The sequence below is a fragment of the Thalassophryne amazonica genome, chromosome 4 (genome assembly GCF_902500255.1).
Source record: "Thalassophryne amazonica chromosome 4, fThaAma1.1, whole genome shotgun sequence".
In the NCBI taxonomy this organism is placed as follows: Eukaryota; Metazoa; Chordata; class Actinopteri; order Batrachoidiformes; family Batrachoididae; genus Thalassophryne; species Thalassophryne amazonica.
Window position 1 is genome coordinate 18,782,969 of NC_047106.1, and position 143,290 is coordinate 18,926,258.

Consider the following 143,290-nt stretch of genomic DNA (forward strand, 5'->3'; position numbering starts at 1 on the left):
GGAGAGGGGGTCTGAGACACACTTTATCCCCTGTTTTCAATGGGGTACTCAGGTCAAAGGAGTTTCAGTCTTTTGTTCATGGTAATGAGTCATTCACGTCATCAAGAGAGCCATCAGAAAGGTATCCATCCCATCATTAGAGGGACAGCTGTCCTGCCATTAGGTGTGCTAACTACAGCACAATAGTTGCTAATTAGAGCTATTGTTTAGTCACTAGCCTATAGCAGTCTGCCTGTCAGTAGGAGGGGTCTGGTTAGGTTTAAAACTCCAGCTTTTGTTGGCTTCTGTTTTATTCTTCTCTACAAGAGTCAGACAGAAGTCAGACTTCCAGAGCAAGAATTTTAGCTGAGGAAGCTTCTGCGATTTGAAGCGAAACGTCCCTCGCGTCAAGCAACCCAGTCCAGTCGAAGATTCAAGCTTCTCTACTATCTTAATTATGTAATTTTAAAAATCTTTTTTAATCTTACTACTTTAATCTACTCTCTTAATGTATTTATAAATTGCTTAGGTTCTTGTTATCATATACACACTGTTAGATAACATTATACAATGCATTAGATAACAACAGCAATCTGAGATTTCTGACAAGGGTTGATGCACTATGTTAGAATGAGTTGCAGCAGATTACATCAGTTCTGTGCAGTTGTCAGGGTTAGCCTTAGTCAATATCGATTTGCACACACGGGGGGGGGGGGGGGGGCAGAATGGTTCATCAGCTGGTGATGCAAGACAGTTGCTATGACAATGTCATACTGAAATGTGAAAGGAGATTATGCTACCACACCAGCAGATAAGCAAAAAAACAAAACAAAAAAAAAAAAAAAATTGAAAGAAATGCTGGATCTTAAGTCCATCCATCCATCCATCCATTTTCTTTCGCTTCATCCGAGGTCGGGTCGCGGGGGCAGCAGCTCAAGCAAAGCCGCCCAGACCTCTCGATCCACACACACCTCCCCCACCTCCTCCGGGGGAACCCAGAGGTGTTCCCAAGCCAGCTGCTAGACGTAGTCCCTCCAGCGTGTCCTGGGTCTTCCCCGGGGCCTCTTCCCGATGGGACGTGCCCGGAACACCTCTCCAGCGAAGCATCCAGGGGGCATTCCGAAAAAGATGCCCGAGCCACCTCAGCTGGCTCCTTTCGACGTGTAGGAGCAGCGGCTCAACTCTGAGCTCCTCTCGAGTGACCAATCTCCTCACCCTATCTCTAAGGGAGCACCCAGTCACCCTGCAGAGGAAACTCATCTTGGCCGCTTGCACTCGCAATCTTGTTCTTCAGTCATGAGCCAAATCTCATGACCATAGGTGAGAGTCGGAACGTAGATCGATTGCTAAATCGAGAGCTTGCCCCCTGCTCAGCTCTCTCTCACCACAACGGTCCGATACAGCGACCGCATCAACTGCAGATGCTGCACCAATCCGTCTGTCGATCTCACGCTCCATCCGTCCCTCTCTCGTGAACAAGACGCCCAAGATATTAACCCTCCACTTGAGGCAAGGGACAATCCACCGACCTGAAGAGGGCAAAGCACCTTTTCCGGTCGAGAACCATGGCCTCGAATTTGGAGGTGCTGATTTTCATATCCCGGATGCTTCACACTTGGCTGCAAACTGCTCCAGTGCACGCCGAAGGCCCTGATTGGACGAAGCCAACAGAACCACATCGTCCGCAAACAGCAGAGACGAGATTCTGTGGTTCCCAAACCAGACCCCCCTCTACACCCTGACTGCGCCTAGAAAATTCTGTACCATAAAGGTAATTAAAAGAACCGGTGATGCAAGGGCAGCCTTGTGGAGGGCCAACATGCACTGGAAACAGGCTTGACTTACTACCGGCCACACTGCTCCTCCTGAATCCGAGGTTCGACTATCAGTCAAATTCTCCTCTCCAGTACTCTGAAATAGACCTTAACGAGGAGGCTGATCCGCCTGTAGTTGGAATACACCCTCCGGTCCCCCTTCTTAAACAGAGGGACCACCACCCCCGTCTGCCAATCCAGAGGCACTGTCCCCGACCGCCATGCGATGTTGCAGAGATGTGTCAACCAAGACAGTCCCACAACATCCAGAGACTTAAGGTACTCCGGACGGATTCATCTACTCCAGGAATCCTTGCCACCAGGAGCTTTCTGACCACCTGATTTCGGCCTGGGTGATGGATGAGTCCGCCTCTGAGTCCCCAGTCTCTCCTTCCTCTTCGGAAGACGTGACGATGGGATTGAGGAGATCCTCGAAGCATTCCTTCCACCGCCTGACAACATCCCCAGTCAGGGTCAACAGCTCCCCACCTGCACCGTAGACAGTGTTGGTGGAGAGCTGCTTCCATCTCCGGAGGCGTCAGTTTGCCAGAATTTCTTCGAGGCCGACCGACAGTCCTCCTCCATGGCCTCCCTGAACTCCTCCCAGACACGAGTTTTTGCCTCTGTGACCGCACAGGCTGCACGCTTGGCCTGCCGGTACCTCTCAGCTGCCTCCAGAGTCCACCTGCCAGCAAAGACAAGTAGGACTCCTTCTTCAGCTTGACGGCATCCCTTACTTCCAGCGTCCACCACTGGGTTCGGGGATTGCTGCCGCGACAGGCACCAGAGACCCTGTGACCACAGCTACGAGCGGCCGCATTGACAATGGAGGTGGAGAACATGGTCCACTCGGACTCCATGTCTCCAATGTCCCCCAGGATCTGGGAGAAGCTCTCCCGGAGGTGGGAGTTGAAGACCTTGTTGACAGAGGGTTCCGCCAGTCATTCCCAGCAGACCCTCACGATACGTTTGGGCCAGCCAGGTCTGACCGGCTTCCTCTCCTCCCACCGGATCCAACTCATCACCAGGTGGTGATTGGTTGACAGCTCAGCCCCAGTCTTCACCCGAATGTCCGAGACACGTGGCCCGAAGGTCAGATGATACGACTACAAAGTCGATCATCGACCTCCGGGCTCAGGGTGTCCTGGTGCCACGTGCACTTATGGAGACCCTTGTGCTCGAACATGGTGTTTGTGATGGATAAAACTGTGGCTAGCACAGAGTCCAACAACTGAACACCACTCGGGTCAAGATCGGGGAAGCGTGATTCCCGATCACAACCCCCCTCCAGGTCTCACTGTCGCCGCCCACCGTGGGCATTGAAGTCCCCCAGGAGAACAATGGAGTCCCCAGTCATAGCACTATCTAGTACCCCTCCCAGGGACTCCAAGAAGGTCGGGTACTCTGCACTGCCGTTCGGCCCGTAGGCCGAGACAACAGTGAGAGACCTGTTCTCTGACCCGAAGGCGTAGGTACGCCACCCTCTCATTTGCTGGGTGAACTCAACACATCGCGACTGAGCTGGGAGAATGAGCAATGCTACCCCCGGCCGCCACCTCTCCTTCTCCCCGTGGGTAACACCAGAAAAGCGGAGCTCCCAGCCTGGTCTTCCAGGAGTAGGACACCAGAGCCCAAGCTGTGCATGGGGTGAGCCCGACTATCTCTAGTCTGTACCTCTCAACCTCCCTCACAAGCTCAGGCTCCTTCCCCCCCCAGCGAGGTGACATTCCACATCCCGACAGCCAGAGGCTGTGAGCGTGGACCGGGCCGCCGGTCCACCCGCTCTCGACCGCCACCCAGTCCCTCTCTGCACCCACCATGGCCCCCTCTTCAGGTGTGAAACCCACAGGAGGATGGATTTTAAGTCTTTTGCACAATAATTTAGTTTTGGAGGTGGATTCCAGCTTTTGGCTTGTTGCAACTTGGCCCTTAACATTTTAGAGAATTTTTCACCTGTAGTCGGGCAATTTACAGTTAATGCAAGACTAATCCAAGATGTCTGACATCTGCCAAGAGTGACAAATAAAAGATATGTGATTCGCATCGTGATCCGGTGTCGCAGACCGAACGGTCCCCTAAAATCAGTCCCCTCCTGATGACGCGGTTCACGGTGTTAACACCTCATTACTGCTTCAAACTGCACTCCAGTCATCATCTATCTCAGTGATAGATATCTGAAGCTTTTGTACAACAATTATTTCAACATAAAAGGTGCAGAAGTGATCAGGAGCACCGTGGCTAAACAAACTGCTAGCTGATGCATTCACTGCGAGTCAGTCATTTCAAAGCATCACGGAATTTTGTCGGGTTTCTACTTAAAATGGCTTCGTTTCTGCTTAAAACTGACTTCAGAATGATTTAAGAGGTTTTACCATTATCATCTGATGGTTACTAATCACATATAATCCATTTGATTGCTTTAGGTGAAGAGACTCCATCTCAGACGTGCTGCTTTGATCCAAAATGACGCATGCGCAGAAGCAAAAGGTGGACCTGATTTAGGGTGTATCATTCGGTCTGCGACACTGGACTGGATCCGGATTCCACAACACAATGTAACAATTGCATACTGATCCAATCAAATGACCGAACTGATGAAAATGTTTCAATCTGATATTTAATTCACAACCTGGTAAACCCTGAGTCTTCCATGGTCTCATATTTGTCTGTGGTGAAAATTTTAGTGAGAATCAGTGAAGTACTTTTGATGTAATCCTTCAAATCCTATATAAAGTGAAATCCCGAGCCAGAATCCAGATCTGGACCGCACCAGAATTTAATGGAGTCTTCCATGGCCTAATCTGTGGTGCAAATTTCTTCAATTCATGCAGTAGTTTTGACCTAATCCTGCTAACCATGGGCGCAATTTGGCGGGGGATAGGGGGGACATGTCCCCCCCACCTTTTCAGTCAGGGGGGACAGAATATGGTATACCCCCCCCACCTTCTGACATATATGTGTGTACTTGAAACATGCTATGCCAGTCTTATGTGCAAAACCATGTCAGAATAGTATCTTTGTTTCTGCAAGTTTGTATTTTTATCAGCATTGACTTGTTTACAACACCTGTTTCTTGTTTGTCACATTCAGAATTTTCTGGGACTGCATTTGCCCAGATTTGAAACCAAAATAGTTGTCTCTAGGGACTAGTGTCTACACATAAGTATCAATGGACCATATGCTAATTTACTAAATTCTGAAAGTAGAAAAAGAAATCAGAAAAGCTACCTGGGACCTCAGAAAGCCCATCTGCAATTATTGCTTGATCCCAAAACAGTCTGTGCAAGCCAAATTATGTTCAGTTATGAGTGTGTCATTAGTGCCACTTCGAAAATAAATTCATAAGTTAATTTATCCTAAACTTATGATCTGTTTTTCAAACTTATGCAAAAACAAATCTTGAGAAAAAAAAATACAGTATGAGATAGTTAATACATTATTAAGAGCCTGTTCTTTCATATTTATGAATACATTTTACCACATTGCAGTTGTTTTTAAACGAAAACTCAACCTATCATTTCTTTTGAGTTCTACACATGGGGTGATACCTTATTTACACCAGGATGTTAATAAAAATCAATGCTGGCTATTCTCAGAATAAAGTACTTCTATCCATAGTTTCAAATTGTTATAAGTCAAATGGTGTCCACTTCATGGTCTTCTCAAAACATTAAAATTACTGTTCTGGATGCTCAGAATGCATCTGAGCTTATCTAGAAACCCTGGCTTCTTGATGACATTAAGTAAGTGCATGACACAACATTTCCATTACAGAAAATAAGTTTTTTCTGTAATCCTAATAATAGACTAAAAAAAAAAACAAAAAAAAAACAAAACAACGGGTGGTGGAAAAAATAACAATGCCTTCTGGACATCATCTTCCACAGGATATAACTGTTAGTGGTACAAAGACGCCTCTGGCAGGAGCTGAATCCGTTCCCCTCCTGATACACACCAGCCTCAGCATCAGGTGGACGGATCTGGAGTCGGTGAAGGTTTTTGAGCATGATGACGCCACAGAGTACTGACAAGTGAACGCCTCCCCACCGCCCGGCTGACATCCACACAAAGCCTTGCGTGTATGGGGCGCTACTTCGGTCAATACTCCACTCTGTGGCTTTTACATCACCACATTAGTGATCATTATGTTCAGAACAATTCCTGCAGCCAGGATGGACAGCATGGCACCACAGCCAGACCCCGACGCAGTGCCACGGTCCGAAAAGGGAGCATCGCTGCCTCAGGCACCGCCTCACTTCCACCGCCCTCCACAGTGTGCGTTTGGTTCGTCAGGCACTCTTGGTCATGTATTGGGGTTCCTGGAGACACTGACAGAGAAACAAAGAGCCGGGTCAGTGCAGCACTACCATATGATCTTTAATGCTATATTTACACATAGGCAAGATGCATTACAAATGTCATATTTGCGTCATTCTTGGCACATCCCTGACATTCTTAATGTGACTTAACACATCTGAATAGGTTTCTTAATAGTGTGTGTTGGTGCGTGATATTCCATGATTTTCGTGGAGCATGTTTTTGGCTGTCAAAAATCTTCCACGAATGTCACGCAACACCCTCATGTTGCCTCATGTCAAGCAGGTCGCAACTGAGTGCGTTGATCCATCTTGATTAGTGTTAATCCTTAATAAAGCATGACAGCGTTCTTCTCTGACATGCGCACAAATAAACCCTGCTGCACCACATTCAGTTTCACTGCTGCAGTATGCTGGAAGGAGGACAGGTGACACCAAGTCGGCTAAAAGTTTTGTTCCAGTGCTCCTCGGCGTACTTCTGCAGGTGTTCCACCTGCTGCATGTGCCTGATGTTTGGGAAAATGCACGAGATGAGAGCCGCGTGGAGCCACACATCTGGCTCTCGCGCTGTCTCCTCCTCATCTCTGCGCCACTCCACAGTACAGAGCCCAACTAAGCATGCAATCACAAAGTTCTTCTACTGTGGATTTTGAGGAACAAACTGGAGCAATCTGAAACTGACGTTTGGATGAATATGGGTGTGTGTGTGTGGAGACAATTCACCTCATTCACAATGTGACAGAACTTAACAATGCGCTGTTACGCACGATAGCATGCAACAACGCGGAACATTGTTCTTGACCGTACGTAATGGTTCCTGATAATTTGGCAGTAACACATGCCATTAATCGTAACGTGTGGTAACAGTTTGCAGAAGTTCCTGAGGACACCTGACACCTCTGCCTAAAATCATCACATTCGTGATCAGACGGCCAAGAATGTATACTTCGTGGCATTCGTGACTTGCCGTCGTCATGTGTAAACGCAGCTTAAGCTACTATTTAATGGAGTACAAGCAACTACGTTGCCAGATCTGGCCGGCCAAAGATGGTAATAGTTTCACCTTCAATATTCACCGCAGATCAAATACAAATTCCTGGTAAGAACGTAGCCATTATTCACATATTATGGAGTCAAATATTCACACAATACATTTTACTGCATTTTGTGAACAATCTTTAAGATTCACATTGAAAAATAAATGGCCCAGGAGCAGCCTAGAATTCCATATGCTGATCTGGATTCCTAAGAGAGATTTCTGGTGAGTACACAAAGGGTTTGTCACCGTGGCAGCGTCTGAAATGATCCCACAGTGTCAAAACACACATAGACACAGTTAAGATTTCTTAAAAGTTTTGGTGCTACTTATGTAATGATCATCAATTATTTCATCAACCCAAGTTCCCTTGCCCCTCCCTCACCCCCACCAGTTAGGTATTATCTTTTGACTCTTTATGACTGCAGTCTCTCTTACTTGTATCTGTATCGTTCTCATGAACCCCAGCTCTGATCCGGGCCTGCAGACAGGGAAAGAAGAATTAAAAAAAATAAAATAGAAAAGGTAATATTTATTCTTTCAGAGGTTGACAAAAGGTAAGTGTAGAGGGAGAACTTCAGTGCTAAACACTAACCTCAACTGTGGCTTTGGCCCAATTCAACTTAATGAGGTAGACGATCAAAAACAATGACTGCAGAAACCCACAAACAAGCAAGCCTGTCCATAGACCTGAAAGAAGGAAAGGAAAATATACATCTTCATAGAGATTCTCCAAACTAACAACCTATTTTTTTTTATACTGAGTGAAATATGAGGTCAGATCTGGGAGCATGTGGTTGTGCCACACATTGTTGCATCCACCATGCCAATGAACTGTCTTGCATTCTAGATGGCAACCATTCAGTCAGACAACAGGTCTGTCCCCACCTCTCAAAAGTATCTATTGCAGCCAGGTGAAACATGTGTGTGTGTGTGTGTCCTTAGTTTTTTTTGCAGCAGCTGAAGTAATCAACACTGAGGTGCCTGCATGCTGGATTATGCACAGAGGAAATGTACCACATGGCCAAAATGTCATAGTGGTGCTCCTTCATAATCCAAGTGATACTCCTCCTCAAAGTCTCCCTACAATACGTAACTGCTCCTGTGACAAAGAGTAATTGAAGTGGTACCCAAGCATCCTCCAAAGGGACCTAGTACCAAAGACACCCAGTCGTCACCTTAGGTCGCTGGTTCGTATCCAAGTCTCACAACCACAAGTAAGACAGGAAGCACCAGGACCCTAAAGACTGCCCTGTAACCTCATAACTCCATCTCCAGCCATGACCTCATTTCAAAGGCTGAGAACCTAGAGACATGAATCTCACTGTCAAGTAGTGATGCTGGTAACGCGTTACTCTAATCTGACCGTTTTTTTCAGTAACGAGTAATTTAACGCCTTAATCTTTCCAAATCAGTATTCAGATTAAAGTAACTTCTCCAAGTCACTGTGCGTTACTATTATTTTGCATTGTGGGTTGATTGCAGCATTAAACTTGGTCTGTGGGCAGGGGGTCGGGGTTCGACTGAACCTTCCACTGAAAAAAAAAGTCGGCATCTCTCAAAGCGTGGTGACGACAGCACACCTGCACTGAGCTTTACAAAGACATTTTTACGCTTTTTGTCCCTTTATTTAAAACTGAGCTGCTGTGTCTGCTCGCTAAAAACAGCTGATCCGTGACGTGTTAACAACACTTTTTTCAACCCAACTGCACCTAAACTCTTTCTGGGGATGATATGATGTAACAACCGTTGACAACACTTTCTTACCTGTCAATCTGGTCGTGTTTTCTGCATAAATAAACATTATCCATTCTTCCTGTTCAAATGCCAAAGCAGGGGCAAATCCAGACAGAGAGGGGGTCTGGAGCAGGGCAGGGATGCACCCCCCCCACAACACCCCCAGATTAAAAGGTCCACTTTTGAAGCTTTTTTTTTTTAACTACTACTACTACTACTACTAATAATAATAATAATTTCAACAAATAAAATGTTTAGAAAGAATTTAAATGTTACAAAAATGTTACAAAGAATTTAATACTTACATTTATAAACAATGTAGGTTATAAATGTCAAGTTTTACTGTACAGTGCCATCAACAGTCAAATATGAGGTCAAGAAAGGTGTCTATTTTTTTTTATAAAACACATTTATGTTCATTGAAGTCAAGAAAGGGTGACTACAAAGTGAGTGTTGGCAAAACGGGTTATCATTCTTATATTGAGGTGGCGGGGGGGGGGGGGGGGGGGTGATGGTGGCAGCTACTGAAACTAACTAATAAAATATCTAGTAATCTAACTTAGTTAATTTTAAAATTTAGTAATTGGTAAAGTAACTAAGTTTTCTTTTTCAAGGAGTAATCAGTAATTGGATTACTTATTCAAAGTAGTTGTGGCAACACTGATGCCAAGACAAGTGAATGTCCCCAATTACCTCAATTCCTATCACTAAATGACAGTTGTACACATACAGTTGCATTTATCTTTGGGCACTGAGCAGAGGATCGGCTAGAACTCAAACTTTCATAGACCTTACAGTCTCTGGTGTTTGTCACAAGAACACATTCCCTTTGGAAACACCTCTGGTATTAGAACACCATGCACATGTTCTAATAATGATGACTCAAACTCGTTGAATATGAAGTTACAAATTTCATTTTCAGATTAAAATAAATGAAGCAAACCCATGACTTCTGGCAGACAACTTGAGCACTTGCTACATATACACTAAAATACCTCTTTCACATTCCCTCTAAACTGGGCGGGCTATATAAGATGCAAAAAATGCCTGTCGCTGCCCGCGACTATACATCACTGTTGTTGCTCAGCCCCTCCTCCACCCGTGGGCTCTGATGGGTACAAAATGTGTTTAACTAAAAGCCACTGCCTTTATGTCAAGCAAGAGTCTGAAGGGAATGATCACCAAACTCAGTTATGTGCTGCTGTTGCATTAATATTGTCCGTGAGTTGTCTCACTGAAATGAAAAAAAAAAACAACAAAACTTTTGTTTGTGCGAGTACAGCTCAGTAAGACGAAGACAGCTGCCAGTGATAACTCAATAACAACATTTTTTTTAAAAATAACCCATTATTGCCTAGAATTCACAGTTGACCACATAAAGGTGTCTATGAATTTTCAACAGGTGGAAAAAGTGGTTTTACATTTTACTTACTGTATATTCATTTATAAATATTGTACATTTAGCAATTTTCTGTCAATTTTTAAAACTGTTCAAGGTGCATTAAATGCAGTTCCTTCCTACTCCTGCACGTGTAACAACCAAAAATAACAAGAAGTTTGTGTGGAAGCCGCTGGCATTGCTCTGAGCGTTTACATATGCAACTGTGACGTGTCCTCGTCACAGTGCTTTGGGGGCACGTTTATTTTGTGACTGATCAGGTTGAACTAGATTGTTACACCTGTGGGGCTTAACAAGACAGATAGAGGAAACACTCACTCAAACTGAAGGCTCTTACCCTTGATTCCCAATTTGGCTGCAAACATCAGCGGTATTCCAATCGGAAAAGCAACACCATAGAATCCCACGATGTACACGATCGCGCCGACTCTTTGCTTTCCTGCTCCTCTTATAATGCTTCCTGAGGCAGCCTGGTCAGGAATAAAGATGACATGAGCACAAAGGGTCCAATTTTGATTTTATTTTTAAGTAAAGATGTTAGTTGAGTGTACTTGTAGAAATACATACTGATATTGCATCTAAGAGGATGAACGGCGCATAGAACGAGATAACGTCGGCAACTCTTTTCCTGATTTCCCTGTTGACAAAGAACACATCATTGACATTTTAACGGTGTACAAGTGGCAGTGGAGTTTGTAGCCACCAGACGAGGCTTTTGGGAATTAAAGAAACTGACAAACAAGAACACATGTGACTTCAAAGCCACACGAGTGTGGAGCAGGACAGAAAGAGGCCAAAGAAGTGTCCAAGTGAACTAAATTCATACAAAATCCTTTCTGTGGGGTTGTGTAGTGTTCTGACAGTGCTATGCAAGCATTAGAATATAACTGCTGTTAAACAATTAGAAAATTATTTTGTTGTTTTGTTTCTACAGTTTAGTAAACTTCTGGTCTCTGACTGTGTATCACATTCAACCATCCCCAGTGCTCTTTTTCTTGTGCAGAGGAGCGTCCCAGGTTATATAGGAAGAAGGATGCTGAGGATGCAGGCACCAGGAAGGAGCAGAATAGGGAGGCCAAAGAGGTTTATGAATGTACTGAGGAAGTACATGGAGGTGGTTGGTGTGACAGAGGAAGATACAGAGGACAGGGTGAGATGGAGACAGATGATATGCTAAGGTGCCCCCTTTTCAGGCACTGGAAGGAACACTTTGAGGAACTCCTGCATCAGACTGGAGCACCCTCTATAGTAGGGGCAGACAGTGGCGGCGCCAAGAAATCTTTGTTGGGGGGCTGGGGTAAAAGTTGGAGGAGCTCCACAAAATGTCGTCGAAATGAACAATATCTAGTAAATTGCTTTATAAATACCAAGGTATATGTTTTAGTCACCCGTGCTCCTCTAAAATGTGGCATCAATGCACACACACATCACTTAGAATGATTGTATTCATCACTTTGCTCAGTTACGCAATACTGAGACATTCTCAGCGCAAAACTGCAGTTGAGATCCACAAATATGTCAGTCACTATTCACATTATTGGCAGAATTATTGGGGGGGGGGCTTGGCTCATTATTAGGGGGGCTTAAGCCCCCCCGAAGCCCCCCCTTGGCACCACCACTGGGGCAGAGCTGGAAGCTGATGCAGGATTTTAATCAATTTCCCTGGTGGAAGTCACTGAGGTAGTCAAACAACTCCGCAGTGGCAAAGCCCCGGGGGTTGATGAGATCCATCCAAAAATGCTGAAGGCTCTGGATGTGGAGGGATTGTCTTGGATGAGACGTCTCTTCAACATTGCGTTGAGGTCTGGCGCAGTGCCTAAGGAGCGGCAAACTGGGGTGGTGGTCCTCATATTTAAAAAGGGGACCAGAGAGTGTGTGCCAACTACAGGGGCATCACACTACTCAGCCTCCCTGGTAAAGTCACTCCGGGTGCTGGAAAGGAGGGTTCGGCCGATAGTTGAACCTCTGATTGAAGAGGAACAATGTGGGTTCTGTCCTGGTCGTGGAACACCGACCAGCTCTTCACTCTCACAAGGATCCTGGAGGGTGCCTGGGAGTATGCCCATCCAGTCTACATGTGTTTATGGACTTGGAGAAGGCGTATGATCAGGTACCCCGGGAGATACTGTGGGAGGTGCTGCGGAGTATGGAGTGAGGGGGTCCCTTCTCAGGGCCATCCAAACTCTGTACTCACAAAGTGAGAGCTGTGTTCGGGTGCTCGGCAGTAAGTCAACTCGTTTTCGGTGGGGGTTTGCCTCCGCCAGGGCTGCGCCTTGTCACCAATCCTGCTTGTGATATTCATGGACAGGATATCGAGGCGTAGTTGGGGGGGGTTCCAGTTTAGTGGACTCAGGGTGTCATCACTGCTTTCTGCAGATGATGTGGTCCTGTTGGCTTCATCGGCCAGTGACCTTCAACACTCATTGGATCGGTTTGCAGCTGAGTGTGAAGCGGTTGGGATGAGGATCAGTCCCCCCAAATCTGACTCCATGGTTCTCAGCAGAAACCAATGGATTGCCTACTACAGGTAGGGATACGGTCTTGCCCCAAGTAGGGGAGTTCAAGTATCTTGGGGTCTTGTTCACGAGTGAGGGGACAATGGAGAGTGAGATTGGGTGGAGAATCAGCACAGCATGGGCTGTGTTGCATTCACTTTACCGTACTGTTGTGACGAAAAGGGAACTGAGCCAAAAGGTGACGCTCTCGATCGATTGGTCAATCTTTGTTCCTACTCTCACCTATGGTCATGAGGTTGGGTCATAACCAAAAGAACGAGATTGTGGGTACAAGCGGCTGAAATGGGCTTCCTTAGGAGGGTGGCTGGTGGCTCCCTTAGAGATGGGGTGAGACGTTCGGTCATCTGTGGGGAGCTCGGAGTACAGCCGCTGCTTCTTCACATTGAAAGGAGCCAGCTGAGGTGGTTTGGGCATCTGGTAAGGATGCCTCCTGGGTGCCTCCCTAGGGAGGTGTTCCAGGCATGTCCTTGAATGAATGAATGAATGAATGAATGAATGAATGAATGAATGAAAACTGTTTATTTCGAACATTTGATACAACAACAATTACAAGATAGATCAGTAAAGACAACAACAAAAAAGTTCCTACTGTGTACCCAACATGTCCGAAAAGGGGTAGGGTGAAGCATCAGCTTATTTATCCCTACCCCTTCTTCCCCACAACCAGTAATACCCTTTGCCACATATACACATAAATTCCTACACACCTAAACCGATATCAATATATATATATATACATATATATACACACACATACATATACACATCAACATACACATATATACACATATACATATATACACGTATATATACACAAACATAAATATACACCTACACATACCTACTTACATACAAATACTATATATTTACAAGCCGAAGCAAACAACAAAAACACCCTAACCCTCATTACCCTTCCTCCTCCCTATACCCAGAAAAAAACATATTTTTGTACCGCTGTTTGAACTGGTTCATGCTTGGACATTGCTTGAGCCCCACTCCCAATCTGTTCCACATCCTCACCCCACAGACAGAAATACAGAAACCTTTTAATGTTGTTCGTGCCCACTGATGCTTTAAATTAAATTTCCCCCTCAGACTGTAATCCCCTGATCTGTTAAAAAACATATTTTTAATATTTGCTGGAAGTAAATTGTTTATTGCTTTATACACAATTTGTACTGTTTGAAAATGAACCAAGTCTGTGAATTTTAAGAATTTGGATTGTAAAAATAGTGGATTTGTATGATCTCTATAGCCAGTATTATGAATAATTCTTATAGCTCTTTTCTGCATTACTGATAGTGATTGTGTTGTACCTTTATAAGTATTACCCCATACCTCTGCACAGTACTGTAAATATGGTAAAACCAGTGAGCAGTAAAGAATGCGGAGTGAGTTGTGGTCCAGAATATGTTTCGCTTTGTTTAGAACTGAAATGCTTCTTGACAGTTTACTTTGTATATGTTTTATATGAGTCTTCCAGTTTATCTTATCATCTATTATCACCCCCAGAAACTTATTTTCATGTACCCTTTCAATATCTACCCCCTCGACTTGTAACTGAACCTGTATGTCTGTATTACAATAGCCAAATAACATGTATTTTGTTTTACTTAAGTTTAATGATAATTGTTTCTGTCAAACCATATTTTCAATTTTCCCATTTCTATACTGATCCTCCTCAGTAACTCCTGCAAATCCCCCCCTGAACAAAAATGCTTGTGTCATCTGCAAATAATACTAATTTTAATATTTTGGAAACATTGACAATATCATTTATATAAATTAGAAACAGTTTTGGACCCAATACTGACCCCTGTGGGACGCCACAAGCATTGTCCAAGCATGATGATGTATATTCCCCCAACTTCACAAACTGTTTTCTGTTACTTAAGTAGCTTCTCACCCAGTGCAACACCAACCCCCTAATCCCATACTGTTCAAGTTTACTGATTAATATGTCATGATTGATTGTATCAAAAGCCTTTTTAAGGTCTATAAATATTCCAACTGAATGTAATTGTGGTCTATGGCGTTTGTAATCTCCTCAACTGATTCTATTAATGCAAGTGATGTTGAACTATGTGCTCTGAATCCATATTGACTATCAGTAAGTAATTTATGTTTATTTATGAATTTGTCTAATCTATTATTGAATAACTTTTCTAATAATTTGGAAAATTGTGGAAGCAAAGAAACAGGTCTATAATTTGTGAAGTGGTGTCTATCCCCAGTCTTATACAGCGGCACAACCTTAGCTATTTTCATTTGATTGGGAAATTTACCGGTTTGAAATGATAAGTTACAGATGTATGTTAATGGTTCTACAATCCATTCAATGACCTGTTTTACCACCACCATATCAATTTCATTTAAATCGGTAGATGTTTTATATTTACAATTATTCACAATGTCTATAATTTCATTTCCATCCACTGCTGTGAGGAACATTGAACAGGGATTTCTTTCTATGAGATTATTATCCCAATCCTCAGGTTGGGAATCGGGAATTTTTTCTTGCCAAGCTTGGTCCAATATTTACAAAAAAATTATTAAAACCGTTGACTACCTCATCCTTATTTTCCTTCTTGACATTATTATCAATGAAATACTGAGGGTAACTCTGTTTTTATTACCATTTTTGATAATGCTATTTAATATATCCCATATTCCTTTAATATTGTTTTTGTTATTATATAATATGTTACTATAATATTCCTTCCTACATACCCGTATAATATTAGTTAATCTATTTTTGTATTTCTTATATCTATTTTCTGCCTCTTTAGGTCTTTAGTTTATGAATTCTCTATACAGTGTATTTTTCTTATTACATGCATTTCGTAACCCTTTCGTCATCCATGGTCGAGCTTGGATTTTTTGTTTTCTGTAGTCTTGTTTAATTGGACAATTTTTATCATATAATGATGTAAATATTTGTAAAAAAGTTTCATATGCACTATCAACATCACTTTCACTGTATACCTTTTCCCAGTTTTGCTCCTGTAAATCCTTCTTTAGTGTGTTCATGTTTCCTCTGTCCGCACTCGCCTGTATTTTATTTTCTCCTCTGGCTGATTCCGCCGATGGTTTCTATTATAAACGATGAAAACTGGTAGATGATCACTAATGTCATTGATTAATAATCCACTCACAGTGTTATTCTCAATATCATTGCTGAATATATTATCAATTAAGGTGGCACTATGGGATGTAATTCTGCTTGGCCTGGTGATTTTTGGATATAAACTCATACTGTACATTATACTGATAAATTCATCTGTTATTTTATGCTTATTTGGATTGAGCAGATCAATATTTAAGTCACCACAAATGAACACAGTTTTTTGATTAGTTTTTGAGAACATTTTTCCCATACAGTCAGTGAATGTTTCAATACTAGATCCTGGTGCTCTATATATACAGCTGACTAATACATTTTTGCTTTTTTCTTCACATATTTCAATAGTTATACATTCTAATAAGTTATCAATCACAGTTGTCATATTGTCTACTATTTTATAATCCATGTTCTTATCCACATACACAGCCACTCCTCCTCCACTCTATTTTTTCTGTTTACACAATTAAATTCATATCCATCCAGTTCAAAATCCATTCCTTTATCTTCATTGATCCATGTTTCTGATATAGCAATTATGTTAAATATTTTTTAAACTGACTTAAATATTCTTTAATGTTGTTAAAGTTTGCATATAGACTTCTGCTGTTGAAATGGATTATTGATAATTTGTTATCCGTTTTAATGATCCGATTAAACTGTTCATCTGTATAATAGCAACAACTGTCATTGATATTTGAGAAGAATTATTGTCCGGGTCTATATCGTGCTCCAAGTCCAGTACATTGTGGTCTGTGTATTTAAATGTTCTCAGTTCTACTTTTCCATGATCAGCAATCCTTTGAGTTATATCCTTCTTGTCTCCAGATGTAGATGAATAGGTAGTAGATGAATAGGTTCCTCTGGTCTGCGTCATGGTGTTGTGATGTGTTTGTGTCCTCATACCTTATTGGTCATATCTGTCCAGATCCTCGCTTTAAGAAACACTATTGTTCATATTTGTCCAGCTCCTCGATGTTCCTTATTGCCATGACTTTTGCTTGTTCTGGTGATCCGTTCAGTTTGATGAATATTTTACAGTTTGAAGTCCATGTGTGCTGGATTTTTCCCTGTTTCTTCAAGAAGCGTGCTTTCCTGGCGATGTCGGCATTCCGTTTGGTGAGATGTTCATTGATGAATACGTTTGTCCCTTTCAGTTTTTCTTCCTTGTTTTAACAGTGCTGTTCTGTGTTTTCTGTTGATGAATCTCATGATGACGGTTCGTTTATCACCGTCATTTCTCCGGGGCAGAGGGTGGCACGCTTCAATGTTATTTAAATCCATTTCTATACCTTTAGATAGGAGGAAATCAGCAACCTGTTTTTCCACAGAGCTGACCTCCTGTTCACTGGGCTCCCTCCGCTCTCATCTGTTACCGCCCGTGCGTAGGACCGTGGTTTGATGTGAAGACCTGTGATGATGACGTCGTTGATTCTGGTGTACTGCTCCAATTCAGCCACTCTATTTTCCAGCTGCACCAGATGCCGGTCTTTCTCGGCATTCTGGAGCCGTAATGCCTTCACCTCCTCCACCAGATCCATGATTGATTTCTGTTGCTGCTTCACAACAGAAATCTCCTCTGATAAAAAGTCCAGAGACTTTTTAATATCGTCACCTTCCTCCGCTGTCAGAACCTTCTTAGGCCCCATGGTCGGCTTATGAGCAGCTTGTCGATCGCCGATGTTAACAGCCTGCGTTGTTTGTCACCGGGATGGATCTGCACTGCGCTGGTGCCGCGCGGCCTCGGTGTTTCCGCGCTGATGGATGCGCGGTGGCTGCACGAGTCCTCGGGGAAGCGGTACTCGTGACGCGCGGTTCTAATGACGCAGCGCGCGGCCTCAGTGAATTCACCACGTTGGGCCTCGGACGTTGTTGCTGTCCAGTCGCGGGGCTAAGTTGCCGGTTGAGGTGGTATTCCCACTGTCCGGGTTGGCAAACACCGGCGTGGCAGATGGCAACCACAAACACCACCTCTGAAAACTCAGGTACAAACTTTTTGCAGCTCTGACTGACTGTGACTGACGCAGCTCCTCCTTCTGGGAGGAGACCCTGGGGAAGAACCAGGACTAGGGGGAGAGATTATATCTCCACACTGGCCTGGAACGCCTGGGGATTCCCCAATAAGAGGTGGTCAATGTGGCCCGGGAAAGGGAAGTCTGAGTCCCCTGCTAGAGCTGTTGCCCCGCGACCCGATCCTGGATAAGCGGCTGAAGATGAGATGAGATTTCTTTTCAGCAGTGGTAAAGGTCCTGTAAGTGCTCTTTATCTCCAACATTTTTACATAACACCCTAACAGACAAGATATCAAATGAACCGATCCTTCGAAACATAAACTACTCACTCATCATATGTGAAGACATAAGCGATATGATCCTTCAGGCTGCCAATGATCACTGTCAAGGACACGGACACTGACACTAGAGGGCACAGAATTAACCAGAATCATTATACAATCTTTGTGACAGCAATCAAAGTCTTAACATGTGAGTCAACATTTTGGTCAGAAACCTTCTTCAGCCTTCTGTGTTTCAGTGACATGATCTTATTTATTAAAGTATTTCTCGCAAAGCAGCACTATAAAGACAGTTCAGGCTGTCAGCTTGAGCGATGTTCTTAAAATGTTTTATGTCAAAACCCAGAAATTACTGTACATTTAAACGCAAAGTTCACTTTACCAACTTTAACCATATTAAATAACTGCATTTTTCATGTGAACGGGTCCACAGGAAAATCATTTTGTTCCACAGTTCCGGTGAGTCCTGAGTCGACAGGGTTCTATCCCAAGGTAGAACTAGAGATCTGTCAGCAAGCTCACTAGTAACTACACTGAACAAAAGTATAAACGCAACACTCTGAATTTTAAAATATGAACAGCGGTAAAAGATTACCAGTTTTTTTCTGTAAGTACTATTGTTTTTAATGCACAAACACGTTTAGACATGTGCAACGGTTTGCCACTCCCTTTTTGAGACATTGCCCCCTCCAGACAGGTGTGGTATGTTGTAGCACTTTCAAAAGAACATGCACATTACTCAGACAATCCTTGTACTGGGGACGATAAAAGGCCACCCCAAACTGTCCTGAAATGTCAGGCATTGTAGCGCCACAGATGACATAAGTCATGACAGAGCGCAGAGTTGGCATGCTCAATGCTGGGATGTTGACTACAGCTGTAATGTCCTCTTCTCTATCAGCCACTGGACACAACAGTTTTGACAGTTTGGGAAAACGATCAATCGACCACACACCTGCAGACCATGTGCTACCACCCCAGCTCAGAATAGGTATATCTGGTTATGACTGTGAATTGTTGCTAAGATACCCCTCCCCATGTGTTGCTAATGTGCTTCAGTGATGGCACTTCTGTGGTAATAAAAACTTCAAACTGAAGCAAGACATCCGTCTTCCTCTTCCTCAGCCGCAAGTCGGGGCGGTTATTATGTTATTATTTTTTTGACATGCACAGGACACATAACGCACCGCAAGATGCAAACAGAGGCCACACAAGATACTGGCGTGTGAATTTTGACACATGGTCCCACATTGTAATGAATCTCAGTGAAATCCAAATAGATGTCCGAATGTGGAAATGTCTGTCATCTGTGGGAAACTGACCAGTAAAGCTAAGGTGATGGAGGTGAGTAATTTCCTTAACACTAAGCATACAAAATATTTAAAAATGTCCAATTTTCTGTTTATAATTTTGTTCAGTATCATAACATTAACCAGTTCTGCTCTGACGCCTGTAGGCCAACTGGCCTGTCAGTTGACAGCTGTCAGCTTGCAAGATGTGTCATGGCAACGGGGAACCGAACAAAGGATCCTCTGGCCTTCAGTCCTTAGTCAGTTCTCACAAATTAAAAATCCCTCTTAGAGAAGGAAACATGGATCAAAGATATTGGGCTTAAATAGAACTCGTGCCAGCTCAGTCAAGTGTAACAGACAATGTGTTTTCTGATTCTCTGCAGACAAACTCTGACAACAGGTTTGTTATTTTATGTTGAAATAACTTAAGAGGTTTGAAATAAGGAGCATTATGTGTACATAGAGGCAAGCCAAGGATGACCACAACAACTCCAGTTACCTCAACAACTTGCACATTTTACTCTCATTTAAAATTTATGAAGCAGTTGGCAGAGAAAGTCCGTACTAACCGGCGCAAAACATGGCGACTTTAGCAGACATTGTGGCCTCTTCCGTGTTTCTGGCTCCCAAAGCATTTCCCACTCTGATGCTGGCTGCCACACCAAAACCCAAAGGGAACTTAAAAAGAACAAACATCTGTAACAATCAACATCACATTCAGTGAGATTCTGTGTGTCATCTGTGTTTGATCGTAGAGACAACAGTCACCATATATGCAACATTTGACAGTTCGTATACAACCGATTGAGCGCCAAGTTCCACCTCACTTATTAGACCTGTAGACAAAACATAACAAAATAACTGTTTAGATGTCACTCGTGTACTGACTACCGTAGATTACTTCAAAATAAGAATTACCTGCCAGAAAACCACCAATCTCATATGTCCACCACTCAACACAGAGCATGACCATACTGGGGATGGCCAGGCGCATGTAAGATCCCCAGTCCTGCAGACACTCTGTAGTCCAGCCTGTGTAATCAACCAAACAAATACTCTAATGAGCCAATCAGAACTGACTCAGAAACCAGACGTTTATGATCACTTCTTTAACAATAAACTGTATTTGTCAAAATTATTAGCATCAGCCACTGGCGTCATATTAAACCAAGAGTCACTTTATTTGCAAAAGGTTAATGGCCTCAGTGATGCCAAACTTTTCTATTTTTCCCCACCAAGATTGCCTGAGGCGCCCCTTGGTGGCTACATTGTAATGAAGAATTATGAACATATCAAAGATTATAGATGTCTTCAAGCATAAATTTCAGTAACATTGTGATTATCGCTCCTCAAAATTGATTTGTAAACATTTAAAGGGTAGAATTTCTTCTAACAAAGCTTATCTGCATGCCTATAAACTATGGAATAAATTTACTGAATTTGAGTTTTCAATTCTTGAGCTCCAGTTTAAAGGTGTAGTACCTTTCAATTTGTCTCCCATTGATTACAGTTTGCCTTGTCTGGAAACAGTTCAGGATTTTGACCCATGTGAGAAGTCGGACAGCTGTTTGGCAATGATACCTTTCCAGAAGTTCCAAGTCTTTAAAGTCCTGGTGCTTCATGTATAGTTGTGAGATTTAAATGTTAACCAGCAACCTCAAGCAGCAAGGGTTAACCCTAACCCAGTAAATTTGTCTACTTTGTGATAAGCTGACAAAGGGAATATACACCTTCAAACTGTCAAACATATTTTATTTGTTTTGGTTAATTTAGACCACTGCTGCAAACTGACCATCCTACGTCGCAAATTTGCTCGATCTCACCTCCCCAGGTGGCCTTATGGAGACCATTCCAGATGATGTACACATAAAGACTTGCAGCCATGATGAACTGGGAAATAGCGTTGGCAACGGCAGAACCTCTGCAAAGATGGTTTTACTGTATGACAATGGTCATGTAGCAACATCGATAATACTGAAGGATTATCGGCAGTACGGCGTGCGGCATAAGAGGTGATACTTACGCCACTCCCAGGTTTATCACATAGAGAACGATGTAGTTGATGAGGGCATTTAGCAAATTGACAAAGATGCCCGTGATAACTTGCGGCCAAATGATGGACTAAAAGGAACAAGAATTGGCTATATAACAGGAATTTAGCTCATGAAATATTTCAGCAAATGCTCATTGATAATATACTCAACACAAATATAAATGCAACACTTTTGGTTTTGCTCCCATTTTGTATGAGATGAACTCAAAGATCTAAAACTTTTTCCACATACACAATATCACCATTTCCCTCAAATATTGTTCACAAACCAGTCGAAATCTGTGATAGTGAGCACTTCTCCTTTGCTGAGATAATCCATCCCACCTCACAGGTGTGTCATACCAAGATGCTGATTAGACACCATGATTAGTGCACAGGTGTGCCTTAGACTGCCCACAATAAAAGGCCACTCTGAAAGGTGCAGTTTTGTTTTATTGGGGGGGGGATACCAGTCAGTATTGGTGTGACCACCATTTGCCTCATGCAGTGCAACGCATCTCCTTCGCATCATCCGTGAAGAGAACACCTCTCCAACGTGCCAAACGCCAGCGAATGTGAGCAATTGCCCACTCAGTCGGTTTACGACGACGAACTGGAGTCAGGTCGAGACCCCGATGAGGACGACGAGCATGCAGATGAGCTTCCCTGAGATGGTTTCTGACAGTTTGTGCAGAAATTCTTTGGTTATGCAAACTGATTGTTTCAGCAGCTGTCCGAGTGGCTGGTCTCAGACGATCTTGGAGGTGAACATGCTGGATGTGGAGGTCCTGGGCTGGTGTGGTTACACGTGGTCTGCGGTTGTGAGGCCGGTTGGATGTACTGCCAAATTCTCTGAAACGACTTTGGAGACGGCTTATGGTAGAGACATGACATTCAATACACGAGCAACAGCTCTGGTTGACATTCCTGCTGTCAGCATGCCAATTGCACGCTCCCTCAAATCTTGTGACATCTGTGGCATTGTGCTGTGTGATAAAACTGCACCTTTCAGAGTGGCCTTTTATTGTGGGCAGTCTAAGGCACACCTGTGCACTAATCATGGTGTCTAATCAGCATCTTGGTATGGCACACCTGTGAGGTGGGATGGATTATCTCAGCAAAGGAGAAGTGCTTACTATCACAGATTTAGACTGGTTTGTGAACAATATTTGAGAGAAATGGTGATATTGTGTATGTGGAAAAAAGTTTTAGATCTTTGAGTCCATCTCATACAAAATGGGAGCAAACCAAAAGTGTTGCGTTTATATTTTTGTTGAGTGTACTTTTAGACGGACCTGATTCTGCAGGTATCTTGTTAACAATGCAAACATAAATGTAGCCTGTAAAGAAAAGACTGATGTCAGATTTTCCACCTGAACCACTGGTGAACTGTCAGGAGTGGTACTTACAGGAAGTGAAGGCATAAATATCTTCACATACAGCTGAGCCAGTCTAGAAAGAGATTCAGAATCAGAATTCAAACAAGAACTTTGGTGGGTTTAAAGAATACAACAAAATGTAGAACGGGCATTTCGAACCAGCTGACCTTGCCACTTCTGGAGTTTGTCGGACAGCCAACAGAATTAGTTCAGTGTTTAGGAGAATGGCCCAGCAGGGGAAACAAGCCAGCAACAAAATAAGAATGGCCCGCTGCATAATGACACCAATTCTCAGGAGGTTGCGGCTCCCAAATGTCTGAAATCAAAGACAAGATTCAGATTTTTGAAAATTTCAGCTGTCAATCCAAGAGTTATATACAATCAGCCACTTTTTGAGGTACACCTTACGCTTACCTATCTGGAGCCCCTTTTGCCCTCAGACCTGAATTTAAACAGAATATAGACATATTCAACAGATCCTGTTGAATATGTCTATATTCCTGATAATTTAGAGATTTGCTTTAATAGGCAGTTGAGCAGGTGTACCTAATGAAGTGAGCAATGAGAGTGAGTGTGTGTGTGTGTGTGTGTGTGTGCGTATACATGCATGTGTTTCCATACACTTTGGCTAAAACTTTCAAACTAAACTTTCCCTGACTGCACATATTCCATTTATCAAACAATGACCAAGCCAGGTGGAATTTCTACTTTATTTCCATATGCAATTATTGAAAAATAATTGCATATGGTAATTATTTATTAGGGCCCGAGTAGGCAACGTCCTACGAGGACCCTATTGTAATTGCGCTGTTTATTATTATTATTATTATTATTCTTATTCTCAATTTTGAAATCTAAATTTCGGCCTCTTCCCATGCTCAAAAACTCAAACTTTCCAAAGTTGTCCGGCCGGATCCGAAATTCGATATTTTGGGGGCGTCGCACATGGTCACAGAAAAATCGCGAAATAGCGCCCCCTAGAAATTTTCAAAAACCCCTCCTCATTGGGATTTTTTCATCGTAGCCTCACGGTGGCCTTTTATCGTCCCCCAGTACAAATTCGGTACACATATTTACCATGCCAGGACGCACGAAAAAGTCTCTTACTGTCATGGTGAAATATCGACAGGAAGTCGGCCATTTTGATTTTAAGTTTCGATTTTGAGCAAATTTGCCATTTTTGGCCATTTCCACGAACTCGTCCTAGGGATTGATCCGATTGTCTTCAAATTTGGTCAAAATCATCACAACACAATGGTGATCAAAAGTTATCAAAAGATTCTAATTAAGTCAAAAGGCGTGGCTGCTAGGGGTCGTCAAACTTTGGCGAGATTTTCGGAGCACGCAATTTCACTTCGACCGGCTGTCACGCCCACATACTTCATCATAGATCCTTCAAACGTGCTGAACATGATGAGGGCTCCGCCCTGAACGTCTACATATCTTAAGTCCACCACCGGGGGGCGCCCCGGTGGCGGGAAATGTCCTATTTTTACTTTAAGAGGTCCTGATGTCACATACGTAACCCAATCAACTTCATTCCACTTTTAAAACATGCAGAACAAATTGGTGAACATAGGCAATAAACGCTGTGCCGTGTGGCGGTGTACCGAATATTGCCCATTCGCCATAAAATTACGTTCTTTCCTTTTGACGGCTTTAATTTTGTCACATCATCATGAAAATTAATACACAGGTCGAGCACGACAACCTCTTACAATTCATAGGGGCATCGCCCATGGGCGGGGCAAAATGCCTCAATAGCGCCCCCTTCAAACTTTCAAAAACCCCTCCACATAGGGGTTTTTTTGGAGTAGGGAGATGAAAATTGGTACACGTGTGACTTGCATAGACGTACAAAAAAGTCTCTTGCACCATGGGTCTACTCCAAACAGGAAGTCGGCCATTTTGAATTTTCTTCTCATTTTGGCATGTTTTCCACATGTTGTTCCAATGCACTTCAAATTTCTTCCACATCATCCACAGACGATACTGACCAAAAGTTATCGAAAGCTTTTCTTTATGTCGAAGGGTGTGGCCGCTATGGCGCCGCCATTTTGACCCTTCGCCATGGAACATTATACTTAAACAGGTACTGATGTCACATACTTAACACCATCAACTTCCTTCCACTTCTAAAACATGCAGAACAAGTTAGTGAACGTAGGCGATGATTGCCGTGAACTTACCAGTAACGGCTTCTGTGTGGTGGCGTACCGAATATCGCCCCTTCGCCATGAAATTACGTTCTTCCTTTTGACGGCTTTAATTTTGTCATATCATCATGAAAATTGATACACAGGTCAAGCATGACAACCTCCTACAACTCATAGGGGCCTCGCCCATGGGCGGGGCAAAGTGCCTCAATAGTTAACCCTTGAAAATTTTAAAAAACCCTCCCCATAGGGGTTTTTTTGGAGTAGGGAGATGAAAATTGGTACACATGTGTGACTTGCATAGACGTACAAAAAAGTCTCTTGCACCATGAGTCTACTCCAAACAGGAAGTCGGCCATTTTGAATTTTCTTCTCATTTTGAAATGATTTCCACGTTGTATTTGAACGAACTCGTCCTAGGCATTTTGTCCAATGCACTTCAAATTTCTTTGACAGCATCCAAAGATGATACTGACCAAAAGTTATTGAAAGGTTTCTCTATGTTGAACGGTGTGGCCGCTATGGTGCTGCCATTTTTACCCTTTGCCATGGAACATCAAGTCATGATAACTCCTTCATTGCTTTGCCTGATTGACTTGAAACTTCACATCTATGATGACGGTTGGCCCCTGAACACACCCAGCCCCTCTGTTTGTACATTGAGCGCCCCCTAGTGGATGAACAATCAACATGTCATAACTCCTTGATGCACTGTGTGATTTGTTTAAAATTTTAACTGTGTGATGAGTGGTTGCCCCTGCATGCACATGCCCACATGTGGTCACAATGGTACCCACTGGCCTCGGTAGGCGGTCGCGCGGAACGAGGGCCCGTATATGACTGCTTGCAGTCCTAGTTATTTATTATAATTGCTCATGCTTTTGTTTTCTTCTAGACTAGATTATTGTAATGTTCTATTTTTAGGGTTACCACAGTCCAGCATTAGGGGTCTTCAGCTGGTTCAGAATGCTGCCGCCAGACTTCTGACACGTAGCAGAAGGTCTCAACATATCACACCCATTTTGGCATCTTTGCACTGGCTCCCTGTCTCTGTGAGAGCAGATTTTAAGGTTTTGTTATTGACTTATAAGGTTGTTCATGGACTGACGCCATCTTATCTGGCTGATCTGGTAGAACTCCACGTGCCGGCCCGGGCTTTGCGGGTCGCAGGATGCGGGACTTCTCTGTGTTCCCAGGGTGAAGAAGAAGTCAGCAGGTCAAAGAGCCTTTTCATATCGTGCACCCACCCTGTGGACCAGTCTTCCTGCGACCGTGAGGCAGTCTGAGTCTGTGGACATTTTTAAGTCAAGACTCAAAACCTATTTTTATTCTCTTTCTTATGGATAGTTTTTATTTTTGTTTTATTCTTTTACTTCTGTTTTTATTTATGTATTTGAATTTTTTATTCATTTTTAATTATTTATTCGATTTTATGTTGACTTGTTTTATGTAAGGCGCCTTGAGATGGCTTTTGCTGTGATTTGGCGCATTATAAGCTAATTAAATTAAATTAAAATTAAATTAAAAAGAATACTTAATATATTTTTTTCCAGTTGATACTCATTTTTCCAGATTTTCAGTGGGTATGACAAGAAAATTTAAGAAACCTCAGCAATTTGCATTACTAAGGGTTAACTGGGGAACATTTGGCTGTATTTAATAGGTGACCTGTAAAATCAGAGGTTACTGCTTTGTTTTTGTTTTTTAATCTAAAGAATTAAACCTTTGTTCCAAGGTTCAACAGGGTCTCAGGTTTACAACTCGGGAACTGATGAAGGATTTGAAGGCATCAGACAGACATGTATATAAATGAACACAGCTTCTTCTTCTGGGTTAATATGTAGAGATGAAAAAAAGGAATATTATGATAACAATGTTTGAATACTGACAGACATCAGTTTAGCTGTAACTGCACTGACACTGGGGGGTGGAATTCACTCTAAATATTACTCACTGGGCTGTGAGCATGGACCGGGCCGCCGGGGCACCCGCCCTCAACCGCCACCCAATCCTCTCTGCACCCAACCCCCATGGCCCCCTCTGCAGGTGGTGAACCCACAGGAGGGCAGGCCCACGTCGCTCTTTTGGGCTGAGCCCGGCCGGGCCCCATGGGCTAAGGCCCGACCACCAGGCGCTCGTGTGCGAGCCCCAACCTCCAGGGTGGGGCCCCGGCTCCCCATACCGGGTGACGTCTTGGTCCTTGATTTTATACTGGTCATGGCGGTCAAGGGTGGGTGGCCTGGCAGCCCGGTCCATGCTCACAGCCCTGGCTACTGGGAGGTGGAATGTCACCATCGCTAGGGGGGAAGGAGCCTGAGCTTGTGCAGGAGGTTGAGAGATACCGACGAGAGCTAGTCGGGCTCACCTCCACGCACAGCTTGGGCTCTGGTACCCTACTCCTGGAGAGGGGCTGGACGCTTCATTTTTCTGGCGTTGCCCACGGGGAGAGGCGGAGAGCTGGAGTCGCATTGCTCACTGCTCTCCAGCTCAGTCGCCATGTGTTGGAGTTCACTCTGGTGAACGAGAGGGTTCACGTCCCTATGCCTTCGGGTCGGGGATAGGTCTCTCACCGTTGTCTCGGCCTATGGGCCGAGAGGCAGTGCAGAGTACCCGACCTTCCTGGAGTCCCTGGGAGTGGTACTAGATAGTGCTCCGACTGGGGACTCCATTGTTCTCCTGGGGATTTCAACGCCCACGTGGGCGACGACAGTGAGACCTGGAGGGTTGTGGTCGGGAACGCACGGCCTCCCCGATCTGAACCCGACTTCTGTGCTAGTCACAGTTTGTCCACCAACAAACACCATGTTCGAGCACAAGGGTGTCCATAAGTGCACGTGGCACCAGGACACCCTGAGCCGGAGGTCGATGATCGACTTTGTAGTCATATCATCTGACCTTCGGCTACATGTCTCAGACATCAAGTGAAGGAGGGGCCAGAGCTGTCGACCAATCACCACCTGGTGGTGAGTTGGATCCGCTGGGAGGGGAGGGAAGCCAGTCAGACCTGGCAGGCCCAAACATATCGTGAGGGTCTGCTGGGAACGACTGGCGGAACCCTCTGTCAGCGAGGTCTTCAACTCCCACCTCCAGGAGAGCTTCTCCAACATCCTGGGGGAGGTTGGAGACATGGAGTCCGAGTGCACCATGTTCTCCACCTCCACTGTCGATGCGGCCGTCATAGCTGTGGTCGCAAGGTCTCTGGTGCCTGTCACGGCAGCAATCCTCGAACCCGGTGGTGGGACACCGGAAGCAAGGGATGCCGTCAAGCTGAAGAAGGAGTCCTACTTATCTTTGTTGGTAGGTGGGACCCCAGAGGCAGCTGACTGGTACCAGCAGGCCAACTGTGCCGCAGCCCGTGTGGTCGTAGAGGCAAACACTCGGGTCTGGGAGGAGTTCGGGGAGGCTATGGAGGAGGGCTATCGGTCGGCCTCGAAGAGATTCTGGCAAACCGTCCGACGCCTCAGGAGGCGGAAGTAGCTCTCCACCAGCACTGTTTACGGTGTGGGTGGGGAGCTGTTGACCCTGACTGGGGATGCTGTCAGGCGGTGGAAGGAGTACTTTGAGGATCTCCTCAATCCCATCGTCGCGTCTTCTGAAGAGGAAGCAGAGACTGGGGACTCAGAGGCAGACTCACTCCATTACCCAGGCCGAAGTCACCAAGGTGGTTAGAAAGCTCCTCGGTGGCAAGGCTCCTGGGGTGGATGAAATCCGTCCTGAGTACCTTAAGTCTCTGGATGTTGTGGGACTGTCTTGGCTGACACGCCTCTGCAACATCACGTGGCGATCGGGGACAGTTGCCTCTGGATTGACAGACCGGGTGGTGGTCCCTCTGTTTAAGAAGAGGGACCGAGGGTGTGTTCCAACTATAGGGGGATCACACTCCTCAGCTTCCCGGTAAGGTCTATTCCAGAGTACTGGAGAGGAGAATTCAACCGTTGGTCGAACCTCGGATTCAGGAGGAGCAGTGTGGTTTTCGTCCTGGTCGCTGCACACTGGACCAGCTCTACATGCTCCATCGGGTGCTCGAGGGTTCATGGGAGTTCGGCCAACCAGTCCACATGTGTTTTGTGGATCTGGAGAAGGCGGTCAACCGTATCCTCGGGGCACCCTGTGGGTAGTGCTCCGGGAGTACAGGGTCCGGGGTCCTTTGCTAAGGGCTATCCGGTCCCCTGTACGACCATAGCAGGAACTTGGTTCGCATTGCCGGTATAAGTCAAAACCTGTTTCCAGTGCCCGTTGGCCTCTGCCAGGGCCTGCCCTTTGTCCACCGGTTCTGTTCATTATTTTATGGACAGAATTCTAGGTGCAGCCAGGGTGTAGAGGGGGTCTGGTTTGGGAACCACAGAATCTCGTCTCTGCTGTTTGCGGACAATGTGGTTCTGTTGGCTTCGTCAAATCAGGACCTTCAGTGTGCACTGGGGCAGTTTGCAGCCAAGTGTGAAGCGTCCAGGATGAAAATCAGCACCTCCAAATCCAAGACCATGGTTCCGACCGGAAAAAAGGTGCTTGCCCTCTTCAGGTCGGTTGGAGTGTCCTTGCCTCAAGTGGAAATAGGGTGAGGAGCTCGGTCACTCGGGAGGAGCTCGGAGTCGAGGCGCTGCTCCTCCACGTCGAAAGGAGTCAGTGTGAGGTTGGCTCGGGCATCTTTTCCCGGATTGCCCCCCCCGGACGCCTCGCTGTAGAGGTGTTCCAGGACACGCTGGAGGGACTACATCTCTCGGCCTGGCTTAGGAATGCCTTGGGGGTTTCCCCGGAGGAGCTGGGGGAGGTGTGTGTGGATCGGGAGGTCTGGGCGGCTTTGCTTGAGCTGCTGCCCCCGCGACCTGACTCCGGATAAAGCGGAAGAAAATGGAATGAATGGATGGATATTACTCACTGGGTATGCTAAATGCTGTCAAGCCTTCCATTAGGAAGAATCATCTTCATTTTCCATCCATCCATGGCCGTCGCCCGGTATGGCGGAGCCGGGGTCCCACCCTGGAGCCAGGCCTGGGGTTGGGGCTCGCGCGCAAGCGCCTGGTGGTCGGGCCTTAGCCATGGGGCCCGGCCGGGCTCAGCCTGAAAGAATAATGTGGGCCCCGCCCTCCTGTGGGTTCACCACCTGCAGAGGGGGCCATGGGGGTCGGGTGCAGAGAGGATTGGGTGGCGGTCGAGGGCGGGTGGCCCAGCGGCCCGGTCCATGCTCTCAGCCCCTGGCTGTTGGGACGTGGAATGTCACCTCGCTAGGGGGGAAGGAGCCTGAGCTTGTGCGGGGTGTTGAGAGATACCGACTAGAGATAGTCGGGATCACCTCCACGCACAGCTTGGGCTCTGCTACCCAACTCCTGGAGAGGGGCTGGACGCTTCATCTTCATTTTGACAGAGTTAAATTAAAAATGTTTGAAGATGTACAGAGACCGCTTTGTGAATTATACATCCCAACAGTGGTGGGCACAGTTCCGCTAATCCGCTAACTGATAATTATCGAGCTAATTGTTTCATTATCAGATTAGCTTTTCAGTTAACTTTGAAAAACATCAGCGGATTAATTATTGTCCAATAAATTTTAGGACCGCTAACCTAATTTGCTGGCGTGGTGAACAAAGCTTAACAATTATAAACATTTGTGAAGTCCGAAATCAAAGATTTGAGTACCTACCTGTTAATGTTTTGTGGGAGACCACAGCTCTATCTTCTGCAAACAGAGGAGAGCTGGTTTCCAGGAGGAAAACTGATCTATCCTCTGCAGACAAAGGAGAACTGGTCACAGAAAAGAAAACTCATTTCTTCTGACCCCATACGGATGTGTGGGCAATATCACCCAAGTCATCCAGAGGCATACAATTTTAACTTATGGTTTAAATTTTAACCAAACTATTTTGGAAAAGTTATTTAAATTAACGACATGTCTTGTTTTATAAAGTGAAAACATCAGATATATGTTTTAGTTTTAAAGTAATGCACTAATTTTGAAGGTTTAGTGTGGACATTGTGTCTCCACAAAGTGCATTATGGGTAACCTCAGTACATTCACGACAGAAGAAATGCATTTGCGACGCTCTGATCAGGCTCCACACGGACAACAGCATTAAACTCTTTATATGTTGTGCCCATACTCTCTTGAATATATTCTCTGGGTTTATAGACGTTGTTATTGTGTTGTTTTATGTAAAAAAGGCCAGAAGAAGCTCAGGTTGCTTCGCCATTATTTTCAATTGGAATCATTGCAATCGATTCTGTTTGCTCTTTAATGACTTGCTAGTAATATATATATCTGAAATTCAGTTTGCCTAAATTAAATTTCACACATCTTAAATGTAGCAGACATGGATTATCTGTAATTTTGTTTTGGAAAGTTTTCAGACTCTACTGCCATCTAAAGGCCAGTAGTGTTCATCGCAGTATTCGCCCTAAGTACGAAGTGTCTAGGCACCAGTAGATGGCAGTGTTCTATTTATTTTGACACTGGTTTTATATTATAGCATATATATATATAAATAAATCACAACTTGGCTTTACTTTGCAAATGCCATTTTTTTTTAGAAATAAAAAAAAGCATATTTCACAAAAGCACATTTATATGTAACACCAACACACACATAGTAGAGAAGCTTGAATCTTTGACTGGACTGGTTGCTTGATGCGAGGATGTTTCGCTTCAAATCGCAGAAGCTTCCTCAGCTAAAATTCTTGCTCTGGTAGTCTGACTTCTGTTTTGAATTTTGTAGAGAAGAATAAACAGAAGCCACAAAAGCTGGAGTTTTAAAGCCATGGATTGGGATATGTTTGAAGCTTCAACAGACAGTCTAGATGACTACACAGACACTGTGACGTCATATATTCATTTCTGTGAAGACAGCATCATCCCACAGCATACCAGGGTGAGATATAACAATGACAAGCCCTGGTTCACACCTAAACTCCAGCAGCTCTGTCAGCAGAAAGAGGTGGCTTTCAGAGAAGGAGACAGAGACAGCTATAGAGGTGCAAAGTACAGATTTAGCAAGGAGGTGGAAAAGGCTAAATCCATGTACAGTTCACGTATGCAGCAAAGGTTCTCTGCCAACGACTCGGCCTCTGTGTGGAGGGGGTTGAAAGAGATCACCAACTACAAGCCCAAAGCACCTCGTTCTATTGACGACCTGAAGCTGGCCAACGACCTGAACGTCTTCTATTCATGCTTTGAAGACAAGGACTCACACCTCCCCACCCCCCACACAACTGGATATTCAAACACTCTGGACCCCCCCCCTCTCACTGCTGCCCTCCCCACTCCCCCTGTTGCCCTCTCGTTCCAAGAGGAGGACATGAGGAGACATTTCAAAAGGCTGAATCCACGTAAGGCCCGGGCCCAGACTGTGTCTCTCCTGCCACCCTGAGACACTGTGCTGATGAGCTGGCCCCAGTCTTCACGGGGATCTTCAACACCTCCCTGGAGTCATGCCATGTTCCAGTCTGTTTCAAGTCCTCAATCATAGTTCCAGTCCCCAAGAAACCACGCGTCACTGGACTTAATGACTACCGTCCTGTGGCTCTCATGTCTGTAGTCATGAAGACTTTCGAACGCCTGGTTTTATCCACCTGAAGTCCATCACCGACCCCCTCCTGGACCCCCTGCAGTTTTGCCTACAGAGCCAACAGGTCTGTAGATGACGCCATAAACCTGGCCCTGCACTCCATCACTGCAGCACCTGGACTCCCCAGGAACCTACGCTAGGATCCTGTTTGTGGACTTCAGCTCTGCATTCACACCATCCTTCCAGCTTTGCTCCAGGACAAGCTTTCTCTGCTCCACGTGCCCAACTCCACCTGCAGGTGGAATCACAGACTTCCTGACGGACCGGAGTCAGCGTGTGAGGCACAGGAGTCAGCACAGGATCTCCACAAGGCTGTGTCCTTTCCCCTCTGCTCTTCTCCCTGTACACTAACTGCTGCACCTCCAGCCACGACTCTGTAAAGCTCATCAAGTTTGCGGACGACACCACCCTCATCGGACTCATTTCGGATGGGGATGAGTCTGCCTACAGGAGGGAGGTGGACCGGCTGGTGACCTGGTGCAGCAGCAACAACTTGGAGCTCAACGCCCAGAAAACAGTGATGATCGTGGACTTCAGGAAAGCCACAGCCCCCACCCGCCCTCCCTCGCCCTCACCCACAGCCCCATCACCACTGTGGTCTGTCACCCGCTTCCTCGGCACCACCATCAACCCAGGACCCTCAAGTGGGAGTCAACCATCAGCTCCCTCATCAAGAAGGCCCAGCAGAGGATGTACTTCCTGCGGCAGCTGAAGAACGCCAATCTGCCTGTCCAGCTGATGGTGCAGTTCTACACGGCCATCATCGAGTCCATCCTCTGCTCCTCCATCACGGTGTGGTACGCCAGGGCCACAGCCAGGGACAGACACAGACTGCAGCGCATTGTGGCCTCTGCTGAGAAGGTGATCGGCTGTAGCCTTCCATCTCTCCACGACCTACACGTCTCCAGGACTTTGGGCCGAGCAGGTCGGATCACAGCTGACCCTTCTCACCCTGCACATGGTCTGTTCAAACCACTCCCCTCGGGCAGGAGGCTACGGTCCATCCGGACCAGAACCTCCACCATAAGAACAGTTTCTTCCCCTCTGCCGTTAGACTCATGAACTCCTCATAACTCAGTCACCTTAAGCTTAACTCTGTCACTTTATCATTTTATCACGGGTCACTTTAGACAATGTACTTTGGTTTTTAATTGCACTCCTCCCACTGCACTGTTTTTTCTGTTTATTTTTCTGTTGCACACAGCCTTTCATATTTCATATTTCTTTTTTTTATCTTATATTTTATCTTATTTTGACACATATGTTATATTTTATCCTAGCATTTATCTCTTCTTAATGTTGCACCATTGTACCGAAGCAAATTCCTAGTCTGTGAATCCTGTTCACTGCAATGGCAATAAACTTCTTCTGATTCTGAAAATTTGAGTTTTAATACCACGATCGCTTCTGGTAGCATCAAAAGCTACAACAGACCCAAACAATGAGCCCACATTTCTGTCTTTGAACATCTTGCTCCCTGCTGGAAGCTCTTGTTTACTACATAGCTTCCAGCACAGAAGCAAGCTGAGAGCAGCCACAAAGCCCAACTCTCTACTCAATCACAACGCTCCGGTCAGGCGGAGGTCTTGGAAAATAAAGCAGTGATGACTTATGGTTTTGATTGATAAACAACATTAATACCGATAGAATAACTCCATTAATGTCAATTCTGTCATTTGTACAAAGTTAAAATATAACATATACGAGGTCTATTAGAAAAGTATCTGACCTTATTATTTTTCAAAAACCATATGGATTTGAATCACGTGTGATTGTGTCAGACAAGCTTGAACCCTCGTGCGAATGCGTGAGTTTCTCCATGCCTGTCGGTTGCATCAGCAGGCTTTGAGTGAGGAGTGGTCCACCCCCTCGGCGGATTTTCATTGTCAGGAAATGGCGGAATGATTTGGCCTTTTTTTCCATCAGAATTTTTCAGAAACTGTTAGAGACTGGCAGCTGGAAACCGTTCGAAACATTTATCTGGCTTTCGGTGAAAATTTTACGGGCTTCACAGAGAATAAGGACTGTTACTACAGCTTTAAGGACGGCTTTAAGGACGCTCAGCACGCCGCGCTCCGTGCCCCCATCGAGAGCCCCAACCACTGGATCATTTCTAAATGGATGGCTCTGTGGAGCCGGGACCGTCGTCTGCCATTTCTCTGGTTATCACAAGAGCTGGACATCAACCATTTTTCCGGCAGATTCACTTTTACCAAGAGATGTTGTTATGGAAAGCGAGCGGAGGCTTCGCGTGTCACGACCGATTTGCTGATGGAGTGAGACAAAGGAACACCTCCGTTTTGGTCTCACAGGACGGCTTTGAGATGGCGTTCAGACAGCTGTCCGGTGGTTTTTCCATCGAGTGATTATCCGAGAAATTGTGGATGTGCCTGGACATGCCAGAACATGTCCGTGAGGCTCATCATGGCGTTGCTTTGCGCCATGCAGCACCGCCACTCAAAGCCTGCTCACAGGCGAATGACGCAACCGCAGGCGTGGAAAAACTCACGCATGCACACGAGGGTTCAAGCTTGTCTGACGCAATCACACGTGATTCAAATCCATATGGTTTTTGAAAAAAATAATAAGGTCTGATACTTTTCTAATAGACCTTGTATCTTTTAATGTTGAATAATGCACTAATTCTGAGGTTTGTAACAAAACACAGACAGATCGCAAAGGATTCTGGGTAAAATGTGCCTCTGCTAAACACTGATTGGTTCAGTCATTCATTATGTAACCAACACGTTAATGTGACATGTGTCGTGTGTTGGTGTTTACAGATAAATGAGCTTTTGTAAAATATTCCATTTTTTTATTTGTAAAAAACAGGCATTTTTTTACGGAGCCCTGGAAGTGTCATTGCCAAAATGTTTTGCATGTGGAGAGAATGTGCGCTCATTTATTATATTGTGCACATGTTTTATGATGTTGTGCGCACGTTTTATTATATTGTGCACGTTTATTATATTGTAAAACGTGCAATCAATATTGTCTTGACACATAAATGTTGGCTATTTGCCCTATTGACGTTTCAAATCCCGCAAAACCTCGGAGAGGTTGCCGCGCTGTGAGATCTCAGTAACACTGAGAACTGCATTGAGACACTCTGATCATGCTGCACTTTAACCGCTGCACACAGACAACACCATTAACATCGCAACATAAAACTATTTTTATATTGTGCCTAAAACTCTCGTGAATATGTTCTCTGGGTTTATAGACGTTGTTATTGTGTTTATTTTATGTAAACATGCGATAATCACAGGCTGTCTCGCCGTTATTTTCAATGGGAGCTGCTGTGAGCTACAATCGCTTCCTGATCATTGTCGTTCTGGGGTTAAAATAAAGTTTGCTCTTTAACGTCTTGATTATTGTTCTTTACAACACTGTTTCTCCTCTTTGTTCAAGACTAATATATATAATGTATCTGAAATTCGGTTTGCGTTTATTAAATTCCATGCATATTAACTTAACAGACACGGATTATTGTTATAATTGTTTAGCAAGTTTTCAGGGTATCATGCATGCAGTCTCTTATTAACGTGACGAAAAGCATAAAAAAATACATTTTTGTAGTATAATATTAATTTCCAACTGTCATTCGTGTTGATTATATGTTGTTTGACTGCAGCGACTCTCTGGTACGTATGGGATTATAGGATACATCAATAGGGCGAATGAACACTACTGGCCAGTAGATGGCAGTAGAGACCTTGAAAACCTGCCAAAACAAAATTCCAGATAACCCGTGTCTGTTACATTTAAGATCCGTGGAATTTAATAAACGCAGACACAATAACGTCTATAAACCCAGAGAATATATTCACGAGAGTTTTAGGCACTAGAGTTTAATGCTGTTGTCCGCAGAGCCTGATCAGAGTGTTTCAAATGTATTTCTCATGTCGTGAATGTACTGAGATTACCCTATCCTACCCATAATGCACTGCTGGGCACAGCATATATCCACACTAAAACCTTAAAATTTAGTGCATTACCTTTAAAAACTAAAACATATATCTGATATTTTCACTTTATAAAACCTTCAGACATGACATTATATTTAAATAACTTGTCTGACATTAGTTTGGTTAAAAGTTGAACCACAAGTTAAAAATGTATGCCTCTGGATGACTTGGGTGATATTGCCCCGCGTATCAGTATGGGGTTAAAAGAAGTTAGTTTTTTTTTTTTTTTTTTTGGGGACCAGTTCTCCTTTGCCTGCAGAGGATACAGCGCTTTTTTCTTAAAGCAGCTCTTCTCTGTTTTGCAGAGGGTAGAACTACACATCAGCTACGAAACCATTTAACAGGTACGTGCTCAACTGATTTTAAGTTTTATAAATATATTAGCTGTTCAGCTTTATTACCACGTTATCAGATAAAAATTTATCGCAAGATAATTACTCCGATAATGGTTTTTAAAGTTATCTAAAAAGATAATCCGATAATGAAAACATTATCTTTGATAATTATGGTTTATCGGATTATCGGAACTGTGCCCACCTCTGTAATCAGCTAATTTATATCACACCTGAACAGATCTTTGGCATTCGATTGGTGGTTTGTATGTCACGTGACATGGATTATTCGTACCATTTCCATTTTGTTGCATTTACTGTGCAATTTTGGTCCTATTTAAGATAAGTCAACTTTATCAGCCCGATTTTTATTTTTTTTTTTACAATAAGTACAACAAATTTATATGAAATGAGTGGAAGACATTTGCACAAGATGTTCAATAGTATTGCACATAGCTCTGAGTAACTGAATAACTCAGTTCATTATGTATTAATCCTGCAGAAGGGGGAGGAATTATACAGTCTGACTGCCACAGGTAGGAAAGAACTCCTATGGTGTTCTGTGGTGCACCTCAGTGGTCTCAGTCTGTGGCTGAAGGTGCTCTGACAGGATGCCAGTGTGGCATGCAGGGGGAGGACGGTGCTGTCCAGGATACTGAGCAATTTCCTCAACATTCTCCTGACACTTCCACCACGACTCCAGCTCAACCCCCAGGACAGAGCCAGCTCTACTGATGAGCTTGTTGAGTCTGTTCACGTCAGCTGCCTTCAGCCTGCTGCCCCAGCACACTACATTGTAGAAGATGAATGCTGGAGACCAATGAGTGATAAAACATCTGTAATATATTTCTGCAGACATTAAAAGATCTGAGCCTCCTGAGGAAGTACAGTCAGCTCTGAAAAAACTCAAATATTGTACATATTAAAGCTTTTTTAAACTCAGAGAAGTGAACAATTTCAATACATTACTGAGACAGTTCCACAAGTTAACTATTTATTTCTGTGTTGTAAAAGATGAGAGTTTGTGTTTTCAGGCTTGGATAAATCAATAATTATCTTGCTTTAACAAGGAAACAACTGTAAGTGTAGTCCATGGCCCAAGCAGGTTTTCGGTACGACGTAAGGTGATGAAACAACACTTAGAATGCAGCCTCGGTGTACCATGGCCTACACAAAAATGTATGCTAACCATCCCAGGGTGGGGTCAATGAAGAATTATACAAAGGTCAAGGTTAAAAAGGTTCTAAAAAGCAATAGTTTATTATAAGTATCTATACTTAGTTATCATGTTATGGGGTAACATATGTCATACCTCATAGAATCCAATGTACATCGACCTAGTTTGACCATTACTTTGGAGACCAAACATTCAACACAGTCAAAACTATTTCATTTATTAATCCTTTTATTTCAACCAATAATTTGCATCATTTTTTTTACTGAAATTGGAGCAACTTCAACTTTTGACCCCTGTATAAACTGAAACTGACCTTTGTTACCATTTTTGCTGTTTTTACCACATAACATTCAAGTCATAGATAGTCCCAATTATACCTTTTTGGAATTGTTATGATCAGACAAATAATGTGGTAATTTTTTCAACATGATTGGAGCATTTTTACATTTGACCTCTGTGTAATTCTTCATTGACCCCCACTTGGCTACAGCTACCACCCCAGGGTGGTTACACTTTTTTTCTCCAAGATGGCGCTGTTGAAGCAGCAGCCTGTTAATTCAGCTCTGTTCCCTCTTTTCCTACTTTCGCTATTTTTAATACTTTTTAATGGTGCTTATTTGTTTTTATTTGCAGTGGGTGGTACCCTGTGCAAGTATGCACATGGGAAACCCATTTTTGTCACTCTTGTGATTATTTTTATGATGGTCTCTGCACTTTTTGAGGACGCGCGGGGAATCCCTTTGTCTGCAACTCCGGACGTCCCATTGTTTATAGCCGGGATCAGCTGCTTGGACTAAGAGACTCAATGCACAATGGGCCGGGTCCCCGCTATGCTGAGGCACCCGGACATACCTGCAGACATTCGTAAGAACGTAGGGGCTGCAGGGGTGGCCGGAAGAAGCGGAGAAGGACTTATATTCAGTCTGTGGTCATGGGGAATGTAAGACCCTCCACAAACAAGACCAGAGGAGCTATCCAGCGCTAACCCGTTTCCAGAGGCTGTATAAAGACTGCAGTCTCATGTGCTTCACGGAGACGTGGTTGGATGAACAGTTCCGGACTCTTTAATCAACATGGACGACTTCACACTCATCCGCGCGGGACAGGACGCTAGCAGAGAGCGGAAAAAAGAGAGGAGGGGGGCTCGCCGTTTAAGTGAGCAAGAAATGGTGCAGAGGGTCTCATATTCACGTGAAGGAGCAGATCTGCTCCTCGGATGTGGAGCTACTCGCGGTGAGCATGAGGCCGTATTATCTCCACAGGAGTTTGGAAGTGTGATTATGCTCTGCAAGTATATTCCTCCCTCTGCAGACGCCGCCACTGCCTGAGCAGATTCAAAGCACAGTCATGCGGCTGCAGACGCAACACCCACGCGTGCTCTTTCTCACCGAGATGGAGGAGCAGCTGGCCCGGAACAACGTCGGAGACGTGTGGAGATGCCTCAAGACCGCCTCCAGAGTTGGGCAGGGTGCCAGCAGGACTGCAGATGAGGATTCTCGTTTCGCAGAGGAGCTAAACAGCTACTTTAACCGTTTTAGCTCCTCCACGCCTGCCCCCCCACCTGCTCCGGGCCCCCCACATGTCTCCAGCAGCCAGCCTTCCAGTCCCTCTGACCCCCACCTTCTACCCCCTGGTCACCTTCACTGCACCCTGGACCTCGTCCCCCCCCCCCGTGACTGTATTCAGCACAGCCCCCTCAGCTCACACCCAGCTCCCCCTCCCTCCCTCACTGTAACTCCAACCAAGGTGAGAGGCCAGCTCCTCGGCTGAGGCAGAGGAAAGCAGCAGGACCTGATGGGATATCCCCGAGGCTGCTGAGAACTTGTGCAGATGAGCTCTGTGAGGTCCTCAGCCACATCTTCAACATGAGCCTCAGCCTGGGGGTGGTCCCCACCCTGTGGAAGACTCCTGTGTGGTCCCGGTTCCCAAAACAATGCAATGACCTGACACCTCATGAAGACCATGGAACGTCGTCCTGTCTCACTTCCGCACTGTGGTGAGTGACACCCGGGACCCACTGCAGTTCGCCTACAGGCCCAACATCGGGGTAGATAACGCTGTCATCTACTTACTGCAACGAGTGCTCACGACCTGGAGACGGCAGGAGCGCTGTGAGAGTCATGTTCTTTGATTTCTCCAGCACTTTTAACACTATCAGACCGGCACTGCTGAGGGGGAAGCTGGAGGAGACAGGTGTGGATGGACCCTCGCTGCCTGGACCATCAACTACCTCACTGACCGCCCGCAGTACGTGCGGCTGTGCGGCTGTCAGTCTGAGGTGGTAAGGTGCAGCACCGGGGCCCCCCAGGGCACCGTCCTCTCGCCTTTCCTCTTCACCCTTTACACCTCGGACTTCACCTACAACACAGACAGCTGCCATCTCCAGAAGTTCTCTGATGACTCCGTCATTGTGGGTCGCGTGTCTGAGGTGAATGAGCTGGAGTACCGGTCGGTAATCAGACTTCATGGACTGGTGTGAGCGCAACCACTTGTGTCTCAACACTAGTAAGACGAAGGAGATGGTGATCGACTTTAGGAGGAAACCACCACCTCATCCCCGGTGAACATCCAGGGGGAGGACATAAAGACTGTGGACAGGCTCAAATACCTGGGTGTTCACCTCAACAGCAAACTGGACTGGACTCACAACATCGACGCCCTGTACACGAAAGGCCAGAGTCGCCTCCACCTCCTGAGGAGACTGAGATTCTTTGGAGTGAGCAGGCCTCTGCTTAAGACCTTCTACATCTCTGTTGTAGCCTCTGCTCTCTCTATGCTGTCGTTGGGCCCCGGGCAGCACAGAGCGGGAGAGAAAGAATCAAAATCAAATCAAATCAAAATCAAATCAATTTCATTTATATAGCGCCAAATCACAACAAACAGTTGCCCCAAGGCGCTTTATATTGCAAGGCAAAAGCCATACAATAATTACGAAAAACCCCAACGGTCAAAAAGACCCCCTATGAGCAGCATTTGGCGACAGTGGGAAGGAAAAACTCCCTTTAAACTGGAAGGAACCTCCAGCAGAACCAGGCTCAGGGAGGGGCAGTCTTCTGCTGGGACTGGTTGGGGCTGAGGGAGACAACCAGGAAAAAGACATGGTGTGGACGACAGCAGAGATCAATCACTAATGATTAAATGCAGAGTGGTGCATACAGAGCAAAAAGAGAAAGAAAGACTCAGTGCATCATGGGAACCCCCCAGCAGTCTACGTCTATAGCAGCATAACTAAGGGATGGTTCAGGGTCACCAGATCCAGCCCTAACTATAAGCTTTAGCAAAAAGGAAAGTTTTAAGCCTTATCTTAAAAGTAGAGAGGGTGTCTGTCTCCCTGATCCGAATTGGGAGCTGGTTCCACAGGAGAGGAGCCTGAAAGCTGAAGGCTCTGCCTCCCATTCTACTCTTAAAAACCCTAGGAACTACAAGTAAGCCTGTTGTCTACTATTTTATAATCCATGTTCTTATCCACATACACAGCCACTCCTCCTCCACTCTTATTTTTTCTGTTTACACAATTAAATTCATATCCATCCAGTTCAAAATCCATTCCTTTATCTTCATTGATCCATGTTTCTGATATAGCAATTATGTTAAATATTTTTTAAACTGACTTAAATATTCTTTAATGTTGTTAAAGTTTGCATATAGACTTCTGCTGTTGAAATGGATTATTGATAATTTGTTATCCGTTTTAATGATCCGATTAAACTGTTCATCTGTATAATAGCAACAACTGTCATTGATATTTGAGAAGAAATTATTGTCCGGGTCTATATCGTGCTCCAAGTCCAGTACATTGTGGTCTGTGTATTTAAATGTTCTCAGTTCTACTTTTCCATGATCAGCAATCCTTTGAGTTATATCCTTCTTGTCTCCAGATGTAGATGAATAGGTAGTAGATGAATAGGTTCCTCTGGTCTGCGTCATGGTGTTGTGATGTGTTTGTGTCCTCATACCTTATTGGTCATATCTGTCCAGATCCTCGCTTTAAGAAACACTATTGTTCATATTTGTCCAGCTCCTCGATGTTCCTTATTGCCATGACTTTTGCTTGTTCTGGTGATCCGTTCAGTTTGATGAATATTTTACAGTTTGAAGTCCATGTGTGCTGGATTTTTCCCTGTTTCTTCAAGAAGCGTGCTTTCCTGGCGATGTCGGCATTCCGTTTGGTGAGATGTTCATTGATGAATACGTTTGTCCCTTTCAGTTTTCTTCCTTGTTTTAACAGTGCTGTTCTGTGTTTTCTGTTGATGAATCTCATGATGACGGTTCGTTTATCACCGTCATTTCTCCGGGGCAGAGGGTGGCACGCTTCAATGTTATTTAAATCCATTTCTATACCTTTAGATAGGAGGAAATCAGCAACCTGTTTTTCCACAGAGCTGACCTCCTGTTCACTGGGCTCCCCTCCGCTCTCATCTGTTACCGCCCGTGCGTAGGACCGTGGTTTGATGTGAAGACCTGTGATGATGACGTCGTTGATTCTGGTGTACTGCTCCAATTCAGCCACTCTATTTCCAGCTGCACCAGATGCCGGTCTTTCTCGGCATTCTGGAGCCGTAATGCCTTCACCTCCTCCACCAGATCCATGATTGATTTCTGTTGCTGCTTCACAACAGAAATCTCCTCTGATAAAAGTCCAGAGACTTTTTAATATCGTCACCTTCCTCCGCTGTCAGAACCTTCTTAGGCCCCATGGTCGGCTTATGAGCAGCTTGTCGATCGCCGATGTTAACAGCCTGCGTTGTTTGTCACCGGGATGGATCTGCACTGCGCTGGTGCCGCGCGGCCTCGGTGTTTCCGCGCTGATGGATGCGCGGTGGCTGCACGAGTCCTCGGGGAAGCGGTACTCGTGACGCGCGGTTCTAATGACGCAGCGCGCGGCCTCAGTGAATTCACCACGTTGGGCCTCGGACGTTGTTGCTGTCCAGTCGCGGGGCTAAGTTGCCGGTTGAGGTGGTATTCCCACTGTCCGGGTTGGCAAACACCGGCGTGGCAGATGGCAACCACAAACACCACCTCTGAAAACTCAGGTACAAACTTTTTGCAGCTCTGACTGACTGTGGACTGACGCAGCTCCTCCTTCTGGGAGGAAGCCCTGGGGAAGAACCAGGACTAGGGGGAGAGATTATATCTCCACACTGGCCTGGACGCCCTGGGGAATTCCCCAATAAGAGGTTGGTCAATGTGGCCCGGGAAAGGGAAGTCTGAGTCCCCTGCTAGAGCTGTTGCCCCGCGACCCGATCCTGGATAAGCGGCTGAAGATGAGATGAGATTTCTTTTCAGCAGTGGTAAATGGTCCTGTAAGTGCTCTTTATCTCCAACATTTTTACATAACACCCCTAACAGACAAGATATCAAATGAACCGATCCTTCGAAACATAAACTACTCACTCATCATATGTGAAGACATAAGCGATATGATCCTTCAGGCTGCCAATGATCACTGTCAAGGACACGGACACTGACACTAGAGGGCACGACATTAACCAGAATCATTATACAATCTTTGTGACAGCAATCAAAGTCTTAACATGTGAGTCAACATTTTGGTCAGAAACCTTCTTCAGCCTTCTGTGTTTCAGTGACATGATCTTATTTATTAAAGTATTTCTCGCAAAGCAGCACTATAAAGACAGTTCAGGCTGTCAGGCTTGAGCGATGTTCTTAAAATGTTTTATGTCAAAACCCAGAAATTACTGTACATTAAACGCCAAAGTTCACTTTACCAACTTTAACCATATTAAATAACTGCATTTTTCATGTGAACGGGTCCACAGGAAAATCATTTTGTTCCACAGTTCCGGTGAGTCCTGAGTCGACAGGGTTCTATCCCAAGGTAGAACTAGAGATCTGTCAGCAAGCTCACTAGTAACTACACTGAACAAAAGTATAAACGCAACACTCTGAATTTTAAAATATGAACAGCGGTAAAAGGATTACCAGTTTTTTCTGTAAGTACTATTGTTTTTAATGCACAAACACGTTAGACATGTGCAACGGTTTGCCACTCCCTTTTTGAGACATTGCCCCCTCCAGACAGGTGTGGTATGTTGTAGCACTTTCAAAAGAACATGCACATTACTCAGACAATCCTTGTACTGGGGACGATTAAAAGGCCACCCCAAACTGTCCTGAAATGTCAGGCATTGTAGCGCCACAGATGACATAAGTCATGACAGAGCGCAGAGTTGGCATGCTCAATGCTGGGATGTTGACTACAGCTGTAATGTCCTCTTCTCTATCAGCCACTGGACACAACAGTTTTGACAGTTTGGGAAAACGATCAATCGACCCAAACACCTGCAGACCATGTGCTACCACCCCAGCTCAGAATAGGTATATCTGGTTATGACTGTGAAATTGTTGCTAAGATACCCCTCCCCATGTGTTGCTAATGTGCTTCAGTGATGGCACTTCTGTGGTAATAAAAACTTCAAACTGAAGCAAGACATCCGTCTTCCTCTTCCTCAGCCGCAAGTCGGGGCGGTATTATGTTATTATTTTTTTGACATGCACAGGACACATAACGCACCGCAAGATGCAAACAGAGGCCACACAAGATACTGGCGTGTGAATTTTGACACATGGTCCCACATTGTAATGAATCTCAGTGAAATCCAAATAGATGTCCGAATGTGGAAATGTCTGTCATCTGTGGGAAACTGACCAGTAAAGCTAAGGTGATGGAGGTGAGTAATTTCCTTAACACTAAGCATACAAAATATTTAAAAATGTCCAATTTTCTGTTATAATTTTGTTCAGTATCATAACATTAACCAGTTCTGCTCTGACGCCTGTAGGCCAACTGGCCTGTCAGTTGACAGCTGTCAGCTTGCAAGATGTGTCATGGCAACGGGGAACCGAACAAAGGATCCTCTGCCTTCAGTCCTTAGTCAGTTCTCACAAATTAAAAATCCCTCTTAGAGAAGGAAACATGGATCAAAGATATTGGCTTAAATAGAACTCGTGCCAGCTCAGTCAAGTGTAACAGACAATGTGTTTTCTGATTCTCTGCAGACAAACTCTGACAACAGGTTTGTTATTTTATGTTGAAATAACTTAAGAGGTTTTGAAATAAGGAGCATTATGTGTACATAGAGGCAAGCCAAGGATGACCACAACAACTCCAGTTACCTCAACAACTTGCACATTTTACTCTCATTTAAAATTTATGAAGCAGTTGGCAGAGAAAGTCCGTACTAACCGGCGCAAAACATGGCGACTTTAGCAGACATTGTGGCCTCTTCCGTGTTTCTGGCTCCCAAAGCATTTCCCACTCTGATGCTGGCTGCCACACCAAAACCCAAAGGGAACTTAAAAAGAACAAACATCTGTAACAATCAACATCACATTCAGTGAGATTCTGTGTGTCATCTGTGTTTGATCGTAGAGACAACAGTCACCATATATGCAACATTTGACAGTTCGTATACAACCGATTGAGCGCCAAGTTCCACCTCACTTATTAGACCTGTAGACAAAACATAACAAAATAACTGTTTAGATGTCACTCGTGTACTGACTACCGTAGATTACTTCAAAATAAGAATTACCTGCCAGAAAACCACCAATCTCATATGTCCACCACTCAACACAGAGCATGACCATACTGGGGATGGCCAGGCGCATGTAAGATCCCCAGTCCTGCAGACACTCTGTAGTCCAGCCTGTGTAATCAACCAAACAAATACTCTAATGAGCCAATCAGAACTGACTCAGAAACCAGACGTTTATGATCACTTCTTTAACAATAAACTGTATTTGTCAAAATTATTAGCATCAGCCACTGGCGTCATATTAAACCAAGAGTCACTTTATTTGCAAAAGGTTAATGGCCTCAGTGATGCCAAACTTTTCTATTTTTCCCCACCAAGATTGCCTGAGGCGCCCCTTGGTGGCTACATTGTAATGAAGAATTATGAACATATCAAAGATTATAGATGTCTTCAAGCATAAATTTCAGTAACATTGTGATTATCGCTCCTCAAAATTGATTTGTAAACATTTAAAGGGTAGAATTTCTTCTAACAAAGCTTATCTGCATGCCTATAAACTATGGAATAAATTTACTGAATTTGAGTTTTCAATTCTTGAGCTCCAGTTTAAAGGTGTAGTACCTTTCAATTTGTCTCCCATTGATTACAGTTTGCCTTGTCTGGAAACAGTTCAGGATTTTGACCCATGTGAGAAGTCGGACAGCTGTTTGGCAATGATACCTTTCCAGAAGTTCCAAGTCTTTAAAGTCCTGGTGCTTCATGTATAGTTGTGAGATTTAAATGTTAACCAGCAACCTCAAGCAGCAAGGGTTAACCCTAACCCAGTAAATTTGTCTACTTTGTGATAAGCTGACAAAGGGAATATACACCTTCAAACTGTCAAACATATTTTATTTGTTTTGGTTAATTTAGACCACTGCTGCAAACTGACCATCCTACGTCGCAAATTTGCTCGATCTCACCTCCCCAGGTGGCCTTATGGAGACCATTCCAGATGATGTACACATAAAGACTTGCAGCCATGATGAACTGGGAAATAGCGTTGGCAACGGCAGAAACCTCTGCAAAGATGGTTTTACTGTATGACAATGGTCATGTAGCAACATCGATAATACTGAAGGATTATCGGCAGTACGGCGTGCGGCATAAGAGGTGATACTTACGCCACTCCCAGGTTTATCACATAGAGAACGATGTAGTTGATGAGGGCATTTAGCAAATTGACAAAGATGCCCGTGATAACTTGCGGCCAAATGATGGACTAAAAGGAACAAGAATTGGCTATATAACAGGAATTTAGCTCATGAAATATTTCAGCAAATGCTCATTGATAATATACTCAACACAAATATAAATGCAACACTTTTGGTTTTGCTCCCATTTTGTATGAGATGAACTCAAAGATCTAAAACTTTTTCCACATACACAATATCACCATTTCCCTCAAATATTGTTCACAAACCAGTCGAAATCTGTGATAGTGAGCACTTCTCCTTTGCTGAGATAATCCATCCCACCTCACAGGTGTGTCATACCAAGATGCTGATTAGACACCATGATTAGTGCACAGGTGTGCCTTAGACTGCCCACAATAAAAGGCCACTCTGAAAGGTGCAGTTTTGTTTTATTGGGGGGGGGATACCAGTCAGTATCTGGTGTGACCACCATTTGCCTCATGCAGTGCAACGCATCTCCTTCGCATCATCCGTGAAGAGAACACCTCTCCAACGTGCCAACGCCAGCGAATGTGAGCAATTGCCCACTCAAGTCGGTTACGACGACGAACTGGAGTCAGGTCGAGACCCCGATGAGGACGACGAGCATGCAGATGAGCTTCCCTGAGATGGTTTCTGACAGTTTGTGCAGAAATTCTTTGGTTATGCAAACTGATTGTTTCAGCAGCTGTCCGAGTGGCTGGTCTCAGACGATCTTGGAGGTGAACATGCTGGATGTGGAGGTCCTGGGCTGGTGTGGTTACACGTGGTCTGCGGTTGTGAGGCCGGTTGGATGTACTGCCAAATTCTCTGAAACGACTTTGGAGACGGCTTATGGTAGAGACATGAACATTCAATACACGAGCAACAGCTCTGGTTGACATTCCTGCTGTCAGCATGCCAATTGCACACTCCCTCAAATCTTGTGACATCTGTGGCATTGTGCTGTGTGATAAAACTGCACCTTTCAGAGTGGCCTTTTATTGTGGGCAGTCTAAGGCACACCTGTGCACTAATCATGGTGTCTAATCAGCATCTTGGTATGGCACACCTGTGAGGTGGGATGGATTATCTCAGCAAAGGAGAAGTGCTTACTATCACAGATTTAGACTGGTTTGTGAACAATATTTGAGAGAAATGGTGATATTGTGTATGTGGAAAAAGTTTTAGATCTTTGAGTCCATCTCATACAAAATGGGAGCAAAACCAAAAGTGTTGCGTTTATATTTTTGTTGAGTGTACTTTTAGACGGACCTGATTCTGCAGGTATCTTGTTAACAATGCAAACATAAATGTAGCCTGTAAAGAAAAAGACTGATGTCAGATTTTCCACCTGAACCACTGGTGAACTGTCAGGAGTGGTACTTACAGGAAGTGAAGGCATAAATATCTTCACATACAGCTGAGCCAGTCTAGAAAGAGATTCAGAATCAGAATTCAAACAAGAACTTTGGTGGGTTTAAAGAATACAACAAAATGTAGAACGGGCATTTCGAACCAGCTGACCTTGCCACTTCTGGAGTTTGTCGGACAGCCAACAGAATTAGTTCAGTGTTTAGGAGAATGGCCCAGCAGGGGAAACAAGCCAGCAACAAAATAAGAATGGCCCGCTGCATAATGACACCAATTCTCAGGAGGTTGCGGCTCCCAAATGTCTGAAATCAAAGACAAGATTCAGATTTTTGAAAATTTCAGCTGTCAATCCAAGAGTTATATACAATCAGCCACTTTTTGAGGTACACCTTACGCTTACCTATCTGGAGCCCCTTTTGCCCTCAGACCTGAATTTAAACAGAATATAGACATATTCAACAGATCCTGTTGAATATGTCTATATTCCTGATAATTTAGAGATTTGCTTTAATAGGCAGTTGAGCAGGTGTACCTAATGAAGTGAGCAATGAGAGTGAGTGTGTGTGTGTGTGTGTGTGTGTGCGTATACATGCATGTGTTTCCATACACTTTGGCTAAAACTTTCAAACTAAACTTTCCCTGACTGCACATATTCCATTTTATCAAACAATGACCAAGCCAGGTGGAATTTCTACTTTATTTCCATATGCAATTATTGAAAAATAATTGCATATGGTAATTATTTATTAGGGCCCGAGTAGGCAACGTCCTACGAGGACCCTATTGTAATTGCGCTGTTTATTATTATTATTATTATTATTCTTATTCTCAATTTTGAAATCTAAATTTCGGCCTCTTCCCATGCTCAAAAACTCAAACTTTCCAAAGTTGTCCGGCCGGATCCGAAATTCGATATTTTGGGGGCGTCGCACATGGTCACAGAAAAATCGCGAAATAGCGCCCCCTAGAAATTTTCAAAAACCCCTCCTCATTGGGATTTTTTCATCGTAGCCTCACGGTGGCCTTTTATCGTCCCCCAGTACAAATTCGGTACACATATTACCATGCCAGGACGCACGAAAAAGTCTCTTACTGTCATGGTGAAATATCGACAGGAAGTCGGCCATTTTGATTTTAAGTTTCGATTTTGAGCAAATTTGCCATTTTTGGCCATTTCCACGAACTCGTCCTAGGGATTGATCCGATTGTCTTCAAATTTGGTCAAAATCATCACAACACAATGGTGATCAAAAGTTATCAAAAGATTCTAATTAAGTCAAAAGGCGTGGCTGCTAGGGGTCGTCAAACTTTGGCGAGATTTTCGGAGCACGCAATTTCACTTCGACCGGCTGTCACGCCCACATACTTCATCATAGATCCTTCAAACGTGCTGAACATGATGAGGGCTCCGCCCTGAACGTCTACATATCTTAAGTCCACCACCGGGGGGCGCCACCGGTGGCGGGAAATGTCCTATTTTTACTTTAAGAGGTCCTGATGTCACATACGTACCCAATCAACTTCATTCCACTTTTAAAACATGCAGAACAAATTGGTGAACATAGGCAATAACGCTGTGCCGTGTGGCGGTGTACCGATATTGCCCATTCGCCATAAAATTACGTTCTTCCTTTTGACGGCTTTAATTTTGTCACATCATCATGAAAATTAATACACAGGTCGAGCACGACAACCTCTTACAATTCATAGGGGCATCGCCCATGGGCGGGGCAAAATGCCTCAATAGCGCCCCCTTCAAACTTTCAAAAACCCCTCCACATAGGGGTTTTTTTGGAGTAGGGAGATGAAAATTGGTACACGTGTGACTTGCATAGACGTACAAAAAAGTCTCTTGCACCATGGGTCTACTCCAAACAGGAAGTCGGCCATTTGAATTTTCTTCTCATTTTGGCATGTTTTCCACATGTTGTTCCAATGCACTTCAAATTTCTTCCACATCATCCACAGACGATACTGACCAAAAGTTATCGAAAGCTTTTCTTTATGTCGAAGGGTGTGGCCGCTATGGCGCGCCATTTTGACCCTTCGCCATGGAACATTATACTTAAACAGGTACTGATGTCACATACTTAACACCATCAACTTCCTTCCACTTCTAAAACATGCAGAACAAGTTAGTGAACGTAGGCGATGATTGCCGTGAACTTACCAGTAACGGCTTCTGTGTGTGGCGTACCGAATATCGCCCCTTCGCCATGAAATTACGTTCTTCCTTTTGACGGCTTTAATTTTGTCATATCATCATGAAAATTGATACACAGGTCAAGCATGACAACCTCCTACAACTCATAGGGGCCTCGCCCATGGGCGGGGCAAAGTGCCTCAATAGTTAACCCTTGAAAATTTTAAAAAAACCCTCCCCATAGGGGTTTTTTTGGAGTAGGGAGATGAAAATTGGTACACATGTGTGACTTGCATAGACGTACAAAAAAGTCTCTTGCACCATGAGTCTACTCCAAACAGGAAGTCGGCCATTTTGAATTTTCTTCTCATTTTGAAATGATTTCCACGTTGTATTTGAACGAACTCGTCCTAGGCATTTTGTCCAATGCACTTCAAATTTCTTTGACAGCATCCAAAGATGATACTGACCAAAAGTTATTGAAAGGTTTTCTCTATGTTGAACGGTGTGGCCGCTATGGTGCTGCCATTTTTACCCTTTGCCATGGAACATCAAGTCATGATAACTCCTTCATGCTTTGCCTGATTGACTTGAAACTTCACATCTATGATGACGGTTGGCCCCTGAACACACCCAGCCCCTCTGTTTGTACATTGAGCGCCCCCTAGTGGATGAACAATCAACATGTCATAACTCCTTGATGCACTGTGTGATTTGTTTAAAATTTTAACTGTGTGATGAGTGGTTGCCCCTGCATGCACATGCCCACATGTGGTCACAATGGTACCCACTGGCCTCGGTAGGCGGTCGCGCGGAACGAGGGCCCGTATATGACTGCTTGCAGTCCTAGTTATTTATTATAATTGCTCATGCTTTTGTTTCTTCTAGACTAGATTATTGTAATGTTCTATTTTTAGGGTTACCACAGTCCAGCATTAGGGGTCTTCAGCTGGTTCAGAATGCTGCCGCCAGACTTCTGACACGTAGCAGAAGGTCTCAACATATCACACCCCATTTTGGCATCTTTGCACTGGCTCCCTGTCTCTGTGAGAGCAGATTTTAAGGTTTTGTTATTGACTTATAAGGTTGTTCATGGACTGACGCCATCTTATCTGGCTGATCTGGTAGAACTCCACGTGCCGGCCCGGGCTTTGCGGTCGCAGGATGCGGGACTTCTCTGTGTTCCCAGGGTGAAGAAGAAGTCAGCAGGTCAAAGAGCCTTTTCATATCGTGCACCCACCCTGTGGACCAGTCTTCCTGCGACCGTGAGGCAGTCTGAGTCTGTGGACATTTTTAAGTCAAGACTCAAAACCTATTTTTATTCTCTTCTTATGGATAGTTTTTATTTTTGTTTTATTCTTTTACTTCTGTTTTTATTTATGTATTTGAATTTTTTATTCATTTTTAATTATTTATTCGATTTTATGTTGACTTGTTTTATGTAAGGCGCCTTGAGATGGCTTTTGCTGTGATTTGGCGCATTATAAGCTAATTAAATTAAATTAAAATTAAATTAAAAAGAATACTTAATATATTTTTTTCCAGTTGATACTCATTTTTCCAGATTTTCAGTGGGTATGACAAGAAAATTTAAGAAACTCAGCAATTTGCATTACTAAGGGTTAACTGGGGAACATTTGGCTGTATTTAATAGGTGACCTGTAAAATCAGAGGTTACTGCTTTGTTTTGTTTTTTAATCTAAAGAATTAAACCTTTGTTCCAAGGTTCAACAGGGTCTCAGGTTTACAACTCGGGAACTGATGAAGGATTTGAAGGCATCAGACAGACATGTATATAAATGAACACAGCTTCTTCTTCTGGGTTAATATGTAGAGATGAAAAAAGGAATATTATGATAACAATGTTTGAATACTGACAGACATCAGTTTAGCTGTAACTGCACTGACACTGGGGGGTGGAATTCACTCTAAATATTACTCACTGGGCTGTGAGCATGGACCGGGCCGCCGGGGCACCCGCCCTCAACCGCCACCCAATCCTCTCTGCACCCAACCCCCATGGCCCCCTCTGCAGGTGGTGAACCCACAGGAGGGCAGGCCCACGTCGCTCTTTTGGGCTGAGCCCGGCCGGGCCCCATGGGCTAAGGCCCGACCACCAGGCGCTCGTGTGCGAGCCCCAACTCCAGGGTGGGGCCCCGGCTCCCCCATACCGGGTGACGTCTTGGTCCTTGATTTTATACTGGTCATGGCGGTCAAGGGTGGGTGGCCTGGCAGCCCGGTCCATGCTCACAGCCCCTGGCTACTGGGAGGTGGAATGTCACCTCGCTAGGGGGGAAGGAGCCTGAGCTTGTGCAGGAGGTTGAGAGATACCGACGAGAGCTAGTCGGGCTCACCTCCACGCACAGCTTGGGCTCTGGTACCCTACTCCTGGAGAGGGGCTGGACGCTTCATTTTTCTGGCGTTGCCCACGGGGAGAGGCGGAGAGCTGGAGTCGCATTGCTCACTGCTCTCCAGCTCAGTCGCCATGTGTTGGAGTTCACTCTGGTGAACGAGAGGGTCACGTCCCTATGCCTTCGGGTCGGGGATAGGTCTCTCACCGTTGTCTCGGCCTATGGGCCGAGAGGCAGTGCAGAGTACCCGACCTTCCTGGAGTCCCTGGGAGGGGTACTAGATAGTGCTCCGACTGGGGACTCCATTGTTCTCCTGGGGGATTTCAACGCCCACGTGGGCGACGACAGTGAGACCTGGAGGGTTGTGGTCGGGAAGCACGGCCTCCCCGATCTGAACCCGACTTCTGTGCTAGTCACAGTTTGTCCACCACAAACACCATGTTCGAGCACAAGGGTGTCCATAAGTGCACGTGGCACCAGGACACCCTGAGCCGGAGGTCGATGATCGACTTTGTAGTCATATCATCTGACCTTCGGCTACATGTCTCAGACACTCAAGTGAAGAGAGGGGCAGAGCTGTCGACCAATCACCACCTGGTGGTGAGTTGGATCCGCTGGGAGGGGAGGAAGCCAGTCAGACCTGGCAGGCCCAAACATATCGTGAGGGTCTGCTGGGAACGACTGGCGGAACCCTCTGTCAGCGAGGTCTTCAACTCCCACCTCCAGGAGAGCTTCTCCAACATCCTGGGGGAGGTTGGAGACATGGAGTCCGAGTGCACCATGTTCTCCACCTCCACTGTCGATGCGGCCGCTCATAGCTGTGGTCGCAAGGTCTCTGGTGCCTGTCACGGCAGCAATCCTCGAACCCGGTGGTGGACACCGGAAGCAAGGGATGCCGTCAAGCTGAAGAAGGAGTCCTACTTATCTTTGTTGGTAGGTGGGACCCCAGAGGCAGCTGACTGGTACCAGCAGGCCAACTGTGCCGCAGCCCGTGTGGTCGTAGAGGCAAACACTCGGGTCTGGGAGGAGTTCGGGGAGGCTATGGAGGAGGGCTATCGGTCGGCCTCGAAGAGATTCTGGCAAACCGTCCGACGCCTCAGGAGGCGGAAGTAGCTCTCCACCAGCACTGTTTACGGTGTGGGTGGGAGCTGTTGACCCTGACTGGGGATGCTGTCAGGCGGTGGAAGGAGTACTTTGAGGATCTCCTCAATCCCATCGTCGCGTCTTCTGAAGAGGAAGCAGAGACTGGGGACTCAGAGGCAGACTCATCCATTACCCAGGCCGAAGTCACCAAGGTGGTTAGAAAGCTCCTCGGTGGCAAGGCTCCTGGGGTGGATGAAATCTGTCCTGAGTACCTTAAGTCTCAGGATGTTGTGGGACTGTCTTGGCTGACACGCCTCTGCAACATCACGTGGCGATCGGGGACAGTGCCTCTGGATTGACAGACCGGGGTGGTGGTCCCTCTGTTTAAGAAGAGGGACCGGAGGGTGTGTTCCAACTATAGGGGGATCACACTCCTCAGCTTCCCCGGTAAGGTCTATTCCAGAGTACTGGAGAGGAGAATTCAAACCGTTGGTCGAACCTCGGATTCAGGAGGAGCAGTGTGGTTTTCGTCCTGGTCGCGGCACACTGGGACCAGCTCTACATGCTCCATCGGGTGCTCGAGGGTTCATGGGAGTTCGGCCAACCAGTCCACATGTGTTTTGTGGATCTGGAGAAGGCGGTCAACCGTATCCCTCGGGGCACCCTGTGGGTAGTGCTCCGGGAGTACAGGGTCCGGGGTCCTTTGCTAAGGGCTATCCGGTCCCTGTACGACCATAGCAGGAACTTGGTTCGCATTGCCGGGTAATAAGTCAAACCTGTTTCCAGTGCCCGTTGGCCTCTGCCAGGGCTGCCCTTTGTCACCGGTTCTGTTCATTATTTTTATGGACAGAATTTCTAGGTGCAGCCAGGGTGTAGAGGGGGTCTGGTTTGGGAACCACAGAATCTCGTCTCTGCTGTTTGCGGACAATGTGGTTCTGTTGGCTTCGTCAAATCAGGACCTTCAGTGTGCACTGGGGCAGTTTGCAGCCAAGTGTGAAGCGTCCAGGATGAAAATCAGCACCTCCAAATCCAAGACCATGGTTCTCGACCGGAAAAAGGTGCTTTGCCCTCTTCAGGTCGGTGGAGTGTCCTTGCCTCAAGTGGAAATAGGGTGAGGAGCTCGGTCACTCGGGAGGAGCTCGGAGTCGAGGCGCTGCTCCTCCACGTCGAAAGGAGTCAGTTGAGGTGGCTCGGGCATCTTTTCCGGATGCCCCCCGGACGCCTCGCTGTAGAGGTGTTCCAGGACACGCTGGAGGGACTACATCTCTCGGCTGGCTTAGGAATGCCTTGGGGTTTCCCCGGAGGAGCTGGGGGAGGTGTGTGTGGATCGGGAGGTCTGGGCGGCTTTGCTTGAGCTGCTGCCCCCGCGACCTGACTCCGGATAAAGCGGAAGAAAATGGATGAATGGATGGATATTACTCACTGGGTATGCTAAATGCTGTCAAGCCTTCCATTAGGAAGAATCATCTTCATTTTCCATCCATCCATGGCCGTCGCCCGGTATGGCGGAGCCGGGGTCCCACCCTGGAGCCAGGCCTGGGGTTGGGGCTCGCGCGCAAGCGCCTGGTGGTCGGGCCTTAGCCCATGGGGCCCGGCCGGGCTCAGCCTGAAAGAATAATGTGGGCCCGCCCTCCTGTGGGTTCACCACCTGCAGAGGGGGCCATGGGGGTCGGGTGCAGAGAGGATTGGGTGGCGGTCGAGGGGCGGGTGGCCCAGCGGCCCGCGGTCCATGCTCTCAGCCCCTGGCTGTTGGGACGTGGAATGTCACCTCGCTAGGGGGGAAGGAGCCTGAGCTTGTGCGGGGTGTTGAGAGATACCGACTAGAGATAGTCGGGATCACCTCCACGCACAGCTTGGGCTCTGCTACCCAACTCCTGGAGAGGGGCTGGACGCTTCATCTTCATTTTGAAGAGTTAAATTAAAAATGTTTGAAGATGTACAGAGACGCTTTGTGAATTATACATCCCAACAGTGGTGGGCACAGTTCCGCTAATCCGCTAACTGATAATTATCGAAGCTAATGTTTTCATTATCAGATTAGCTTTTCAGTTAACTTTGAAAAACATCAGCGGATTAATTATTGTCCAATAAATTTTAGACCGCTAACCTAATTTGCTGGCGTGGTGAACAAAGCTTAACAATTATAAACATTTGTGAAGTCCGAAATCAAAGATTTGAGTACCTACCTGTTAAATGTTTTGTGGGAGACACACAGCTCTATCTTCTGCAAACAGAGGAGAGCTGGTTCCAGGAGAAACTGATCTATCTCTGCAGACCAAAGGAGAACTGGTCACAGAAAGAAAAACTCATTTCTTCTTCGACCCCATACGGATTGGTGGGCAATATCACCCAAGTCATCCAGAGGCATACAATTTTAACTTATGGTTTAAATTTTACCCAAACTAATTTTGGAAAAGTTATTTAAATTAACGACATGTCTTGTTTATAAAGTGAAAACATCAGATATATGTTTTTAGTTTTAAGTAATGCCCTAATTTTGAAGGTTTTAGTGTGGACATTGTGTCTCCACAAAGTGCATTATGGGTAACCTCAGTACCTTCACGACAGAAGAAATGCATTTCGACGCTCTGATCAGGCTCCACACGGACAACAGCATTAAACTCTTTATATGTTGTGCCCAATACTCTCTTGAATATATTCTCTGGTTTATAGACGTTGTTATTGTGTTTTGTTTTATGTAAAAAGGCCAGAAGAAGCTCAGGTTGCTTCGCCATTATTTTCAATTGGAATCATTGCAATCGATTCTGTTTGCTCTTTAATGACTTGCTAGTAATATATATATCTGAAATTCAGTTTGCCTAAATTAAATTTCACACATCTTAAATTGTAGCAGACATGGATTATCTGTAATTTTGTTTTGGAAAGTTTTCAGACTCTACTGCCATCTAAAGGCCAGTAGTGTTTCATCGCAGTATTCCGCCCTAAGTACGAAGGGTCTAGGCACCAGTAGATGGCAGTGTTCTATTTATTTTGACACTGGTTTTATATTATAGCATATATATATATAAATAAATCACAACTTGGCTTTACTTTGCAAATGCCATTTTTTTTTAGAAATAAAAAAAGCATATTTCACAAAAGCACATTTATATGTAAACACCAACACACACATAGTAGAGAAGCTTGAATCTTTGACTGGACTGGGTTGCTTGATGCGAGGATGTTTCGCTTCAAATCGCAGAAGCTTCCTCAGCTAAAATTCTTGCTCTGGTAGTCTGACTTCTGTTTTGAATTTTGTAGAGAAGAATAAACAGAAGCCACAAAAGCTGGAGTTTTAAAGCCATGGATTGGGATATGTTTGAAGCTTCAACAGACAGTCTAGATGACTACACAGACACTGTGACGTCATATATTCATTTCTGTGAAGACAGCATCATCCCACAGCATACCAGGGTGAGATATAACAATGACAAGCCCTGGTTCACACCTAAACTCCAGCAGCTCTGTCAGCAGAAAGAGGTGGCTTTCAGAGAAGGAGACAGAGACAGCTATAGAGGTGCAAGTACAGGATTTAGCAAGGAGGTGAAAAGGCTAAATCCATGTACAGTTCACGTATGCAGCAAAGGTTCTCTGCCAACGAACTCGGCTCTGTGTGGAGGGGGTTGAAAAGAGATCACCAACTACAAGCCCAAAGCACCTCGTTCTATTGACGACCTGAAGCTGGCCAACGACCTGAACGTCTTCTATTCATGCTTGAAGACAAGGACTCACACCTCCCCCCCCCCCCACACAACTGGATATTCAAACACTCTGGACCCCCCCCCTCTCACTGCTGCCCTCCCCACTCCCCCTGTTGCCCTCTCGTTCCAAGAGGAGGACATGAGGAGACATTTCAAAAGGCTGAATCCACGTAAGGCCCCGGGCCCAGACTGTGTCTCTCCTGCCACCCTGAGACACTGTGCTGATGAGCTGGCCCCAGTCTTCACGGGGATCTTCAACACCTCCCTGGAGTCATGCCATGTTCCAGTCTGTTTCAAGTCCTCAATCTATAGTTCCAGTCCCCAAGAAACCACGCGTCACTGGACTTAATGACTACCGTCCTGTGGCTCTCATGTCTGTAGTCATGAAGACTTCGAACGCCTGGTTTTATCCCACCTGAAGTCCCATCACCGCCCCCCCTCCTGGACCCCCTGCAGTTTGCCTACAGAGCCAACAGGTCTGTAGATGACGCCATAAACCTGGCCCTGCACTCCATCCTGCAGCACCCTGGACTCCCAGGAACCTACGCTAGGATCCTGTTTGTGGACTTCAGCTCTGCATTCAACACCATCCTTCCAGCTTGCTCCAGGACAAGCTTTCTCTGCTCCACGTGCCCCAACTCCACCTGCAGGTGGATCACAGACTTCCTGACGGACCGGAGTCAGCGTTGTGAGGCCCAGGAGTCAGCACAGGATCTCCACAAGGCTGTGTCCTTTCCCCTCTGCTCTTCTCCCTGTACACTAACTGCTGCACCTCCAGCCCGACTCTGTAAAGCTCATCAAGTTTGCGGACGACACCACCCCTCATCGGACTCATTCGGATGGGGATGAGTCTGCCTACAGGAGGGAGGTGGATCCGGCTGGTGACCCTGGTGCAGCAGCAAAACTTGGAGCTCAACGCCCAGAAAACAGTGATGATCGTGGACTTCAGGAAAGCCACAGCCCCCCCGCCCTCCCTCGCCCTCACCCACAGCCCATCACCACTGTGGTCTGTCACCGCTTCCTCGGCACCACATCACCCAGGACCTCAATGGGGAGTCAACCATCAGCTCCCTCATCAAGAAGGCCCAGCAGAGGAGGTACTTCCTGCGGCAGCTGAAGAACGCCAATCTGCCTGTCCAGCTGATGGTGCAGTTCTACACGGCCATCATCGAGTCCATCCTCTGCTCCTCCATCACGGTGTGGTACGCCAAGGGCCACAGGCCAGGGACAGACACAGACTGCAGCGCATTGTGGCCTCTGCTGAGAAGGTGATCGGCTGTAGCCTTCCATCTCTCCACGACCTACACGTCTCCAGGACTTGGGCCGAGCAGGTCGGATCACAGCTGACCCTTCTCACCCTGCACATGGTCTGTTCAAACCACTCCCCTCGGGCAGGAGGCTACGGTCCATCCGGACCCAGAACCTCCACCATAAGAACAGTTTCTTCCCCTCTGCCGTTAGACTCATGAACTCCTCACTAACTCAGTCACCTTAAGCTTAACTCTGTCACTTTATCATTTTATCACGGGTCACTTTAGACAATGTACTTTGGTTTTTAATTGCACTCCTCCCACTGCACTGTTTTTTCTGTTTATTTTTCTGTGCACACAGCCTTTCATATTTCATATTTCTTTTTTTTATCTTATATTTATCTTATTTTGACACATATGTTATATTTTATCCTAGCATTTTATCTCTTCTTAATGTTGCACCATTGTACCGAAGCAAATTCCTAGTCTGTGAATCCTGTTCACTGGCAATGGCAATAAACTTCTTCTGATTCTGAAAATTTGAGTTTTAATACCACGATCGCTTCTGGTAGCATCAAAAGCTACAACAGACCCAAACAATGAGCCCACATTTCTGTCTTTGAACATCTTGCTCCCTGCTGGAAGCTCTTGTTTACTACATAGCTTCCAGCACAGAAGCAAGCTGAGAGCAGCCACAAAGCCCAACTCTCTACTCAATCACAACGCTCCGGTCAGGCGGAGGTCTTGGAAAATAAAGCAGTGATGACTTATGGTTTTGATTGATAAACAACATTAATACCGATAGAATAACTCCATTAATGTCAATTCTGTCATTTTGTACAAAGTTAAAATATAACATATACGAGGTCTATTAGAAAAGTATCTGACCTTATTATTTTTTCAAAAACCATATGGATTTGAATCACGTGTGATTGTGTCAGACAAGCTTGAACCCTCGTGCGAATGCGTGAGTTTCTCCATGCCTGTCGGTTTGCATCAGCAGGCTTTGAGTGAGGAGTGGTCCACCCCCCTCGGCGGATTTTCATTGTCAGGAAATGGCGGAATGATTTGGCCTTTTTTCCATCAGAATTTTTTCAGAAACTGTTAGAGACTGGCAGCGGAAACCGTTCGAAACATTTATCTGGCTTTCGGTGAAAATTTTACGGGCTTCACAGAGAATAAGGACTGTTACTACAGCTTTAAGGACGGCTTTAAGGACGCTCAGCACGCCGCGCTCCGTGCCCCCATCGAGAGCCACAAACCACTGGATCATTTCTAAATGGATGGCTCTGTGGAGCCGGGACCGTCGTCTGCCATTTCTCTGGTTATCACAAGAGCTGGACATCAACCATTTTCCGGCAGATTTCACTTTTTAACAAGAGATTTTGTTATGGAAAGCCGAGCGGAGGCTTCGCGTGTCACGGACCGATTTGCTGATGGAGTGAGACAAAGGAACACCTCCGTTTTGGTCTCACAGGACGGCTTTGAGATGGCGTTCAGACAGCTGTCGGTGGTTTTTTCCATCGAGTGATTATCCGAGGAAATTGTGGATGTGCCTGGACATGCCAGAACATGTCCCGTGAGGCTTCATCATGGCGTTGCTTTGCGCCATGCAGCACCGCCACTCAAAGCCTGCTCACAGGCGAATGACGCAACCGACAGGCGTGGAAAAAACTCACGCATGCACACGAGGGTTCAAGCTTGTCTGACGCAATCACACGTGATTCAAATCCATATGGTTTTTGAAAAAAATAATAAGGTCTGATACTTTTCTAATAGACCTTGTATCTTTTAATGTTGAATAATGCACTAATTCTGAGGTTTTGTAACAAACACAGACAGATCGCAAAGGATTCTGGGTAAATGTGCCTCTGCTAAACACTGATTGGTTCAGTCATTCATTATGTAAACCAACACGTTAATGTGACATGTGTCGTGTGTTGGTGTTTACAGATAAATGAGCTTTTGTAAAATATTCCATTTTTTTATTTGTAAAAACAGGCATTTTTTACGGAGCCCTGGAAGTGTCATTGCAAAATGTTTTGCATGTGGAGAGAATGTGCGCTCATTTTATTATATTGTGCACATGTTTTATGATGTTGTGCGCACGTTTTATTATATTGTGCACGTTTATTATATTGTAAAACGTGCAATCAATATTGTCTTGACACATAAATGTTGGCTATTTGCCCTATTGACGTTTCAATCCCGCAAAACCTCGGAGAGGTTGCCGCGCTGTGAGATCTCAGTAACACTGAGAACTGCATTGAGACACTCTGATCATGCTGCACTTTAACCGCTGCACACAGACAACACCATTAACATCGCAACATAAACTATTTTTATATTGTGCCTAAAACTCTCGTGAATATGTTCTCTGGGTTTATAGACGTTGTTATTGTGTTTATTTTATGTAACATGCGATAATCACAGGCTGTCTCGCCGTTATTTTCAATGGGAGCTGCTGTGAGCTACAATCGCTTCCTGATCATGTCGTTCTGGGGTAAATAAAGTTTGCTCTTTAACGTCTTGATTATTGTTCTTTACAACACTGTTTCTCCTCTTTGTTCAAGACTAATATATATAATGTATCTGAAATTCGGTTTGCGTTTATTAAATTCCATGCATATTAAACTTAACAGACACGGATTATTTGTTATAATTGTTTTAGCAAGTTTTCAGGGTATCATGCATGCAGTCTCTTATTAACGTGACGAAAAGCATAAAAAAATACATTTTTGTAGTATAATATTAATTTCCAACTGTCATCGTGTTGATTATATGTTGTTTGACTGCAGCGACTCTCTGGTACGTATGGGATTATAGGATACATCAATAGGGCGAATGAACACTACTGGCCAGTAGATGGCAGTAGAGACCTTGAAAACCTGCCAAAACAAAATTCCAGATAACCCGTGTCTGTTACATTTAAGATCCGTGGAATTTAATAAACGCAGACACAATAACGTCTATAAACCCAGAGAATATATTCACGAGAGTTTTAGGCACTAGAGTTTAATGCTGTTGTCCGCAGAGCCTGATCAGAGTGTTTCAAATGTATTTCTCATGTCGTGAATGTACTGAGATTACCCTATCCTACCCATAATGCACTGCTGGGCACAGCATATATCCACACTAAAACCTTAAAATTTAGTGCATTACTTTAAAACTAAAACATATATCTGATATTTTCACTTTATAAAACTTCAGACATGACATTAATTTAAATAACTTGTCTGACATTAGTTTGGTTAAAAGTTGAACCACAAGTTAAAAATGTATGCCTCTGGATGACTTGGGTGATATTGCCCGCGTATCAGTATGGGGTTAAAAGAAGTTAGTTTTTTTTTTTTTTTTTTTGGGACCAGTTCTCCTTTGCCTGCAGAGGATACAGCGCTTTTTTCTTAAAGCAGCTCTTCTCTGTTTTGCAGAGGGTAGAACTACACATCAGCTACGAAACATTTAACAGGTACGTGCTCAACTGATTTTAAGTTTTATAAATATATGTAGCTGTTCAGCTTTATTTACCACGTTATCAGATAAAAATTTATCGCAAGATAATTACTCCGATAATGGTTTTTAAAGTTATCTAAAAAGATAATCCGATAATGAAAACATTATCTTTGATAATTATAGGTTATCGGATTATCGGAACTGTGCCCACCTCTGGTAATCAGCTAATTTATATCACACCTGAACAGATCTTTGGCATTCGATTGGTGGTTTGTATGTCACGTGACATGGATTATTCGTACCATTTTCCATTTTGTTGCATTTACTGTGCAATTTTGGTCCTATTTAAGATAAGATCAACTTTATTCAGCCCGATTTTTTATTTTTTTTTTTACAATAAGTACAACAAATTTATATGAAATGAGTGGAAGACATTTGCACAAGATGTTCAATAGTATTGCACATAGCTCTGAGTAACTGAATAACTCAGTTCATTATGTATTAATCCTGCAGAAGGGGGAGGAATTATACAGTCTGACTGCCACAGGTAGGAAAGAACTCCTATGGTGTTCTGTGGTGCACCTCAGTGGTCTCAGTCTGTGGCTGAAGGTGCTCTGACAGGATGCCAGTGTGGCATGCAGGGGGAGGACGGTGCTGTCCAGGATACTGAGCAATTTCCTCAACATTCTCCTGACACTTCCACCACAGACTCCAGCTCAACCCCCAGGACAGAGCCAGCTCTACTGATGAGCTTGTTGAGTCTGTTCACGTCAGCTGCCTTCAGCCTGCTGCCCCAGCACACTACATTGTAGAAGATGATGCTGGAGACCAATGAGTGATAAAACATCTGTAATATATTTCTGCAGACATTAAAAGATCTGAGCCTCCTGAGGAAGTACAGTCAGCTCTGAAAACTCAAATATTGTACATATTAAAGCTTTTTTTAACTCAGAGAAGTGAACAATTTCAATACATTACTGAGACAGTTCCACAAGTTAACTATTTATTTCTGTGTTGGTAAAAGATGAGAGTTTGTGTTTTCAGGCTTGGATAAATCAATAATTATCTTGCTTTAACAAGGAAAACAACTGTAAGTGTTAGTCCATGGCCCAAGCAGGTTTTCGGTACGACGTAAGGTGATGAAACAACACTTAGAATGCAGCCTCGGTGTACCATGGCCTACACAAAAATGTATGCTAACCATCCCAGGGTGGGGTCAATGAAGAATTATACAAAGGTCAAGGTTAAAAAGGTTCTAAAAAGCAATAGTTTATTATAAGTATCTATACTTAGTTATCATGTTATGGGGTAACATATGTCATACCTCATAGAATCCAATGTACATCGACCTAGTTTGACCATTACTTTGGAGACCAAACATTCAACACAGTCAAAACTATTTCATTTATTAATCCTTTTATTTCAACCAATAATTTGCATCATTTTTTTTACTGAAATTGGAGCAACTTCAACTTTTGACCCCTGTATAAACTGAAACTGACCTTTGTTACCATTTTTGCTGTTTTTACCACATAACATTCAAGTCATAGATAGTCCCAATTATACCTTTTTGGAATTGTTATGATCAGACAAATAATGTGGTATATTTTTCAACATGATTGGAGCATTTTTACATTTTGACCTCTGTGTAATTCTTCATTGACCCCCACTTGGCTACAGCTACCACCCCAGGGTGGTTACACTTTTTTTTCTCCAAGATGGCGCTGTTGAAGCAGCAGCCTGTTAATTCAGCTCTGTTCCCTCTTTTCCTACTTTCGCTATTTTTAATACTTTTTAATGGTGCTTATTTGTTTTTATTTGCAGTGGGTGGTACCCTGTGCAAGTATGCACATGGGAAACCCATTTTTGTCACTCTTGTGATTATTTTTATGATGGTCTCTGCACTTTTTGAGGACGCGCGGGGAAATCCCTTTGTCTGCAACTCCGGACGTCCCATTGTTTATAGCCGGGATCAGCTGCTTGGACTAAGAGACTCAATGCACAATGGGCCGGGTCCCCGCTATGCTGAGCACCCCGGACATACCTGCAGACATTCGTAAGAAACGTAGGGGCTGCAGGGGTGGCCGGAAGAAGCGGAGAAGGACTTATATTCAGTCTGTGGTCATGGGGAATGTAAGACCTCTCCACAACAAGACAGAGGAGCTATCAGCGCTAACCCGTTTCCAGAGGCTGTATAAAGACTGCAGTCTCATGTGCTTCACGGAGACGTGGTTGGATGAACATGTTCCGGACTCTTAATCAACATGGACGACTTCACACTCATCCGCGCGGACAGGACGCTAGCAGAGAGCGGAAAAAAAGAGAGGAGGGGGGCTCGCCGTTTAAGTGAGCAAGAAATGGTGCAGAGGGTCTCATATTCACGTGAAGGAGCAGATCTGCTCCTCGGATGTGGAGCTACTCGCGGTGAGCATGAGGCCGTATTATCTCCCACAGGAGTTTGGAAGTGTGATTATGCTCTGCAAGTATATTCCTCCCTCTGCAGACGCCGCCACTGCCTGTGAGCAGATTCAAAGCACAGTCATGCGGCTGCAGACGCAACACCCACGCGTGCTCTTTCTCATCACCGGAGATGGAGGAGCAGCTGGCCCGGAACAACGTCGGAGACGTGTGGAGATGCCTCAAGACCGCCTCCAGAGTTGGGCAGGGTGCCAGCAGGACTGCAGATGAGGATTCTCGTTTCGCAGAGGAGCTAAACAGCTACTTTAACCGTTTTAGCTCCTCCACGCCTGCCCCCCCCACCTGCTCCGGGCCCCCCACATGTCTCCAGCAGCCAGCCTTCCAGTCCCTCTGACCCACCACCTTCTACCCCCTGGTCACCTTCACTGCACCCTGGACCTCGTCCCCCCCCCCGTGACTGTATTCAGCACCAGCCCACCTCAGCTCACACCCCAGCTCCCCCTCCCTCCCTCACTGTAACTCCAACCAAGGTGAGAGGCCAGCTCCTGCGGCTGAGGCAGAGGAAAGCAGCAGGACCTGATGGGATCTCCCCGAGGCTGCTGAGAACTTGTGCAGATGAGCTCTGTGAGGTCCTCAGCCACATCTTCAACATGAGCCTCAGCCTGGGGGTGGTCCCCACCCTGTGGAAGACCTCCTGTGTGGTCCCGGTTCCCAAAACAATGCAATGACCTGACACCTCATGAAGACCATGGAACGGCTCGTCCTGTCTCACTTCCGCACTGTGGTGAGTGACACCCGGGACCCACTGCAGTTCGCCTACAGGCCCAACATCGGGGTAGATAACGCTGTCATCTACTTACTGCAACGAGTGCTCACCGACCTGGAGACCGGCAGGAGCGCTGTGAGAGTCATGTTCTTTGATTTCTCCAGCACTTTTAACACTATCAGACCGGCACTGCTGAGGGGGAAGCTGGAGGAGACAGGTGTGGATGGACACCTCGCTGCCTGGACCATCAACTACCTCACTGACCGCCCGCAGTACGTGCGGCTGTGCGGCTGTCAGTCTGAGGTGGTAAGGTGCAGCACCGGGGCCCCCCAGGGCACCGTCCTCTCGCCTTTCCTCTTCACCCTTTACACCTCGGACTTCACCTACAACACAGACAGCTGCCATCTCCAGAAGTTCTCTGATGACTCCGTCATTGTGGGTCGCGTGTCTGAGGTGAATGAGCTGGAGTACCGGTCGGTAATCACAGACTTCATGGACTGGTGTGAGCGCAACCACTTGTGTCTCAACACTAGTAAGACGAAGGAGATGGTGATCGACTTTAGGAGGAAACCACCACCTCATCCACCGGTGAACATCCAGGGGGAGGACATAAAGACTGTGGACAGGCTCAAATACCTGGGTGTTCACCTCAACAGCAAACTGGACTGGACTCACAACATCGACGCCCTGTACACGAAAGGCCAGAGTCGCCTCCACCTCCTGAGGAGACTGAGATTCTTTGGAGTGAGCAGGCCTCTGCTTAAGACCTTCTACATCTCTGTTGTAGCCTCTGCTCTCCTCTATGCTGTCGTCTGTTGGGCCCCGGGCAGCACAGAGCGGGAGAGAAAGAATCAAAATCAAATCAAATCAAAATCAAATCAATTTCATTTATATAGCGCCAAATCACAACAAACAGTTGCCCCAAGGCGCTTTATATTGCAAGGCAAAAGCCATACAATAATTACAGAAAAACCCCAACGGTCAAAAAGACCCCCTATGAGCAAGCATTTGGCGACAGTGGGAAGGAAAAACTCCCTTTAAACTGGAAGGAACCTCCAGCAGAACCAGGCTCAGGGAGGGGCAGTCTTCTGCTGGGACTGGTTGGGGCTGAGGGAGACAACCAGGAAAAAGACATGGTGTGGACGACAGCAGAGATCAATCACTAATGATTAAATGCAGAGTGGTGCATACAGAGCAAAAAGAGAAAGAAAGACTCAGTGCATCATGGGAACCCCCCAGCAGTCTACGTCTATAGCAGCATAACTAAGGGATGGTTCAGGGTCACCAGATCCAGCCCTAACTATAAGCTTTAGCAAAAAGGAAAGTTTTAAGCCTTATCTTAAAAGTAGAGAGGGTGTCTGTCTCCCTGATCCGAATTGGGAGCTGGTTCCACAGGAGAGGAGCCTGAAAGCTGAAGGCTCTGCCTCCCATTCTACTCTTAAAAACCCTAGGAACTACAAGTAAGCCTGCAGTCTGACAGAGAAGCGCTCTATTTGGGTGATATGGTACTATGAGGTCCCTAAGATAAGATGGGACCTGATTATTCAAAACCTTATAAGTAAGAAGAAGAATTTTAAATTCTATTCTAGAATAACAGGAAGCCAATGAAGAGAGGCCAATATGGGTGAAATGCTCTTTCCTTCTAGTCCCCGTCAGTACTCTAGCTGCAGCATTTTGAATTAACTGAAGGCTTTTCAGGGAACTTTTAGGACAACCTGATAATAATGAATTACAACAGTCCAGCCTAGAGGAAATAAATGCATGAATTAGTTTTTCAGCATCACTCTGAGACAAGACCTTTCTAATTTTAGAGATATTGCGCAAATGTAAAAAAGCAGTCCTAGATATTTGCTTAATATGCGTATTGAGGGACATATCCTGATCAAAAATGACTCCAAGATTTCTCACAGTATTACTAGAGGTCAGGGTAATGCCATCCAGAGTACGGATCTGGTTAGACACCAGGTTTCTAAGATTTGTGGGGCCAAGTACAATAACTTCAGTTTTATCTGAGTTTAAAGGCAGGAAATTAGAGGTCATCCATGTCTTTATGTCTGTAAGACATTCCTGCAGTTTAACTAATTGGTGTGTGTCCTCTGGCTTCATGGATAGATAAAGCTGGGTATCATCTGCGTAACAATGAAAATTTAAGCAATGCTTTCTAATAATACTGCCCAAGGGAAGCATATATAAAGTGAATAAAATTGGTCCTAGCACAGAACCTTGTGGAACTCCATAATTAACCTTAGTCTGTGAAGAAGACTCCCCATTTACATGAACAAACTGTAATCTATTAGACAAATATGATTCAAACCACCGCAGCGCAATGCCTTTAATACCTATGACATGCTCTAATCTCTGTAATAAAATTTTATGGTCAACAGTATCAAAAGCAGCACTGAGGTCCAACAGAACAAGCACAGAGATAAGTCCACTGTCCGAAGCCATAAGAAGATCATTTGTAACCTTCACTAATGCTGTTTCTGTACTATGATGAATTCTAAAACCTGACTGAAACTCTTCAAATAGACCATTCCTCTGCAGGTGATCAGTTAGCTGTTTTACAACTACCCTCTCAAGAATCTTGAGAGAAAAGGAAGGTTGGAGATTGGCCTATAATTAGCTAAGATAGCTGGGTCAAGTGATGGCTTTTTAAGTAATGGTTTAATTACTGCCACCTTAAAGGCCTGTGGTACATAACCAACTAACAAAGATAGATTGATCATATTTAAGATTGAAGCATTAAATAATGGTAGGACTTCCTTGAGCAGCCTGGCAGGAATGGGGTCTAATAAGCATGTTGATGGTTTGGATGAAGTAACTAATGAAAATAACTCAGAACAATCGGAGAGAAAGAGTCTAACCAAATACCGGCATCACTGAAAGCAGCCAAAGATAACGATACATCTTTGGGATGGTTATGAGTAATTTTTTCTCTAATAGTCAAAATTTTGTTAGCAAAGAAAGTCATGAAGTCATTACTAGTTAAAGTTAATGGAATACTCAGCTCAATAGAGCTCTGACTCTTTGTCAGCCTGGCTACAGTGCTGAAAAGAAACATGGGGTTGTTCTTATTTTCTTCAATTAGTGATGAGTAGAAAGATGTCCTAGCTTCACGAAGGGCTTTCTTATAGAGCAACAAACTCTTTTTCCAGGCTAAGTGAAGATCTTCTAAATTAGTGAGACGCCATTTCCTCTCCAACTTACGGGTTATCTGCTTTAAGCTACGAGTTTGTGAGTTATACCACGGAGTCAGACACTTCTGATTTAAAGCTCTCTTTTTCAGAGGAGCTACAGCATCCAAAGTTGTCTTCAATGAGGATGTAAAGCTATTGACAAGATACTCTAACTCCCTTACAGAGTTTAGGTAGCTACTCTGCTCTGTGTTGGTATATGACATTAGAGAACATAAAGAAGGAATCATATCCTTAAACCTAGTTACAGCGCTTTCTGAAAGACTTCTAGTGTAATGAAACTTATTCCCCACTGCAGGGTAGTCCATCAGGGTAAATGTAAATGTTATTAAAAAATGATCAGACAAAGGGAGTTTTCAGGGAATACTGTTAAGTCTTCTATTTCCATACCATAAGTCAGAACAAGATCTAAAATATGATTAAAGTGGTGGGTGGACTCATTTACTTTTTGAGCAAAGCCGATAGAGTCTAATAATAGATTAAATGCAGTGTTGAGGCTGTCATTCTCAGCATCTGTGTGGATGTTAAAATCGCCCACTATAATTATCTTATCTGAGCTAAGCACTAAGTCAGACAAAAGGTCTGAAAATTCACAGAGAAACTCACAGTAACGACCAGGTGGACGATAGATAATAACAAATAAAACTGTTTTTTGGGACTTCCAATTTGGATGGACAAGACTAAGAGACAAGCTTTCAAATGAATTAAAGCTCTGTCTAGGTTTTTGATTAATTAATAAGCTGGAATGGAAGATTGCTGCTAATCCTCCGCCCCGGCCCGTGCTACGAGCATTCTGACAGTTAGTGTAACTCGGGGGTGTTGACTCATTTAAACTAACATATTCATCCTGCTGTAACCAAGTTTCTGTTAGGCAGAATAAATCAATACGTTGATCAATTATTATATCATTTACCAACAGGGACTTAGAAGAAAGAGACCTAATGTTTAATAGACCACATTTAACTGTTTTAGTCTGTGGTGCAATTGAAGGTGCTATATTATATAGCACCTATATTATATTTAAAAGTCCTTAAAGCGACAGAATCACCTCAAAATCTCTCATCAGCCCTTAAAATTTTCACTGAAAACCAGCTTAATTTTTCGAACCATGTCCACTTCGATGTGTCTCACAGGTTTAGAAAAAATTTTGATCAAACAACGCGCCAGTCTCTCAGCAACTTCTCAGACAAAGGAATTCCGACGAGGGGCTGGACGACTCCTCCCACAAGGAGTGCTCACAGGCGAATGACGTCACCGACAGGCGTGGAAAAACTCACGCATGCGCACGAGGGTTCAAGCATGTCTGACGTAAAAACATATGAATGAAATCCATATAGTTTTTGAAAAAAATAAAAAGGACCGTTACTTTATTGACAGCCCTCGTATATATATATATTTATTATATTTCTACCTCATTTCTTATGTCTTGTACTGTCACAAGTATTATTATTGCTTATCCTTGCACACGCTGTTCGATGAACATTTTCCTCTACTCGCACCCACCTTGTGTGTTTTCTTAAGAGCTGATGTAATGTGTGAATTTCTCCTCTGTGAGATCAATAAAGTTTATCTATCTACTGAGGCTGGATTCTAAGTGTCGTTTCGTCAACTTACATGGTACCGATTAGGTCAAAATTGATGACTGGCTCATAGACTATCTAAACAGATTATAGCTGTGATTTGAATGAATGAATGAATGAATGAATGAATGAATTTCTTCAGCACACACAGTCCAAAACGACAACAAAAAACTTACAACGAAGAAAGAAAATGGATTATTTGTGTTGGACTGCCAGTTACTCCATATTAATATGAAGTGTTACTCTACAGTGCTGTATCATAACTTGTGATAGCAGGAGTGATAATCAAGGTATGTCTGAGACATGGGTGTGTGTATGCGTGTGTGTACCTGAGAAACCAGTGTGTCACATGCTGCTGACAAGCCGCTTCCTATAGATATACCTGTAACATTAATAACCTGAGGGAGGATGACAAACATGGCAGTTTATGTTCAGTTAGTTTGCTCTGACTCAGTTGTCTTTTAGAATGATACTCGACTTACCGATATGGCCAAAGCCACTCCTGCCAGCTCTGTTCTTCCCAGATGACCACAGAAAACGGTACTAATGAAACTAACTAAAAACAACATGAGCTGAGAGAGCATCTGAAAACAAACAAAGAAGAAGAAAAGAATGGAAATGAGCTGGTGACATGCACATACACAGACACAGACAGACAATAAATAATACTCAGAGATGACTTACCACTGGGCCAGCTAGTTTACATAACTCTATTATTTCCCTCTTGGAACCAACAGGGATCATGGCACGGATGGATCTTAACATGTTGCATTCAGTCAGATGGGAAGGAGCAGAGTTCTCCATTTTCCAGCCTCACCGCTCACTGCCTGATTTAAACAGATCTTTAGTGTTTGGGTGATCTGATGAGCTTTGCTCAGACTGTGATGTAAGCAGTTGTAAATGCGTGTTATGAATGAAGTCAGTGGGTTGAAAGTTAACTCTGTTTACTCCGAGTCATCTGTGACAATAAACCTTTCTGATATAAGACAGTATACAGTAAAACTCACATATAATGGATTCAGGTGGACCTGCGAACTTTGTCTGTTATAATCGAAATCCGTAATACGTATGAAACGACAAAATCCGTTATACATATAAAACAACAAAATGTGTTATACGTATAAAACAGACAAAATCCGTTATATGTATGTAATGGATTAGTTACAGTCAGGAGGCGTCGAACAATCTACGGGAATCCTGAATCTGGGCTAGCCTTATTTAATGACCGCGTCAAAACTCTGAAAAAAAAATAAACACCTGCCTTAAATAAGCGCCGGACATTAAGTGGTACCTTAAAATCCTAAAGCCTGATTTATGCTTCTCCAGCTCCATAAGTCCATGGGCATGCAATAATGTTTCTGTCTCCGTGTTGTGAAATCGGCCATATTTGTGGACTTTTCTGCTAAACATATTTGATCCATGATTGAGAAGAAATCGGCGGGCTCACTGCAAATTAAAAAGTAACAAATCACAGCCTCTTGCGGTCTCAGTCATTTAGCAGGTTCATGTCACGGGGTGGGTTCACAGCCAGGCAGAGGGCACTGATCTAAAGCGGTTTGGTTCATCACACACAAGGATATGTGTGAAACGTAATACCATATTACAGGCATATTGCAGGCAAAAGCAGCATTTTGCCCTGCCTCATTAGGTCCCGTGTCTGGGCACGGTTTGAAAAAAATAAACTGCTGGTCTTTTAACCACGGAAATACGGTACCGCTGAACTTAATTTTGTACCTCTGTTACTGAGCATGTCCAGACCACAGATTTACATAGATAGGGTCAAGCTGTACAACAGACCTACCTCTTGTGGATCATGGTCCCGCCATCTTGAAAGGCTGAAGCACTGCAGTGGTTCAATTCTGATTTCTTAAGTCAGATTTATCATAACTGTTGATCCTTTCTCCCTATAAGGCTGTGAATAGAGCATAAAGTGGGGCTCTGTATCTTGCACTGTCAACAGAAAAGTCATATCATCATTCAAATACGCAGGTTCAAAGTTTGGGGTCAGATTATTCAGATCTGTTGGTCCTTGTCTGCAATACGTTTCTTAATTTACAGTGGGGCAAAAAAGTATTTAGTCAGCCCTGTTGTGTGTTGGGGGGGGTGTGGCTGGACATTTTGGTGTTCTTTTCTTTTCTTTGCTCTCCAGGTGGTATGAAAACTGATTTGTCTGTGGAGAAGGTGCTGGCTGAAGAATCCTTCACCCTCATCAACATTATGTGCAGCACCTGTGGATGGTGCTCACATGCAACCTTAAAGACTTTCAGCTGAAGCAGATAATTAGATGGCGTTCTGCATTTAAGCCATGTGTGATTCAAGCAGAATTGCCGGGAACTCGACCTTGTGATGTTCGTTTGTGAGACGCTGAGGACCGCGCCTGGGTTTGACACATCGTGCCTGTAAAGCAGGAAGGGTGAGGGACACATGCTGTCAGCACACATCAGAGGTGATTAATTGTTTGACTACTTGTTGATAGTAACTTGGTATTTTGTTACGCAGTATATTTGAATTGTGATGAGAATTGTGCAGCTCGCTTCTCACTGCGGTGGCGTGCGGACAACTGATCCTCCACCTGTTGTGAGAAGCTGCTTATTTACATAAAGCTTAAATACAGACCTGAATGTGTTGCTGATAGTGTGTGCCTTTTGAAGGATATTGCTTGTAACTGCTGACTTACCTCACCTCTTCTATCCTTCGCAGAGAGTCGGTTTGTCGTGTCCACCTGGGGGGTGTTTGGCGGTAAAGTGAGTCCAGAAGCGCCGGGCTTCAATCCTTTTGAGCGCTGGAGAGCGTGCCAGCCTTCACTCCACCAGAATGACGCTGTTTTAGTTTCTACACTTCATTATGCACCAGAGGGTGAACAAATAAATTGTTTTTGTTATTGGAACCGCTTTCTGGTTTTTTAGCGCTGGGTTCTGTCAGACTCAGGTCCGCTCCTCAACCCGCGTCGACACATAACAAGCCCCTGATTGTGCAAGTTCTCCTACTTAGTAAGATAAGAGAGGTCTGTAATTTTCATCATAGGTACACTTCAACTATGAGAGACAAAATGAGAAAAAAAATCCAGGAAATCACATTGTAGGATTTTTAAAGAATTTATTTGTCAATTATGGTGGAAAATAAATATTTGGTCAATAACAAAAGTTCAACTCAATACTTTGTAACATAATCTTTGTTGGCAATGACAGAGGTCAAACGTTTCCTGTAAGTCTTCACCAGGTTTGCACACACTGTAGCTGGTATTTTGGCCCATTCTTCCATGCAGATCTCCTCTAGAGCAGTGATGTTTTGGGGCTGTCGCTGGGCAACACGGACTTTCAACTACCTTCACAAATTTTCTATGGGGTTGAGGTCTGGAGGCTGGCTTGGCCACCCCAGGATCTTGAAATGCTTTTTACGGAGCCACTCCTTTGTTGCCTCATCGGTGTGTTTGGGATCATTGTCATGCTGGAAGACCCAGCCATGTTGCATTTTCAATGCTCTCACTGAAGGAAGGGGGTTTTGGCTTAAAATATCATGATATATGGACTATTCATTCTTCCCTTAACACAGATCAGTCGTCCTGTCCCCTTTGCAGAAAAACAGCCCCAAAGCATGATGTTTCCACCCCCATGCTTCACTGTAGATATGGTGTTCTTGGAATGTAATTCAGCATTCTTCTTCCTCCAAACACGACAAGTTGAGTTTTTACCAGAAAGTTCTATTTTGGTTTCATCTGACCACATGATATTCTCCCAATCCTCTTCTGGATCATCCATATGCTCTCTGACAAACTTCAGAGGGGCCGAGACATGTACTGGCTTAAGAAGGGGGACACGTCTGGTACTGCAGGATTTGAGTCCCTCTCGGCGTAGTGTTTTACTGATGTAGCCTTTGTTACTTTGGTCCCAGCTCTCTGCAGGTCATTCATCAGGTCCCTTTGTGTAGTTCTGGGATTTTTGCTCACCGTTCTCATGATCATTTTGACCCCACGGGATGAGAACTTGTGGGGAGCCCAAGATCGAGGAAGATGATCAATGGTCTTGTATGTTTTCCATTTTATTACAACTGCTCCCTTCTTCTTCTTCTTTGTCTTTTGGCTGTTCCCGTTGGGGTCACCACAGCAGATCAATCGTTTCCATCTCACCCTGTCCTCTGTATCTTCCTCTGTCACACCAACCACCTGCATGTCCTCTCTCAGCACATCCATGAACCTCCTCTTTGGTCTCCCTCTTCTCCTCCTGCCTGGTGGCTCCATCCTCAGCATCCTTCTCCCTATATACCCTGGGTCCCTCCTCTGCACATGTCCAAACCATCTCAATCTCGCCTCTCTGACTTTGTCTCCAAACCGTCCCACCTGAGCTGTCCCTCTGATATGTTCATTCCTAATCTTGTCCATTCTTGTCACTACCAAAGAGAATCTCAACATCTTCAGCTCTGCCACCTCCAGCTCTGCCTCCTGTCTTTTTGTTGGTGCCAGTCTCTAAACCATACAACATAGCTGGTCTCACTACTGTTTTGTAAACTTTCCCCTTCACTCTTGCTGATATTCTTCGGTCACAAATCACTCCTGCCACCTTTCTCCACCCACTCCACCCTGCCTGCACTCTCTTCTTCACCTCTTTACCACACTCTCCATTACTTTGAACAGTTGACCCCAAATATTTAAACTCATCTACTTTCACCACTTCTACTCCTTGTAACTGCACTATTCCACTGGGCTTCCTCTCATTCACACACATGTACTCAGTCTTGCTTCTACTGACTTTCATTCCCCTTCTCTCCAAAGCATATCTCCACTTCTCCAGACTAGACTCAACTTGCTCTCTACTCTCACTACAGATCACAATGTCATCTGCAAACATCATAGTCCATGGGGACTCCTGTCTGATCTCATCTGTCAACCTGTCCATCACCACTGCAAACAAGAAAGGACTGAGAGCTGATCCTTGGTGTAATCCCACCTCCACCTTGAATGAGTCTGTCATTCCGACTGCGCATCTCACCGCTGTCACACTATTCTTGTACATGTCCTGCACTACCCTAACGTACTTCTCTGCCACTCCAGACTTCCTCATACAATGCCACAACTCTTCTCTTGGCACCCTATCATAAGCTTTTCTAAGTCCACAAACACACAATGTAACTCTTTCTGTCCTTCTCTGTACTTTTCCAACAGTATTCTCAGATCAAACATTGCATCTGTAGTTCTCTTTCTTGGCATGAAACCATATTGCTGCTCACAGATCTTCACCTGTTTTCTAAGCCTAGCTTCTACTACTCTTTCCCATAACTTCATGCTGTGGCTGATCAGCTTTATGCCTCTGTAGTTACTGCAGCTCTGCACATCACCCTTGTTCTTGAAAATAGGAACCAGCACACTTTGTCTCCACTCCTCAGGCATCCTCTCACTTCCAAGTTTTTATTAAACAATCTGGTTAGAAACTCTACTGCCATCTCTTCTAGACATTTCCATGCCTCCATTGGAATGTCATCTGGACCAACTGTCTTTCCACTCTTCATCCTCTTCATAGCAGCCCTCACTTCGTCCTTGCTAATCTCTTTTACTTCCTGATTTACTCTCACCACATAATCCAGCCTTTTCTCTCGCTCATTTTCTTTATTCATCAACTCTTCAAAATATTCCCTCCACCTTCTCAGCACACACTCCTCACTTGTCAGCACATTACCATGTGCATCTTTTACCACCATAACCTGCTGCACATCCTTTCCAGCTCTGTCCCTTTGTCTGGCCAATTGGTACAAGTCCTTTTCTCCTTCCTTACTATTCAACTTCTTGTACAGCTCGCAATATGCCTTTTCCTGTGCTTTTGCCACTTCTCTTCTCGCCTTACGCCGCATCTCCTTGTACTCCTGTCTACTTGTAGTAGACTTACTTGTAGGCTTACTTGTAGTTCCTAGGGTTTGTAAGAGTAGAATGGGAGGAAGAGCCTTCAGCTTTCAGGCTCCTCTCCTGTGGAACCAGCTCCCAATTCAGATCAGGGAGACAGACACCCTCTCTACTTTTAAGATTAGGCTTAAAACTTTCCTTTTTGCTAAAGCTTATACTTAGGGCTGGATCAGGTGACCCTGAACCATCCCTTAGTTATGCTGCTATAGACTTAGACTGCTGGGGGGTTCCCATGATGCACTGAGTGTTTCTTTCTCTTTTTGCTCTGTATGCACCACTCTGCATTTAATCATTAGTGATTGATCTCTGCTCCCCTCCACAGCATGTCTTTTTCTTGGTTCTCTCCCTCAGCCCCAACCAGTCCCCAGCAGAAGACTGCCCCTCCCTGAGCCTGGTTCTGCTGGAGGTTTCTTCCTGTTAAAAGGGAGTTTTTCCTTCCCACTGTCGCCAAGTGTTATGTATTGTGTTATGTGTTTATATTGTATGGCCTTGCCTTACAATATAAAGCGCCTTGGGGCAACTGTTTGTTGTGATTTGGCACTATATAAATAAAATTGATTGATTGATTGATTTGACTTTCATCTCTCCGACTATCCCAAAACTTTTTCGGCAGCCTCTTTCTCCTTATGCTTTCCTGGACCTCTTCATTCCCCCACCAAGTCTCCTTGTCTTCCTTCCACTGTCCAGATGTCATACCCAGTACTGCCCTAGCTGTCTCCCTCACCACATCTGCAGTACTTTTCCAGTTGTCCAAAATTGCTTCCCCTCCAACTAGTGCTTCTCTCACCTGCTCGCTAATTATTACAACTGCTCCCACAGTTGATTTATTCACACCAACCTGCTTGCCTATTGTAGATTCACTCTTCCCAGCCTGGTGCAGGTCTACAATTTTCTTCCCGGTGTCCTTCAACAGCTCTTTGGTCTTGGCCATGGTTGAGTTTGGAGTCTGACTGTTTGAGGCTGTGGATAAGTGTATTTTATACAGATAAGTTCAAACAGGTGCCATTAATACAGGTAAAGAGTGGAGGACAGAAGAGCTTCCTAAAGAAGACGTTACAGGTCTGTAAGAGCCAGAAATCTTGCTTGTTTGTTATTGATCAAATACTTATTTTCCACCATAATTTACAAATAAATTCTTTAAAAATCCTCACTTCTCACTTTGTCTCTCACAGTTGAAGTGTACCTATGATGAAAATTACAGACCTCTCTCATCTTTCAAAGTAGGAGAATGTGCACAATCAGGGGCTGAATACTTTTGTGCCCCACTTTAGCATAAAACTGCACTTTTTTGCTCCTGACAAAATTGGGCAAGATGACCATCTCAGAAGATGTAAGCTCTGTTTTCCACTTCTAAATATTATTAATTTTTTCATGGCTTATTTGGAATATGAAGGATTTTATTTCTGAAGTCAAAATTATGGTATCTCGTCTGACTGCTTTTAACGTAAGGGGCTGACCAGTTGATACCTGGACAGTTGTGGTGGGGTGGGGGTTCAGAAGAACTGCTGTGCATTCAACCTTCTAAGATGGGCGGCTCAGCGCTCCAGGTCACGTAACTAAATACTTGTCTATTATGCGATATCTCTGGTCCAGACACTGCTCTGTCGGGTACATACTTTTTTTTTTTTTTGTTTAATTTGAAATGTGGATTCATCAGACCACAGCACACTTTTCCACTTTGCATCTGTCCATTTCAAATGAGCTCGGGCCCAGAGAAGGCAGCGGTGTTTCTGGATGTTGATGATGTATGGCTTTCTCTTTGCATGGTAGAGTTTTAACTTGCACTTGTAAATGTAGAGACAAACTGTGTTAACTGACAATGGTTTTCTGAAGTGTTCCTGAGCCCACGTGGTAAGATCCTTTACACAATGATGTCGGTTTTTAATGCAGTGGCGCCTGAGGGATCGAAGGTCACGGGCATTCAATGTTGGTTTTCAGCCTTGCCGCTTACGTGTAGAAAGTTCTCCAGATTCTCTGAATCTTCTGATTTTATTGTGGACTGTAGATGATGGAATCGCTAAATTCCTTGCAATTTAACGTTGAGAAAGTTTGTTCTTAAACTGTTGGACTGTTTTTTCACACAGTTGTTCACAAAGTGGTGATCCTCGCCCCATCTTTGCTTGTGAATGGCTGAGCCTTTTGGGGATGCTCCTTTTATACCCAATCATGACACTCACCTGTTTCCAATTAGGTGTTCTTTGAGCATTCGTCAACTTTCCCAGTTTTTTGCTGCCCCGTCCCAACTTTTTGAAATGTGTTGCAGGCACACATTTCAAAATGAGCAAATATTTGCACAAAAACAAAAAAGTCTATCAGTCTGAACATTAAATATCTTGTCTTTGTGGTGTATTTTACACCACAAAGACAAGATATTTGTCTTTGTGGTGTTTTACATAATTATTGTATGGCCTTGCCTTACAATATAAAGCGCCTTGGGGCAACTGTTTGTTGTGATTTGGCGCTATATAAAAAAAAATTGATTGATTGATTGATATTTCATTTTAAATTTTTCAAATTATTTTCATTTATATTGCACCAAATCACAACAGAGTTGCCTCAAGGCGCATCACACAAGTAAGGTCTAACCTTACTAACCCCTAGAGCAGCAGTGGTAAGGAAAAACTCCCTCTGAGGAAGAAACCTCAAGCAGACCAGACTCAAAGGGGTGACCCTCTGCGTGGGCCATGCTACAGACACAAACTGTATTCAATTGACTATAGGTTGAAGAGGATTTGCAAATCATTGTATTCTGTTTTTATTTAAATTTTACACAACGCTCCAACTTCATTGGAATTGGGGTTGTACGATGACAGTTTAGGTGAGTTTTACTGTACAAGAAGCAGATTGTGTAGCCTTTAAAATCCACATGGATGCATTTTCGTCAACCATCGAGCAGGTGCCAGTGTTCACCATGTCTTCCTTTTGACATGAATGCCAGAACACGGTTCCAAAACAACACATTTGCAAAAGTTTCAAACAGGATTTGAGTTTGCTACAGTATCACTCATGCCAACGGAACTGTCAACAAACTACAACAGACTAAAACATTTTTTCCTCCCAAACTGAGATGTCCTGTGTTCTTTATGAATGACACTGATGTTGACGTGCAGCACAGCCGGCTGCAAGAGCTCAGCTCAGAGGCTATGGAGTTAAATTTGTGCCATTAGTGTCTGAAAGGAAATGCTTTTGAGAAAACATTACAAATTTTATTTTTATTTATGTCTAGAGATCAAAGATTCAGTGACCAATTTCATATTTAATTACTTTAAGACTCAATAAAATGTTATTGACATAGAAAACCTGTAAAGCCTACTTTTAGTACACAGAAAATTCACAAGAGGTATTGATAAGATAATCTATAAGGAATCGGATCGATAAGCGGAATCAATAATGGCATCAATAGATAAAATCTTATCAATACCCATCCCTTATTATTTATGTTAAAATGTGTTAGTTATGCCAAAGATGTTTAAAAACACACAGAGATGTTTAAATGTTTTTTAAAAAACAATGTTTAAAATATGACAAAACATAAAAAAAAATAGAACAGAAAGTTCTTTAAAAACATGTTTATAATGGTTACAAAGGCTGTAAAATGTGTAAATGCATAGACAGTTCCTTAAAAACACACAAATACTTTTAAAATGTGTTTAAGATGCATAAAAGATTAAAGAGAAACACACGAAGATGTTGAAATTGTGTGTATGTGTTGTGGGGGGGGGAGGGGGGCACCTCTTCGTTTGTTTTCACTCTCCCACACTTTGAAAACTCCTGATCTAAAGCTTATGTATAAGTACAGTTCCACACCAATAGGACTATTGGTGTGGAACTGTCTGTCATTGGCCATTACTAAAGACCTCCTGCATCCGGCCAGGGACTTGTTTCTTCTAACAACACTCAATAAGCGTTTGCAAACTGAGGACACTAATTGTTGAAGCTTTGTGGTGGAATTCTTTCCCATTCTTGCTTGATGTAAGACTTCAGTTGTTCAACAGTCCGGGATCTCTGTTGTCATATTTTGCGCTTCATAATGTGCCACACATTTTCAATGGGCGACAGGTCTGGACTGCAGGTAGGCCAGTCTAGTACCTGCACTCTTTAACTATGAAGCCACGCTGTTGTAACACGTGTAGAATGTGGCTTGGCATTGTCTTGCTGAAATAAGCAGGGACGTCCCTGAAAAAGACGTTGCTTGGATGGCAGCATGTGTTGCTCCAAAACCTGGATGTACCTTTCAGCATTGATGGTGCCATCACAGATGTGTAAGTTGCCCATGCCATGGGCACTAACACACCCCCATACCATCACAGATGCTGGCTTTTGAACTTTGCGCTGGTAACAATCTGGATGGTCTTTTCCCTCTTTTGTCGAGAGGACACGACATCCATGATTTCCAAAAACAATTTTAAATGTGGATTCATCAGATCACAGCACACTTTTCCACTCTGCGTCTGTCCATTTCAAATGAGCTCGGGCCCAGAGAAGGTGGCAGTGTTTCTGGATGTTGTTGATGTATGACTTTCGCTTTGCATGGTAGAGTTTTAACTTGCACTTGTAGATGTAGTGATGAACTGTGTTAATCGACAATGGTTTTCTGAAGTGTTCCTGAGCGCATGTGGTAAGATCCTTTACACAATGATGTTGGTTATTAATGCAGTGCCGCCTGAGGGATCGAAGGTCACAGGCATGCAATGTTGGTTTTCGGCCTTGCCGCTTACATGTAGAAAGTTCTCCAGATTCTCTGAATTTTCTGATTAAATTATGGACTGTAGATGATGGAAACCCCAAATTCCTTGCAATTGAACATTGAGAAAAATTGTTCTTAAACTGTTGGACTATTTTTTAATGCAGTTCACAAAGTGGTGATCCTTGCTGACTGTTGAACAACTGAAGTCATACATCAAGCAAGAATGGGAAAGAATTGAACCTATAAAGCTTCAACAATTAGTGTCCTCAGTTCCCAAACACTTATTGAGTGTTGTTAGAAGGAAAGGTGATGTAACACAGTGGTAAACATACCACTGTCCCAGCTTCTTTGAAACGTGCTGCAGGCAACCATTTCAAAATGAGCAAATATTTGCACAAAAACAATGAAGTTTATCAGTTTGAACATTAAATATCTTGTCTTTGTGGTGTATTCAACTTAATATAGGTGGAGGAGGATTTGCAAATCATTGTATTCTGTTTTTATTAACATTTTACACAGCATCCCAACTTCATTGGAATTATGGTTGTAATACTGCAAACGGCAAAAACTTGAACTTGAACATTTTTACCTTGATGTGCAAAGCGTGCAGAGTACTTCAGCTCTCTGATGCCATTCATTACTTTTTGCATAACTGTGCTAACAGATAAACAAACTGACAAACACCAGCGAATACCTTTGCAAATGATGAGGTACAAGGTCAAAGATAACCACTATCCAAATTCCTCTAACAATATCATGTTCATTATGTGCTTTTTAATATGGGGCGTTACAAGATGACATGATTGGTTGTTTTTGAGTTACTGCCAACACAAGCTGATTGCGACAGACTGACTCACTTATCTACATTTTTCAGGACGGCCTGTACGTTTGTATCAGGACAGCCTGTATCAAAGAAGTCATAATGTGGACAACCACAATCAAAATCAGCTGAAATTTCAAGAATATATATAATAACTTTTTTCCTTTAAAAGATAAAGCCCAACTTGATTGTAATGTTAATTGTGGAATCAGTGCAAGTAAGCCTGAAATTGGACTCAAAATCTTTTTAAAAAACAAAACAAAGTGTACCATTGAATATTAGAATGAATTGAAACAATGTTTTGAAGCTGGCTCAAAAACAGAGCACATTTCCATAGGAGACCATGTTAAAATATCCAACATTAGAGCAGGATTAAACATCTTTTCAGCCTCGTCCAAAACCAGTGTTGGTCTCTAGTGACAGTTTTGTCCTTCACACCAACTGTATGGTGGTGAATTTTTTTCTAACTTCGTAGTGTAAGATGTTTAAAGCCATAAAGGTCTGCATAATTGTGGACATGGTCGCTTTGAGTGATAGCGGCTGAGCCCAGCAACTCCGTCTCTCTCTGTGCCTGTAAATCCGTGTCTGCTTGACGCTGTTGCTAGCTGCTGTGGAGGCGGGAATAATATGGCTTATGTGGTGAAACATCCTAATGGATTATCTAAGATGTCCCTGCTACAATATTCGCATCAGATTTACTGTTGTAAGATAAGGGCAGTAACACTTTTAACAGCTACTGGCAGCCTAATATATTAAACCTAATATATTACTGAGAAAATAAGTGGCTCATAACTATTAATTTCCACACAAAAGTAAATTATTAGGAGAACCATGCACTGTCACCAAAAATATGATTTAATAACCACCTGAACTGAGGTTAACCTGTTATCTTTGCTGGTTTGGACATGAAGAGAGGTGCGTGTTCAGGGTTCTTTCATCACACACTGAGACACCCACACTCCTCCTCTTTGTGCATTAATAAATTCATTGTGACGTAGCCAAAATCAGAACATGCTGATGCCCAAATATGGGCTCCATATCAGCTGTTCCGGGTCTCTACAGAAAACCTACAGGTGACGTCATGCAGGGTTTGTCCAGTCCTCATGGCATCCGTCCATCTAAGGAGACGATGGATGATCTCTTGTCAATACTCCAGGCTTTACAGTGCCTTCTGTGATTGTGGAGGCCAATTCTATAATGGCAGTCGCGTCCACAATCTTGACAAAAGAATATGGAAGAACTTAGATTTTGATTGTGGTTTGCTTGTCGGTTTGATCTCCTATGATGTGCCATCAGGGACCTGGTTTTCTCTGCCAGCTTTATTCCCTCTCTCACTACACCTCTCCAGGCTACTCTATCCTCAGCCATCTCTTCCCAGTTTCCAGCATCGATGTTAAAGAACTTCATGTCTCTCTTACACACATCCTTGTATCTGAGTCTGGGACAACCTCTGGGTCTTGACCCATGAGTTAATTCACCATATACATTATGTCCTTTGGTATTCGACCATCCTCAAGCCTCCTTACATGGCCAAGCCAGCGGAGGAGGCGCTGAGACAGTATGGAATTCTGCTTGGAGTTTTGGCTCTCAGGAGGACTTCAGTATTGGTGATCTTGTCCCTCCAAGATATACATATTTATATATGTGTATGTATGTATGAATGAAGAGAGACGCACACAGTCTGTGGCTGAGACACGGATTCTCCCCATCTTTTTGCACATTTTGTTGTGAAAGTGTGTTTTAGAAATTTTAAATAAAGCATTTTCTGAAATGCACTCAAATTTGTGAAAGTCTTATTTGTGAAAATGAAAGAAGGGGTCACTTCACTGTCTTCCCCTCATGTCTGGACCACACTGGACGTTGTCCAGGTCAAAAACTGCTGTCCTTGTCAAAGTTGAGTCGTATACTACATTATACTGGAGAGGTTAATCGTTCTTTAAAACAGACTTTGCTTTGTGAGAAAATCTAAATGCAGTGGATATTTGTCCATGACCGGAAGAGGATTTACTTTGGCTGTTTGTTCTGAACACACTGTGATTGGTCCAGATGCATAGAGTGTGATGACGTCATCACATAACCCACTTTAGCGGGTCTGGTTACACTTCAGCTGCTATAATAACATTTTCATTTTTAGTTTATTGACAACTTATTGAAATTATGTGGGACTTCTTTTAAAACGCTACGTTTCTTCAGCCATGACAAAGGACTAAAGTATTTTCAGATGTTGTTTTCCAAAATCAGGATGTTTAATGTGGATATGTTTTCATCAGGCTGTGATGATGAATCTGACTGAAAGGACGTAACAGGTAAGACTTTATATTTACTCTGTGTATGAATGGTTTTAATATTTGAAACAGTCTGAACTCTTCGTATGAGGACTGCACCTTTCAGTTGTTCAGCCGGTGCATTTCTCAGCCTGAACCAGAAAACACTGGGGCTTTGTGCCACAGCAAGAGCAGTAAGTATTCTTGATGCACAACACATAATTTCACTCATCACTCACTCATCGTCAACCGCTTATCTGGGATCGGGTCGCGGGGGCAACAGCTCTAGCAGGGGATCCCAGACTTCCCTTTCCCATGCCACATTGGCCACCTCTGACTGGGGGATCCTGAGGCATTCCCAAGCCCAGTGTGAAGATATAATCTCTCCACCTAGTCCTGGGTCTCCTCCCAGATGGACGTGCCTGGAACACCTCCCTAGGGAGTCACCCAGGAGGCATCCTTATCAGATGCCCGAACCACCTCAGCTGGGTCCTTTCAACATGAAGGAGCAGTGGCTCTACTCCACACTCCCCACGGATGACTGAACTTCCACATAATTTCAATAAACTTAAAATTCAAATGTTATTATAGCAACTGAAGTCTACCCAGAACCATCATGTGATGACGCCATCATGTTCGAACAGTTGCAGCATGTTCCGGGCAAATAGCCAAAGTAAGGCCTCTTCTGGTCACAGACAAATATCCACTGCCAAATCTAAAACCTTGTTTTTTTATATTTAGGCTCTCTGGTATAAACTAGTGCTTTTAAACATCTTTAGTCTTTAGTACAGTCACACTTGATCTGGACCCAGTCCAACAGGGGCAGATTTGGCGGGGGGACCCATTCATGGACCCCAAAAAAAAAAGAAAAAAGAAAAAGAAAAAATTACCACGAAATGTTTCTGCACTCTCTATTCAACCAGTGATTCAGCTCGATACATTTGTACCAGACCATGATTCAGCAAGATATAGCAAGGATGTTTACTTTTTTTTAACCAAAGACATTTCAAATGTTCTGTTACTTGTCATCATAATAGTATCACAATAAATAAATAAATAAAAAGATGATGTACAGTATCTTTTCTCTAAAGTGTATTTTGTGGTGAAAAATGCAGGAAATGCCACCTAAAAATTAAAAATTCGTTGTGTCTGACTCTTCACAAATCCAGCCCCCCTTACAATATACTGGATTTGCCCCTGTTCAGTGCAGTCCAGAAGTATGTGTGTGTTAATTTTATTCACAAATAAAATACATTTTTCACAAATCTAAAGCTGTGTTAAAAAAAAACGTTAGCCTCTCCATCCATCCATCCATTTTCTTCCGCTTTATCCGGAGTCGGGTCGCGGGGGCAGCAGCTCAAGCAAAGCCGCCCAGACCTCCTGATCCACACACACCTCCCCCAACTCCTCCGGGGAAACCCCAAGGCATTCCCAAGCCAGCTGAGAGATATAGTCCCTCCATCGTGTCCTGGGTCTTCCCCGGGGCTTCCTCCCAATGGGACGTGCCCGGAACACCTCTCCAGCAAGGCGTCCAGGGGCATCCGGAAAAGATGCCCGAGCCACCTCAACTGACTCCTTTCGATGTGGAGGAGCAGCAGCTTGACTCCGAGCTCCTCCCGAGTGACTCACCCTATCTCTAAGGAAGCGCCCAGCCACCCTGTGGAGGAAACTCATCTCGGCCGCTTGTACTCGCGATCTCGTTCTTTTGGTCATGAGCCAAATCTCATGACCATAGGTGAGGATCGGAACGTAGATCGATCGGTAAATCGAGAGCTTTACCCCCTACTCAGCTCTGTCACCACCACTACGGTCCGATACAGCGACCGCATCACTGCAGATGCTGCACCGATCCGTCTATCGATCTCACGCTCCATCCGTCCCTCACTCGTGAACAAGACCCCGAGATACTTAAACTCCTCCACTTGAGGCAAGGACACCGACCACCGACCTGAAGAGGGCAAAGTACCTTTTTCCAGTCGAGAACCATGGCCTCGGATTTGGAGTTGCTGATTTTCATCCCGGACGCTTCACAATCGGCTGCAAACTGCCCCAGTGCACGCTGAAGGTCCTGATTTGACAAAGCCAACAGAACCACATTGTCCGCAAACAGCAGAGACGAGATTCTGTGGTTCCCAAACCAGACCCCCTCTACACCCTGGCTGCACCTAGAAATTCTGTCCATAAAAATAATGAACAGAACCGGTGACAAAGGGCAGCCCTGGCGGAGGCCAACGTGCACTGAAAACAGGTTTGACTTACTACCATCAATGCACACCAAGCTCATGCTGCGGTCGTACAGGGACCGGATAGCCCTTAGCAAAGGACTCCGGACCCCATACTCCCGGAGCATCCCCCACAGGGTGCCCCGAGGGACACAGTCGAACGCCTTCTCCAGATCCACAAAACACATGTGGACTGGTTGGGCGAACTCCCATGAACCCTCGAGCACCCGATGGAGCGTGTAGAGCTGGTCCAGTGTGCCGCGACCAGGACGAAAACCACACTGCTCCTCCTGAATCCAAGGATCGACCATCGGTCGAATTCTCCTTTCCAGTACTCTGGAATAAACCTTACCGGGGAAGCTGAGGAGTGTGATCCCCCTATAGTTAGAACACACCCTCCGGTCTCCCTTCTTAAACAGACGGACCACCACTCCGGTCTGCCAATCCAGAGGCACTGTCCCCGATCGCCACGCGATGTTGCAGAGGCGTGTCAGCCAAGACAGTCCCACAACATCCAGAGACTTAAGGTACTCAGGACGGATTTCATCCACCTCAGGAGCCTTGCCACCGAGGAGCTTTCTAACCACCTCGGTGACTTCGGCCAGGGTAATGGATGAGTCTGCCTCTGAGTCCCCAGTCTCTGCTTCCTCTTCGGAAGACGTGACAATGGGATTGAGGAGATCCTCGAAGTATTCCTTCCACCGCCCAACAACATCCCCAGTCAGGGTCAACAGCTCCCCACCCGCACCGTAAAAAGTGCTGGTGGAGAGCAGCTTCCGCCTCCTGAGGCGTTGGACGGTTTGCCAGAATCTCTTCAAGGCTGACCGACAGTCCTCCTCCATGGCCTCCCCGAACTCCTCCCAGACCTGCGTTTTTGCCTCTGCGACCGCACGGGCTGCGGCACACTTGGCCTGCCGGTACCTGTCAGCTGCCTCCGGGGTCCCACCTACCAATAAAGATAAGTAGGACTCCTTCTTTAGCTTGACGGCATCCCTTACTTCCAGTGTCCACCACCGGGTTCGGGGATTGCCGCCGCGACAGGCACCAGAGACCTTGTGACCACAGCTACGAGTGGCCGCATTGACAATGGAGGTGGAGAACATGGTGCACTCGGACTCCATGTCTCCAACCTCCCCCGGGATCTGGGAGAAGCTCTCCCGGAGATGGGAGTTGAAGACCTCGCTGACAGAGGGTTCCGCCAGTCGTTCCCAGCAGACCCTCACAATACATTTGGGCCTGCCAGGTCTGACCGGCTTCCTCCCCTCCCAGCGGATCGAACTCACCACCAGGTGGTGATCGGTTGACAGCTCTGCCCCTCTCTTCACTGGAGTGTCCGAGACACGTGGCCGAAGGCAGTGTTGCCACAGTTACTTTGAAAAAGTAATCCAATTACTGATTACTGATTACTCCTTGAAAAAGTAACTTAGTTACTTTACTGATTACTCAATTGTAAAAGTAACTAAGTTAGATTACTAGTTACTTTCCCCAGCTGCCGACAACAACTCACTTTATAGTCACCCTTTCTTGACTATTTGAGTGGAAAATAGTGTTAGTTGTTGATGCGTCGCGGAGGATCAGCTGTTTTTAACGAGACGATACAGAGCGGCTCAGCTCAGAATTCTAAATAAAGGAGGGGAAAAAGTATAAAAATGTCTTTGTAAAGCTCAGTGCAGGTGTGCTGATCACCGCGCTTTAAGAGGTGAGGACGAGTCGAGCAGCTGCAAAAAACCGTGGATGAAAAGCTCACAGCTCGCTTAAAGTGGGCAGTTCAGTCGAACCCCGACCTCCTGCCCACAGACCAAGTTTAATGCTGCCATCGACCCACAATGAAAAATAATAGTAACGCACAGTGACATGGAGAAGTAACTTTAATCTGATTACTGATTTGGAAAGATTAACGCATTAGATTACTCGTTACTAAAAAAAAGTGGTCGGATTAGAGTAACGCGTTACCGGCATCACTGGCCGAAGGTCAGATGATACGACTACAAAGTTGATCATCGACCTCCGGCTCAGGGTGTCCTGGTTCCACGTGCAGTTATGGACACCCTTGTGCTCAAACATGGTGTTCGTGACGGACAAACTGTGACTAGCACAGAACTCGGGTTCAGATCGGGGAGGCCGTGCTTCCCAATCACCCCCCTCCAGGTCTCACTGTTGCCGCCCACGTGGGCGTTGAAATTCAATGGAGTCCCCAGTCGGAGTGCTATCTAGTACCCCCCCCAGGGACTTCAAGAAGCTCGGGTACTCTGCACTGCCGCTCGGCCCGTAGGCCGAGACAACGGTGAGAGACCTGTCCCCGACCCAAAGGCGTAGGGACGCGACCCTCTCGTTCACTGGAGTGAACTCCAACACATGGCGACTGAGTTGGGGAGCAATAAGCAATGCGACCCCAGCTCTCCGCCTCTCCCCGTGGGCAACGCCAGAAAAATGAAGCATCCAGCCCCTCTCCAGGAGTTGGGTACCAGAGCCCAAGCTGTGCGTGGAGGTGAGCCTGACTATCTCTAGTCGGTATCTCTCAACCTCCCGCACAAGCTCAGGCTCCCCCCCCCCCCCCACCCCCCAGCGAGGTGACATTCCATGTCCCAACAGCCAGGGGCTGTAAGCATGGACCGGGCCGCTGGGCCACCCGCCCTGTCTCGGTCCTTGATTTTTTACTGGTCATGGAGGTTCTGAACTGCCCTTAGTCTGACCCATCACCTAGGACCTGTTTGCCTTGGGAGACCCTACAAGGGGCTCAAAGCCCCCGACAACATAGCTCCTAGGATCATCCGGTACGCAAACTCCCCCACCACGATAAGGTGGCAGCTCGAGGGGGAGGTTAGCCTCTCCCCATCTATGATATAAATTTGATTAGATAGATTTGGCAGCGCAGTAATCTCTGGACACAATCCAACAAACATTTAAAAAAAAAAAAAAACTGTGAAATGACACTTCTCTCCCCCCCCCCCCCCCTTTTTTTTTAAACAAATAAAATAAAATTTTCACACATCTCAAAGTGCTTTTAGACAATAGGCTATGTGTAAAGTTGTGGCAAATGTAACTTGCCCCTTAAGTGCCGCCTGGGACTCGAACTTCAGCGTGCTGGTGCACAAACTCTCTCTCTGTGTGTCTCATTCGTTAAATGTAGGATCGGAGGCTGTTATTTGCATTTCTGTTGGTAAACAATTTTTATATACTGGCTTTTTGCTAGCTTGAGGACTTTCGCTGGTTGGGTGTTTTGTTTTCTTACATCCAACTTTAATATCTAAATTATCTTTTCTAAAACATAAAAATAAAGTACAGCAAAGACAAACCGTCTTACCAGTTTAGAATAAACGCCGAAAGGGAGGCAAAGTCTCGGAACCGATTCTTCTCTTAAATTCAGGTTCCGTTCCTGGCGAACTGGAATCTTAAAGATTTAAAGAAATCAGCCGTTCGTGAAAACAGTGAGTAAAGCTAATGGTGGAGCTAACACGACGTTCACACTGGTTCCGTCCAAACAGAGTGCTGAATTAAAGTCGACGTGTATCCACAGTGTACTGCTGACACACTAAATTCAAACAAATCAGACTGCAAACAAACAGCATCCTCCTCCAGAACCGCAAAGTTAAAACACACGATGCTGATTTAAACCCTAACGATACTACTGAGTTAAACGCGCACGATACTGATTTAAAGAGCCAGTACCTCCCCACCACCACCTTTTTTTTTTTTGTACTGAAGTGTGCAAAAATATAAGAAAATCAGTAAAGGAAGACCGTAAAGAAGGAAATGTCAAGAATAAAGTAAAAGGAAAAAAAATGACTAAATATACACATAAATATAAAGTAAATAAAAATATATAATAAACAAGATTCTTGTATTTTTTTGAAAAACATATAGAAGGACATTATACACCCCCCCACCCCAAAAAAGGTGGCATTTAAAAAGCTGTTTAGCTGGCAGAATATCGCAGGAGAAAGTTGCTTCAGCTCGGAGTTTGTGTACAATCTGGCAGTACAAAGTTATGCAACAAAAGAAGCAAAAGAATAAAAGGTGAAACATCAAAATGGATCCAGAGCTTCCTTTCAGATAGGACACAGGCAGTAATCCTGAGCTAGTCCATGAGCCACTCATCAATTTTGACCAAATCGATACCATTTGGGGAATAAACAACACTTTGAATCCAGGCTCATTGTATCATGGCCTACACAAAAATGCATGATAGCCATCCCAGGGTGGTAGCTCTAGCCAGGTAGGGGTCAATGAAGAATTACACAGAGGTCAAACTTTAAAAATGCTCCAATCATTCTGAAAACTATATCACATTACTTGTTTGATCATAACGATTCCAAAAAGGTATAGTTTGGACTATCTGTGATGGAATGGTCTGGAGTTATGGGGTAAAAACAGCAAAAATGGTGACAAAGGTCCCAAGGTCAATTTCAGTTTGTATAGGGGTCAAAAGATAAAGTTGCGAAAATTCAGTAAAAAAATTATGCAAAATATTATTTGGGTTAATAGGGTTGCACCATCTGTCATTCTTAGTTATCATGTTACAGGGCAATATACGTATGTCACATGCCATAGAATCCAATAGATGTTAAACTTGTTTGACCTTTACCTTGGAGACCAAACATTCAACACAGTCAAAACTATTCCATTTATTAATCCTTTTATTTCAACCAATAATTTGCATCATTTTGTGCTGAAATTGGAGCAACTTTAACTTTTGACCCCTGTACAAACTGAAACTGACCTTTGTCACCATTTTTGCTGTTTTTACCCCATAACTCCAAAACATTCCTTCACAGATAGTCCAATAGTCCTTATGGCCGAACATACCTCCAGTTTTTGAGTATTCTGTGTTAGTACGCGCCCGCGGCCGACGTGCTTGATGAAATCCTGCGCAAAAAGTAGTTCCCAGATAAATGATAATGAGTATATCTCATCTACATTCATTCTAAAATTTGCCAGTAATAAAATTATAAAGATAACTGAAGTTTTAAGAGTGGCCATAATAAATATTTAAGAAACTTAAAGTTTATGAGCAACTTCACCTGTTATTACTCAAGCACATTGTAAAAACTGACACGATGGAGTTTGATGCGGAAGAGTTCAGAAAGATACGATTGGAATGTTTTGATTTCCATTTACAGTTGGCGATGAAAGACTTGGGTGTTAACTTTGTGCTACAGTCAGAACAAGAATCTGCACTGAAAGAGATCATTCTGCACGTTATCAGTCCAATGAGAGCGGCGCTCTGAGCAGGATGCCGGCCCGGCTATGAATTGGGCCGGATACTGGCCTCCATTTGGAGTGAGATTGCTCACTCCTAAACGGCCAATAGGAGAGCATCGCTGGAGTTCCCTCTCCTAAATGACCAATAAGAGAGCAACGCTCACGCCACATCAACGTGTGGCTGATGCATGGGCTGACATCAGCGTCTCGGCCGCCAACCAATCACAGGCTAGGAGAGAGAGGCCAGTATCTGGCTCAATTCAGGGCCGGTTTACGGGCTATGTGGTAGCATGAAGGTCAGTACAGTCCCACAGAGTGGCAGATGTAGAGCAGACTAGTGGAGGAGGTTGTACTAGAGCGCCTTGATTAGAGAAAGTGGTGTCACTCAGAACACGGCGCCATTTTGGTTCCAACTGCGCTAAACTACTGAATGAACCTTTAATGTTTTCAACATATTTTAAAATCATTTAACCACATACAGCAACACATCCAGGTACAGGTGCTATCAAAATAAATATAAAAATAGTTAAGCAATCAAATTTACATACATTTACAATTTATGATGATTTATTTAATTAATTTAAAGCCTGATTTATGCTTCTGCAGCTCTGTAACTCCGTGTCATGCAGTGACGTGCGTGACAGTTTTAAACTTCTCTGTCTCTGGATGATGCTTTATTATGGACTAATTTGACCCTCAACAAGCTTTTCTATCTACACAGTCATCACCTCCAAATCAAAGGTAAGCTGAAGAATTTCCTCTTTTATCGACTTTGTGCTGTAAAGTTGTGAACTTTTCTGATCCATTTGTAGTCAGCGTGCGCACTGTAAAACTATTATGATGGCAGATGAAGGACTGAAAGCAGAAAATGTGTGTCTGATTAAACAGGTGCACTTCAGGCTTCAGGTCCCAGTCTGAACACGGTTTAAAAAAAAAAAAAAAAAGTCAGGCTTTTAATCATAGAAATGACTCCGGTCCCGGGTTTAATTGAAATACATTGTGATCGGACAGGACATTTTATCCGATGTGAGTGAAAAATCCGTTGTACAAAATCTGTTATACGAGGTCTATTAGAAAAGTATCCGACCTTATTATTTTTTTCAAAAACCATATGGATTTGAATCACGTGTGATTACATCAGACATGCTTGAACCCTCGTGGGCATGCGAGAGTTTTTTCACGCCTGTCGGTTACGTCATTCGCCTGTGGGCAGTCTTTGAGTGAGGAGTCGTCCACCCGCTCGTTGATTTTTTTCATTGTTTAGGAATGGCTCAGAGACTGTTGCTTTGTTTGATAAAAATTTTTTCAAAACTGTAAGGCACAACTGAGTGGACACCATTCAATAAATTCAGCTGGTTTTTGGTAAAAATTTTAACGGCTGATGAGAGATTTTGGTCTGGTAGTGTCGCTTTAAGGACGGTCCACGGCGCCTGACGGCGATCTGCGCTTCAAGGCGGCAGCGTCTCGCCGTTTCAAGTTGAAAACTTCCACATTTCAGGCTCTGTTGATGCAGTAAGTCGTCAGAGAACAGAGAACTTTCAGAAGAAGTCGGCATGAGGAGTTTATTCGGACATTCCATTGTTAACGGTCATTTTGTAATGAAAGAACGTGCGGGCAGAGTCGCATGTCGGGCTGGACCCGACCGCGGGGGGTCGCGGCAGGAAAAACACCTCCGTTGGAAATCTTAACGGGCAAGTTGGAACATGCCCAAGCTGTTAAACAATTTCTCAGTTACTCACTTGTTGAAAGCCATTAAAAGCCGCCTGAATTCTACAAATGGTTTTCAACACGGAGGTGTTTTTCCTGTCGCGGCGCACACAGATTTGCCAAGTCGTCACGGAAACGACTCGGCGAATTTGCGCGTACGTCTTTCATTAAAAAAATGTCCTTAAACAGTGGAATGTCCGCATAAAGTCCTCATGCCGGCCTCTTCTGAATCTTCTCTGTTCTCTCACGATGTCCTGGGTGAATTAAGCCTTAAATTAGGATGTTTTCAGCTCGAAACAGGCCGACGACAGCGCCTGGAAGCGCTGCAGGACGTCCCGCTCCGTGGGAAGTCCTTACACCGACAGAAACACCCCATAATCTCTCATCAGCCGTTAAACTTTTCACAGAAAACCAGCTTAATTTCTCGAATAGTGTCCACTCAGATATTCCTCACAGGTCCAGAAAAAATTTTGATAAAGCAATGCGCGCCGTCTCGAGCAGCGTGTGAAACAAAGGAATTCAGCCGAGAGGGCGGGACCACATCTCACTCAAGGTCTGCCCACAGGGAAATGACGTCACCGACACGCGTGAAAAAACTCACGCATGCGCATGAGGGTTCAAGCATGATTGGTGTAATCGCATGTCGTTCAAATCCATATAGTTAAAAAAAAAATAAAAGGGTCGGTTTATTATCTAAGAGACCTCGTATACAGTGTTTATTACATGGAAAACAATACAAAAACTTTGGGACTTTTTTGTCTGGAGACTGCAAATATCCGGTTTATACGATAACAGTTTAGGTGAGTTTTACTGTACGTGGGACTGAACAATAAATTACCAGGCTTCCATCCCACACAGCTGACTTATTTTCCCAATATTTTTCTTCTGTTCGGATCTGAAGGGAATCTGACATCTTGAAGCCCTTGTTGTGTCTATTTGTGCCTCCAAATGCACAACAACCCGGCATTTTCAGTGAATAAATAAATAAAATAGCTGGATTTACATGCAAATAGATTAACAGCGAACACTATTTTGAACCCATGATGGCAACAGGAGTCACGTGACCGATTTTTTTTTTTTGACTCGTCATGTCGCCACTCTCGCTAATAAAGGCACCCTAGGTTGTACACCCCCCCCTGATCAAAGGTGTGATAAAATATGGGAAAAGTCTTGCATAAACACATAAACAAAGGCTGATTAATGACCATAGCTGCATGCAGAATTAGGAGATTTCTGGTGTTTAAAATAAAAATTGTGCATTAAAAGCAATGACTGGCGCAGGGGTGGTCACCAAACAGTTAAATGTGCTTGTTTTCAGTTGTTTATTTATTTGGATCCCCGTTAGCTGCAGCAGTGAATATAAAAGTGAATATAAAAGTCTGTCTTTAACAAACAGCCTCGAGGAGAGACTGGCCACTGCAGAAACCAGAGTGGGTAACACTGAAGACCGAGGTATATGGCAACAGAGAATGTTAGCATACTTACTTAAAAAGACGCAACGCTAACTGCCAAACAAGGCAATCTCGAGAACAGAAACAACATCAGACTGTACGGGATAAATGAGGAGTCTGAAGGAAGAGAGATTATCCCGTTTGTCACTTGCTTTTTTAAATCTGCTCTGAAGTTGCCTGATGACTTAGACATTCGCATTGAGATGGCTCACAGAGCACAATCCCAAAACCAAGGCAGACAGCGCCTCTGAGATCCATAATAGTTCGCTTTCTGGACTTCAACATCAAACAAGCGATGCTACAGCAGGCGGGGAATCAACGAGACATACAGTTTCAGGGGAGCAAAGTTTATTTTGATCAGGACTACTCCCCTGAGGTGCAAAGAAAACGGAAGCAAGTGCGTGAAGTGATTAGAAAACACAAGGAGCGCAACATCAAGGCACAGTCACCATACCCGGCTCAACTCAAGTTGTTTTTGGACACAGGTATCAAAACCTTCCCCTCCCTTGTTGAGGCCCAGTCTACTTTGAGAGAGTTTGGGATTTTCATAGAGGTGGATGAACAGGACGTTTTGGAGAGAGATTTGCTACATGACAGATGGCAGATCCAGGGGAGAGGAGAGAAGGATGGACAGATGCTGAAAACCATGGAAATCAGAGCCATCATAAACTCTACGGTCCAGCCCGTGGAGGAAGAAGACTAATCATTGTCATCAGTGGAGGAAAGTTATAGAATATACAATATAAGGACATGCAGGTATTATTCTATAAGCATGTTGAAACTATAGGTCAGGGTGTAAGTTGCTGAGTGTTTTCTCACTACCCAGGCATTCAAAGCAGCAGAGGTGGAGACTTTGTGGACTGCTGCAGACACATTGTGTGTACCTTCTCCGGGGAGAACGGTCTCCATGCCCATTCTACATCGGGGGTGTGCTGCCTGTTACGTTCAAATGGGTGGCACATGGTATTATTTGGAGTTCTTTGAAGATATAGGTTTGTTTTTGTGTTCATTCTGTTTCGTGTTTCTCGGCAAACTACGAGTATGTTTGAATGTCTTTTTTTGTAATGGTACCAAGATATTTTTGAAGGGAAGTAAAATAAGGGTTGTTTATATCCAGCAATGACAACTTTGAAAATTGTTAGTTATGATATAAATGGTATAAATCACGCTATAAAGAGGAAAAAAATTGTAACTCAGTTTAAAAGGTTTAATTGTACTACTGGGCTTCTACAAGAAACACATTTAAATGAAGAAGAGCATGCTAAATTAAAGAGGGAGTGAGTGGGACAGGGATTTAGTGCATCATATGGATGTTTTTAAAAAAGGGGTGTAGCCATACTGTGTCATAAACTTCTAGATTTTGCTGCAGAAAAAATTATACAAGATAAAAACGGCCACTGGATATTTGTAATGGGTTCAGTTGGAGGAATGTTTATCCTCCGAATGAGGACAACCCAGGTTTTTTTTTTTTTAAGAGACAGCCCAAATTCTTGCAGGTAATTCTAAGAGAACAATTATTTTGGGCACAAAAAAAACCAAAACAAAACAAAACAAAAAACAAACAATCATCCAAATCCAAAGCACTAAAAAATATGTTAGAGGAGCTGGGGCTTGTTGATATATGGCGCACAAAAAATCAGAAGGTTAGAGATTACACACATTTTTCAAGGGTACATAGAAGTCATTCAAGAATTGACGTATTCTGTGTTTCCAAACAAGAGACCCACAGAGTAGTTGAGTGTCATATTGGACCTCAAACACTTTCAGATCATGGGCCTGTGCTAATGTCTTTAAATTTGGATCAAGATAAACCATTAAAACTATGGAGATTAAATGTATCACTTCTCAACAATCCTGAGATGGTTCAATATATAAAAGATGAACTAACTTATTTTTTAGATACCAATGATAGACATGATTTCCCCATCTATCTTATGGAATACAGCTAAGGCATTCTTGAGGGGCAAAATAATTTATTTTTCTTCAAAAATTAAAAAAGAACGTGAGATAAAACAAACCAAATTAGAAGAACAGATAAGGACATTAGAAAGTGACCACAAAAGAACAAATAACAACTTAGTATTACAGAAACTGAACATATCCAGATAGGATTTGAATGACTTACTAACCTACAAGGCAGCGGGTGCTTTACGTTTTGTCAATCAAAAATACTATGAACACGGAAACAAAGCAAGCAGGGTATTGGTATTTCAATTAAGAAAATCAAAGGCAGGTCAAACAGTCCAAAAAAGTTGCATGCCATCCAATAATTTGGTCTCTCATCCTAGGGAAGTAGCAAACGCATTTTCTAAATATTATGAAAAATTATATATGAATCTGAAACTCCCCCCCCCCCCCCCCCCCCCAAAAAAGAAAAAAAAATCATAATTTCTTTCAACAACTTAATCTTAAATTAAATGAAAAGGAAGCTAAAGCTTTAGTGGGGAATATTACCAAAGAAGAAATCAAATTTGTGATAAAGAAACTTAAAAGCAACAAATTACCCGGTGTGGATGGTTTCCTGGGGAATTTTATAAATGTTTCACGGCAGAACATATTCCCCTTCTAGATAGAGTGTTTAATTATGCCTTAAGGGGCAAAGACCCCCCCAAAACATGGGCCGAAGCCATAATTTCAGTGTTACACAAAGAGGCCAAGGACCCCACACAATGCACCTCCTACAGGCCAATAAGCTTATTGTGTAATGATGTTAAAATTTTGAGTGCAATCATGGCTAGAAGATTACAAAAGATTATTCATAAACTCATAAACCTCATAAACATAAACCTCATAAATATCAGACCGGATTTATACCAAAAAGATTAGGAATCAATAATATCAGATGCACCCTGAATGTAATAACAGCTGCTCAACATAGTCCACACCCATCAATGTTTCTTGGTCTTGATGCTGAGAAAGTATGTGATCGGGTGGACTGGATGTTCCTGAAGCATGCCCTAGAGAATATGGGATTTGATAATATTTTTTATAGACTGGTTTGATCTGTTACGTATATTATTACGTATTACGTATATTACGTATATATTACGTATATTCCTATGCAAAGTCCAGAGTACGTGTCAATGGTTATTTGTCTGAAAGTTTTCCCTTGAGAAGGGGCACACGTCAAGGATGTTGCTTGTCACCAATCTTATTTGCTATCAGCATAGAACCTTTAGCAGAATTGATCAGGAATGACCCGTTAATTTTAGGCATATCAGATAACATTAGGACACATAAATTGTCACTATACGCCGGTGATGTCATATTATATATTGGGGACCCAATAGTTACTATACCTAAACTTTTGAAGTGTCTGCAAGATTTTAGTGTTGTGTGTCAGGATATACGAGTAAATGAAATAAAGTAAATGAATCAAAATCTGAAGCTATGATGATAAAGGGGAATTAACGGATTTAGATATTTGGGAATCATTATCACAAAGGATATTTCTCAAATGTATAAAGCAAATTATGGGAAACTATTGGCTCAAATTCAGAAAGATTTAGAAAGATGGGAAATATTACAATTATCCCTTTTTGGGAGAACTGAAACAGTCAGAATGAATATTCTTCCCAGATTGCTTTATTTATTTATGTCGCTTCCTTTTCGCATCCCAGCATCCAGTTTTGCAAAAATGCATAAAATGATTTCCATTTTTATTTGGCAGAAAAAAAGGGCCAGGTTCAATCTAAGACAGCTAAAGCTTCTGGGGGCCTTAACCTACCAAATTTGAAACTGTACTACTGCGTGGCACAACTACGTGGGGTGGTGGAATGGTTAATACAGAGTAAATAAACAACATTGGTGAGTTTAGAGGAAAGCTCATGCCCAAGATTTCTACTGCAGGCCCTTGCATTCACTTCCAAGGAGATATGGAACAAGTATAAGATTACAAATGTATGGATGAAATGCACCCAAAAGGCCCTAGGTACTATTACAAAAAATATTAAAGCCCCCCCCCCGAGTCCATATCATGGGCAATCGAAATCTCAAATATAATTGCCTTTTTACCGCGACAATACGATTCGGGGTTCAGAGAATGGTAAAATAAAAATCTAATTTTCATTGATGATTTGTTTGAAGGGGAGACTTTAAAATCTTTTAGTCAGATTAAGGAGAAACATGGGCTGATTTCAACAGATTTTTACAGGTACTTGCATCTGAGAAGTTATCTGATGTCTCATAAAGAATGGTCGCAACCTGATGATTTGGAATTGTTTTTCATGAAGGTCACTAAAGAAAGTAAATGTGATAAGATAGTTTCAAACTTGTACAAATGTTTACAATCTACTATGTTCGGGGGCGCTCTTGAGATAAGGGAGAAGTGAGAATTAGAAATGAATGTAATTGACGATAAAGAATGGGAATTTGTGTGTGAGAGTGGACACAAATTAATTAACAGTCCAATGTGGAAAGATTTTTTTTGGAAAATGAACATGAGATCGTTTCGAACTCCATTTATAATTTCTAAATTTGATAAGACTAAAACTAATTTGTGTTGGAAACAATGTGGCCAAATTGGGGATCACACACACATTTTCTGGGATTGTCCAAAGCTCACATCATTTTGGGAGGGAATTAGGAAGGAAATATCAAAAATTTTAAATATTTATATTGATTTGGACCCCCTTTCCATTGTCCTCGGTTGTGCTCTTGGGTGACTTACTAAGCAAAAAAATTGTAACTATTTAGGGTTCTTACGTATATGGTGCTAAAAAAATTATCACTGTATCCTGGTATAAACCTTTACCACCTACAGTAAACCAATGGAAAGAGAACAGTGAAGGTTTATGTTATGGAGAAGATAACTGCGAAACTAAACCTAACAGTTGACTTATTTAAGAAAAGGTGGAACCCACTTATCATACATTTAGACTTGACCCTACAGTGTGTTACCTTTTGTGTTAATGCAATATTTATATTTTGTTTATTTAATGGTATGCCAAAATAGTGTTCCTTCTTCAATAATATCATGATTATTATTTTTCTAAATTGTAAAGAGAGAACACATGGTACCAGCATTCCGAGACAACACTACCACTCAATGTTCTTGTTTTCATTTAGTTCATTTTATTTTTCTACTTTGTATCAAAACTAGATTAATGGCTTGAAATGTGAAGGAGATACCAGAGAAACTGTAATGTGAAGCCTTAAATTAGAATAAAACATTTTGTTCAAAAAAATAATAGCATAATTCAATGGTGTACAACTTAACAACCTTGCATGTCTTCTCATAATCGATATACCCCTGCCCATTTTTACAAAATATTATTTAATTTCCATGATAATTTTGAGTCTACCATTACACCCAGCAGCTTGTATTATTAATTTTAATGTTTAATATGGGGTTTTTCATAATAACATGACTGGAGCCAATAATCATGCAGTTAGTCTGTACTGTATTTAACACTAGCTTATTGGATGTTACCCAGTCAACTACCTTGTGAAGTTTCATATTTAAAGCAGCTTCTAAATCGTTGTGTGAGCACGCTGATGTATAAATGGTTGAATCATCTGCATACATCACTATACTAGCTTTATCAAAAATATATGGTAAATCATTCGTGAAAATTGTAAATAATAGTGGACCAAGGCAACTCCCTTGTGGCACTCCTCATACTACACTCCTGGTGCCAGAGAAACTGCCATTAAAAAACACTGTCAGTGTGAAAGGTTCCCGGTTCAAAACTCACCCCTGACCATTCTCTATGTAATATGAAGTTGTATCAGGAAAAGCATCCGAGGTAATACTTGTACCCCTTGGATTTGCCTGATGTGAATTCTCTGAGCCCACAAGTGACTTCCACTCCTGTCTCCAGGCCGAAACGCCGGACTTTAGTAATAGGGGATTCTATCACCTGCAAAGTCAGGTTACAGACACTGGCTGACATTAAATTTTAAGATTAGGCTTAAAAACTTTCCTTTTCGCTAAGGCTTATAGTTAGGGCTGGATCGGGTGACCCTGGACCATCCCTTGGTTATGTTGCTTTAGACGTAGACTGTGTTTCATAATTATTGTATGGCCTTGCCTTGCAATGTGGAGCGCCTTGGGGCAACTGTTTGTTGTGATTTGGCGCTATACAAGAAAAAAGTTGATTGATTGATTGATTAAATGTATTCCTGGGGCCAGAGCTCCCGACATTGCCTCCCATCTTAGGGTGCTGACACTGCAGAAGGGAAGACAGACTAAGGAACATGACATGAGATATAGTCACATAGTTATTCACGTCGGCATCAATGATGTCTGCATGAATCACTCAGAGGTCACAAAAATGGACATAGAGAGGACTTGTAACTTTGCCAGAAAGATGTGTTGGCATCGATTAATAGTCTCTGGTCGTCCCCCCCCCCCCCGCCCCCCCCGGGGTAATGATGAGGCGTTTAGCAGGCTGACGTCGTTAAATATGTGGCTGGCCCAATTTTGTAGACAGCAAGGCTTTAGCTTTATTGATAACTGGCCTTCGTTCTGGGCCGCTGTGGCTTGTTGATGCCGGACGGCCTCCACCCTACTGGGGAAGGTGCCACCATCTTGTCTGTGAACATAGATAGAGCTCTACAGGGAGGGTAACATTAGGAATTTACAGCAGGCCACGCAGCAGGTGATTAGAGATCCTGCAAGGTTTATGACAAATGTGGGTGTGGAATCCATTAGCTTAGCGGGGAAATTAGTGCAGAAAATTCACTATGGTGATAATGTAGTTTATCTGCCAGGGAGGGAAATTCAACAAGTTGAGACTGTGGCCTGCTTCCATAGATGTGTCCATAAAAATCATAGAGGGATATGCTTTGTAAACTTAATACCCATTACTACATTGGATGGTGTTGAAATTGAGGATGGCCCAATGGTTGTTCCAGCAATATCAAAGATTTCATATCTGCTACCTACAACTTGTGTGGAATGTCTCAAACCTAAACCTACTTCTAGGCATCATATATATCATATATATCTGGAACCACCCCTAAACCCAAACAGTCCAACTGTCAACCCCACTGAGGTCCTTAGTCTGGGTCTCATTAACATAAGATCACTGTCCTCAAAATTATTGTTGGTTAATGACCTAATTATTGATCATCATTTAGATATGATTGGGTTATGTGAAACCTGGCTTAAACCTACAGCTGTCCTCCTCTTAAATGAGGCCTGCCCACCAGCATATACATTTAGTCACGTCCCTCGTGATGCGAAGCAAGGTTGGGGTGTTGCTCTTATTTATAAATTTAGGTTTAGCTTATTAGCTGTTGGGGGTCACAAATATAACTCATTTGAGCATCTGATTCTCCACTTTGCTCAGGATATTATGCATTCCTAAGGTCAGAAGAATAAAAATCAGCCTTATTACTTTGTCACTGTATATAGGCCTCCTGGCCCATATTCTGAATTCTTAGATGAATTTGGTGTGTTCATCTCTAACCTGTCAACGAGTGCAGCTAACATTCTGATCACTGGTGACTTTAACGTTCATATAAATAAGCCTTCTGATCCCTTCTGCAAATCATTTATGGAAATTGTGGATGCACTAGGATTTTGGCAATGCATTCAGGACTCGACGCACATTAGAAAAGAAGGGACATCTTTAAATGCTGCTGTGAATTGAAAACCCACACTTTGAAGGGACCAGGTGTGGGAGGGCTGGAGGTTTGGACCAAACTCATGTCTAAATGTGTGCCAACATGGCATTATCATGGCGCTATCATGGCACTACGTGACTTAGTGTGGCTGATGCGAGCCATTTGAGGCTGCAGTGACAGGTCGCTCATGGCTCACTAGAGGCTGCTACGTGGCACATGCAGTGTACAGAGAGGCACATAGTGGCACCTTCATAGTGGATACGTGATAGATGAAAACATGGGTCATTCTTCGAATAATCGTGACACACCCATGTGTGGCTCCTTCTTCATCCTTCATTATTCGGTGGGACCCAGGCTTTAGTGGAAATACCCTGGATTTGGTTCTCACATGTGGTATTGCTGTCACGAATATTGACGTCATGCCTCTTACATCAGTGGTCTCTGATCACTCGCTTATTTAGTTTACAGTTTTGCTGCCATATTTTGTGGAACAAAAACCTTATTTATCACTCGGGTGATGCATCATCTCCTCAAATAGACTGAACTTGAAGCGAGACTGCCTGATGTCTTAGCTTCACATTTGGCAAATACCCAATCAGTAGACAGTCTTGTGGATAGTTTAAACTCAGTGCTCAAAACTACACTCGACATGATTGCGCCACCTTTGTTAAAATTGTGCCCCCCCCCCAAAATACAGTCACCTTAGTTCAGTGATTGTTATGTGTCGGACGCGGTCGGAGCACCGAAACAGCGTTTTGACAGACCCAGCACGAATAAGCAGAGCACGGTTCAAAGAATAACACATTTTATGAAGTGAGTGCATGATAAACAACTAAAAAGTCCGCGGTCCAGAGCCACAGCAGTTCGGACCCAGGGACCCCGCCGACACAAACCGTGTCTGTGAAGAAAGAAAACATGAGGTGAGTCCAACACTCTCCACCCAGAGAGACACAGCTCAAAAGGTGCACACAATCAGCAAACACTTCCTGGCTTAAATATATCTCAGCTTCTCACCCTGCAGGCACGGAACAACTCAGTTCAAATCTCCACTGCAGCAGAAGCTGATTAGACAATTAGCATAACGTGACAGCTCGATACAACAAGGTGTGAGGGACACCAAATCCACTGTCATTACTTCATAAAAGTCACCAAAACCAAATTACCTCAGGAAGTGTGCTGAAGAGCGTGAGACCTCACCCAATCCTCCTTCACAGACTGTGGCGTCAAACCTGGAGTGGTCTCTGCGTCCGTGATGGTGAGATTGTTCTCCTGACGTCGATCTCACACGTCTGCTCACAAGGTCGAGTCTCTGGCAATCACACACTGTGCATTCAAGGTTTAAATGCAGCAATCTCTGATCAAGACAGAATACACTACAGCTGTGAGTCCTGATGACCTGCATGTGAAAACAAGCCTCAGGTGTTCAGGGTGAGATCCTAATGCTCAGCCACTCAGTCCTGAATTGCATACCACCTGGTGGTTGAAAAAACAGAAACCAAGCCAGCCAAACACCCCCAGCACACAACAGTGATTACCTCAAGCATAAGGCTAGAGGTCTAGAACGGAAATGGCGTAGTTCAAATTAGAAGTATTCCACCTTGCGTGGCGTGATGCTATCTTTAGATGTTTTAGACTCGGCGCATTGAAACCCTATAATTTACGGCTTCTCATTGTATAATCCTTACTTAACTTCTGGATCTGTTCCTAATGTTTAAAATCTGCAGTGATTAAACCAATACTTAAGAAACCTAATCTGACCCTACTGTAGTGAAAAAACTGTTGGCCGATATCAATGTATCATTTTACTCTAAAATTCTGGAAAAAGTGGTTTCACGGCAGCTCGTGGACTATCTTACTGAGAATAATCTCTTTGGGCCACTGCAGTCTGCTTTTAGAAAATATCGTTCCACAGAGATGGCTCTCACTAAAGTGGTGACTGATCTTCTGCTTACAATGGATTCAGACACTACTACGGTTCTTGTGCTATTAGATCTCAGTGCTGCATTTGATACCATGGATCATTATATTCTACTTGATAGGCTGGAAAATCATTTAGGGATTACTGGGATTGCCCTTGCATGGTTGACCCTCATACTGACCAGTCATTTCTCACTGTGTTCTGTACAGTAACACTACCTCATACCTTAGTGACATGAAATTTGGCATTCCACATGGGTCCATCTTAGGCCCCCTGCTTTTCTCCCTTTATATAGCACCCCCTTGGCACATATTGTGGGCTTGGGATTACCTTTCACTGCTATGCTGAGATACTTAGTATACATGCCGATAATTGCTGGTAATGTCCTCCACAGAACATTGCTTTGCGTCATGAGAAGCTGGATGTCTAGAACTTCATAATTTTTTAAACTCTGAGAAGACTGAAATGATGGTTCTTTGTCCAGTGAGACATCGGCATCAATTTCACCAGTTAACGCTTAGCCTAGGCTCGTGTGTCATACATCACACGGACAAAGTGAAGAACCTTGGGGTAATTTTTGATCCTACATTGTCCTTTGGCCTCCACATTAGAAATATTATGAGGACTGCTTTCTTCCACTTGCGAAATATAGCGAAGATTCGCCCCATCCTCTCTATGGCTGATGCTGAGACCCTGATCCATGCATTTATCTCTTCTAGATTGGACTACTGCAATGTTTTATTTTCTTGGTTTACCGCAGTCTAGCATTAGGGACTCCAGTTTGTTCAAATGCTGCTGCTGAGTAGGCACCTCCCTACCTAGCTGACCTAATTAAACCTTATGTACCGGCCTGGGCTTTGTGTTCTCAGGGTGCAGGACTTCTTTGTGTCCCTAGGGTAAATAAGAAGTCTGTGGGTCACAGAGCTTTCTCTTATTGTGCCCCTGTTCTGTGGAATGATCTCCCTGCGTCAATAAAACAGTCAGATTCTGTGGAGACTTTCAAGTCCAGACTTAAGACGCACTTATTTTCCCTTTCGGTTATGGCTAGCATCTGGCATAGTATAGTTCTACGCTTTTCATTCTTTTAATTCATTTTATTAGGAACAGGTGTGCCGCGGCCTCAAACTTCACCTAATTCTGGGTCTTTAGTAAAGCTCAAGGCTAGTGGCTGGCGATAACCTAGTATTTCCTGTTTTTCTTGTTGTTTAATGCTGACAAATATCCTGTATTCTTGTCTTTCTGATGCCTGATTCTCGTTTTTTCTCTCTGTTTAAGGTGCAGCTCCATCCAGACATGGGTGTGATATTTGTGCTGGGACGCTCCTGTCCTGTGCACCAACAGCTCTTCTCTTGTTTATTCATTTTGTGAATTGTTCTGTAATTTATGTCTGTAGCATGGCCCAAGCAGAGGGTCACCTCTTTGAGTCTGGTCTGCTTGAGGTTTCTTCCTCAGAGGGAGTTTTTCCTTACCACTGTTGCTCTGGGGGTTAGTAAGGTTAGACCTTACTTGTGTGAAGCTCCTTGAGGCAGCTCTGTTGTGATTTGGCGCTATATAAATGAAAATAAATTGAAATTGAAAATTGTGCCGAATCAACACGTCGATCCAAGTCGGGTCTGCTGTAATGAAAACAAGGGTGCAACTTAAGAGACTTACTTTTATTAAAAACAATGACTGAAGAGTCTGTTTTTAACTTCCGAGATTGCCTTCGAGTGCAGGAAAAAAGGCTATAGATTTTTTTAAAAATTTCATGGGGATGTGCCTGGATCCCCCACCCTTCACCTTAACCTAGATCTGCCCCTGCCACAGGGATTGGTACTAGGACCTTAGTGTTTGTCATATACAACAATAGTCAAATGTATACCTATTTACCAGCGATGGAAAACAATTTAACATAGGCAGAGTCGACACCCAATATATGCTAATAGATTTAATTAAACTGAGATAATGAAGTAATAAATTGATTTGAACTTTTCACCAAGAAAAATGCAAGCCAATGCAAAAATGACAGGATGCAAAGCAACTCAAAACCGGAAACTTCAAAACCGGAAATTTAAATTTGGAGGTGCCAACCAAAACACAGACCACTTCAGCTCCTTCAAAGTCAGGACCAAAAAACTAAAAAGGATCTGGGATTCTTACTGATGAATTGACAAAAAGGTGGTAATGGGATAATGTGGTTAACCTGCAATAAAAAAACAAACATTTCAGTACTTTTCAAATCACCACATTAGTCAGATCAATACTGGAATATGGACAGAGCATGAGACCACATTTTTAGAAACATAAAGTAGCTGGAAACCAGTTCATGGAATCCAACAAAGCCAGAGCATGGATTAAAGGATTTGACATACTTGGAGAGGTTTAAAATTCTTGGGTCTGCCAGTGGCAATTTGAAAGATTACGAGGAGACATATCGAAGGTACAAGATCTTATCTAAAACATATCATCGAGTTTGCCACATTAAATCTACGTACATCCCAGACAGGATAAGGGGACATCAAATGAAATGGCACCAGAAATATGCATTAACAGGCCGTTAACTAAAAATCAAAAAGGTTTTCTGGAAAGTGTGTTATTGCCCCCACTGAACATTACACAGCTTAAAAACAGCAACAACAACAACAACAACAACAACAACAACAAAATGAATAAATGATGGACCACAAATATAACTGACTTAATTAAAGCACGGTCGAGGGCAGACAGGGGCAGTGTGGTGTGTGTGTGTGTGTGTGTGTGTGTGTGTGTGTGTGTGTGTGTGTGTGTGTGTGTGGTGTGTTGTGTGTGTGTGTGTGTGTGTGTGTGTGTGTGTGTGTGTGTGTGTTTGTGTGTGTGAACAGCAGCATATACAGTGCATCCGGAAACTATTTACAGAGCTGCACTTTTTCCACATTTTGTTATGTTACAGCTTTATTCCAAAATGGATGAAATTCCTTTTTTCCCTTAAAATTCTACACACTGTGAAAAAAATTATTTTATTTTATTTTTTAGATTTTTTGCAAATTTATTAAAAATTTAAAAACTAAGGAACCACGTGTACATAAGTATTCACAGCCTTTGCCATGAAGCTCAAAACTGAGCTCAGGTGCATCTTGTTTCCACTGATCTTCCTTGATATCTTTCTACAGCTTAACTGGAGTCCACCTGGGGTAAATTCAGTTGATTGGACATGATTTGGAAAGACACACACCTGTCTACATATAACGTTCCACAGTTGACAGTGCATGTCAGAGTACAAACCAAGCATGAAGTTAAAGGAATTGTCTGTAGACCTCCGAGACAGGATTCTTGAGGCACAAATCTGGGGAAGGGTACAGAAACATTTCTGCTGCTTTGAAGGTCCCAATGAGCACAGTGACCGCCATCATCTTTAAATGGAAGCCGTTCGGATCCACCAGGACTCTTCCTAGAGCTGGCCACCCGTCTAAACTGAGCGATCAGGGGAGAAGGGCCTCAGTCAGAGAGGTGACCAAGAACCTGATTGTCACTCCGTCAGAGCTCCAGCATTCCTCTGTGGAGAGAGGAGAACCTTCCAGAAGGACAACCATCTTCCAGCAATCCACCAATCAGTCCTATATGGTAGAATGGGCACATGACAGCCTGTCTGGAGTTTGCCAGAAGGCACCTGAAGGACTCTCAGACCATGAGAAACAAAATTCTCTGGTCTGATGAGACAAAGATTGAACTCTTTGGAGTGAATGTCAGGCGTCATGTTTGGAGGAAACCAGGCACCATCCCGACAGTGAAGCATGGTGGTGACAGCATCATGCTGTGGGGATGTTTTTCAATAGCAGGAACTGGGAGACTAGTCAGGATTGAGGGAAAGATGAATGCAGCAATGTACAGAGACATCCTGGATGAAAACCTGCTCCAGATGTTGGGGTTTTGGTTCAGGCTCTGTTCTTTGTGTTATCTCTGGGGTTTTCTATGTGAGTTTCGTCACCTGTCATTATGCTGTCAGTCATGTGCGTGGCATGACTTCTCCGTCTGTGTTCGGCGTAAGGGTGAATGTGAGTGTGCGTGGGTCTGCCATTCCTCCATTGTCCTCCTCATTTGTGCGTGCTCGTGCGTGCGTGCGGGAGTAGGTCTGATGTTTCTCCGTTTGTCGTCCTCATCTATGTGTGCGCATGTGCAGTCTTTCTCCCGTCGTCTCTCCCTCCTGTGCTCCAGCCGTGCTCAGTCTTCTTGACAGCTGCACGTGACTTCTGTCAGCCCACGTGCACGGTCCCACCCCTCAGACTCGGTTGTCTTTGTCATTTATTGCCGTCTTGCATTTGTTATATTTTAGTTCATTCCAGTTGTTTTGTCAGTTTCTCTGTATGTCATTGTTCTGGTTCTGATTGTCTGATTATTTAATTCTTGCTGTTTCTGTTCGGTGTCGGTCACTGTAGCATTTTATATAACGGCTGAGTGGATCCTTGTCATTTGATTCGTGCTTTGCATGTCACATGACATGGATTATTCATCCCATTTGTGTTACATTGCATTTAGAGTGCAAATTTGGTTCCATATGTTTGGTACTATTGCACTCTGCACACACACCTGCACACACCTAGACACATGCGCACACCTAAATACACATACATCTACACACACACACACACACACACACACACACACCACACACACACACACACACACACACACACACCACACCACACACACACACACACACACACACACACACACACACACACACAGCAAATTCACTCTGCTGTAAGCTGTCTGGATTCATGAAGAGCCATTCAAATGAAAAGCTGAAAAGCTGATGTGATTTTTTTGGCTGGACTGATGATCCCGAGTGCAAACAAGGGAGCAGCCGAAGGGGCTTTACTTTTACTGATGATCGACACAAAGTTGTCATGATTAATTTTGTACCATCACTTTGGACGATTATTGTTGCACTTAACCCTTTCGTGTCCGACTGCCTTATAGGTTGAGGTCCAATCCAGGTTAAGAGTGGTTCCAACCATAACACCAGAGCGCTCTTGACCTCAGACTGGGGCGACAGTTCCTCTTTCAGCTGGACATTGACCCTAAGCACACAGCAAAGATATCAAAGGAGTGGCTTCAGGACAACTCTGTGAATGTCCTTGAGTTGTCCAGTCAGAGCCCAGACCTGAATCTGATTGAACATCTCTGGAGAGATCTGAAAATGTCTGTGCAGCGACGCTGCCCATCCAACCTGATGGAGCTTTAGAGGTGCTGCAAAGAGGAATGGGCCAGACTGCCAAAAGATAGGTGCACCAAGCTTGTGGCATCATATTCAAGAAGACTTGAGGCTGTAATTGCTGCCAAAGGTACATCAACAAAGTATTGAGCAAAGGATGAGAATGCATATGTACATGTAATTTCTTATTTTTTGCAAATTTATTAAAAAAAAAAAACAAAAAAAAAAAACACTTTTATATGGTCATTTATAGGGTGTTGTGAGTAGAATTTTGAGGGGAAACATGAATTTACTCCATTTTAGAATAAAGCTTTAACAAAATGTGGAAACAGTGAAGCGGTGTGATACTTTCAGGACGCACTGTATAATATCAGTCAAACATAGAACAAGATCATTGAATCTATGTAGCTGTTTCAGGGTGCTACAGCTCTGATGGAGCTGGATTTAAATTCTGGGTGCAATAAGCATTTCAAGGTCGATGCTATTGGGATCAAAATCAGTTGGTCTACTGCCTCGAAGACGTATGTCCTGGCAGCACCAAAGAAGACAAGAGATAATGTTATGCCAGTGTAACAGTATATCTTACCCCACTGGATATCTTACCCCCCCGACAGGCAACATTCCTACAGGGCAGCACTGATTAACCCAAACCTTGATAAGGCCCAAACAGGACAAACTTTAAACTCTATATTTCATGGATGTTTTATGGTCACAGATGAAGCAGTTTGATTGATGGTGAACGATATTGATATTCTTTCTGTATGTATCTACAAGAGTAATATTTCCTATTCTGAAGTATCTTTAAATCCCCCTTCCAAATATATTCTACAAATATATGGACCTGATTTGGAAATGTGCTGGAAAATACTCCAATTTAGTTTTTCATAAAATAACCATAGTATATGTATAGAACACACAGAACCATACCATCTTTATTTATAAAGCACTTTACTACAACCAAAGCTGACCCATTGTGCTGTACACTAAAACATACAGTTAAAACGTTAAGACATATATTTAAACAAGTTAATAAATAAATATACAAACACACAAACAGACACAACAGTATGCAAAGAAACATGTTTAAGAAACATAACGAAAAATGAGGGGTCTATAATGTCTGCCACCTTTCTCAAATCTCTTTTGTACAAACTAGGGTCATAAATATAAAGAGTGGCAGATAGGAATCAACAGAATAATATAAATGTAGTACTCCGTGGGCCAGGTAGGCTATCCACGCACCCCCCCCCCCCCCGCCCCCACTACTCTCCGCCATTGGGTTCAACTACTTCTTTGGACCTTCTAGAACACCAAAATCAGGTGCCACCATCGTCAAACTCATTTGGTCCTTCTCGTGGCAAGCCATTTTCAAAATGGCCGCTATAACCTATTTCTCTTTTTTTTTTTTTTTTTTACTGTTAATGGACTTTTAAATCCATATTGGAGTGTAAGAGGGGTATTTTGGGGTTGCTGGAAAAATGTGGTGTTTGGCGGCCCGTTTGGATTTCAAAATGGCTGCCCCAAAAATTAAAAAAAATGCTCTATTTTGAGTATTAAGACACATAGAGACATGATCTTGGTGTCTAAACATTGGTTTTCAGACCCAAGGAATCCATTGGTACCAACTAAAATGGTCTGCTGTCAGTGGCCATCTTGTATTTTCAAGATGGCTGCCTGTATTACATTTCATGGGCTACGTATTGTTATTTTAAAACCATATAATCTGATATGACAATGTTTCTGCATAGTTATTAACATATCGCACTCTTATTACATCAGATGGTACCGGTATGTGACTAAAGAGGAATAAATACAATACATACTAATTTTGACAGTTTAAACATATTTACCATTGTTACTTAATGTTGTATGTAATACATAACTCTAATATGTAACACATAACTCTAATATGTAACACAACTCTAATATTACAATTCCATGTCATTCACAGTTTAGTTTTCATCCTTACTGTCACTCTCTTCTGGGATAAATAACGGTCACTCTTACATGAATTACATCACTCGATATATACATTGCTATTCAAAAGCGTGTTATATGTGACACATCAACTCTAATATTCGAATACCATTTCTTTCACAGTTTAGTTGTCATCATCACTGTCACTGTCTTCTGACAAAACATCACAGTCACTTTCATCTGAGATCACATCACTCTCTACTGCATCATCCTCATCAGAGCTGTAGTCATCATTGCTCTCTACACATCATCCTCTTGCGCCACATCATGGGGGATAAGAGGTCCTTCAAACCATAATGGTTGTAGTTTGCCATCCAAATATGTCCAGCCATGACCCTCTGTAGGCTTGGGGACTGAGGGTTGAGCAATATGGGCTCGCTTCCAGATGGCTACCTGATAGTTTGCTCTTCTTATGTGTTGTATGAGAGCTTTCCTGCATGGAGGCAGTTGGCACAGGTCAATATGTCTGTCAACATTTATTGTTCCATCTGGGGCCCCACACTTTTCTTTCAAGTGGTCATGACGCAGCTCATCAACTGAGGTTGAATGTGGTTTGCCATACATGATACAGGTGAACTTCTCTATGTCTGCATATAGACTGTCTTTAACTTCCCAGTTGTCTGAAAGTTCATCAATACCATGGAACTCATGAGACCTCAACACTTGCTTGAGAGGCCTCACTTTGCCAATACCTTTGAAGACACTTGTTGAGTGAAGGCATGGAGTCCCAACAGAGCTGTGCAAAGTGGTTGCCCATATGTGCCTGCAAGCTCGGTTACATCAATCAGTCTTTTATTGGCCACCTGTACCTGTATCAAACAGCACTGTAATGGTTATCTTTGAAGCATGGTGAAGAAGAATGAAGAAGATGTCACTGTCAGTAGACTGTACACGTACTGTTTTGTACCCTTGATCTTGTGCATAGAGGCAGTAGAGTACAACCCTGGTGTCCGTCTCCTCTTGCGTGGAGTACAAGGAATTGATCTCTGTTCTGACTACTGAGCTGCCATCCTGGGTTTCTAAATGGAAGCAGTGGCCCTGTGTGACTACTAAGATACTCCTGTCAATCAGTTTTGGCCCGAAAGAATCATTTGACCATATTCCTGCCATTGTTTCGACAAGTTGCGTTTTATTGTCATCATTTTGCAGGAAGTTCTTCCAGTTTGCTGGACGTTTTGTCTTTGGGCCAGATATTATCAGTTTCTCACTTGAGCCTCTCCGGTCTCTTTCCTAGGTTTTCACAGAATCTTCAGCATACATGTCAGTGCTGAACAGAAAGTCAGTCACAGGCATAGTGTCAAACACTTTGTGGGCAATCAGGCTGAAGTTTTCTGGGATATTTGTCATTGAGTGGAATGTAGCATTGCCATCTTGAATAAGCAAGGTGTTGTCAGATGGAAGCGGGGCATCATCTACCCTTTTCGCCAGGTGGGCAAACCCCTTGGTTTTGTTTGTCTTTGCCATATACAATATATATGCCATATTTGCCATATATATAGATTATATGGTTTAAAATAACAATACGTAGCCCATGAAATGTAATTAACAGGCAGCCATCTTGAAAATACAAGGTGGCCACTGACAGCAGACCATTTTAGTTGGTACCAATGGATTCCTTCGGTCTGAAAACCTATGTTTAGACAACAAGATCATGTCTCTATGTGCCTTAATACTCAAAATAGAGCATTTTTTAATTTTTGGGCAGCCATCTTGAAATCCAATATGGCTGCCAAACACCACATTTTTCCAGCAAACCCCAAAATTCCCCTCTTACACTCCAATATGGATTTAAAAGTCATTAACGGTAAAAAAAAAAAAAAAAAAAAAAAAAAAAAAAAAAGAGGTCCAGAAATAGGTTACTGGGCTTTAGTCAAGTTTGTAGCGGCCATTTTGAAAATGGCTGCCACGGGAAGGACCAAATGAGTTTGACGATGGTGGCACCTGATTTTGGTGTTCTAGAAGGTCCAAAGAAGTAGTTGAACCCAATGGCGGAGAGTAGTGGGGTGGGGGGTGCGTGGATGGCCTACCTGGCCCACGGAGTATAGCATGAAATTGACAAATATGATTATTTGACACAGTGTGATTTTCACTGAAAACTGGGGAAAGAATGAATAAAGATGTGTTCAAATCATTTTTATCAACTAAATATTACAGCAAAGTGGTTTCAAGTTTTAGTAACATGAAGAATGAGTCAAATTTTAGAGTCCCAACTGGTGTTGAACTACACGGCAAGTGAGCCCACAATAAGTGAAGATCAAATGAATTCAAAAGAAGGACGTCCCTGGAACAGATTCTTCTCTACCCTGCAAAAATCACTTTACTTCTCATTATACTGACAGTATAATAATCAGCAAACAATACATTTATGTTACTTCTTCAACACCCAGTATGACAACAATAGTTTGCTGTAATGAACATTTTACTTATAAAGTTTTATCTATTTGTAATCATGTAACTATATTCTGCTAGTACTAATAGTAAGTCCCTTCGGCTGCTCCCTTGTTTGCACTCGGGGTCGCCACAGCAAATCCAAGGTGGATCTGCATGTTGAATTGGCACAAGTTTTATGCCGGATGCCCTTCCTGACGCAACTCCACATTACATGGAGAAATGTGGCAGGGGTGGGATTTGAACCCGGAACCTTCTGAACTGAAACCAAGCACATTAACCATCTGGCCACCACCCCTACTGCTAGTACTAATGTAATCAAAAAATATTAATTTGATGTATTACACAACATGTTTTACTGTAATCTGAAGTTTGACCTAATTTAGGTGACATTTGACCTCAAGTAAAACCCTGAAGGTCAAAGTCAATCGCTTATCCCAAGTAATGGGCAAGGCCCATGACTGTGTTCATGGCAAATTTGTAGGAAAAATTTCAAAAAATTGCCGCCAGGAAAGTTGTTTAGATGAATTTAGTGTTTGACCTTCCTTTGAGCTTGATCCTTTTGTGTACTGAAAGGTACCTTACTAGGGCTGCTATATGTGAAGTTGGAAGAATGTGATGTAAACTGTGTGCTGCACAGCGAGTTAAAGGGGAAAAATGCAATGATTACAAACAAACAAACATACTGACAAACATATATATATCCATGGCACGATATTTTGGAGAGAAGATATCCAGGGTGGGGGTAAGATATAGTAGGACAATTCCCCCCCCTCCCTGGGGATAAGATATCCAAGGATATCTTATCCCCGGGGATAAGATATCCAGAGATAAGATATCAGGATATCTTATCCCCGGGGTTATCCAGGCGTAAACAGCTGGTGTAAACTGTTGCAAGTAGAGATAATGTCACATGAAAAAATGTATGTAATGTTGCACTGTACCAACAGATGGAGACATTTCCAAAGTGATCCTCCTGTGTGTGCTCCTTCAGAAGAATAGGGACTAATTTAAACTGTAAAGCTTTATGCTAAATTCTGTAACTCTTTCATTGTTAGTGCAATATTTTATTGAAGCCTTTGAATTAAAACTTAAAATCAACACTTCATTCACACTTCTATTGTATTATTTTAACACAATAAATGAACTGCATTTATATAGCGCTTTTCCATCTGCATCAGACACTCAAAGCGCTTTACAAAAAAATGCCTCACATTCACTCTGATGTCAGGGTGCTGTCATACAACTACACAAGGGCCCTGAGTGATTTTCCAGTCAGGGTGGGATTTGAACTGAGGATCCTCTGGTCTCAAGCCCAACACTTTAACCACTAGACCATCACCTCCCCTAAAGCAAGCAAAGCAGGGGGCCAATGTGCTTGTGAGTCAAAGTTCCACTGTCAGTCTGTGTTTGCTGAATTCGTAGCAATACTGTCGTAAAGAAGAAAACATGTTTTCCCCTGAGTGTTAAATTTGTTCACCTCATCTTCCAAACACACTCATTTTGTCTCTGTGAAAAAACACTCACCAAATAATCTTTTATTAGTTTTGTTAAATCTATAGGGCCTTCCAAATTACACAAAATTGAGAAAATTTCGTTTCCACTGAAATACAAGTATTATAATGTAGAGTTATTTTTGTAACATGTTCCAAAATTACAGTTCATTTTAATGAAGAGGACATATTTATCTGGGGGAAAGTCCATCGTGAATATTATCACCATCATGCACACTATAACTATAGGAGATTTGGAGGAGGTTTTGAGATTACCTGTGACCCATCTTATGTTAACGTCCATAAGATATTCCCCAAAATCATTTCCAGATCTACCAAATGCTGGTCATAGAGAGATGAGATGAGATTTATTGTCATTATCATTACACGAGTGAAGCAACAACGAAATTACGTTTACACTCCAATTACCCCAGACAAAATACAGCAATTAATCCACAATTATTACTAATTGAACATAATAATGACACAAATTGTTGTGAAAGTGTAGTGACACGGACCCACAACAGGGGGCGTAAATGAACGGTCAATAGATGAGCCAAAAAGTAACAATTTAATGTTGTGAAATGTGCACAACGAAATACAGACAATCTCAGAATATAATTACAGTCAAATCACAAAGGTGACGTGTGGGCAGGCTCGAGGATAGAAGACGTCTGTCCTGAGAAGAGCCGGAACTACACGATTTCCGCCGCCTCCGAACCTGGTGAATACTGGAGCCGCCAAGTCCCGAATTCCCAGGTGATCACCGTCCCCAACTGTCGGATCTGGTACTGCTGGCGAAGAACAAAGATAGTCAAGTGTAGGTGTGTGCACACCCAGTAACAATAATGGTGGGAATGCCACCTCCACCTCTCACTCAATATGTAGCAGAGTACCGCAGTGATCCCTCAGAGGAAAAGAGTGCCGTCCTGAACTCACTCAGCCTCCACAGGAAGAGGGACCGGTACTCCTGCAAACACTCACAATATACAGCTTATTAGTAACACAAATGGCTGAGGATATAACCTCCAATGAAGTACGATATCTCGGCAACGAGGTGGAGATGATGTCTGGTCTTTATGGAGTGAGATGATGTTGAGTAGATGGGTGACAGCTGTCAAGAGATAATGAGTGACAGCTGTCACCCCCGGCTGTGTCCGTGGCGGCAGCGCCCTCTTGTGCCTGAAGCCCGCACTTCAGGCAGGGCGCCCACTGGTGGTGGGCCAGCAGTACCTCCTCTTCTGGCGGCCCACACACAACTGGACCCCCCCTCAACGGGCGCCGCCTGGCACCCGACCAGGCTTGTTCGGGTGACGGTGGTAGAAGTCGGCCAGGAGGGCCGGATCCAGGATGAAGCTCCTCTTCACCCAGGAGCGTTCTTCGGGTCCATACCCCTCCCAGTCCACCAAGTACTGGAACCCCCGGCCCATCCGACGGACATCCAGGAGCCGGCGCACCGTCCAAGCCGGCTCCCCGTCGATGATCCGAGCAGGAGGCGGTGCCTCCGGGAGCACAGAGGGTGAGGCTTGATTCGTGACACGTGAAAACCGGATGGATCCGCAGTGAAGCCGGGAGTTGGAGCTTCACTGCGGCAGGACTGAGGACTTTGAGGATCTTGAATGGTCCGATATATCTGTCCTGAAGTTTCGGAGAGTCCACCTGGAGGGGGATGTCCTTTGTGGAAAGCCACACCTCCTGCCCGGGCTGGTAAGCAGGGGCCGGGGATCGCCGGTGGTCTGCATGGGTCTTCGCCCTCATCCGGGCCTTCAACAAGGCAGAACGGGCGGAGCGCCACACCCGACGGCACTTCCGCAGGTGGGCCTGGACCGAGGGCACACCGACCTCTCCCTCCACCACGGGAAACAATGGGGGCTGATACCCCAAACACACCTCAAATGGGGAGAGGCCGGTGGCAGAAGACACTTGGCTGTTATGCGCATACTCGATCCAGGCCAGATGTTTACTCCAGGCCGTCGGGTGTGCAGACGTTACACAGCGTAGAGCTTGCTCCAACTCCTGATTGGCCCGTTCTGCCTGTCCATTGGTCTGCGGATGATACCCGGACAAGAGGCTCACAGTAGCCCCCAGTTCCCGGCAGAAGCTCCTCCAGACGTGTGAGGAGAACTGGGGACCACGATCTGAGACGATGTCGGTGGGTATCCCATGCAGACGGACGACGTGGTGGACCAGGAGGTCTGCTGTCTCCTGGGCTGTTGGGAGCTTCGGGAGGGCCACGAAGTGGGCCGCCTTGGAGAATCGGTCCCACTATCGTGAAGATGGTGGTGTTGCCCTGGGACGGCGGGAGGCCCGTGACGAAATCCAGGCCGATGTGGGACCAGGGGCGATGAGGCACAGGTAATGGCTGGAGAAGTCCTTGGGACCTTTTATGGTCTGCCTTGCCCCTGGCACAGGTGGTGCAGGCCTGGATGTACTCCCGGACGTCGGCCTCCATAGACGCCCACCAGAAGCGCTGCCGGACAACTACCACGGTTCTTCGCACCACTGGATGACAGGAGAGCTTGGAACCGTGACAGAAGTCCAAGACTGCAGCTCTAGCCTCTGGTGGGATGTACAACCGGTTCTTCGGACCTGTTCCTGGGTCCGGGCTCCATGCCAGGGCCTCCCGGACGATCTTCTCCACGTCCCAGGTGAGGGTGGCCACGATAGTGGACTCAGGCAGGATGGGCTCCGGTGGATCCGACAGTGCAGTCTTGACCTCCTCTTCATGTACCCGGGACAAGGCATCTGACCTCTGGTTCTTGGTCCCAGGGCGATAGGTGATCCGGAAGTCAAAACGCCCGAAGAACAGTGACGAGCGGGCTTGCCTGGGGTTCAGCCGCTTGGCGGTCCTGATATACTCCAGGTTCCGATGGTCAGTGAAAACCGTGAACGGCACAGACGCTTCCTCCAACAGGTGTCTCAACTCCTCAAGAGCCTCTTTCACCGCAAGGAGTTCTCGATTGCCGACGTCATAGTTCCGTTCAGCCGGGGTCAACCTGCGTGAAAAGTAGGCACACGGGTGAAGAACCTTATCGGTCTCTCCGCTCTGGGATAGCACGGCTCCTATCCCTGAGTCAGAGGCGTCCACTTCAACCACGAACTGGCGGCTAGGGTCGGGCTGAACCAAAACTGGCGCAGTAGAGAACCGTCATTTCAACTCCTTGAACGCGGCTTCGCACCGATCCGACCAGGTGAAGGGGACTTTTGGAGAGGTCAGGGCTGTCAGGGGGCTAACTACCTGACTGTAGCCCTTAATGAACCTCCTATAGAAATTAGCGAAGCCGAGGAACTGTTGCAGCTTCCTACGGCTTGTTGGTTGGGGCCAATCTCTCACCGCCGCAACCTTGGCCGGATCAGGGGCGACGGAGTTAGAGGAGATGATAAACCCCAGGAAGGACAAAGACGTGCGGTGAAACTCGCACTTCTCGCCCTTCACAAACAGTCGGTTCTCTAATAACCGCTGCAGGACCTGACGTACATGCTGGACATGGGTCTCAGGATCCGGAGAAAAGATGAGAATATCGTCCAGATATACGAAGATGAATCGGTGCAGGAAATCCCGCAAGACATCGTTAACCAAGGCTTGGAACGTCGCGGGGGCGTTGGTGAGGCCGAACGGCATGACCAGGTACTCAAAGTGACCTAACGGGGTGTTAAATGCCGTCTTCCATTCGTCTCCCTTCCGGATCCGAACCAGGTGATACGCATTTCTAAGATCCAGCTTAGTAAAGATTTTGGCTCCATGCAGGGGGGTGAACACGGAATCCAACAATGGCAACGGGTATCGGTTGCGAACCGTAATCTCATTCAGCCCCCTGTAATCAATGCATGGACGGAGTCCGCCATCTTTCTTGCCCACAAAAAAGAAACCTGCCCTCATCGGGGAGGTGGAGTTCCGGATCAGCCCGGCAGCTAATGAGTCCCGGATGTAGGTCTCCATTGATTCGCGCTCAGGTCGTGAGAGGTTGTACAGCCTGCTGGACGGGAACTCAGCGCCTGGAACCAAATCAATGGCACAATCGTACGGACGGTGCGGGGGAAGGGCGAGTGCCAGATCCTTGCTGAAGACGTCAGCAAGATCGTGGTACTCAACCGGCACTGCCGTCAGATTGGGAGGGACTTTGACCTCCTCCTTAGCCTGTAAACCGGGAGGAACCGAGGATCCTAAACACACCCGATGGCAGGTTTCGCTCCACTGAACCACCACCCCAGATGGCCAATCAATCCGGGGATTGTGCTTCAACATCCATGGGAAGCCCAAAATCACACGGGAGGTAGAAGGAGTTACAAAAAACTCAATCTCCTCCCGATGGTTTCCAGACACCACCAGAGTTACTGGTTGTGTCTTGTGTGTGATTAAAGGGAGGAGGGTGCCATCTAGTGCCCGCACCTGCAATGGTGAAGGAAGCGCCACCAGAGGGAGCCCTACCTCCCTTGCCCATCTGCTGTCTAGCAAATTCCCTTCTGACCCCATGTCCACCAGTGCTGGGGCTTGAAGGGTTAAATCCCCGCTCAGGATTGTAACTGGGAGTCGTGTGGCAATCTGTGTGTGTCTCACGTGAATGTTTTGACCCCCCATTAGCCCAGTCTCTGAGGGCGGTTGTTGTTGTGGCCGTTTGGGGCAGTTTTTCTGTGTGTGCTCCTTTGAGCTGCAGAGAAAACACTCCCCGCGGATCAGCCTCCTCATTTTGGCCCTGTGCGTTTCCCTATCAACGTCAGCAGGGGGAGCTGTTGCCCCACAGAGCGCTGCGGCTGTGGAGCGTGGGGAGGGCGGCCCCTTTTTGAACCCGGAAGGGAGAGGGGCGGCGCGTATCCGGCCACGTCCTTTGCCTCGCTCCCGACGGCGTTCCTCCAACCGATTGTCTAATCGTATAACGAGATCGATAAGCCCATCTAAATCCCGCGGTTCCTTCTTAGCTACCAGATGCTCCTTCAGGACAAACGACAGTCCGTTTATGAAGGCGGCGCGGAGCGCAACGTTATTCCAGCCGGACCTCGCAGCCGCGATGCGGAAGTCGACTGCATATTCGGCTGCACACCGGCGCCCCTGTCGCATTGACAGCAGCATTGTTGAAGCGGTCTCTCCTCTGTTAGGGTGATCAAACACTGTTCTGAACTCCCCCACAAACCCAGTGTATGCTGATAACAACCGTGAGTTCTGTTCCCAGAGCGCCGTAGCCCAGGCGCGTGCCTTACCCCGAAGCAGAGCAATCACATAAGCTATTTTACTAGCATCTGACACGTACATGACGGGACGTTGTGCGAAGACGAGCGAACACTGCATGAGAAAGTCCGCGCACGTCTCCACACAACCTTCGTACGGCTCAGGAGGGCTTATGTATGCTTCAGGGGATGGTGGGAGGGGTTGTTGAACCACCACTGGAACGTTCATATCCTGCACAGGGTCGGCAGGAGGAGGAGCTGCAGCAGCGCCCTGAGCGCTCGCCGCCATCTGTGCGGAGAGAGCCTCCACCCTGCGGTTCAGGAGGATGTTTTGCTCGGTCATTTGATCCAACCGAGCCGTAAAGGCGGTGAGAATGTGCTGCAGCTCACCAATCACGCCTCCTGCAGACGCCTGCGCTCCCTGCTCTCCCATTGGTCGTTCAACAGCCGGGTGACGCCCCTTGGAGTCCATGACGCTGGCCGAGATATCCTGTTGTAAAAGTGTAGTGACACGGACCCACAACAGGGGGCGTAAATGAACGGTCAATAGATGAGCCAAAAAGTAACAATTTAATGTTGTGAAATGTGCACAACGAAATACAGACAATCTCAGAATATAATTACAGTCAAATCACAAAGGTGACGTGTGGGCAGGCTCGAGGATAGAAGACGTCTGTCCTGAGAAGAGCCGGAACCACATGATTTCCGCCGCCTCCGAACCTGGTGAATACTGGAGCCGCCAAGTCCCGAATTCCCAGGTGATCACCGTCCCCGACTGTTGGATCTGGTACTGCTGGCGAGAACAAAGACAGTCAAGTGTAGGTGTGTGCACACCCAGTAACAATAATGGTGGGAATGCCACCTCCACCTCTCACTCAATATGTAGCAGAGTACCGCAGTGATCCCTCAGAGGAAAAGAGTGCCGTCCTGCACTCACTCAGCCTCCACAGGAAGAGGGACTGGTACTCCTGCAAACACTCACAATATACAGCTTATTAGTAACACAAATGGCTGAGGATATTACCTCCAATGAAGTACGATATCTCGGCAACGAGGTGGAGATGATGTCTGGTCTTTATGGAGTGAGATGATGTTGAGTAGATGGGTGACAGCTGTCAAGAGATAATGAGTGACAGCTGTCACCCCCGGCTGTGTCCGTGGCGGCAGCGCCCTCTCGTGCCTGAAGCCCGCACTTCAGGCAGGGCGCCCACTGGTCGTGGGCCAGCAGTACCTCCTCTTCTGGCGGCCCACACACAACACAAATCAGAATTAAAGGCAAGACATATACATTTGACATTGTTTATGTGCACTAAACTTGAAGCAGTCCATCATCTGAAATTGAGGTACAGTGGGTGAAGGCTGCAGCAGGCGGGGCCGCGCCGCCCAGCTTGGGGGGGTTGAAGGCTGCAGCAGTAAAAACCGCGCTGCCTTCGAGGTGGCAGGGAGGAAGCCAGGGTAAGGGGAGACACAAGGGGGCGTGGGGGGGTGGTAATTGAGGAAGGGAGACATGCGTTGTGTGCAGATGAGTTAAGTTTATGTCAGTTTCTGTCCATGTGTGCGTAAAGTCTGGCATTGCTAGGCAACAGCAGGCTGGGGGGGGGGGGGGGGGGGGGTAGATAGATGAGAAGGGGGAGTCAAATTTCTTCATCAAGGCCGTAGATCCTTCTGGGGGAAGAGCAGGGCATTTGCCTTCAGGCTGCCATATTGATGTTAGGCGGAGAGATACAGAATTGAATTTACTGCACCTCTGACCATCTAGACTCCAAATTTATGAAGAATATTCTCCGGTCCTCAGCAGCACATTCCTTTGCAATGCAGCAATATGATCCATTTTGCATTTGAGTTCATGAGTTAATGCAGTCTGACATTACACGGCATTGCCCAACTCATTAATCAGGACGGACAGATGAGGGGATGAGATTTTGGTAGCAGCTGTCTTGCTAATATTCCTGTGGGTCAGGGCAGCACACAAACCAGTCAGCGCCAAACCTCCCACCATAAAAGTGGATTGAAATAAATCCTCAACGTCTTCCACAGAGAGTGGAGCCAAGCATGCCACACTCCATCTCTCTCAGGCGTCGAGAGCATAGCCTGCTGGTTAGGTCCCATCAGGTCATGCAGGGTCCCCCAGCCCTGATTTCCTTGTCGAAAAAATGGTGTCAATAGCGTTGAGAGACCAGCTGATCAATTCCATGGTTAATCCAAATCTTAATTTGACAAATTCATAGTCTGGTGAAATTTGAGGGTCGGAGCAGAGATAGAGAACAGAAAAGAGGAGCGGAGAGGGGAGGAATGCGACCGTCCTTGCTGGAGTCCCAAGATGGGGTCTCTTGAATTTCTCCCCCTCACGGGTTGAAATTCTAAATTGTTTCCAGACAGCATGAATCTTGATCATATTGCCAATATCATATTATGAATCCCTTATCTAAATGCTAAGCAATAAAATTATAGTGGAGCCAAAGAAAATAATTTTTATGACTAATCTAAAAACCCACGGCACTATACCTTTTTAAATAGTCATTTTTAAATCAGAAAAAAATTGCCCTGTGAGGTTGCTATGTAAGTGTTTTTATGCTATGTAAGTGTTTTACCAGTTCACTTCTTTAAACTGCTGACTTCACAAAGAGGAAAATGATGACGTGGTTGTAATAATCAGCCTTTTTTAAAACAAAAATTTACTTCCTTTTTTTCTGTGAGCCCAGCGGTGCAAATGATACATGCATCAGTTGACTGTGCTGCGGTCTTCCAGTCAGATGATTCATACTCCTCCCTGTTTCTCAGCTCGTCACATACGTGCAGCACAAGCGTCTTACAAGAAGACTGTTCCCCCGAAGATGAGGGCTGCTTTTCCCGGCAGATCTGCAGTAAACAGCAGTTAGCACGGCATCATTTTCTGTAATATCTAGATAGCAGGTGTCAGAATCAACTCATTCCACACGCTTCTGTCGCTGCAGAGCGGCTCCCATCTTTATTGAATTGAAAGTCTTGCTGTATTGTTTTGTATGTGTGTGTGTGTGTGTTTTCTCTCTTATACGTAACTTAAAAAACTGATTCTCCAACTGACAGAAAATCTGATCTGTGAATTTTCAATTTTTAAAAGATATTGTGAGTTAAAGCTGTTTCTCTCCTTTTGCTTCTACATAATTCTTCAATTGCAGATGGGCATGTGTGGGTGGGAGTGGCATCAGGGTGGGGTGGGGGGGGGGTCTGTGACTGAAGGAGGAGTAGGTCCTCAACTGCTTCACCTCAGGGAGCTGTGAAGGATGACTGCTGCTTCCACTTTGCTTTTTCTTCTGTTTCCTTGCCAGAAAATGTCTCACTTCTAAGTTTTGTCATCTCAGTAGCTGTGCGCCAGGTTCAGGCACAGCCCAGCTCTTGAAGAAAGTGGTAAATGAAAATACGATTAGTGTAATGAATATTTAAGTGAATAAGTACAGCAACTTTGCACCCTGCACATTAATTTTCACTCTGCACACCATGTAAATAGTGAGGTAGAGTCAGACACGCTCCAAATGCACTTGTCTAATGCACTTTAGACTCTGTGCTATAGATAGTCTAGATAGGGCCCTTTCAGTCAATGTAAAAAGTCATTTACAGTCATGCTTATTTCCAGAAGATTTGGATTTATAGTGAATTACTTCAAATTATACAAAATATTGTAAAAATTAGCATATCAAATTCAGAAATATGACAGAGTACTGAGTTGGAACCTCAGTGTATACAAGCATCAAATTCAGCACAAATACAGCTTAGACACTACACTTTTTCCTTCCTACTGTCGCCAAGTGCTTGCTCACAGGGGGTCGTTTTGACCGTTGGGGTTTTTACGTAATTATTGTATGGCCTTGCCTTACAATATAAAGCACCTTGGGGCAACTGTTTGTTGTGATTTGGCGCTATATAAATAAAATTGATTGATTGATTGACTTAAAAAAAAACTGATGGGCCACTTGATTTTTCAATTGGTAGTCAGGTAGGGGTCAATTGAAGACTTACACATGGGTCAAAATTTTAAAATGCTCCAGTCAAATTGAAAACTACATCACATTACTTGTCTGATTATGAAGATTCCAAAAAGGTATAGTTTGGACAATCTATGACTGAATGTTATAGAGTTATGGGCTAAATAACATAAGAATGGTGACAAAGGTCAATTTCAGTAGCAGGGGTGGTGGACAAGTGGTTAATGTGCTTGGTTTCAGTTTAGAAGGTTCCGGGTTCAAATCCCACCCCTGCCACATTTCTCCATGTAATGTGGAGTTGCATCAGGAAGGGCATCCGGTGTAAAACCTGTGCCAATTCAACATGCAAATCCACCTTGGATTTGCTGTGGCGACCCCGAGTGCAAACAAGGGAGCAGCCGAAGGGATTTATAAGGGTCAAAAGGTAAAGCTCTAATTTTGGTAAAAAGTGATGTGAATTATTGGTTAAGTTAATAGAATTAATAAATGGAATAGTTTTGACAGTGCTGAAAGCTTGGTCTCCAAAGTAAAGGTCAAACAAGGTCAATGTGTATTGGATTCTATGACATACGACATATTTTACCCTGTAACATGAACTAAGCATGACACATGATGCAAACTGTTACTTTTAAAAACCCGATTAACTCAACCAATAATTTGCATCATTTTTTACCAAAATTGGAGCAACTTTAACTTTTGACCCCTGTACAAAGTGAAATTGACCTTTGTCACCATTCTTGCTGCTTTTACCTCATAACGCCATAGCATTCAGTCACAGATTGTCCAAACTATACCTTTTTGTTATCTTTATGATCAGGCAAATAATGTGGTGTAGGTTTCTATATGATTGGAGCATCTTTTAATTTTGACCCCTGTGTAATTCTTCAGTTGACCCCTACCTATTGAAAATTCATGCGGCCAATCACTTTTTTTTTTTAAGAGTTCATGTCTATGTGTCTTTGTGCCAAATTTGATGCTTATATCGCCATTTGCAGGATTCCACTCTAAAAATTCTCTTATCTGCTGCACTATTTATGAGAACTAAGATGCTGCTCCTCAATGTTTCTCAGTTGCCCTCAAAAGTATTGGAATACTTGGTATTTCACACATTTTAATTTGTTTATTCCATTTCAAATACATTTTTTTCCTAAAATTATCTTCCTTAACTCAAACTGAAAGCAAATCTCTACAAATTGATATAAATTAATTAAAAATATAAAATCCAGCTTCCTGATGAAGTGGTGTAGAGGAGGATTTTCTTAAAAAGACGACCTGAAAGTTCAGCTACAATTTGACAGAAAGTACATTTGAAATGAAAGCCTAGATTTGATGTTTTGGTGAAAGAAACTTTTGTATTTCTTCATAATTAATGTAAATAAAGTCCAAGCCATATTCAGTGACTTGGAAATGTTCATGTTTCCATCCCCTGACTTGTGTGAAGAAAACTGGCAATAAAACCGATTATTATTTACAGGTTTTATCAAGTTTTAGAGATTTGCTTTCAGTTTGCGTTTGAGGAAGATAATTTTAGAAATTTTTATTCTTTATTTTTTTGTATTTCTTGTATTTAAAATGGCATAAACAAATTAGAATGTATGAAATTCCAAGTGTTCCAATACTTTTGGAGGGCACAGAATCCTAACCTTATGATGAATGCAAAATGAGTGTGGTATTACTGTTTTAAGAATGTTTAATTTTCACTGTTGCTGCACTTTGTGTCAAATCATAGTCATATTGTATATCATATTGATATGACAATATTTAGATACGGTAATTTGGCCATATTGTACAGCCCTATGGTCAAGTAGCTGAAAACTTTGAATATTAATTTACATCTACATTTAAAAAAATGCTTTGGCAGGGGATGAAGAGGGCTGTAATGAGGATGGTCAGCTGAAAGGCAAAAAAAAAACAAAAATGCTTAAAGTTGACCTGCACTGAAATAAATGCAGTCAGATCTTTGGACCAAAAATTTACTTATATTTACACATAAGATCCTTCTGAATGTAGTAAAGTAAATCTGCAAGCCCAGATCTGTCATTCAACGGAGAAATCTTCATTTAAAAATGACAAATTTACAGCTAAAATTTGGCCCTCCGCAAAACTGTCAGCACGTCCGGGATGTTGCCGAGACGCAAGAGAGAAGACCTTATCCCAGCATGCATTGCGCACGCCAACTGTAATTTGTGGATTTACTTCTTGCTCTTGCTTGCCTCTACTGGTGGTTGGCTCTCACTGCGGTATTGTATCACTTCCTGTTCCGGAGCACAGCGGTGTTTTTCTGTATCTGTTAGCTGTTTAATCTGCGCAGTTAGATTGATCTAGTTATCTAGATTACGATTTGTTTCCCAGTGTAATCTTTACGTGCCTTAACTAAAGCACTCCTTCTGCTGAATCACCTCTAAATTATTTACACATTATTCACTTTGCGTGTTTTTAGGAATCCGCTAGCTTAGCGTAGCTACTAGCTCTTAGCCGATTTAGCATGGCGGCTTCTCCTGTCTCTCCCGCACTTTTCTGCTCTGGGTGTGAAATGTTTAGTTATTCCTCGGCCTCCTTTAGCAGTAACGGTACTTGTAATAAGTGTAGCTTATTCATAGCTTTGGAGGCCAGGCTGGGCGAATTGGAGACTCGGCTCCGCACCGTGGAAAATTCTACAGTTAGCCAGGCCCCTGTAGTCAGTGCGGACCAAGGTAGTTTAGCCGCCGTTAGTTCCCCCCTGGCAGATCCCGAGCAGCCGGGAAAGCAGGCCGACTGGGTGACTGTGAGGAGGAAGCGTAGCCCTAAACAGAAGCCCCGTGTACACCGCCAACCCGTTCACATCTCTAACCGTTTTTCCCCACTCGACGACACACCCGCCGAGGATCAAACTCTGGTTATTGGCGACTCTGTTTTGAGAAATGTGAAGTTAGCGACACCAGCAACCATAGTCAATTGTCTTCCGGGGGCCAGAGCAGGCGACATTGAAGGAAATTTGAAACTGCTGGCTAAGGCTAAGCGTAAATTTGGTAAGATTGTAATTCACGTCGGCAGTAATGACACCCGGTTACGCCAATCGGAGGTCACTAAAATTAACATTGAATCGGTGTGTAACTTTGCAAAAACAATGTCGGACTCTGTAGTTTTCTCTGGGCCCCTCCCCAATCAGACCGGGAGTGACATGTTTAGCCGCATGTTCTCCTTGAATTGCTGGCTGTCTGAGTGGTGTCCAAAAAATGAGGTGGGCTTCATAGATAATTGGCAAAGCTTCTGGGGAAAACCTGGTCTTGTTAGGAGAGACGGCATCCATCCCACTTTGGATGGAGCAGCTCTTATTTCTAGAAATCTGGCCAATTTTCTTAAATCCTCCAAACCGTGACTATCCAGGGTTGGGACCAGGAAGCAGAGTTGTAGTCTTACACACCTCTCTGCAGCTTCTCTCCCCCTGCCATCCCCTTATTACCCCATCCCCGTAGAGACGGTGCCTGCTCCCAGACCACCAACAACCAGCAAAAATCTATTTAAGCATAACAATTCAAAAAGAAAAAATAATATAGCACCTTCAACTGCACCACAGACTAAACAGTTAAATGTGGTCTATTAAACATTAGGTCTCTCTCTTCTAAGTCCCTGTTGGTAAATGATATAATAATTGATCAACATATTGATTTATTCTGCTAACAGAAACCTGGTTACAGCAGGATGAATATGTTAGTTTAAATGAGTCAACACCCCCGAGTCACACTAACTGTCAGAATGCTCGTAGCACGGGCCGGGGCGGAGGATTAGCAGCAATCTTCCATTCCAGCTTATTAATTAATCAAAACCCAGACAGAGCTTTAATTCATTTGAAAGCTTGTCTCTTAGTCTTGTCCATCCAAATTGGAAGTCCCAAAAACCAGTTTTATTTGTTATTATCTATCGTCCACCTGGTCGTTACTGTGAGTTTCTCTGTGAATTTTCAGACCTTTTGTCTGACTTAGTGCTTAGCTCAGATAAGATAATTATAGTGGGCGATTTTAACATCCACACAGATGCTGAGGAATGACAGCCTCAACACTGCATTTAATCTATTATTAGACTCTATTGGCTTTGCTCAAAAAGTAAATGAGTCCACCCACCACTTTAATCATATCTTAGATCTTGTTCTGACTTATGGTATGGAAATAGAAGACTTAACAGTATTCCCTGAAAACTCCCTTCTGTCTGATCATTTCTTAATAACATTTACATTTACTCTGATGGACTACTACCCAGCAGTGGGGAATAAGTTTCATTACACTAGAAGTCTTTCAGAAAGCGCTGTAACTAGGTTTAAGGATATGATTCCTTCTTTATGTTCTCTAATGCCATATAACAACACAGTGCAGAGTAGCTACCTAAACTCTGTAAGGGAGATAGAGTATCTCGTCAATAGTTTTACATCCTCATTGAAGACAACTTTGGATGCTGTAGCTCCTCTGAAAAAGAGAGCTTTAAATCAGAAGTGTCTGACTCCGTGGTATAACTCACAAACTCGTAGCTTAAAGCAGATAACCCGTAAGTTGGAGAGGAAATGGCGTCTCACTAATTTAGAAGATCTTCACTTAGCCTGGAAAAAGAGTCTGTTGCTCTATAAAAAAGACCTCCGTAAAGCTAGGACATCTTTCTACTCATCACTAATTGAAGAAATAAGAACAACCCCAGGTTTCTTTTCAGCACTGTAACCAGGCTGACAAAGAGTCAGAGCTCTATTGAGCTGAGTATTCCATTAACTTTAACTAGTAATGACTTCATGACTTTCTTTGCTAACAAAATTTTAACTATTAGAGAAAAAATTACTCATAACCATCCCAAAGACGTATCGTTATCTTTGGCTGCTTTCAGTGATGCCGGTATTGGTTAGACTCTTTCTCTCCGATTGTTCTGTCTGAGTTATTTTCATTAGTTACTTCATCCAAACCATCAACATGTTTATTAGACCCCATTCCTACCAGGCTGCTCAAGGAAGCCCTACCATTATTTAATGCTTCGATCTTAATATGATCAATCTATCTTTGTTAGTTGGCTATGTACCACAGGCTTTTAAGGTGGCAGTAATTAAACCATTACTTAAAAAGCCATCACTTGACCCAGCTATCTTAGCTAATTATAGGCCAATCTCCCAACCTTCCTTTTCTCTCAAAAATTCTGAAAGGGTAGTTGTAAAACAGCTAACTGATCATCTGCAGAGGAATGGTCTATTTGAAGAGTTTCAGTCAGGTTTTAGAATTCATCATAGTACAGGAAACAGCATTAGTGAAGGTTACAAATGATCTTCTTATGGCCTCGGACAGTGGACTCATCTCTGTGCTTGTTCTGTTAGACCTCAGTGCTGCTTTTGATACTGTTGACCATAAAATTTTATTACAGAGATTAGAGCATGCCATAGGTATTAAAGGCAACTGCCTGCGGTGGTTTGAATCAGATTTGTCTAATAGATTACAATTTGTTCATGTAAATGGGGAATCTTCTTCACAGACTAAAGTTAATTATGGAGTTCCACAAGGTTCCTGTGCTAGGACCAATTTTATTCACTTTATATATGCTTCCCTTAGGCAGTATTATTAGACCGGTATTGCTTAAATTTCATTGTTACGCAGATGATACCCAGCTTTATCTATCCATGAAGCCAGAGGACACCACCCAATTAGCTAAACTGCAGGATTGTCTTACAGACATAAAGACATGATGACCTCTAATTTCCTGCTTTTAAACTCAGATAAAACTGAAGTTATTGTACTTGGCCCCACAAATCTTAGAAACATGGTGTCTAACCAGATCATTACTCTGGATGGGCATTACCCTGACCTCTAGTAATACTGTGAGAAATCTTGGAGTCATTTTTGATCAGGATAGTCATTCAAAGCGCATATTAAACAAATATGTAGGACTGCTTTTTTGCATTTTACGCAATATCTCTAAATTAGAAAGGTCTTGTCTCAGAGTGATGCTGAAAAACTAATTCATGCATTTATTTCCTCTAGGCTGGACTATTGTAATTCATTATTATCAGGTTGTCCTAAAAGTTCCCTAAAAAGCCTTCAGTTAATTCAAAATGCTGCAGCTAGAGTACTGACGGGGACTGGAAGGAGAGAGCATATCTCACCCATATTGGCCTCTCTTCATTGCTTCCTGTTAATTCTAGAATAGAATTTAAAATTCTTCTTCTTACTTATAGGTTTTGAATAATCAGGTCCCATCTTATCTTAGGGACCTCGTAGTACCATATCACCCCAATAGAGCGCTTCGCTCTCAGACTGCAGGCTTACTTGTAGTTCCTAGGGTTTGTAAGAGTAGAATGGGAGGCAGAGCCTTCAGCTTTCAGGCTCCTCTCCTGTGGAACCAGCTCCCAATTCAGATCAGGGAGACAGACACCCTCTCTACTTTAAGATTAGGCTTAAAAACTTCCTTTTTGCTAAAGCTTATAGTTAGGGCTGGATCAGGTGACCCTGAACCATCCCTTAGTTATGCTGCTATAGACGTAGACTGCTGGGGGGTTCCCATGATGCACTGTTTCTTTCTCTTTTTGCTCTGTATGCACCACTCTGCATTTAATCATTAGTGATCGATCTCTGCTCCCCTCCACAGCATGTCTTTTTCCTGGTTCTCTCCCTCAGCCCCAACCAGTCCCAGCAGAAGACTGCCCCTCCCTGAGCCTGGTTCTGCTGGAGGTTTTCTTCCTGTTAAAAGGGAGTTTTTCCTTCCCACTGTAGCCAAGTGCTTGCTCACAGGGGGTCGTTTTGACCGTTGGGGTTTACATAATTATTGTATGGCCTTGCCTTACAATATAAAGCGCCTTGGGGCAACTGTTTGTTGTGATTTGGCACTATATAAAAAAATTGATTGATTGATTGATTGATTTACGTCAGTTTGTCTTGCAGTACGTTTGGTGAGTATACATTTCTTGTATTTTTGCTTGAAAATAATTTTTGGGGACCTTTCATATGCCCATTTGATTGAGTGGTGTCGCATTGATAATCTACTGTCTTTAGCCTCCAGTGTTACCATTGTGGGGTACGGATGCGGGACCTGCAAAGAATCCAAGGTCATTAAAAGATACAAACCTCTCTCAGTGGCCACGGAGCTCTGTGCTCCGTGCTCCGATTACCGAGACCATGAGGCGCTGTGGATGTTTCTGCAAGAAGTCTGTCCTTGCGGGATGCTGGAGCACTCCGCATCAAAACAGCGAGGCGTAGTCCTTGGACTTGTTGCCAAGTTGGTCGGCACTGCCATTCATTAGACAGGGAGGTGGTGCCGGAGTTGGCCGCAGCTCTGCACAGCAGACACAGGGGCAGTGTGAGTGGCCCGCTGCAGCATTTACCGAGTCCGCAGACTCAGTAAGTGCATCGGAGGCAGTGAGAGCAAGGCGTCGGGGAAGAACGTCGCCCGCTGTCGATGTCGCCGCTGATCTGAGCATGCAGAGCTGTATCTCGCATTCATTGTAGCTTACTTTTGGATATTGAAACCAGGATGTATATAACAGTAACATTACTAACAGATAAAATCAATTTCAATGCGGGATCGGACTGAAGGCGCGAGCGCTCCGTCTTCTGCCGCACGTCACTGCAATGTCCCGGATCTACAAACAGTTTTCCCGGAGGGCCAAATTTTAGCTGCAAATTTGTCATTTTTAAACAAAGATTTCTCTGCTGAATGACAAATTTGGGCTTGCAGATTTACTTTACTGCATTAATAAGGTCTTATAATACATATCCAGCTTTCTGAGATCTGACCACATTTATTTCAAAGCAGGTCTACTTTAAAAAGGTGGGGAGTCTGGGGCAGAGCCCTTCCAGAAGCGGAAAGGCAAAATAAGGAAATACTTAAAAAGGCGGAGCCCCCTCAGAAGTTGTAGGGTTTTTTTTCCCATGCTAATGCTCCCCTGAAGCATTTACTCAAAATAAAGTCTGAAGGACCTAAATGGACATGGTGAGATGCTGGTGAGATGCTGGTGAGCTTCACTCGTTCATGTCTGCGACATATGCATATTAAATTACAGTCAGGTTCCATTAGTAACTGGACAGTTTTTTACTATGTATATCGGAGACACGGCAATAGCAGGGCATTGTTTTCACTAGTGTTGGTCCTGGACAAGAAAATTAAAAAACAGCTGGGTGGATTTCCTTCAAACTTTGATGGTATATTACTTGGACAGATATCTAGAGGCATTTAGATGTTGGAGTAGGTTGGTCAAAGCTAAAGCTCAAGGAAAACATGGTCTGAAAAACACATTTTTGTTTTTTGTTTATCTCAACAACCAAGACGTCTAGACAGATGATCTGAAGTAGTGGTTCTCAAACCAGTCCTCAAGTATCACCTGAACTACAGTTTTTCCATCTCTCCCTGCTCTGCCACAAGTGGATTAGCTCATTCAGGTTAGTACTTCATTGGCTGTGCAGTGGCTTCGTGGTTAGCACTGATACTTCACAGTGAGAAGGTTGTGGGATCGCTTCCCGTCTGGTCCTTTCTGTGTGGTGTTTGCATGTTCTCTGTATGTACAATGGCAATAAAAGTCATTCTTCTCCTTCTTCTTCTTCTTTAGGGAGAAATGGAAAATCTGTAGCTCAGGTGGTACATGAGGACCATTTTGAGAACCACTGATCAAAAACATATATTGACCAGCAAAATATTTGTGATTGATTGGTACAAATGACTTCATAATGAAGTCATACATAGTGTGGGCAGTACGTCTCATGGCCAATTTGCCACATTGATAACTTGATGTCTTTGATAACTTTGATCATTCTTTCATATCTCCTCTGGAACACCATGATGCATACTGTTCTTTTGCTTACCACGCTACACAGATGCAGTACAATACACAGTTTTACTTTTGAACATACTGTTTCAGATAATACGTGAGCAGTCACCGCATATAAATGTCAAAAGCAACACTTTTCACCCAATCACATAGCTCCACTGATCCACCCAGCAGGGACGGACCCACCCACCTGGGAGCAGTCCCAGGACAGGCTTAAGAGCAGCTATAGTGCAGAAGTCGGCGGTCTTGCCCTCAGCGGTGCATGAGACGTCTGTTGTCAAGCTCCCAGCGCCGTAAATGGTGACTCTCTTGTTCAATGTGGGCATCTTTTTAATACATCTGATTTTGATGTCCGTCTCCTGTCAGTCTTTGAGTCTTCTGAGTTTGCTCCCCACAACGTGCACTTAAACCTTACCATCGTCAAAAACACCATTATCGACATATGTATATTTACTTGTACATTTGTATTGTGGCATGTGGAGCATACAGGGTAAACACACATCAGACCTCTGGTGCCTGTCATTGTAATTGTGCCTCTGTACAACACTACAAGGGGTTTGAAATGAAACCATCAGGATGTGCTGATCATCTAGCTTATTCGATTTAGCTCTAGGGGTTTATCCAAAATATTGCTTACACTTGAAAACATTGTCCCTCCATTTTCAGAGCTCATTTTAAGTCCATTGTGGTGGTGTGAAGAGACACAAGTACAAAATTTATGTCACTGTCCAAATACCTGTGGACCTGACTGTATATAATAAGCTATTGTTTTCTTCTTAAATCGTGCAAAGAAAGGACCTTTGTCAACTTTTTTGGTTCTGTTGGTCTGACTTCTGCTGGTCTTAATTGGATTCACAAATTTGTAACTGTAGCTGTCTCTGGATGCCGGCTTTTATTTATCAAGAAGAACTTTTGATTGTATCAGACAGGACACGTATTGTCCTTGTGTAAGTGATACAGAACAGGTGAAAGGTCGGCACATTCTCAGGTGAAACAGGTGGACTGGGCACAAAATGTGCCTTTCACCTCCACCTATGTAGGCTGTTTAGTGTGCGAAGGAGATTTTCTTGAATCCTTTCCAGTTGCTTAGTTTGCATCCATAACATCTGGTTTAGGATGAATGTGTTTGTAGGTTCACCAGAGCTCCAGTGTGCAGTAAGTTGCATGAAACCTCAGGCTTGCAGGTTCAGGTTTCTCCTGAAGCTTTACATGGATTTTTAACCAATAATGGAGGCTATGATAGAAGTGGAAGTCTTTCAATTGGATAATGAGTGGGTGAGCAAAGGAAGGGAAAGCCAATGTAATTACATACATTTTTCCCACAGGGACCAAAGTGATATGAAGTGCTGTGTGCACCAAACCGCTTGTTAACCACTTCAAATCGTCTTAGCATTTTAATTGTCCAAAAGAAGTGAGGTCAGATTTTTCATCCTTTCATTTCTTTCTTACAGTCGCCCTGTGCTGGAGCCTGCTTTCCTGTCTCGCATGACACGACCAGCATGGCAGAAAAACACTGAATATGCGATGCTGTCTGCCACTTTGGTGGTTCATGAGATGTCACGCTTTCTTCAGAAACATCATTAGATCCACATCTAAGTTCATCATAAATTTGTAGAGCTTATGATTAAGGGCTCTGTGATGTCTGTAGATTGAGAAATGGTGATGACAGCATGGCGCAATACAAGGGTTCACCACCGGTTCACACAATGTCTCAGCAAAATGACAGTGACACAACAGGTGTGGCCTTTCGGTGCAGGATTATGCGGCTTTGCACATTGTGTTTATAGGATTATGTAGGTTTAGGTGCAAGACAAGAGGTCACGAAGAAATATGCATGCTTTATAACGTAGGCAGTAGTCATGTGAAATTGAGAAAGAGCAAAGCGGTGATGAATGTCTAATTGTTTTGTTTTGGTGGATGACAACACAGATGAGAATTCAGGTTTCTACATTATCCTGAAACACGCACACCGGTCTCCGAGGGTCCTGTGCCGGATCTTAACTCTTCCTCAGACTGCACTGTTCTGGACAGAGACCTCAGATGTTGCACCTAGAATCTGATGGAGCTATTCTCCCAGTTTGACAGTCACAACCACACTCTCACGAGCGCCACTAGCTTAGCTTACGGAAAGCTGTAAGTGTCCAGTTTCTGGATATTCTGTGTTAGTACGCGCCCCTGGCCAACGTGCTTGATGAATTCCTGCGCAAAAAAGTAGTTCCCAGATAATTGTGATATATTCCTGTGAGATAATGAGTATATCTCATCTAATCAATTCTAAAATTACCAGTAATAAAATGATAAAGACAACAGAAGTTTTAAGAGTGGCTGTAATACATATTTAAAAAACTTAAAGTTTATGAGCAACTTCACCTGCTATTACTCAAGCACATTGTAAACATTGACACGATGGAGTTTGATGCGGAAGAGTTCAGAAAGATACCATTGGAATGTTTTGATTACCATTTACAGTTGGCAATGAAAGAGTTGGGTGTTAACTTCATGTTAAAGTCAGAACAAGAATCTGCACTGAAAGAGATCGATCTGGGAAGAGACACATTCTGTATGTTGCCCACAGGTAGGCATTTGCTTTGATTTAATTTTCACCAGGAAAATCCTAATGATTTCCCCACTCATAGTCTTATGTGTTACACATACACTGCCACAATGATACGTAATCAGTTTTCTTTCATTGGGCATTGTGAAAGTTTCTGAGCGTATTGCTGGAGTTACATAACATTTGAATGGCCTTTCATGTTTATAATTATAGCAGTGTATATGACAGCGTATATCAATGTGGGTCCAATGAGAGCGGCACTCTGAGCAGGGTGGATCACACCCCCAAGACCTCCTGTTACCACTTTTGACCACTGTGGCCTTTACCATCCACATCTTTTTTTATTTCCGCCATCAGCCTCTGGTACTTCTCAGTCTTCTTTTGTTCCTTCTTTCTAATAATGTCATTCTAATTTAGAATTGCCACATCTACCACAGTTGGTCTTTTCTGCTCCTTGTCATCATCCGCTATGTTTAGCTGGTTGCACAGCCATTGTTTGTCCATCTGCAACCTGAAGTCCCACAGCACCTTACCGTAGCTCTGTGGTTCTGGTGGTGTTCTGTACTTGGACTTTGGTACTTCTTCTTCATATTTGGCATGGACGATTTTGTACACTTTGTTTTTTCCCGCCATGTAAATGTCCCAGGTTTCAACTTGCATATGCGCTAGATCTCGACCCACCCTCTTTTCAGTGATCGCCACAGATTCAGCTTGGACTTCAGGTGTAACCCTCCATGCATTGTGAGGAGTTTATTCTGTATTTATGTCAGGGCTTCAGACTAGAATTATTTTCCATCAGTATTTGCTCCCCCACCCTCAGCTTTTGAATTGAATTGAACTGATTTAGTAGACAACCCCGCAACAAATTTCACTCATATACAACACAAAACTCATAGACAAAGTAGTCAAAGAAAAAAGACAGTAATAAAAAATGTACACGGTGCCTAAAGGCGTAGGCAGAAGCAAAGCTTATCAACGCCTGAAGTCAAACTCCATGAAGTCATATCAAACCAGGCATATTGCCTGTTCATAAAGGTTTATTTCTAAACAAAATCTGAACCACAGCAGCTCATAATTACAATTAAAGAAAACAATATTTCCAACAGCTCCCAATACAGCTGGTTTCAATCTACATATTTCAGTAGAAAAGGTTCAAGTAGAACACCTTCATACAACACAACTCAACCACTTTCATCAAATACATATTTGGAGAATACCATTCTTTGTATAAATATTTGAACCAGTTGATATCTGGACATCGCTTGAGTTTCTCAGGTAGATTATTCCATTTTTTTAGGACCACAAAATGGAGACACAGAAGCATTTCCTGGTTGTCCTAGCGCCAGCAATTTTAAAATGATACAAACCCCTTAAATTATACATTCCTTCTACTTACGTAAAATATTCTTGAATTCTAAATGGTAATTGCGTATTTTTTGCTTTGTACATCAATTAAACAGTCTTGAATGAAATCATACAAAGTTTTAATATCTTCGATTTAATGACATATGGTTGGTATGGTCCCGATACCCTGCGTTATGAATTATTCTTTTTTAAATACCTTTTCTTGAAGGATAAATAATGGTTGCACTGTAGTTTTATAGTTATTGCCCCAGACTTCAGCACAGTACGTCAAGTAAGGTGTAATCAATGCACATACAGAGTGTGTAGTATTTGCCATCAAGAATGTGCTTTTGCCTTATTTAATACTGAAATACTTTTGGATGTTTTGTTTTGATATGTTGAATATGAGCTTTCCAGTTAATTCTATCATCAATAATCACACCAACCAACTTATTCTCTATGACACATGCTATGTTTACCCCAAGTATATTTAACTGTATATGTACAGCCTTTTTGTAATTTCCAAATAACATCATTTTAGTTTTAGACCAATTTAGTGCCAGTTTGTTAATATCAAACCAACTCTTCAGCTTTATCATTTCAGTTCTTAAATCAAATAATAATTGTTGCAAATTCTCTCCTGAAAAAAAATACAAGTTTGTGTCATCAGGAAAGAGAACTGATTTAAACACATCCAAAACTTTACATAAATCATTGATATATAAAATAAATTAATTTTTGGTCCCAACACAGAGCCCTGAGGAACCCCGCAAACGATGCCCAGATACGTAGAACAGCAGTCCCCAAATTCAACAAACCTGCTTCCGGTTTGTAAATAGCTTTTAATCCAATTCTGAGTCACTCCTCTGGTCCCATAGAGTTCCATCTTTTGAAATAATATGTTGTGATCAACTGTGTCGAAATCCTTTCTTAGATCAATAAATAAACCAATTACTAATTCCCTTTGGTCCACATGTTTATTGGTCTCTTATATTACATCAAACAAAGCCAATGCAGTGGACCTTTTCCTTAGAACCCATATTAACTATTGTCAAGCAAGTTGTGTCGTTCAATAAATTTATTCCAATCTGTTATTATAAAGTTCTTACAATATCTTAGAAAATTGTGACAATAAAGACACAGGCCTGTAGTTAGTAAAAAGATGTTTTGGGTTCCAATTAAAAAATGATCATTCCAAAACTGGTTAGAACCAAATGAAAAACTGATGAATAACATTCTGTGTCAGGCTGTGCAACATAACAACATGTAGCTTTCAGACATTATAAAAATGTCTGATACTGGCTGTATTTTATTCTATAGTCTTATCACTAAAGTTGGACTTAAACAAGCTAGGCTATGTTGGGCACATTGTTCTGCCTAACTGGAACTAGCACTTTACAGTGATGCCTAAGGGCCCCTTCACACATAGTGCAAATATGTACAACTTAGGGTGACAAATTTCACCTGCCAGCACAACAGTGATTGTCTGCTGACTGTTTGTCATGTTATAGTGTGAATGGACACACATTTTCTAAGTGCCAAACGAGCAGTGTTAGATGTTGATGTGTGTCACCTGGAATGTGGCTGACACCTCCGCTAGAGGAATCGATGGGCTTGCACAGCGCACACTGTGTCTTTCAGCCGCTGGTGTGCGCAAATAGATGTAGCAACAGGTGTACGAGGCAGCTACAATTTAACACGTTTTACACATTCCTACATATTCCTGCTTCATGCATACTTATATGCGCAAATAGACCAAACTTGCACAATGTGTGAAGGGGCCCTAACGTTTACCAATTCACCTACACTGAAAAAAAAATGATACTTTGGATGAACTTTAAAAAAATTGATGTAATTTGTTGCAGCTAATTTTTTAGTTTCTCACAATGTATATTTATGATTTTGTAAAGTGATTCCAGCAGATTTAAACTGGAAACCACAATTTTCCATTAGACCAATGTAAATAATTACTTTGAATGAAGTGCACTGTGTTTCACTTTTTTCAGTGTACATGCTCACACACTGATGTTAGGGTGCTGAAATGCAAGGCCCCCAGTTATACACAAAGAGTAACGTGAGGATTAATGACCTTGCTCAAGGACACCTTGGTGAGAAAATAACTGAGGATTTGATAACTTCTGGGCCACCTACTTGCCCCAGGTATTATAGCAGAGAGTAGTAGTAGAATAGTATTTTACTTATATATGGAAGCATGGTGCCTTAGTGTAAAAGCACTGTTGCCTCACAGCAGAAGCTCATGGGTATGATTCCCACCTGTGGTCTTTCTGTGTGGAGTTTGCATGTACTCCTCGTGTTTGTGTGGGTTTCCTCAGGCACTCCAGTTTCCTCCCACATTTAAAAGACATGCAGGTTAGGTGAATTGGAAACTTTATAATTGTTCAGGTCTCCCCTGTGCAACCCCAGTTCCAATGAAGTTGGGATGTTGTGTGAAATGTAAATAAAAATGATTTGCAAATCCTCTTCAACCTATATTCAATTTCAATTTTCAATTTATTTTCATTTATATAGCGCCAAGTCACACAGAGTTGCCTGAAGGTGCATCACACAAGTAAGGTCTAACCTTACTAACCCCAGAGCAGCAGTGGTAAGGAAAAACTCCCTCTGAGGAAGAACCTCAAGCAGACCAGACACAAAGGGGTGACCCTCTGCTTGGGCATGCTACAGATATGAATTACAGAACAATTTACAAAACAAATATATAGAAATACTGTTGGTGCACAGGACAGGAGAGTCTCCAGCACAGATACCACATCCATCTCTGGATGAAGCTGCACCTTAAACAGAGAGAAAAAAAACAAAATTGGGCATCAGAAAGACAACAAATGCAGTATCATTTGTAAACATTAAGCAACAACAAAAACAAAGGAAATACTAAGATGATCGCCGGCCACCAGCACTACGCTTCATTAAAAGACCCAGAATTTAGATAAAGTTAAGGCCACGACTTGCTCCATTTACGAATAAAATGAATTAAAAGAATAAAAGCGTAGAACTATACTATGCCTGAATGCTCGCCATACGAAAGGGAAAATAAGTGAGTCTTAAGTCTGGAAAGTCTCCACAGAATCTGACTGTTTTATTGACGCAGGGAGATCATTCCACAGAACAGGGCACGATAAGAGAAAGCTCGGTGACCCACAGACTTTTTATTCACCCTAGGGACACAAAGTATTTCTGCACCCTGAGAATGCAAAGCCCGGGCCGGTACGTAAGGTTTAATTTGGTCAGCTAGGTAGGGAGGTGCCAGTCCATGAACAATTTTATAGACTAGTAGCAGAATCTTAAAATCTGATCTCACTGGGACAGGAAGCCAGTGAAGGGATGCCAAAATGGGTGTAATGCGGTCGAACTTTCTGCTTTGAAGTCTGGCTGCAGCATTTGAACCAATTGGAGAGCCTTAATGCGGGACTGCGGGAAACCAGAAAATAGAACATTGCAATAGTCCAATCAAGAAGTGATATCGCATGGATCAGGGTCTCAGTATCAGCCATAGACAGGATGGGATGAATCTTCGCTATATTTCGCAGGTGGAAGAAAGCAGTCCTAGTAATATCTCTAATGTGGAGGTCAAAGGACAATATAGGATCAGAAATTACCCCAAGGTTCCTCACTTTGTCAGCGTGATGTATGATGTGGTGTATTCAATTGAATACACCACAAAGACAAGATATTTAATGTTCAAACTGATAAACGTTATTGTTTTGTGCACATATTTGCTCATTTTGAAATGGATGCCTGCAACACATTTCAAAAAAGCTGGGAAAGTGGTATGTGTACCACTGTGTTACATCAATTTTCCATTAACAACACTGAATAAGCGTTTGGGAACTGAAGACATTCATTTTGAAGCTTTATGAAACGCAAAATACGACAACGGAGACCCCGGACTGTTGAACAACTGAAGTCGTACATCAAGCAAGAATGGGAAAGAATTCCACCTGCAAAGCTTCAACAATTAGTGTCCTCAGTTCCCAAACATTTACTGAGTGTTGTTAGAAGGAAAGGTCATGTAACACAGTGATAAACATACCACTGTCCCAACTTTTTTGAAACGTGTTGTAGTGTAGCGGATAACTGAAAAAAATGCTTCAAATGGTGATGCAAGCACCAAATTTGGCACACATACTCCTTAGACATTACTCTTTTAAAAATGCCAGGGGCCGGTTGGTAAAAAGTGGTGCAAATTACTGGTTGAGCTAATAGGATTAATAAATGGAATAGTTTTTGTTATGTGTCGACGCGGGTTGAGGAGCGGACCTGCGTCTGACGGAACCCAGCGCTAAAATAACCAGAAAGCGGTTCCAATAACAAAACAATTTATTTTTCCACCCTTTGGTGCATAACAAAGTGTACAAACAAAAGCTGCGTCAGTCTGGCGGAGTGAAGGATGGCACGCTCTCCAGCGCCCAAAAGGATCGAAGCCCGGTGCTTCTGGACCCACGTTCACCGCCAAACACCCCCCAGGTGGACACGACAAACCGACTCTCTGCAAAGGATAGAAAAGGTGAGGTAAGTCAGCAGCTACAACTAATATCCTTCAAAAGGCACACACTATCAGCAACACATTCAGGTCTGTATTTAAGCTTTATGTAAATGAGCAGCTTCTCACAACAGGTGGAGGATCATCAGTCCGCACGCCACGGCAGTGAGAAGTGAGCTGCACAATTCTCATCAAAGTTCAAATATACTGCGTAACAAAATACCAAGTTACTATTAACAATTAGTCAAACAATTAATCACCTCTGATGTGTGCTGACAGCATGTGTCCCTCACCCTTCCTCCTTCACAGGCATGATGTGTCAAACCCAGGCGCGGTCCTCAGCGTCTCACAAACGAACATCACAAGGTCGAGTTCCCGGCAATTCTGCTTGAATCACACATGACTTAAATGCAGAACGCCATCTCATTATCTGCTTCAGCTGAAAGTCTTTAAGGTTGCACATGAGCACCATCCACAGGTGCTGCACATCATGTTGATGAGGGTGAAGGACTCTTCTGCCAGCACCTTCTCCACAGACAATAAATCAGTTTGCATACCACCTGGAGAGCAAAGAAAAGAAAAGAACACCAAAATGTCCAGCCACACCCCCCCAACACACAACAGTTTTGACTGTGTTGCGTGCTTGGTTTGCAAAGAAAAGGTTAAACAATATCAGCATCCATTGGATTCTATGACATGTGACATATGCTACCCTGTAACATGATAACTAAGCATGATAAATGATGCAAACTATTCCTTTTTAAAACCGTATTCACCCAACTAATAATTTGCATCACTTTTTACCAAAATTGGAGCAACTTTAACTTTGACCCCTGTACAAATTGAAACTGACCTTTGTCACTGTTCTTGTTGTTTTTACCCCATAACTCCGGAACATTCATGCACAGATAGTCCAAACTATACCTTTTTGGAATCTTTATGATCAGACAAATAATATGGAATACCTTTCAATATGATTGGAGCATTTTTAAATTTTGACCCCTGTGTAACACTTCAATTGACCCCTTCCTATTGAAAGTTCACGTGGGTACCCGGCATTTTTAAAAGAATAATGTCTAAGGAGTATGTGTGCCAAATTTGGTGCTTGCATCACCATTTGAAGGATCCTCAGTAAATATTCACTTATCTGCTGCACTATTGCAGGCATCCATTTCAAAACGAGCAAATATTTGCACAAAAACAATAAAGTTTCAGTTTGAACATTAAATATATTATCTTTGTGGTGTATTCAATTGAATATAGGTTGAAGTGGATTTGCATATCATTGTATTCTGTTTTCATTTACATTTTATAAAATGTCCCAACTTCATTGGAATTTGGGTTGTAGTTAAACAGGTGGGCTTGTGAACAGAGGATTGTTGGTTCAAATTCCAGCCAGACCTGAAAAATCACCCTTGGGCAAGGTTAAATTAAATAGACAGTATATAACAGAGGCCCCAGAACAGGTCTTTGTGGTACCCCATATTTCATGAGAGAGAATTTTGCAATAGCTTGCCATAGAAGACACAAGTATATTCTTAGCCCATAGAGAAGAAAATCAAGGATATTCAAAGTTTTTTGTATTTGTTGTTGGAAATGTGTATTAAATAAGTGCATATATAACCATAATATGCAGTATGCGTATTTGTGCATGAGTAGAAACAACTGTATATTTAAACAGTGCAATTTCACAAAATATTAAACTCAACATTTCTGAAAAGTAACGTAGGTCATTTCTCATTTTACAAAAACAAGTGAGTGATTTTTCTTTATTAGTTCAGCTCCCCGGTCATATAGTCAGATAACAGAGTTTAATCCATCATTTTGATTATTTGTACTTAAGATCATGTGTGCAAGTAATTTAACTGATTGAAAATATAAGGATGACACAACAATTCTCCAGTATTACTTTATTATGATTTATACACACTTCACTCTTGCCATTAGAAAATTCACACGACCAGCACGTTATGACTGACATACTGTACAATACATATGTGTGTAAAAGGCAGGCAGAGATTTCTTATTTTGTAGTGATGATGCAGTTGATACCCAAAGTACTAACACAGCATACATTTTGTAGGTAATATTGGTCAACACAGTGTTAGATTTATATGCAATGCAGCAAACGTATAT

At 43.7% G+C, this 143,290-nt stretch overlaps 1 protein-coding gene across 1 annotated transcript; it reads right to left on the reverse strand.

Moving 5' to 3' along the window:
• Window positions 1-5,932: 5,932 nt before the first annotated feature.
• Window positions 5,933-70,692, reverse strand: LOC117509461 (multidrug and toxin extrusion protein 1-like). The gene is made up of 16 exons (XM_034169161.1): window positions 70,591-70,692; window positions 70,438-70,506; window positions 48,323-48,471; window positions 48,186-48,228; window positions 48,071-48,115; window positions 46,766-46,863; window positions 21,327-21,424; window positions 20,422-20,535; window positions 20,272-20,339; window positions 20,073-20,181; window positions 18,260-18,335; window positions 10,849-10,918; window positions 10,619-10,751; window positions 7,741-7,835; window positions 7,584-7,626; window positions 5,933-6,121 (listed from the first exon to the last, which is right to left on the reverse strand). The coding sequence occupies exons 1-16, from the start codon at window positions 70,690-70,692 to the stop codon at window positions 5,943-5,945; spliced, it is 1,491 nt and encodes a 496-aa protein (XP_034025052.1). The 3' UTR covers window positions 5,933-5,942.
• Between the last annotated feature and the right edge of the window lie 72,598 nt (window positions 70,693-143,290).

Coding starts and splice junctions, on each gene's coding strand:
- LOC117509461 (XM_034169161.1), bottom strand. CDS start 70,692: ATGCTCTCTCAGCTCATGTTGTTTTTAGTTAGTTTCATTAGTACCGTT. Junction 48,472..70,437: donor GTGACACACTGGTTTCTCAG/GTACACACACGC, acceptor CTTTGATTTCAG/ACATTTGGGAGCCGCAACCT. Junction 20,536..21,326: donor CCATAAGGCCACCTGGGGAG/GTGAGATCGAGC, acceptor TTGATTACACAG/GCTGGACTACAGAGTGTCTG.